This window comes from Parasteatoda tepidariorum, chromosome 1 (assembly GCF_982258835.1).
Source record: "Parasteatoda tepidariorum strain Cologne lab strain chromosome 1, Ptep-v5.0, whole genome shotgun sequence".
NCBI classification, from domain to species: Eukaryota; Metazoa; Arthropoda; class Arachnida; order Araneae; family Theridiidae; genus Parasteatoda; species Parasteatoda tepidariorum.
Window position 1 is genome coordinate 37,094,458 of NC_141755.1, and position 144,179 is coordinate 37,238,636.

The 144,179-nt window shown below is 28.6% G+C and overlaps 1 protein-coding gene across 1 annotated transcript; it reads left to right on the top strand.

Annotated features, from left to right (window-relative positions):
• The first annotated feature begins 32,891 nt into the window (after window positions 1-32,891).
• On the top strand, window positions 32,892-102,961 carry LOC107444223 (protein amalgam-like). Its single transcript, XM_071180000.2, has 9 exons — window positions 32,892-33,232; window positions 74,532-74,694; window positions 79,915-80,060; window positions 84,623-84,757; window positions 86,149-86,292; window positions 88,790-88,974; window positions 94,169-94,265; window positions 100,617-100,790; window positions 102,203-102,961. The coding sequence occupies exons 1-9, from the start codon at window positions 33,166-33,168 to the stop codon at window positions 102,478-102,480; spliced, it is 1,389 nt and encodes a 462-aa protein (XP_071036101.1). The 5' UTR covers window positions 32,892-33,165; the 3' UTR covers window positions 102,481-102,961.
• Window positions 102,962-144,179: the final 41,218 nt, after the last annotated feature.

Sequence of the window (144,179 nt, forward strand, 5' to 3'; positions counted from 1 at the left end):
GCATATAAGTCAAGTTAAAAAAGCTCTAAACTCTTTTTATTGAAAACTTCAGATTTTAATGACCTTCTACTTGAAACTATTATAGTTTATAAAACTAAAATCAGTAAAAAGGATCAAGTTTAATAAAGAAAATTATTATGGTCTCTCATTACTGCATTACTTAATTTCTTTGTCTTGAACTTTAATTTGACTTAAGTTTCATAACTTTAAAATATACGTTTCTTATAAAATGATTTTTTTAATGATTGTCATTTGTAGATCTTAGAGGGAGTTAGGGTATCTGATTTTCTTTAAGAAAACAAAATTTCGAAAGTTATAAAAAATAAACACGTTCTTCATTATTCTGCAAAATTGCACAAGTAAACATTTCTATACTGAGAATTACAGAATAAGTGACTTTTAAATAATTGTAATTTAGAAATTTTTTCATTTTACGATGTTGATTCATTGGTTAGAGTAGATGTTCAACAAGCATACGTGAATATTTTTTTAAAATTTAATTAGCATTTATTCAGTAATACTTGATTTATAAAGTTCTTCCATACATTTAATTTTTTAAAAAAAGTTAAAAATGCTGAAAGTTTAATGCAAAAAGTTGTAATGATGACATTATTAATTAAATTGATTATTTATTAAAAAAATATTATTGTAAAACACATTTCAAAATTGTAGACATTTAAATTGAAACAGTCGTTAGCAAATATTACAGATCTCAGCAACTTTTCAGCTTTTACTCTAATATATTTCAGTTTCACAACAGTTACTTTCGAGCGTTAAGTGTTATGTGTTTCGAGTGTTATTGAAAGCAAATGCAAAATTAAATTGCAAGCAACCATGGCTGTTATTTTAGAAATTTAATGCCACATTTTAGTATCATTCATAGAAATAACTATAATTGCTCTTCTGTTTTAAATATAACATCGTTTATCACCGTATAACATCGTGCTTTTTATAACATTAAATATGTAGAAATATATAAGACAAATATTAAATGTAAACTAAGGCACGTCTGAATTGGAAGTAGTGATGGCTATAATCTTAGAAATCCCATCTCACATCTTTATATCATTCATAAACGTAACTATGCTGGTTCTTCTGTTTAAAGTATTTGCATAATTAATTCCTAAATTTTCTTGCAGTTTCTAAATATTTTATAAGACTATTACAAATATACTTTTGGTAGCATAAAATATGTAAGAATATAAAGGTAAAATGTTAAATGAAAACAATGGTACAGATAAATTGCAAGCAGCCATGGCTATCATCTTAGAAATCCCACCGTACACTTTAATTTCATTCTTAGATGTAGTTATACTGGCTCTTTTGTTTGAAATATTTACATAATTTTTTCCTAAATTTACTTACAGATTTTAAATATTTTACAATTATTTTATAAATATACTTTTTGCATTATTATACATGCAAGAATATATAGGAAAAATATAAAATGAAAATAAAAGCACAACTGAATTGCATGCAGTCATGACTATTATCTTAGAAATTCCATTGCAAAATTTAATATCATTTAGATATAATTATACTCCGTTTTCTGTTTAAAATTTTTCCATAATTTATTTCTGAATTTAATTACAGATTCTAAATATTTCACAATACTATTAAAGTTATCCTTTTTGTAATATATAGAAAAAAAATATCAAATGAAAACGAAGACACATTTAAATTGCAAGCAACCATGAATTCTATGTCACACTTTAACACCGTTTACGTTAACTCCTGAATAATGAAAATATGCCGTGACCTTATCCTCTTAACGGAATCCTCTAATTTCAGAAACCACCGAAGGGATGTGCTTATTTGCATTTTGGGAAATAGCATACATTTACGTTCGACAACCAATCATTGCAGATGATTAGACCGCGATATTTCTCTCTTTAATTGCGTCACGCCCTCGATGAAATAAATTAAAAATGCGACTATAGCGTGTGAGGGAATGCAAATATCGAAATTAAAACACATCTCGAAGAGCCTGGAACAAGTTTTCTTCCAGAAAATATGTGCCTTTCTTAAAGATCTTCCCTAGTTCTGAATGGATCTGATGAGCTCTAAAGATAGAAAGTAAAATTAAACTTCATAAGAGGGGGGGGGAGGGAATCTTGCGTGCGGATATAAGCAAATGAGGTGAAACCTTTAAGAATATGTCAAGAAGTCTCTCTTTTCTATGTCGTGACAATGGACTGTGATAGTTCGGGGAGGTAGTTTCCCTTGATGATGTCGGAAACTGCTGACCAATACAAAAGCGGTAACCATGGCAACACTAGTTACCCCGAATTCATTCAAAAGCTTTGAAATGAGCTGGCTTTAAGAGTTTAATTTCATGTCTTAGGGCTATTTATCTGTACCAGAACCATTTCTTTCAGTTGGATATTTGAAGAAGAGATTTTTCCAAGGGAAATTTTTTAGGTGCTCTAACAATCCAGTGAAATCAAGACAAAAAGATATTAAACACTTGAAGAAAAGAGTATTTAGGGTAAAAAATATTAAAATTTTTGAGCTCATGCATTATTTTCTCAAATTTAATTTTGCATTTATCCATAATGTAATAATTCTCTAAAAGTAAAACTTCTTTATCCCTTTGAAACATAGCGTATTAACTTATTCCAAAAATATTGCAAACCACTACAAAAATAGAACTTATTTGCTTCTAAGAGTACAATGCTTTTTCAACTACCTCTATACTTTTAAGAACATAGAATGTAAAGAAATATAACAGAATGTAAAAAGAACCCTTGAAGTGAAAAATTCCGGGTCAAATTTAGATAATAAAGTAAAGTAACTCAAGGTGCCGTACTTTTACCTTAAAATTCATTTTTACCGAAACAAGCTACGGAACAGAAAATATGATGTATCGTAATTTTTAGAGTAATAATTATCTAAAATCACTGACTCAGTCTAATCAAATAAACATTACTGTAAAAATTTCTGTATAATATTTTATGCTGAAAATGGATTTTATGGAAAAACGGAATTTATGGATAATACATCTTAAGTGCCAGTACTTTATGCCGTAGATAGATGCGGAATTCTTTACAGTGTGTAAAAGAAACGCTAAATAATCTCTGTTCAAATCGGAATTCCGCAAAGTTTCGTAGCACTGGTACAGCTCTTTTTAAACTGATGAAAGGTACGCTACTAAAACAAAAATCTGTATTGGTACAAGAAAGAACAAGGAATTCTAGTTCTACAGAGATTTTCTAGCAAGTACCGAAGTTTCTTTCAACTGTATAATTCTAAAGTTTTGTGCGTAGAAAACTTCACCATCTATAGAAGCAAATTATGGAAAAAAGGGTATAAATTACCAGACACAAAATCAAATGATAAAACTGCACTGGGAAAAACTCCGGATCAAATTGCGGTAAAAGGTACCAGCACCTAGGTTGCCAGTACTTTTTGCCACAAAAACCTTCTCTTCCGGAACAAGTTGCAGATAAAAAAAAATAAAAAAACTATTAGAATGTAATTTTTACAGTAATCATTTTCATTACAGTAAAATCATTGAAAAACTCTAACTAAATACTACTGAAAAATTACAGTACAATATTTTGCAATAAAAAGGAATTTCACTGTAAAATGGATTTTACGGATGATGCCACCTAAGTGCCGTTACTTTATTCAATAATGTGATTTTAAATTTTTAAAAGTTTACAAGAACTCCAAGCATGCTTAGGTCACTAACTAATTTCTTAGCGATATTATCGCGAAAAACATTTTAAAAAACACAAAAAGTCGGATAAAAAATGTAGTTAGCAGAAAAGTATAACGTTGTCAATTGAGTTAAAAGTAATGCAAAATCAGATCTTCGAACCAAAAAGTGAGATTTGGAAATTCCATCAAAATTGAGTTGCTTAAAAGTATCAAAAACAAAAATAAAATGGTCTAAAATATTTTTATATAAAATTTTCAAATCATATTCTATTGTAAAAGAAAAAATAAAATCCTAAAATTCATATCCATATCTCATATCTGTATTTCTGACATGCTAGTGACAGGGTAGAACGTATGAGATGGAGTTTTAAAGTGAACTGAAATGTCCGACTGACTGAAACAGGTGGTGGCACTCAAAACTCTATCGCTTCAATTCAACAAAGTTTTACGATAAAGAAATATTTTCAACAAATATTCAATTTTATATATATTTTCAAAGCACATTGACTTTATTTTCGCCTCCTTTTTCCTAGAAATTTCTTTCAATGTTCTTTAAAAGATACATTTCATTAGTATCTACAGTTAATAATTATTGCAATTATTCCGTTGCTATATTTTGTAACTTTTTCAGAACGTATCATAAATTTAACTATATTCGAAGTATGTTAATAAATTATAATTTACTAATATACTTATACTAGCTTAATACCCGTTCTTTTTAAGAGGGGAATAAAAAAAATCACTTAATCAGTACTGAACAACACTACGAAATCATTCATAAAAATTAAAGGCTTATGCCGTCACAAATGGAGAGTTTAGTGGAAGAATCAGATAAGTGACATTTTAAGGATGTTTATAAATTCGTGAAAATGAAAATGTTTAATCAATATAATAATATTTAATGCAACAAAATTGATTTTGCTTTCACATTAGTCTTAACGTATCTAATCCACATAAGTTTTTAATATGTATGCATGATATTTATTAAAATTTAGGCAGAGGTAACAAAAATAAGACAATAAACTATTAATTCCACCTTCTGATAAATAATTCCTTCTAATACTTCTTCTTGAAATCGCTAACAAAATAGTTCTGAGACCACTTTTTTTTCCCTTTTACCCAGATTATAGTCTCTCTGAAAATAACACTTACCTGGTTTCTCCACTAAAAACTTTAATTTATGAAGCAAAAATATATAATTTTTATTTATTTATTGTTATTTGTTGCGATTTCTGGTAGCTTTACGTTATCATATTAAGCAAAACGCAATTTTTGTAGTTTATAATATTAAAATAGAGGTTCACTCTATTTAGCATCACTTGACGTGATCATATTGCTCGCGGCCAACACATGACAGTCATAAGTTGACACTATAAAGTAATTTTCTCCGGTACATTCCCTTTCAAGGTAGAGTAAGACACTGATTTTTACAGTATTGGCATTAGTGTTGCAGGAGTTTTAATAATAACCAAATATATCAATATAACAATTTATATTAGTATATTTGGTGCTTTTTGCATAACCCTTCAATATTTGAGTCTGATGCGAAATACATTTATCAGTGGCATCAAATTAAAGTGGAAATTTTGAGAACAAATATAATTCTCAGAAGACCTTTATAAGGACTTAAGATCATGACCATTTCTCTATCGTACCTATATTTACTGTTTAAATAGTTATAAGTGTCATTTAGTGATGAAAAAAGTTCTTTTAATTCTAAAATATTAATTCAAACTAAATATTTTCTGAAACTGTGGAAAACTAGCATAATACCAATAATTACCATAATACCAATAGTACATCTTACCAAACTTAATTAAGCTTCATGAATTAAGTGTATGAGAATTTTTTACCGTTACCTTAAGATAATTTCGAATTAACCTTTTCTCCACTAACATTATTTTTTAGCACGTAGCTTATTTTTTTTCTTCATTAATACACATTACCAATATTAATTTAAGCCAATATTATCTATAATAATATGGCCAATAATAATTTTCCCATAACGAATAAATATCTTTTCTTCATCAACTTTTGCTTTTAAGTAAATAGGTTATTTTTTTATTTCGATTAATGCATATTATCAACATTAATTAAGCATCATTGACGTCAATAATAGTATGGTAATTTCTTATGGTTCCTCTAAACGAATAAGTTCCTTTACTTTGTGATTTTGTTTTTATTTTAGTACAAAGCTTATATATTTTAATCTAATATGCATACATCACCTTAATGAATTAAGAGTCATTGGCAATAATAATGGTATGGTGATATTTTATGCATCCCCTAAGCGTGTTATTCCTAAGCACTTATCCATAAATTTTAACTTTGAATACATGACTAATATTTTTTCATTTCTATTAGGGGAGAGTGGGGTCAATTGTAACAGGGTACGATTGTAACAGAGCAAAAATTTCGAGTATCGGACTCTAGATTTGGTTCCTAGGTGGCGCACAAGGTGTATTTATTAAATCTACATGTACACCCCTGCTGGCAACCATTTTTATGTACTTTTGAAAGAGTTACATAACAAAACATATTTTAACGCTACGTAAGTACTTTTTTTGGTATTAGAATATTATATTGTAACAAAGTAATTTTGTTTAAACAAATAAAAATTATCAACTGAATGTGTAAGTGGACACCTTAATTAACATTTCAAAAAAGAAGAAAAAAGATTAGTTTTGAAAATTAACTAGCATTGTTTTTAACAAATGAAGCTGAATGGCGTCTTGGGGACGATTGTAACAATAAGTAAAGGGACGATTGTAACAATAAGTGAAGGGACGATTGTAACAGCTGAAAATAAATAATCTTATGTTTATAAACCATTACTTAACTCTTTACGAACCACCAATAGTTTCCTATATCATTTATTTGCATGTGCATTATTTTACTTGTCACCTTTCACAGCATAAATTAAAAATTTTAATTCCTTAAAGTTGAAAGTTTAACCCTTTAGGTCTCTGCTCATTATTATTTTTACTCCTAAAATATCACTACTATTTTGATCAATAAAAAAATATGTATCACAACTGTGATAATATGTATAATTAACTATGTTTTAGTTGAATTTATGAACTGTTACAATTGACCCCGTAATTGGGGACAATTGTAACAAGTGCACGACTGTCAAAAATTGTTATTAACTAATACAATAACATTTAAAATAAGGTTTTTTTTTTCTAGTAGAGGATAGTCTACTTTACTGGTCTGTCAATTAATACTAATAATATATTGGATTTTTTGTTAGTTAAAAATAGTTAAGTAAAAAATGTTGCAATTGATCTCACTCTCCCCTACAGTTAACGTGCTTTGAGATATCTTTATGCCAAGTTTTATCGCTTTCGGTCAGATGGCTTAGGAGTCTATAAAGTACACAGACAGTCAGACATTTATATATATACTAGCTAAATACCAGTTCTTCGCACTGTGCGAGTGAAAAAAAATAAAGAAAAAAGAATCAATAAATCAGCACCGAGAAACACTACGAAATCATAGTCAAAACTTAATTGAAAAGCTTACTGGCAGAACCAGGTAAGTTATATTTTAGGGGAATTAATGAATCAGAGAAAATAACATAAATTGGTTGCATCAATATAGGTATGTTTAAAGAAATTAATTATTTTTGCCTTCACTTTATTCTTAAGAAACTAATCCACATTAGTTTTAAGTATGCATTCATGACTTTTATTCCGAATTAAGCAGTGGTGAATAAAATACGGCAAAGAATTATTAGTCCCTCTTTCTAATATATTGGTAATAAAATAGCTCGGATATAATTTTTTTCGTATTCTGATTACAGCCTCTCTAAAAATGTCACTTACCGGATTCTCTCACTAAGTCCATCAATTAATAAAGTTAAAATATTTTTTTCCCTATTTATTATTATCTGAAACCCTTCTCCATGATTTTCTGTGATTCAACTAAGCAAGACTGGCTTATTGTAGTTCATACCCTGTGTGGGTTTGGTACCATCAGAATAAAGATTAACTGTATCTTGCATCACTTATCATGATGTTATTGCTCATGGTCATATATGATGATAATCACAATTCCCCACTATCAATTTTCTCTGGTACAATTTTGCCCCTTTCAAGGGGCAAAATTATCAACATAATACTTTATGCCGATTTTAATACATTTGGTACTTATGATATATATCTTCATTACAACAAGTCGAACATTTATCTGCGGCAGCAAACCAAATCAAAATTTAAAAAAAAAACAGGATTCATGTTATCAGTAATTAAATGTTCAGAATTATAAAAAAATTAAAGGACTAAAGACAATGACAATTTCTCTATCTGTGTTTTAATTTACAGTTCAAAATATTTATCAGAAGTAGTGTAAAAAATTTCTTTTCATTCTAATTCATTTAAATATTAATTCACTATCTCCGCCACCACTGGAAAAATACTTTTCAAAACTATAAAAACTTCTTGTAGAGCTCTTATTAAAACATAACCATTTAAAATAATACTGTTGTTGTTGCTAATTCCCATCTGGTCTGACGGGGTCAGACCAGATCAATGAATCCGTTAACATTGAGAAAATCCGAAACCAGAATGGGAGAGGAATGAATATCGTTCCAGTCCAGCCCTAAACAGATCAAGATGTGCTCAGGTGATGCCTGGTTTTGTTGGCATTTAGGGCAAAGAGGAAAGATCTTTTGATTTGCAGAAAATGTGAGACTTTTCAGGTGTCCACTGGCTAGTCGGGATAGGCAGGTGTTGGTTTGCCTGTCACCAGGGAGAGATAGAGAGAGTCCTGGTCTTAATACTAGTAGTACATAGTACCATAATAATTAAACGTCATCTGTGTAGGACGATTTCCTATGGTTCCCATAAACGAATTTTGAATATACATAGTATATCTTTTTTATTATAGCACATAGCTTTTTTTCATTTCAACTAATGAATATTACCAACATTAATTAAGTATCATGAATCATTTGGGTTAATAGTAGTATGGCAAATTTTTTACGTTTCGCCTGAACGATCGTAAAAGAGCCACTATTTTCATTACATAAATATTGTCGTCCTCTTAATTACGCCCTTACATTGGCTTAAAATATATGCATTGATAAAGTGCAAATGGAAGAAGAAAGAACTACAATAACAAAATTTCGTACAATAAAAATTAAAATATATATTTATTGGATAAACATTTTCCACGGAAGCACTTCAGTATTCCCATACAGTAATTTAAAAGAAACTACCAAAACTATTAAGTACCAGTTTGAAATTTTTTTTATATTCCATATTCTGGAAATCTCAATATTTAACCAGTCTTACTCTGTTTCCGTGTAATGTAACTCATATTACATTAAAATGTAGTGTAAATTAAAATTACATATATTACGATACACAGTAGCTAGAAAAACATACTCATAAAAATTATTAAATTTATTTGGTGGTGTCGCTCTTTTTATAAAGTTTATCTAGCTAGTTATCTATCTGATTGAATACCTATGTAATCTAATGTCTTAGTCTGTAAGGGGATGAGTTACGCAATGAAATATTTTCTATAGAATACAGTTACTTAAAATTATTAATATGCCTGTAATTTAATAATTGTGTATGTAATTTTTTAAATGTTTCATAAGAGTTCGATATTACAACTGAAGCTACAACACATTTTACGAGTAGCAAAACATTTGCAAATGAATGGAATATCTTAAAACACAAGTTACGTAATAAGTAATGTAATAAAAGATAAAAGATGTACTTGTAAATCATGTTACAAATCAAACGTACACACAGGAGTGGTATTAAGAATAAAAACAATACACCTTTTTATCCACAAAGACGTTATTCTAACTCATGGAATAATTCATTGAAAACTTAGGATAATCCTCTTAACTTACAAAATATTTCGAAGAGGAGAAAAATAAATTTAATGAAAATCTTACTCGAATACACCGAGAGAATTTAAATGTTCTTTCCTTTTAATTTTCAATTTTAAAGAGTGTTTTGAAATGTTCTTTGTGTAAAATAATGGCACAATTTTTGTTGAACTTTATCTTAATTCAAATAATTCGCACATTTAATCCTTCTATTGTAAAGCGTAAAACTTACTATTTACGTGAAACTTTAAATTCTCGTTTAATAGAAACTTTTCTTCTCGAATTTCGGCTATTTAAGACGACTTTCTCCTTGAAATGAAAAGAACCAGCGGAATTCTACACTTCGAAGGGAATTTAAAGGCAAGAATTCCTTTGTTTCCTGATCCGAAAATTTGCCCGCTGTTCGATTTAGAGCTCTTATTTCACTCTCTTTAACATTTTGTGTAGGAATTTACAACAGTAAATGAGTCATGACAAAAGTTTCGTTTTTATGAGTTATTTGGAAAATAGAAAATTGGTCTTTAATCCATTAACACAAATGCTTAGCAAATTGAAATCTGGGGTTACAACTCTAAAACAGAATAAAAGTAAAAAACTGAAAGAGCTCTATGCTGCTTTTTTTTAATAAAAAAAAACTGATTTTACGCGAAGTTAATATATATATATATATATATATATATATATATATATATATATATATATATATATATATATATATATATATATATATATATATATATATATATATATATATATATATATATATATATATATATATATCAGTGGAGCATCGTTTATACGACGATCACTTATACGACGTTTACATTTATACGACGTTTTAGTGTGGTCCCAAATCATTCCTATTCATTTTAATGTAAAAATATATCGTTTATACGACGCACAGAATCGGTTATACGTCGGTTTTTAGATTTTGTTCACGTTTATTTAATTTTTTTCTTTTTTCTTGTGTATTTTAAAAAGGGCGTAATTTGCCAACATGAATGATACAGAAAAGGGTGCCAACAAGAATGCTTGAATGACGACCATAATTTTTACTAGATGACTGAAAAAACTAAACAATGTTATGAAGAGGCAAAAATGAAAAATTTTGCTATTCATCAACCAATGTCCAGCTCACCCATCGATACTAATTATTTTGGAAAATGTTAAAGCTCTCTTTTTTCCTGCAAATTGCACAAGTGCGCTTCAGCCATTAGATTTGGCCGTGATTAGAAATCTACAATTGCATCATACAAGTAGAAAGCAATAAGTTCAACTCGCTATTCAAAGCATTGTAGAGACTAATAGCAAGAAAATATAATTAAAGCTAACATACATTCAAATTGCTCACTGCAATTTTTCTTCTTTGGTTATTTGTTTGTTTTGATTTGTCTAATTTGGAAATTTATGTAAATCATTACGTTAAACATTAAAATTAACTGAAAACAGAGTAAGTTTCAGTTTTAGAAGTAAAAATCGATTATACGACGTTATCGTTTATACGACGTTTTTCGGTGGTCCCTTCGGCGTCGTATAAACGATGTTCCACTGTACTTCAAAAATCAGCTATATATATATATATATATATATATATATATATATATATATATATATATATATATATATATATATATATATATATATATATATATATATATATATATATATATATATATATATATATATATATATATATATATATATATATATATATATATATATATATATATATATATATATATATATATATATATATATATATATATATATATATATATATATATATATATATAGATAGATAGATAGATAGATAGATAGATAGATAATTTTGTTTAATGTATTCAAAATATAGCACTTAAATCATTGATTTTGGAATTTCTCCAGTCAAATGGGAGTGATTTACCTGGAGTTCTAGCTTGCAAAATTTTATTTCCTATTACCATTCCTTTATTAAGAAAAATCCATACTGAAAGTTAAATTTAACTGAATAAATGGTTTTTATGCCATGCTCTAAGATATCATGATAAAAGTACTAAATTTTACCACGTTTACTAAATTTTATCGCACAATATAAAACCAAATTTTATTGTTAATTTTAACAAAATTATTACCAAAGCACATTGGTAGAAATTATCGTGCTTTTCGGTGTTCTCGTAGAATCAGAAACACAGCAAATTTTATCATGTTCTGGCAGTTTTGACATTACTTTTTTTTAGTGTAGTGATTAAACGGGAAATATAGATTTAAAAAAAGCATTTGAAAATATAAATGTTAGCTAAAAGCAGAATATATGTCAGCTAAAAGTTGAATGTACTTCTTATCAAAAGACTTAAAATAAATATGTTTAATTACATATTAATTATATGAATTTGTAATTTATTTTGAGCAATGATATTAATTGTTAATTTCTTTTTAAACTATAACTTCCATTGAAAATTTTATTCAAAACCCAAACAGAAAAAAGAGTTTCTTTATTTTAAAAATTTTTTGTTAACAAATATATTTTCCTAATTAAATATTAATTTGCTTTTGAGATCTGATCACGCTAAATATTTCAGGAAATAAAGTAAATAAGATAACAAAAGTTAATATAGTTTCCAGTTATGTATCAATAATCACCGAAAATCTTATAATGATGAATAGTGAAGAAAATATACTCAAGATAATCGTGAATTATTATTAATAACTTGTTCATTTAAAGCTCTTTATCCAAACGAAATAACACTGCTTAACTTTAAAGGGGTTAAGAATTTTAATTTATGCTGCAAAAGGTGAGAAATAAAAGAATGCACATGAAACATAATATAAATGATATAGGAAACTATTGGTGGTTCTTAAAGAGTTAAGTAATGGTTTGTAAACATAAGATTATTTATTTTCAGCTGTTACAATCGTCCCTTTACTTATTGTTACAATCGTCCCCAAGACGCCATTTCAGCTTCATTTGTTAAAAACAATGATATAATCTTTTTTTTTAAATGTTAATTAAGGTGTCCTCTTACACATTCGGTTAATGCCGGCCAGGTGGCCGAGCGGTTAGCGTGCTTGACTGCAAAGCCAATGACTGCGGGTTCGAATCCCGCTCTGGGCATGGATGTTTCTCTCTGTGCTGTCCTCTGTTGTGTGTGATGTGTGAATGTGGCCCACCCTATGAACGGGTTTGTGGCAGTGTGGCGTGGGTAATGTTGCTCGCCTCCGTGACTTAGGTTCACAGGTGCCCACTGGGTAACGCTAAATGAGCAACACTTTCGGCATTTTCCGAGGCGAAGAACGAGAGTTCAAGTGCCTGCCGTTATTTAAGAAACAAAAAAAAAACATTCGGTTAATAATTTTTATTTGTTTAAACAAAATTACTTTGTTACAATATAATATTCTAATACCGAAAAAAGTACTTACGTAGCGTGAAAATATCTTTTGTGATGTAATTCTTTCAAAAGTACATAAAAATAGTTGCCAGCAGGGGTGTACATGTAGATTTATCAAATACACCTTGTGCATCACCTTTTAACCAAATCTAGAGCCCGACACTCGAAATGTTTGCTCTGTTACAATCGTACCCTGTTAAAATTGACCCCACTCTCCCCTATAGTAGAAAAACTTTAAACAAACATACAAAGTTATTAAGAAATAAGAGTAAGTATAATTAAGAAATAAGGCATGCAAGCAGGGATAGATTATTAGAAAAAGCTTAAATGATTTAAATATCACTCTTTGTTAAAAAATCCATTTTAATGCTTTAAGAATTTTTAAAATGTTGCAAATCGTTAAAATTTAAAAAAAAAAGCAATGGATTTCGCGAAATGAATATTTTATAAGATCAAAATTTTTGCAATAAAAAATCGTATATTTATTTTGGTATGAAAAATTTAATAGTTAAAAAATATACAAAACTTGAATCAAGAAATAAAACTTGCATGCCGGGCAAAGTTAATAGAAAAAGTATAATTATTTTAAATATTAATCAGTTTGCTTCAAAAAGATGTCGTATACTTTAGGTTTAAGACACTCAAATGTTAACTTTTTTATTTCTCTAGACTAGGAAATTTGAAATATACCTGGCACAGTAAAGGCATTTCTTTTTTTGTAAAACAAATATACAAAGTTATTAAGAAATAAGACATGCAAGAAGGGATAGATTATTAGAAAAAGCTTAAATGATTTAAATACGAGTATCATTCAATGTGTTTTTAAAAAAAATGCATTTTAATGCTTCAAAACTTTTAAAAATGTTCCAAACTGTCAAAATTTAAAAAAAGTAATGGGTTTCTCGAAATGAATATTATATAAGGTCAATATTTTTGCAATAAAAAATCGTATAGTTATTTTGGTATAAAAAATTTAATAGTTAAAAAATTTTGAACAAATATGCATAACTTGAATCAAAAAGTAAAACTTGCAAGCTGGGCAAAGTTATTAGAAAAAGTATAATTGTTTTAAATATTAATCAGTTTTCTTCAAAAGGATGTCGTATACTTCGGATTTAAGACACTCAAATGTTAACGTTTTTATTTCTCTAGACTAGGAATTTTGAAATATAACTTGCATAGTACAGACATTTCTTTTCTTGTGCTGATAAACTTCATCCAAGCAACCAACTGAAAAGCACCAACAAGTCAATATTTGTCTTAGAGCTAGCTATAATCTATAATCTTATGGACACATATGTTAGAAAATGTTTTGTAACTTATCCCCATGCATTTCTAAACTAAAATCACGCTCTTGTATTTTTTTCTACTTTTCGAAATAATCCTATTTCAAATAATTTCCTTTTAAAATTGAGTTACATTAAAAAATTGAAGCAGAAATTAATCTTCATTAGGACGCGGTACCAATCTCAAAAACGCACTTTTAAAAATGTATTCTTAAATCTTACAATGAAATCCAACATCTTTATAAATGTCACAGTAATTATAATAAGTGTTAAAAAGACGTGAAATCCGTTCCATTAATCTTTTTAGTACAAAATAAAAGAAGAATATTAAGACAATGCTAGAAGATTGAAAGTGTAAACGTAGATACCCATTCACGGAACAATTATTCTTTTCTTACTGACAGGTATTCTTAGTTTCTTAACTTAGTTTTAACACTCCATTATTTTTCTTAAGAGTTTCGTCGCTGATGGAAGTGTCATCCATCAAAAAATATCTTTTTTTGACCAATGTTTCCAAGATCTTGCTAATAAAACTTCTAAGTAAAATATGAATTTTCATCGAATATCTAAACTAAGTGCGCTGGGGGTGTTGTTATTTTAATATTTTTTTTTATTCTCTAAAAGTATTTAGTGCATTTATATTTCCTTTAAAATTTTAGTCTTACGCCCCATGTTAATGGATGATGTTTCAGTAACGACATCAATAAATAAGAAAAAAAGATTGTCTTTAAAAACTTTAGGTTGATTTTTTTCTGATATCTTGATTATACAAATACGTTTTTTGATCATTGTTAAGACCACAAACCAATTTTTTTATCATAAGCAAATTTTAGGCAAGTTTGTAAAATCGGTGAGGTAGTCACTTTTCAAAATGAACAGCCGACCCAATTCTAAACTTGTGATTATAAATGCTCAACTTCAAACCCATGTAATTTGGAACCCAATCCAGAAGAAAAAGAAATTCCTGGATCAATCATTTGAATAAACTTGCCTTCGTGGAGAACTTTTAATGGAACAAACCTGCATTTGCGTTACATGGAAAGGAAAACCACGAACTAAAACTAAAGTTTGCTCATTTCTGAACCTTTATTTTTGATTTGTTCCCATTGTTTTGCTTTATTATATGTACAGTGTTGTAATCACACAGAAACAATGTAAAACACATGCCAAAAATATTGCCAATATTATCTGAAACTTTGGAATGTGCAATTAAACTTATCATGTTTTAGAAACTAATTTTACCGTCGATTCATTTGGTGAACTCATAAAAAGTTCTTTTTAACAGTTAGTCCATGCCTCATAAAATTAATTAAATATTTAATTTAAAATATAAGGTGAAAAAGAGAACTCGAAATCATTTAAAAAACTTTCAACTAAAAGTCTAATTCATGTTGTACTATTAATAACAAATAAACTATGACATTTTAAAAAAGTAATCGGAGCAATATGCATAATTTTTTTAAAATATGAGAACATAGTTTCAATCTTTCAACAGCTTTGAATTCAACAAATTTAAATCGTCCACTTAAATTTTTTAAACATTTATTTTATTTAATCTGCTTGGGTCCTTTAGAACTATTAAATTGTTTGATTTAAGAAGATTAATGAAAATAAATCATTTGAGAAAAATAATATTGACACAGAAAGAAACACAATTAGCAACAGTTTTTATTTTTCTAAGGACAATTCTTACTATAAGATTTGTAAAAGTCACCCTTTAAACTTATTTAATACAAATTTGTTAAATTAGATGACTAGAAAGTAATAACAAAACGAGAAAATTTCTGAGCAAATTCTGTTTTGAAACTTAAGACTAAGAACTAATTTAAGCACAATGATCTGATCTAAATGTAGTTTAAAATTGATATGTCTTTTATTCAAATATATTGGATCTAACAAATTATTTCTTATATGAAATTACGTTTCATTCAGTGCTCTCATATTATTATAATTATTTGTTTACATTATTTAAACATAGATTATTTATAAATGTATTAAAATTTCATGAAAAAGTATAAATAAATCTATTTTTGTTCTTGCGAGATTTAGAAATGCGTGTATCAATAAAAAATCCAATTTCTACTAGGATTTAAATGTTTCAATATTTTATATTTAAAATATAACTTCACAATTTTATTTTTTAATGTTTAAATTGGTGCAATCATAAAACATTTTTTGAATGTAAAGTACATTAATGTTTCAAAAATATATGTTGCGATAAACTGATTTGAAACATTTAGCAATTAAATTTTTTAAGTCAACCTTTAAGACAAGGGATCAATTTCTGTATAAAATTGCCTACTATTGACTTTTTCAAGAAAAATTTTTTCTTCAAACTAAATTCGAAAGTCAAAGATTATTTTCTTCTGATTGGATCAAAAGAACAATTTAAATGCAGTGTCTAGACACATATAAATAAAAAGTAACTAATATTTTTTTTTAAATCTTCAGAGCAAAACAATATTTATTGTTAAAGAAATCTTTAAGAGAATTTTCAGGTTTCTTAAAAAAATTATTATAAAAAGAAATAAAAAAATTTATAAAAATTAAAAGCCTATTAAGATGAAATTATAACTTAAATTATAATACTACTCGTTTTGAAACTATCTCTCTTATTTTATGTTCTGTTTCATTTTAAAAATTTACTTTATTATCTCACTATTAATTGGGTTTTTCTTTTTCAATTTAAATTGCTTATTAAATTGCTTGCTAATATATATACATATATATATATATATATATATATATATATATATATATATATATATATATATATATATATATATATATATATATATATATATATATATATATATATATATATATATATATATATATATGTATTAATTAGGAAATTTTGTTGATTATTAACTAGCTGCCAACGTCTATAAACCTATGCTTTCTGAAATTCCGTTTATCATACAGGGTGAAAAAAAATAAATTATTAATAAATTATTATTTCTTATCACTACGATATTGTGCTCAAGAGTGAAAAACATAAACCAACAAAATTAATAAGTAAAATTAATATAATTCAGATTTTTTTTTATGTTTGTCACCTTTCCAAGTCATTTTACTTTATTAGATTAAGCAAATTAAAGTTTTAATATAGTCATTCCATCAAACTAAAGATTAGCTGAATTTAGTATGATTTAGCTTGGTACTACTACTCGAGGCTAGCTCATGATCGTTAAAATTTTACATAATCGAGAAATTTTGCCCCGCGGATTTAATAGATACCAAATATAATAATTGATACATATTTGAGTATGTTTGGTACCTATAAATTTACTATAATTATCATAATACTAGTTGCGTTTGCTAAAGAAATTAATTAAGCATCAATGACATGAATAATAGCATGGTGATTTTTTTAAGTTTCTTTTAAACGAATTAGCGTAGTTTTTCCTTTAATTTTGCTGTTTTGTACCTTGCTTTTCATTTAGCACCGATTGCCAAACTTACATAATTATCATTGGCCTCAATAATAGCATGGCAATCTATATTATATAAAACGCTAATACGTACGTATGCATGTAAGTATCAATAAAACCGATGATATTTCTTTTCTCGCACTGGCAACAGTTTTCATTTTTAATTGATTGGATTCGGCGCGCAAGAGCACGTAGTGAGCAACCAGATAACAATAACCAGAGTGAGCATTATCAGGTTGTTCAATTCAGATTCATGCACTAAAAACATGACAATATTTAATTTAAACTTCATTAGGAATTAATTAATTAATTGAAGTGAGAATGCTTTAAAAGGCCGCTGTTGAATTGATATTTTTCTACTGGGAGCTACCTAAACGTCTAAAAAACGTTTAAGTGTTTGTATTGAATGCATTGAATTTTTTTATACTTCGCGTTTATTTATGCATTGAATTTTCACGCTTTAAAATGCAGAATATTAGTGAAGCAATAATTGATAATTTACTTTGCTAATATGTTTCTTATTTAGTTAATGTTTTGATTTTTTCACCATGTACAATCTAAATAGATAATATACTTTTTTAAAAGCCAATAAGAACATTGGTAGAATTCTTCTACATAAGTACAATACTATGTCTTTGATGATAATATATTATGTCTTTGTGCTAGAACATTGTGTTCATTGGCGAGCGAGCGCAGCGAGCCATGGTTCACGGCGTGAACCACATAGGATTGCGTAGCAATTCTCGGGGGTTGGCGAGCGTTAGCGAGCAGGGGGCGGAGCCTCCTAGTTTCTTTAGAATTTTTGTTACGTCTCTTACGCTTCTCGTTTCATCAAGAAGTTTGGCAATTTTTACCGAAGCTATTTTTAATTACTTTGCAAAATTAACTTTAAAATATAGTTTTATAAGATGCAATAAAATTTGGTAACTGTGTAAAATCTGCTCATTTAATTATGATAATTTGAAACTTGGTGTAAAAATCATTTATTCGGTTCAATATTCTTTTCAGTTTTATGTTTTTTATTAAATGCGTGTTATTCAGAGCTTTACTTTTAGATACTTTTAGAAAGCCAGAATTTCCATTACTCTAGGGATGAAAAAATTTAAATACTATATATATATATATATATATATATATATATATATATATATATATATATATATATATATATATATATATTAATCTTCTTAGCCAAAATTCTGATGGGCTAATTGTTACGTCAAGCGCTCAGGTATCCTAATTTTGATCTAGTTGCGCCTCTATGTCATTTTGATTTATGTTGCTAAGTTAACTTTCAAAAAAATTCTATGGCTGGCAACAGCATTTTTTATTTTTAAGTTGATTATTTTTATTTCTTTTAGAATTTGTTCTTTTTTAGCGAAATGTTTTTTAACCTAACAGAATTCTTTGCCGACTGTTCTCTCTATATATGAAGAAAACAAAGTGAATATTCAAGTGCTGTGAAAAGAATCTTATTTAGTTGTACAAATTACTTCACTAATATTGATCTTATTCGCCAATCAGAAATTTCCTTATTATACATTTGGGTACTTTTACCAAATGTTTTAATGATTGTGCTTTAATAAGAAAGAGGTTACAAATAAAGTTTAATTATTTTCTTTTAATGCTCATTTGTCTGAGAAGCCCAACATTTGGATTTTAGGAAAAGTGAAATAATCATAATTGTTTTTGTAAGCCTAATCATAACTTAATGGATCCAATAAAAAATAAATTACGTTGTTAACTCTGAATTTGTAATCTGGCAAAATTTCTTACTAAGTGTCAATTAAACTATATTCATTAAATTCAGCTTTTTCGTTAAAATGTAATGTTATCTGAAAAGACAATCTTTGGTTACAAAAAGGGTGTGGTATTAGGAAGCCGTAGAAATGAAATAATGTGTACCGTGGTGGCAATAGGTAGTTAAATATTCTGCCGTTGAAACTTAATAAATATTCATGACCTTATTAACATGACTCGTTGGGCCACATACATTAAAAAAAGACATTTGAGTAGAGGACAAAAAGACACGTACAGAGGAAGGAAAGGATATTTTCGTGTGATATTCTATTACAAGTGCCATTTTCTCCTCAATATCTTTTGTGCTTCATTTGGATACCGAAGTTATAAGTAAAGGAAAGTCAGAGTGTAGTGTATTGCAAAGAATTCTTTTTTTAAGGAGTCGTTTGATCTTTCTGTGATGAAATGAATAAAATTTTATTCTATCTATCTATTTAATTTTCTGTATATTCAATGGAAAAGCATTTAACTCCATGAAAAGAAATCTATTGAAAATTTAAAGAAATAGGAAATGTTACGAAATTAAGGACACAAAAAGGCACTTATAGAGGAAGGAAGGGATATTTTCGTGTGATATTGTATTGCAAGTGCCATTTTCTTCTCAATATCTTTATTCTTTATTGAGCATCGAAGTTTTAAGTAAATGAAAGGTAGAGACTGCTGTATTGCAAAAAAAAATTTAAGGAGTCGTTTGCACTTTCTCTGATGAAATGAATAAAATTTTATTCAATCCATAATGTTTTTTTTTATTTTCAATATATTCACAGGAAAAACATGCCATTCCCTAATTTTTTTTTACTATTTAAAGGAATTCAATTAGAAAATGACGTTGTAAATACATTATGTATCTAACAATACTCACACATCTTCAGCCATAACATATTTTATAATCGAATCATTCTTGTTAAAGATACTTTTTGTATCATGTGGTTAGATAAATTAAATTGAATACATTATTTCCCTTTTAAGTATCAAGGCCTTATCATTTTCATTGTTTATGTTTTCACTAAACTAAATAATTTACAGGGGAAGCATATTTGTCTCGCTAGTATGTTACTAGTTTGTATTTGTACTATACTTACAGTTTCGTGAATGAAGATAAGCAAATAAGGATACTTATTTGCAATGTCGTAAATTTATTTTATTTGTTTCAATGTATGCATTGCTGTCTTATATTACACTTTCCATTTTGTATTTAAAAATTACACATAAATACATTATTAATGTTGTTTTTTTTTAAAAAAATATCTAAAAATACATTTAAACAACAGGAACAAACAATCCCAATTACACTCGAAACATATTTCATTCACATATAATTGTAGACTATTTTATTTCGAAATTGTTTTCATTTGAATTTGTTTTAAATTTTAATTTCAATTTTTGAAATTCTGAAAGTTTAATAATCATAAATATTATCCTAAACATACAACTTTGCTTCAAATTGCATTTCGTATTATTTTCCTGATTGTATACGTTTAAAAAATGTTTAGTACGCTTTCGGAATTTTTAGCTATTTGTAATTATGTATGAATCCAATTATGTATGAATCTATAATTATGTATGAATCTTATAAAATCTTTCAAAATTTTTTTTGCCTTGCACCTTTTAATTTAGCGTTTCAATTTAACCTCCGAAAGAGCGAGCTTTTTTCGGGGTTTTTTTCTGACAGAAAATGAATAGATATGTATAGTGTAAGTTATTTTTTGCATTTTCAGTTGCGGGTTGTGAGTAGAGAGCAGGGATGGTGTAAAAGTTATACGAAATAAATGTACAAATAATGCTTAAACAATTTGATTACAGGTTCATTTTAAATTTTAGAATATTAAATTTTAATTAAATCAACTAAAGATAACATCACTTTCTTCACTGAAACTTTCTAATAAATTGGCATATTCACAATCGTCTGAGTCACTCATTATAGGATAACTTCGCCAAAATAAGTTACAAAAACACTTAATAAAAAATTAATTTATGGTTAACTATTTACTTTCATGATACTTGACGCAATAAAAAGGGATATATTACTTCTTCCAAACCAAAAAACTGTTTTTTAACAAAGATTTTCAGACAAATTTAGATCTAATCATCAAATTGCACCACATGGTTTACACAAGAAAAATGCTGCATAATGGTGTTATCTATGGTAAATAAATTTGATTATAATCCAGCCTAGCCATTTTTTGTAGAAAGTATCTCAGAATAAGAAGAAGAATAAAAATAAAATAACACCAGATACAATAACACCAGATACAATATTATATTAAGGAGTTAATTTCTAAAAAGTTTTGAAGTTAAAATTACTTCAATCGCAATAGAAACTTTACATTTACATTATGAAGCGTAATTATGTCAAGATGAAAATAATGAAACTTTCTTGAAATGTTTAAAATGATTTTGACATTAAACTATATTTCATTTGAGATAATACAAACAATGTACTAGTGTATTTTGATCTTTACTATTAATAACAAAATTTTATACAAATTCTTGGTGATTGTCAATTAATCACATCAATGGTATATTTCAAAACTATAAATTTATTTTCTAAAATCTGAACATTTCCATTTAATATAAGGGTAAAAATACGTCAGCCATGAAGTTAGAATTAATTAATTTATAGGTTAAAAAGTTAGACCGATTGATATTTTTCAAAATTACAAAATACTTCTATATAATGGCAGTATTTTTTTTCCTTTCGCTTTCTACCCATCTAAATGTAACTATTATGTTTAATTGTTTTTCTATTTTCACTATAATGATAATGGTTTAGAACTTTAATTATTTTGAAAAGTCCTTTTTCTTTCATTCGTTGTGATAAATGTGTCGTTGTCAGTGATTCGTTGTGTCACTGTAAAATATTCTGGAACTCTGTAAGAAATATCTGGCAAAAAGTACTAATATTTTTTAACGTAAATTCCAATTTTACTGGAACATTTTAAGGTACAAAAGGATTACGGTAATTATTGGAGGAATTCTTACAGTAAAAATTAATTGAATAACTAATTACGGTAGAATTTGCGGAGTGACATTTTACGGTTATAATTGAGTTTACGGTAAAAGTTGATTAGACGGTAGAATGGGTTTTCCGGTAAATTGGATTTTACGGATGATGCACCCAAAATATCGGAACATTATTCCATAATTTAATCCAGAATTTTGTACAGTGATGCAGACTAATTTCTTTTTTTCAAAATAGCTCTAAATTTAGTTATTTATTTTGATCTATTTATTCATTTATTATTATAGTTCATTATACTTGGACAGTAAACAATCGAAACGTGGAGAAATTTTCTAATATAATTTTATAAACCTCAAGATTCGTGTCTTAGTTATTTTAAATCCTTTCTACTTAGTGCGTCTTATTGTTGTTTATTTTGCTTCTTCTATTTCAATTATTTTTCATTTAATTCTTTTCTTATTGTCTTTTATCTCTGTGTTCGGATGCGTATATCTACTTCGTATGTACATTTTGTACGGCTTGTAAATTGCTGCGTCTCTGCTTTATTACACAGATGTAACATGTATAATTCAATGCTTTTGAAAATCATAATTTCAATGTAAAACGGAAGTGCACAAAAAAAATTTAGATATCTTTGAAATGAACATTTAGAATAGAATTTATATGTTACTAAATATTATCAATAAATATTTAAAGAAAAGGAAGGAAAAACTTAAAGTTTCAATCAGTAAAAGACACTACCTCAGAAAAGTTGTGTATAAACTTGTATATTACTCATTAATTTCTTCAAAATTTTTATATACCATCTTCAGTCCTCGTAACTGCCCTAAAATTTAGAAATTTTTCCAAAAATTAATTAAATTTCTGAATTTTTTCAGATACAAACAAATTATTACTCAAAAGTTTTGTATTAAATGAAATATTGCTAGTGGATTTTGTAAAAATTTCCCGCAAAATTTTTTGTATTTTCAACAGTAATAAAAATATTTAAATTAGTCAAAAAATACAAATATATAAGAATTACGGAATTTAGAAATATTTTTAGAAGACAGTAAAATACCTCTCAAACGTAGAATACTGTCTGAAGTGTTACTTACGAAGTGTTTTGAAATTTTTCTATTTCAATTTCCTCTTTTCTCAGTAATGAACACCAGAGGGTATTTTTAGCTCCTTTTCTCACATTAATAATGTTATTGTGAGGCTTATAAAAAAAGAAAAAGAGAAAGAGAGAAAATTAAAGCGAACATCATAGCTGCCCTGAAGTAGCATACATGGACTTTTTACATTTTCTTATAAAATCACATTTCTGTGTATACTTTCATGATAAAAGTAGCTAATTCCATTAAGCTGGTTGATGGATTCAAGCTACCTTTATAAACTCAAAGGACTATGTTTACCATAGTGAGCAATCTTGTATTTCAAGTTTTCCGGGGCTTAACGTCACCTAATTTGAAGAATATTTTTCTGGACTCATACTATCTCGTTTCTGACAAATTATCTTCCATCCTTTGAAAATTAAAAGTGAAAAGTATTCACAGTTGACCAAACTCTTGCCTGTTTTTCCAGAAAATCCTTCAGGACTCACTGTTAGACTGGCCAGATAACTCCTATTTTGCCTCATTGGTAGCTCATTTGAGTGAAACTTGCATATCATTCACAGCAAATCTTTTTTAAACGCCTTTAAGTAGACTAAAAAAATCTAATTCCTCTTATCCGTCATCTCCAACTATGTTAAATTATAATTATTTCTCTATTTAGAAAATTCAAAATGTATTCCCTTATACTTGACATTGAGGAGTTGACGTAAAGATGAATCCACGATCCATAGTTCTTAGTTCTTAAATAATCGATATACATATTGTTTTACTTTAGATCCGTGATTGGAACTTTCTTTTGCGTCCTATATGATCAATGTTTTGGTTTTTCCTATCAAATTAAATACTTGAAGGTTTGATTTCCTACTCTGTAATCTGGTTCCGCTGATTTTGTTTAAATTTTTCCTTTGCACTTTACATCTACAATGATTTGAGCATTTTGGTATTTTGATAATTCACTCTTTCATTGTTCTCCTTTGTATTTTACAAATGAAATGTTTGTAGTAAACGCACTTGTACGTAGCGATATCAAATTATTCATATTCATCTGTAAAAGAGCTATGCTTTTGAAAAAAATCGCAAAAATTTGTTGTTTTTAAAAAATTTCGAAATTTTAAGGTTTATGCGGGAAATGAATCACACAGCATAAAAATTCCAAAAAAATTCTTCAGTGATTTACCGGTTCATATACAACAACATTTGAGAGTTTTTGCTTTAAAATCATCGATATTTTTTTTGGTTTTGATGCATTTTATATGGTTTTAATGCATATCCACTTTAATGCATAGTATATTAAAGCATAATTATCATCATACTTACTGTAAAATTGTATTTTTCAACAATAATAAATATAATCATTGCTTTATTTTAGATTAAATTCTACTGAATTTTAACTAATATTAAACTAGAACAATTTCTAAAAATATTCTGTTCAAAATGTTAACAAGTAAATGTTCTCTATTAATATTACCTTCAATTTAAATTTTTTGAATTTTATTTAATAACATTACTAATTCATTACAAAGAGAAAATTTTGCGGCATTTTTTAAATTGTGTTAATTTATACGATGTAAAAATCCATGTGCTATCATCTATTTGTTAAAAATAAAGAGAAGCTATTAAATTCAAAAAATAATTAAAAATAAATTAATAACATTTAAAAATAAATGTTTTTGTCACTGAAAATTAACGAGTTATTAATTTAGTAAAAAATACGATATAGCAGTGGGTGACTCATCATCGTTTACAGTGTTCAAGTTAACTCAGCATCGTTTTCAGTGTTCAAGTTAACTCAGCATCGTTTTCAGTATTCAAGTTAACTCAGCATCGTTTTCAGTGTCAGAGTTACTTTATTCATTATAAAGATTTATAAGGTTTTTAATATTTGCTCATATTAAGATATTTAAAAAGAAATAGTTTTGCAATATTTATACCAAAAACATCTATTGTATTTGTAATGAAAAGGAAACATTTTTACAGACAATTAAGACAATTAAAGAAATGTCGATTGATTCTTAAATAATTTTCAATCTAATAAAAATCTTGTATTTACAAGATATTATATTGTTTTACGCTAAAAATAATAAAAAAAACGTGGTCGCAGACATAGTAATTTTAATAGTTGTTTAAAAATATAAAAGTATTGGAATTTATCGCAAAAATATTTTTATCCCTATATAGAATAATTGGAAACTAAAAATGCGTTTCTGTGATAAATAATTTTTTTCAAGATAAAATTAAATAATGTCACTCTAATATATATTTTTAGCAAAATAAATTATTAAATTTGAAAGATTATTCTGAGCGAAATACTGAGTAAGCTAACAGATAAAAAACGAAATAAATGAACTTTATCATGAAATATTGTAACCAAATTATAGTGAGTGAGGAAATGCAGGCCATTATAATTTTCCGTATAAAGTTTTCATGCACTAAAGAAAATGTTTTGACAAGTATTATGGAAAAAAATAGAGTATCGTATTGTTTTTTAATTATAATGTTCAGCAAAAATTGGTTTATAACTTGGATGAAAGTTTTTAATGATTTAATTTTTGTTTTAATAAAATTCAAAAAAACACAAAACCATAAAAATAGACATTTCTTTATTCTTACAACAAGAAATTTTGAATTAAACATTTAATTATCTTCGTTTTTTCCCTTTTATATAACTAAAATTTATTGACAATAAGACTTATTTAGATAAATAAATATTTTTAAAAGGATTACAATTTGAGAACGTAAAATTTAATAATAAATTATTTTTAACTGTGTATGCTAATCGAAATTTAATGAATTTCTTTAATTTGACAAATAACATCAACTTATTTCAAAATATTGAGTTACTCTTTTGATGGTGGAAAACACTATTCTGAAGTTTCAATACTTAAGACACTTTTCGGAAGAATAACGAATGGTCTTTGATCTATATTAAAGTCAGCTTAAAATTAAAGTGCGAATGAAATATTTTTTCTTAAAATTTGCTTGAAATTTCTCACAAATTTGTATTTCAGAAATTAGGAATATGGATTATGCGGAAATGGCAAAGCCAAATAATTTAGAATATACACAATTAGCTCTTAGTATTTCAAATTTAAATATCCGTTATATATTTTATTATATTTCTGCACTGTTAACTATGGTGGGGTAATAAAATTGTAGATAGGAACCAAAGAGTATAGAAGAAGTCCAGCTCTTAGAATACATAATTAACGCGGGGAACTGCTCTGTTCAGTATGCTGTACCAGAAAAACAACTTACAAGGTGAGCAACATACTCTTAACAGAGCATCATGTACTAAAATCCAGCGCATGCGCATAAGAAGCAAAGTGACGGTCAGGACGTTCGTCACCTGAGAACATGCTGCTTAGCAACTCTAGATGTGTGGTTGGGTACGCTACCACACGCACTACCATTTTATTCTTCCTTTCTTTCTTTGCCAAAATTTGCCAGCAGGTTTAATAAACATAAATGATATTAATATACTCTCAAAGGAATATCTGTATTAACAGTAATTTATCAATAGTGTAATATGTAGAACAAACCAATAATATGTAAAAAAGGAAAATTTTTATTCTTCTCACCGTAGTGGTTGGGGGAGAAGATGGTGAAAACCAGTGTTCCAAGAAGTTCTGCTGCTTGCCCCTGAATGCTGTTTTTTTCCTTTTCACACAGAGACCGCTCCGAACCTTGGAAGACTAATTTACATTATGTATACGGAAGCTATCCTTCTTCTCCGATGCTTCTTTGATAGGAACCAAGGTTTCTAATACTTCGAAAATTCAAAGAGACCTTTAAAAATAGTTTAATAAACCTATAAATGCAATTTAAAGAAGAAAGAAAATTTAAATAAATTTAACATGATACGTTTACACGAGCATTTCTCTAATTTTTTTATAAAATATCTGTAATCAGAAAACGGATATGCATTTTTTTTATTTCTTTTCAAATTTAAGAATTTGAGTTATCAACTAGTAAAAGATCAGTCTTTGAGTAAACTTTGAATATATTGCTCTAAATTTTAAAGTCAACAAAAGAAGACATACTTTTGGATTAAATATAATGGAATATATTAATAAAAATGACTTCTTTTATGCTACGTATCTTTCAAGAAATTTATCTAAAGTATTTAATTAGCCAAAATGTATCAGCTTTCAGCATGTCATGAGATAAATAATTAATATTTTTAGACTGCTGAACAGTGAAGTGTCCATTATAAGACCAAATTTATGAGGTACCTTAATAACTTTGGTCGAGGGAAGGGACCAAGGTCTAAGAATCCATCAGACTTAAAACCGTGCAGAATTTTGAGTGATAAATCAATTTAGGTCCCCAGGAAGGGAAGGAAATTACCACGGTGTGAGATAAATTGGACGAAAGTTTCAAAGGCGATGTCATTAAAGAAATTCTTTAAAGCAAGAACAAATTGAATTTCTAAGAAGTACTTCTTCTACAAAAGAGAGCCATCTGTGTAATGGTGTGATTTAAATTATGGTTGAGACTTGTTCTACAGGATTGGTTTGTGCGGATAAAAAAAAATATTTTTTTTATCTACCATAAAATTTTTGAGAGAATATATTTTGGTTAACTTTCATGTGTCATATTTATATACTATGGATAATTTAATATATGGTTGCAACATATATCGCGTGAATCATTATTGTGTATGGTGTTTATGAATAGTGTATAATGCTCATTCTCAGGCATCTAAACATGAGAAAACAATAAGAAATAGAACCTCTTATTTAATTTTAGTGATATAAATTATGCTCGAGGCGTATCCTAATGAATTAGCTTGTAAGCAATGAAGTCTTGTGATTAATTATATTATTTTTAATGCTTCTCAATCATCTGCAGAGCATTAGAAGTAGAACTTCCTAATTAAATTTTGTGATTTAAATTATTGTCGAGACATGTTCTATATAATAAGTTTGTAAAAATAAAAGTCTTGTGATAAAGTATATTGGGTTTATTTGTACAACATACATTTGCAGGCTTGTGTGCTTAATTAAGGCTTAATAAACCTTTGTTGAGTAGAACAGATGGCACAATACAGAGAAAGACATCACAAAGAATACATCCAGGGTAACGACGGGATTCGAACCCGCTACCTCCACGCTAAACAGAGCGTTTGGCAGGCTATACCGTTCTGCCAGGGAGGCCCGATAAATTATATTATAGTGTATAATACTTCTCATTCATCTAGAATAGAACATGTTAAAAAAGAACTTCTTTTTTAAATTATGAGATTTAAATTATGACCGAGACTTATTATACAGAATAGGTTTGTAAAAATGAAAGTCTTGGGATAAGTTATATTATCTTGTGTAACGCTTCCCACGCATCTAAAACAGAACATGAAAAAACAATGTGAATCATAACCTCTTAATTAATTTTCGTGATTTAAATTATGGTCGATAATATTTCTACCGATTAGGTTTGTAGAAATAAAAGTCTTGTGATAAATTGTATAATAATTCTTATGCATCTAAAACAAAACATGAGAAAACAATGGGAAGTAGAACCTCTAACTTAATTTTAATGTTTTAAATTATGACCAAGATATATTATACAAAATAGGTTTGTTATATTATACAAAATAGGCATGACCGAGTTATATTATACAAAAAAGATTTTCCACGCAAATTTGATGAAGACACAATAAAGGCATTAATTGCTTCAAAACGTCGAAACGAGACGGGAGTAGAATTTCTATCAACTAGCCACTGCTGGGATTCGAACCTGGTTCACCACTTTTAGAGGTGAACCCCCATCTTAGTGATGTGATGAATTCTTCTTCAGAATCAGTCTGTATGTATATTTTTTATTTACTATAAAATATAAGTGAGGCATCATATTTTGGTTACTTTTCATACGCCATAGTTATATGTATGCATAGGTTATTTAATATATAGCTGCTATTTAGATGCGCAAATTATGTATCTAAATCATCGTGTATTATTTATTGTATTTATCGCACAGTATGTTTCTTATAGATCATTAAGAAAAAATAGTAAGCAATGCGAAGTTGTAACTTTCAAATAAATGTTAAAGACTGTTTAATGTAATTTGTGGCGCTGTTTATAGTGAAAATTATTAACAAATTAATGTAATTATAATGTAGAACAAACGACACAAATTACTTACTTAACACATAAAAATATTAAGATTAAGGTTTTTCTTCATATAATAATTTACACAGCAATTACTTCTTTATATATATTTTTAAAAATAGGAATATTTATTATGCTCTATTCTCTTTATTTGGTGTGTTTGGTAACCTTTTGCTGCATGTCATAAACATCATTACAAATCAAATTATTGTGCATAGAGAGAGAATCTGGCACCCTTAATTTTCAAAAATATAATCGAAAGTGAGTAAAATTGTTTGCTTAACTAGACCATACATTAAACCTGGCATTATTCTGAAGTTATAAATGTTTTCCTAGCCAAACTGACTGGCACTTGAAAGAGAGGACGGTCGAAACTCGAATCAGAGACTTGGACTTGGACGAGAGTGTGTTAAAAATATTGAAAATTACAAGGTGAAAAGCCACAGAGAAGTTCATCTGGATTGAAACTCTGGAATAAGACATGACCCCTCCTTTACACAGCTTAGGAAGGAAGAAAATGTTAGTAAAGGATGTTCCATAATCAAGATCATTTATATATACTTTTAGATTGCCAATCAAAAATTAAGCAAAAAAAAATGTACACAAATTATTATTTAAGCTTAAAAAAATGAAAATTATGAAAATTCGGAGACTCTATTAAATGGAAGGTGAAATAAAAAAAAATTATGAAGACCTCTTTGGTTAAAAGAGGATAAAAAGAGAAAACTCGATTGTTTGAAGCATCCTCAAGTTTCATATTCCAATCAAACGTATTAAGTTTTAAATCTCAGCTTCCCTTACAATAATTTCTAAATTTTGAAGTCCAGTGGCACAGTGCTTAGAGAATCTGACTCAGATCCACAGGATCTGGAGTTCGACTCCTATAAGACCAACCGAGTACGTGAGATATAACAGCTCGCCTTGTGGTCGATCGCTGAGCATTACCATGGATACAGGGATCTGGAGAAAAAATTCTCAACTCAGATCTAAGTCTAAATTAAGGAAGTGGCTTCATCACGAATTGTGAGGTCACGTCTTCGGATCATCCTCAGGGATGTTTCCCAGGCCGTCACCAATAGTCCATTGTGCAGCTCTAATACAAGATAAATAAAGTATTTACGGTATACTCTCGATATCTCAAAGTTGAAGGTATGCTAAAGGATTTTCGACATAGCGAGTTTCCGAGATGTCATGAAACATAAGAATAACTACTAATAAATAGGTAATGATATTTGACTATAAGTCTAAACACAACAATGGTAATTTTATTTTTAAAAGTTAGACAAAAATAGTTATTCCTTAAATAGAAAAGAGTTGATTTCCAATGAATTATGTGATTTTGAATTAATGTGATTCTTAAAAAAATAATTATTTGTTATTTTGAAAAAAAATTGACATAACAAGGTTTTAGAAGAAACTCTTCGACATAAGAATTCAAATTAGCATTTGGTGGATATATAATGGCAAGGAGAATTTTTTCTTCTTCACATAACATTATTTTCGTGGTATTGAAGTTTAAAATATCGAGAATATACTGTAACTACATACCTAAATTTTGAAAATGTAATTTATTGCTCTTTGTTTAGTTATTAATTTTTACCCCCTATTGTGTACTTATTTCTCACTAAATTTTGGACATGAGTGGTGATTATGAAACACCCCTGTATAATTTTATAAGTAAATTCCTCGTGATAAGTGTACTCTTTCTATTAGCTGTAATAACTAAATATTTCTACAAACGCTTTCTTATGTAATATAATAAATTTCATAAACTGTTTCAAACACAGTGTATAAATGTATTTAATTTTTTCTGCGTTTGAATATTTTATCTTCAATAACATCAAAATTTTCCATTAAAATTGGTAAATCACCAGAATTGATTTATTAATTAGTTCATTGAAAGCGTTTCCTGTAAACTGACGTCCCTGGTTTCTTTTTTCTGGGCACTATCTAAGAGATATGTAGACACATTTAAAATATAACATCTATACGCACACATTCAGTAAATCTTAAAAAAAATAAGGTTTTGTAATTTTTTCATGTCATTTTATAATCAATTTTCATAAATGTAAGCGACGCACCTGCTAAAAAATAAATTTAGTGATTTTAGTAACGTAAAAAGCAATCAGCAACAAATATTTATGTAAGTAAAAGTTATATAAGACTAAACATTTTTCACATGTTTCAACCGAATTGTTATTGTGTAAACTAATACAGCAACCTCATTTAATTTTAGTAATTTTCTTTTAATATAGAGAAATAATATATCTTAAGTTAAAAAAATATTTCATAACATAAATTAATCTACAAGTAACATCATCCATTAAAATATACGTTCTTCCATTTCAAGTGTTGAGTTTTTAATGTTTTCTTAAATCATTCTACGAGAAAGAGAAAAAAAAATACTCCAAAACTCTAAGCTTTAGAACAATCAAAACACTTTATAAATTATTTTGTTTTATTTAGTCGTGATTTTTCTCCATTACTTTGCTTGAACATTTTTAATTTACGTATGAAATAAGACTTTCAAATAATGCCTTTTTTTAAATTTGCACTTAAAAATAAATTAAGATTATTTTTTGACAAAATCTGTTGTCTAGTGAAAATTCTAAAATCATGAGAGACATCTGCCTTAGAACAATACTAAGTTAAAGTTTGACCCGAGTAAGTAACCTTTGAAAAAGCAAAGTTTATCAATTGATTGCCCCCCAAGTTCTTCAATTATAATTATAAATAATCCTAAATAATATCCTCCTTCCCTTATTTAAAAATTAATTACTTTATTATGTCCTTAAACAAATATTTGCACCCAAAGAAACAATTTTAAAAAATAAACAGGAGGACTTTATTAAATGAATTCTCTGAATGAAAATAGACTTAACACTAGGGAATACGATAATATTTTTTCGAAGAGTATTCAATTTAAAACTTTTATTCATTTTGCATCTTGTTCTTGATTGAATCTGTATTAAAATTTTTATGATATTCAATTATGAATGGGAAGTAAAAATATTTTCATATAAATTGAAGCACACGCATAATCTAAAAAAATGATTCCTATAGGATACAGGAATAAATATTTAGCTAGAACAACAAGCAATTGAAGATTCATTTTTCATCTTAAGCATCTCTCCATCCCTTAAATCGAGAGCAACAATTCCCTGGAGGATGGAGAGGAAAGAGATGCGCAACTGGTAGCCACTCACTACTTCACAAAAACTGAGGATTTTAGCAAGAGTGAATTGCTTGGAACTTTACTCTTCGTAGTTATTTTCTCGTTAGATGGCGCTGCACACCGGGCAAGATGCAAGGGGATCAATGTGTTCTTTGCACATATAATGTTCAATCTGATCGGTCTGTGGCGCACTGATCTCCATCGCATAGTTTCCTTTGGACTAAAACTTTCCGCCAGTTAGGAAGTGACGAAAAGTGTGAGAGGAAATAGATAACTGGAAGAGGAAATTGGTAAATATGGTGGAAAATTGAGGCAGCTTGTAAAATATTCATCAGACATAGTTTAGAAGAAACTGGTTTAGTTTTTGATCTTTTCTGATTTTTTATTTGCTTTGAAGAAACTTTTTTGTTTTTGTGCGAGTTTTTTTTATGTTTTTGAATATGGGGATATTCGTTGGAGCCATCGTATCTTCTTTAGTATGGCTACTAGCAACAGGTGAGTGAGAAAAATGTCTGCTATGTTTTGTTATATTTAACAATTCTTAGTTTTTTGTCTGATAAAAAAAAGAAAACATATTTTTTAATTTTAAGGTACAAAATGAAAATAAATTTAGTTTTCAATAGTTAATTTTTTCGTTAGAAGATCTATTTGGTCGTAGTTCTCAAGAACTACAGTTTTGGTATAGTGATTTTTTTTCCAAATAATTTGCAGCGGTCTTAAGTCTTCCCATTATTCACCATTTCCCTTTGGTGTTTAACTTAAAAGGTCTATATTTTGCTTAATCCAAACTTTTACAGTGCGCAAAATTAAAAACAGACCACCCTGAATAACTTTTGATCGAATGATTGGACATACACATCCTAGAACTCACTAGTTTGAAGACTACAACAGTTCTGCTTAATTAGTGCAGACGATATTTTAAGAAATCAGACACAAAAACTTACTTTCTCTGAATAAATGTACCTTTAATATATATATATATATATATATATATATATATATATATATATATATATATATATATATATATATATATATATATGAGGTAGCCGCAATCTGGGAAATATTGTCCTCATAGGTTGGTTAGGAGAGCGGTCCAAAGTTTGGACCCTTTTATGCTAATTTCATTTTGTGACTATTTCTCTAAATCTCGAAAACTTTTAACGCGAAATCAAAAATTTTACACACAACTATAAAATTCGTTTATCCAAAGATAATTTCATGCAAAATACAGCTTTTAGTAAATGTTTATTACTAATTTATTTAATAATGATTTGGACAATCTTGAATTGTAATGTATACAAACTTTTAAAGTTATTTTAAAAAATGCAATTTTTAATTGGCCAACTACGAAATTTGAGCTAAGTTTCGGATAGTTCTGAGAAATCAAATTTTAAAAATACGAATTTTTTCGACTACGACAAAATTCGATTTCTCGGAAAATATTCGATCGATTTCGCTTAAATTTTGTATTTTGCTGTGTAAAATTAAATTCTTTAAAGTGATGGAAAAAATGTTGAACATTGCAATTCAATTTTTTTTCGATTATTATTAAATGAAATAATGAAAAATAATAAATGTTTATTTAAAGTTATATTTGTATGGAATTAGCTTTGGATAAATGATTTTTACAATTATGTGCAGAAAGTTTTTGATTCGCTTAAAAATTTTCAAGATGAGGGAGAAATACGCAAAAACAAAAATTAACATTTAGGGGTCTAATTTTGAACCCCTCCCCTGACCAAACTATGGTGACCGAGATTGCTGCTACCTCCTCTATTTAGGGTGTTAGAAGTTCGAATCTGCTAAAAAAAACTATGTTTATTTCAGAGAAAATTCGTTTTTGTGTCTGATTTCGTAAGTTAAGATATTGTTTGCACTGATTAATAGCATATTTGAAGCCACCCTCTTGAGCTATTAAGATTGAGTCTCAGAACATGAAGGGTCAATCATTAGAACAAAAGTTATATATGGTGATCCGCTTTTTATTTCACGCACCGTACGAAGAGGGGAATTATCAATACTTGGCTTAGCAACGTTGCTTTTGTATCGCGCTCGTGTTTAATTTTTTTTTCTCAGATAACTTCATTGGTAAAAATTACTATTTACTTAAACTCTATATTCATAAAGGTTCTGATAAATTATTAATAATCACCATTTCTAATGAATGCTTTGAAATTACTAAAACACTTAGATATGTTATAATCGCATTGAGAAAAAAATCCAATGAAAAGATCCTTTGAAATCCAAGGAGTGCAGTTCATTTTTTTTTTATGAAATGAAAGAAATAAAGTATGGTCAAAGCTACCAGAATATGTTAAAATTCACAGTGTTTCTGCTTCTAATAGAACACCAAAGCTGGCAATGATTTTGGTAATATTTGCTATTAAATGTGATTTTATTATATATGATGAAATTCGGAAAATGTGGTAAAATTTGATAAGTTTATCATGAAACACTGTAAAAAATTCCGGATTAAATTACAATGTTGAGTACCGGCACTTACGATGCAAAATTTAATTGCTGTATATCTTTGTTTTATCAATCCAGAATATGTATTTTTCTAATCAGGAATGTCATTTCTATACAATACGGTAATCTTAGCAGATTTTTCCCCATGCTATACGTAATTGGAAGGCATGGGTTTTTGTTCAGGAAATGCTAGAGCTTGCTAAGAATAGAATAGTAATTAACATCAGAAAAATCAATTCATGACCAATTCAAATATTCCATTGTTATAAATGTTTGCTTAAATTTTTCTTTCGAAAATAAAAGCATTTTTTTTAATATGATGTGTTTGATCTTGTCCTCAGTTTCTACAATAAGAAGCTATGCTTTGCTTTAAAATTATTACAACAAAAATACTTTGTTTCATATTAATCATTATTTTTATATAATTTTGTTTACTAAATTTTTAATACAAAATATGATAAACGAAAATGCTTTAGTTTATCATTTTTTTAACTTGGTTTAAAAATACTTCACAGTTAAAAACAAAGCAATTGTTTTATCATTTAATTTAGCCGATTTCTGGCTGAATTTTAAGGGCATTAATTTTTATTAATTTTTTTGTGAACAAAAAAATGAATAATATATAAATAGCAGCGATTACTAAAATTTCGGCTGATCGTTTGACTTACGAGATTTTTATTTCAAATTTTCTTAGTTTTATCTCTATACTTCGTTCTTACTCTCACTTTGAACTGACACTTATCGATGTCTAATCGTAATACACGGGTTTCCTAATTATCATTTATCCTAATGTTTGTGCAGTTAATTTTCATCATATCTATAAAAAAGAGCTATTCTGAATATCTGTAATTTGTGATTGGTTGTTTCAGAAAGAGCATTAAACATTTCTATCTTAGACAATCTTTGCATTGTTTCAATTTGTTTTGCATAATTTTATTTGACTAAAAGACGAAAGGACGAAAAATTATTTAATTATGAAACTTTTTTTAATGCAGTTTTTCATTATTATGAATTCCTTTACGCGTGTGTTATTCTTATATCGAAATGTGATGCATTGATTCCAACATAAAATGCTAAAAAGAATGAGATCAAATTCAATTTAATACATTGAAAAAATAGGGTAAAAACTACCAGAATATGATAGAATTTATCGTGTTTTTAGCTGTTTGGGAATACCAAAATTCTAACTAGTTTTTATTGAAAATCGGTAATGATTTTCGTGAAATTAATAAACGGATTTAAAATGTGTGATAAAATAATTTTGTGTGGTTTGATAATTTTATAACGATAACTCACAGCATAATATAAAAACCATTTATTCTATAAATTTGCTTTTCAGTTTCATGCTTGTTACTAATTGTGAGGTACTAAAGGCTATAATTTTGAAAAAAAGAATTTCGTTCAGACCTATGCCATATGAACAGAATAACTACCAAATGAATGGTTTAAATATTTTATATTTTCGTTTTATTAACCAGTATTATGCTTCTCCGCAACAGAAATTTCATTACCGTATAGTATGGTAATTTTACAAATTTTTTTTTCTACGTGTACGATTAATAGTTTCGAAGTCATAAGGGTCAAAACAATTTTTGACTTTCAATTTACGCGTCTTACATTTATTTCTATATAAAGTAAGACACTGTTTAAACACGTCTCATGTACAATTTTCTCGGGTCTTATTGTGGTCACCATGGTATTTTTATTACAAGTTTGGCAGTTAAAAAACCTCGATTTAATTATTGAATGTTATTTTTTTCAATTCATCATACTCACAGTAAATAATTCTGCATAACCTTTTAGCGTTAAGTTTTTAAGACTTAGATTTTTGCGTTGTAAAACATAATTTGACGCAAAGTTGAATCATTAAAACACAGACGGCTCTTACTATTTTTTAATACAAAGAAATATCACTTTATTAATAATGAGTGAGGACATAAGATAAGCATTATTCCAATAAGATAAAGTTGAATAGTGGAGGCTCAGGGAATAGTCTTGAGGTAGAGAGGGGTTGCTATGTCCATCACATGCACACTTTTCGAGCTGTGTCAATTTCCGTAAACATGCATTTTGAGTTGTATCTAATTTTAAGAACTCACCACGACGATATGGTTGTTTTTTTCTTTTTTTCCGAAATCTAGAAATTAATTTTTCGTATATTTTAAGGTTCTATATTTTATTATATAAAAATAATTTAGTATTGTTTAGTTCTTCATTTTTACAATTTGATAATTTGTTATTGACCCAAAACTCTAATTTCTACTTTTATAATCGCATTAATTTTGATTTGATGAGATTCAATATTGCCCGATACTTCATAGCTGAAATGTGAGAACTTTTAAATTGATATAATGGGATACTTATTGTGTGGACAGCATTTCCCGTTAATTTATTCGGTAATTAGTTTTGGTGCTGAACTTAGTTTAAACTAATATTACTTGACATGAGGCAGTTGATTTTCTAAAAATTGCAGGAAATTTTTAATCAGCATATACTAAAATATAGTTGAATAGAAACACTTTAGGATGTATGCTAATATTTTTTTCATCATAATTTCACACCATTTTTTAACATTTACTATAAATTTTAAAGCATTCTGGTTTATTTTAAACATTTTACTATGTTCGTATTTTCAATACTTATTACTATACTTATGTTGTTATAAATAATTGGTCGAATATTCTTAGTCAAAATATATGTTCTAATAAAACAATGCATGAAATAAATGTTTGTAACTATGTAACAAATCGTTTTTTTAAACTGTAACAAAAGATTTACATTGTTTTACAATAAAATTAACTGCACCATAAAGTAAAATTAATGCGATAATAATAAAATATTATTTAATCAATTTCATTTTTTTCAAAATGTTATAAATGCATCAAGGAAACATATTTATGAATTTAAAAATGAGTGTGTTAGTTTATGAATAAAACTGTTCATAAACTAGATCTGGAAGTAAAAAGGAAAATTAAATTAAATATGTGTATGCCTTTTTCTTAAAAATACCTACAGTTTACAAAAATTTAACGCTAAATTATAACGTAATTACCAAGATTAACCGTTGTGTTATGTTTATATTTTTTTTTCTTTCATTCAACGGAAAAACTGTTAAAAATATGATGTGTAAACACAGTTCTACTTGTAATAATTTCTTCATTTTGTGAGACGAATTTTTTTTAGTGTCCCTTTCAGTTCTCTCAATATACTGCCAAAAAGTGCCAAAAATAAGTGTTTAAACTAATCCTTATCAAAAAAGGAGGAAAAAACTAGTGTTTTGTTATTTGTAATTTATAATATTTGGCAAAAGATGAAACAAAAGCGCTTGAAATTTTCAAAATAGCGGTGGAACACTTTTTTCAAACAATCAAAAAATACAGTTATTAGAAACGACTTAAATGCATTTTAAGTTTTGTACAGCTAACCTTCTTTATTTCTCATTTTATAGAATTCAAAAGCATGTTCGTTTTTCCTCTCTTAAATATTAATTTGTAACACGCAATGTGAAGAAAATTATTTCTTTACTTTTTTGTTATAATTTAAAAAATATACATTCAAGAGGTTCTTTCTCTTTGAACATGAAAATCTTATTTAAATAATAGTTCTGGTGAGCATTTGATCATTTTGCAATGCAGACTCTTAAAATCCCGGAATTGCATTTTTTCCTTTATGCATTGCGAAAAAAAGTACGGTCAAAACTACCATGGTATGGTTAAATTTACCGTGTTTCTGGTTTTAAGGAAAGTTTATGAAAGTGCATTGGTTAGAACTCTGATAAAATTAACAGAAAAATATGGTTTTATAAAATGGATAAAATACAATAATTGTGTTAAACTTTGATTATTTTATCATGATACGTAAGGGCATGGTATAAAAAACATTTATTCAGTGAAATTTATTTCTCAGTTTTGCATTTTCTTATTAAATATGTGGTAATCAATTCTATTATTTTGAAAATCAGAGTTTCTGGCAAATCATTAAAATATGAATGATTTAAATACCGTATATTTTCTTTTTATTAACCAGAGCACTGCCTTTTCAGAATATACTGTGAAAATTCAGATCAAATCACGGTAACGAGTATTGTCACCCTGAATGCAGCATCTGTAAAATTTTATTTACGCAAAATCCATTTTTAATGCAAAATTTTGTGCCATGATTTTTACTATAATAGTTATTTAATTACAGCAATTCAGTGGTTTTATAGTAAGCACTACTGTATAAAAATTACGTTCGGTAATGTTCCGTAGATATCAAAATAACCGTAGAATTTTACATCAAAAAATTACTTTGAAGGTAAAAAGTACTGGTACACTGAAGTGCCTCTTCTTTTCACTGTAATTTGATCCAGAATTTTTTACAGTGTACATGTTTTCAGTTTCTACCGAACTATTTTTATTTGGTAATGGTTTATAAATCATAATGTTTTAAAAATTTTCAATTAATTTTAACTCACAAAGGCAACATTACAAGATATGTGAAACTTTTGTTTCCTAGAAGAATATTCTGTCATAATACGAAATAATAGTAGCAAATTTACAATTACTGTATTTTTGAGACACTGTTTTACGACAAATGCTTCAAGATATGCTGCAAAAAATTATGAAATATAATAATTTTTCTGTCATTTGCACAAAATCTGCAAAATTATTAAAATTTTTTGAAAGCCTGTACTTTATCCTAATATAAAGTGGGCAAACTGGCAAGACATGAAGAATCTCTTTTTTGTCGTAAAACATAATTGGTTACAATTAGCTTAAATAAGTCAGTCGTGAGCCAATTATTCCTTCATTAGTTTTATTTACGGTTAGGCTGGTGACTATAACATTTCACATTCACTCTCCTCAAGGGAAGGGGTGGACAAAACTCCGGAAGGTTCCGGCAGATCTTACAATGAATGCATGATACAGCAAGAGACATGCGAAAAAAATCGTTGCCGTATTAAATGCTTACAGAGAATGATGTAAACAGGCTCAAGTCGTACATACCTTGTAACTCTACGCATAATCAATAATAATTTTGTGCTTCCTAATATGGAAGTGAAAGAGGAACAAGATTCTTAAAATAACTCCTCCTTTGAAATATAAATCTAATTATGATTCAATGGTATGTTTTCGTCCTTTCCAAAGTCCCCAAAAAAAAAAAAAAAAAAATATATATATATATATATATATATATATATATATATATATATATATATATATATATATATATATATATATATATATATATATATATATATATATATATATATAAATATATATATATATATATATATATATATATATATATATATATATATATATATAAATATATATATATATATATATATATATATATATATATATATATATATATATATATATATATATATACAGGGTGTCCCAAAAGATCGTTTACAAACTTAACATGCTGGTCTGTCATATCATGATGAACAAGATTTACATAGGAACTTGTGTCCGAAAATTAAAACTGTGACCGCTAGAGGGCGATATCTGCACGAAAACGGGAGAGTGGGAAAAACAATGATTTCAGGCGTGGACGTTGAAGGAGAAGGATGAATGAGTTTAGTAACGCAGAAATGTCCGACATGCATTGCGTATACGGCGCCGCTGATGGAAATGGACGAGCCGCGGCACGTACGTACCTTGAGCGCTTCCCAAACAGACGTCAGCCAAGTCATGTTTTGTTTGGACGATTGCACCGCAGATTATGTGAATCAGGTGCTTTCGTAGCACGTAGCCACATCGGTCGAGAAAGTGCTACACTCACACCTGTTGTAGAGGAAACCGTGGTACAGGAGTATGCCATCAACCCGCAAAGAAGTCTCCGAGAAGGCGAACGTATCTTGGGTGTAGCTCGTTCCACCATAATGCGCATACTGCACGATGACATGCAACACCCTTACCACTTCCAAAAAGTACAGGCATTGCGCGCTGACGATTATCCCAAACGCAATGCATTCTCACGCTGGTATTTGCAACAGCGGGTCTCACAGCCAGATTTTCCATCATGGATTTTGTTTTCTGATGAATCCTGCTTTACACGGGATGGTGTCGTGAACCTGCACAACATGCACGTATGGACGCATGAAAACCCAAGATGTACACGTGCCCACGCACATCAACAACGTTTAAGCGTAAATGTTTGGGCTGGTATTATCGATGTTGATTGGCCCTTACCTTCTACCTGAACGCCTCGACGGAAATACCTATCACATTTTTTTAGAAAGAGTTTTGCCGGATCTGATGGGTGACGTTCCAGCCGCTACACGAACATCTGGTTTCAGCATGATGGAGCGCCTGCCCACTTTAGCTACGCTGTTCGAGAATACCTCGATAGGATTTATCCTAATCGCTGGTTCGGTAGAGGCGGACCAGTCCAATGGCCACCGCGATCCCCCGACCTGACTCCCCTGGATTTCTACGTGTGGGTAGTGTACGAGACACCTGTAACATCGGACATGGATCTTATCGCGAGGATCGCGGAAGCGGCAGCACGCGTCCGTGACACTCCTGGCCAATTTGAACGGGTTCGTGAATCCATGCGCCGACGCTGTGAAACGTGCATTGTGGCGAATGGAAGGAATTTTGAGCATTTGCTGTGATGTAATGATGTTTTATAATAAAAATCATATTAACACCGCTATCGATATCATTTTTTTTCTCCTCATCCAAACCTGCACTTATCGCCCTCTAGCTGTCTCAGTTTTAATTTTCGGACACAAGTTCCTATATAATTCTTGTTCATCATGATATGACAGACCAGCATGTTAAGTTTGTAAACGACCTTTTGGGACACCCTGTATATATATATATATATATATATATATATATATATATATATATATATATATATATATATATATATATATATATATATACACTACAGGTCAAAAGTTTGCGAAAATTTTGAAATCTGCAAAGAAAAGGTCTAAATTCAAATGTTCATAGAACTGCGAAAAATTATTCAAATGACATGAAAATTTGATATGTTCTAAAGTGAACCCTTTATTGTTAGTTACATATGATCAAATTGCAATACTTTGTTTTTTGCGAACTGAATCCAGCTTTTCATCACGGATTGTTTTTATGGTGAAAAAAGTTGTTAAGTTTGAACACTTGCCAAACTTGCAAAAAAATATTTTTTGTACTTTCTGCTAATAGAAAATAGTTATTTGAACAGTTCTATGTAAGCCCTCAAAGTTTCAAATCGATTTGATTTTTTTTGACGAAGTTATAGAACTTTGAAAAACATGTGTACTTCTCTCGATTTTTGAGCATTCCACATATGCAGTCTTCTGGTCTATACATCTTCTATCAAAGAACTTTTTAATTTTTATGTTTTCTATATTTTCAAATAATTAATATTTATTGTAAAACGAATACTCTTATTCATTATTGTAATTATTATTGTTTATATTTATTGTTTATATTTATTGCTTACATGTATTAGTTTTGTTGTGATATTTTTACTTTATATTAAATTAAAATAAAAAGTTGTAACAATAATTACGTAAATAATTCTAAAAAAATAATAACAATAGTATAAAAAATTTGCATTTTTATTAAACTATTTTATTTACAACAGGTCAAATATTTAACATATTCTTATTCGTATTTTGTAATTAAATAAATTAACATTTAAATCTTAGATTCCTCGAATCATCCCCCTTTTGCCTTAATTATAGCCTTACTTTTTTATAGCATTCGTTCGAATAAACCAGTAATCACTTCAAGTGATATAGAATTCCATTCCTGTTGTAAAATGTCCCATAAATGACTTCGATTCAAATATCAGAGCATCGTTTGCAAGAACAAACAAATTTTCGATGAAATGTGACGTCTATGAGATATTGTTTTAATTATATTCATAATAAATTCTTTGTAGTAACAATAATTACTATAATAAATAAGAATATTTGTTTTATAATCAATATTAATTATTTGAAAATATAGAAAACATTAAAATTAAAAAGTAATATATATACCGCAAATGTGGAATACCAAATGTGGAATACCGTACCAAAGGACCGCAAATGTGGAATGCTTAAAAATCGAGAAAAGTACACATGTTTTTCAAAATTCTATAACTTCGTCAAAAAAATCAAATCAATTTGAAATTTTGAGGGCTTACATAGAACTGTTCAAATAACTATTTTCTATTAACAGAAAGTACAAAAATTTTTTTTTGCAAGTTTGGCAAGTGTTCAAACTTAACAACTTTTTTCACTATAGAAACAACTCTGGATGAAAAGCTGGATTCAGTTCGCAAAAAACAAAGTATTGCAATTTGATCATATTTAACTAACTGTAGAGGGTTCACCTTAGAACATATCAAATTTTCATGCAATTTGAATGATTTTTCGCAGTTCTATGAACATTTGAATTTAGAACTTTTTTTTGTAGATTTCAAAATTTTCGCAAACTTTTGACCGGTAGTGTATATATATATATATATATATATATATATATATATATATGAAAATTGTCGCTTCTTTATACCTTGATATGTTTTAGTTCTCTTAACTTCAGCTATAAAACTATAAATATTGTATTTTAATACTCAAATATCTTTCTAAATATTATGACACATATTTTCTAATTTGAAACCAAAGCATATACCCCTATTAAACATAAAAAAATTTATTACTCCTTTTTTTAAATGAACTTTTGACGCAAATAATTTCGCAATCTGAAAACTGTGAAAATATCATAAAAATTATTTTTCTGTAATTTTTTGAAATTTGATGTTTATTTTAAGAAATACTTTATAAACACAGTATAGCGTGTCATGATGCAATGCAATCAATTGTTAGCGACACGCATAAAAGTGAAAAAATATGAGAAACATGTAATCAATATACGGTCCAATTAATGCAAAAGACTCGTGTGCGTCGACAGAAAGAATGTACCTCCCCCCGAAGTCACTATTTATGGAAAATAGAACCATAAGAAAATTGCAATCTCATTTTTTTTAAACAAAAGCAAACACTGTGAATTTTTATTATTGCAGAGAAAAAATATTAAAAACAGGATAGCATCAAAAGCTAGATAAAATTCATTTATGGAGACGTTGATAAACATTGATACTGTTGACAATAATGTTGTCATAAATGTCGAAAATGCCCAGAAACGTGAAAACAAAATTCCTAGAATAAAAGTTTAGAATAATGCCGATTCTCAAATGTATCTTCAGTTGTAATGAAGGTGCAATTACAAATTTTTACAGCTAAGGCATAGTTTTAAAAATATATCTGACAATATTTAATATTCAGCATAAGCTAATGCTGAAAAGTAAAATATGAAAAATAAAAATTAGGGGCCCAATCTTTCGATTCTCTTCTAATTGAATCAGGCTGTGACTACACCCACCTTCCTTGTGTTTCAAGGATCGAAAATTGAAATCCGTGAAAAAGAGGCGTATTTTTCCAGAGAAAGTCTGTCTTAATGATTGATTTTGAAACTTGAAATATCGTCTACTGAAGAAACAAATACTTTTTTTCTGGTGCATCTTCTAATCATTTAGTTTGGATCTCAATACTTGGAAGTGCAGTCACTAGAACAAAAGTGATCAATGTATTCTGTTTTTAATTCATGTCGCACATTTTATATTTTCGAACATTTCTTAAAATAATGTGTTAAACATTTTCTAAAAGTATAAGTTGAAAATTTCCTTTAAGCATGCATTTTTATTTTATCTCTAAAATTGAGTTAAGTTTACGACTATCAACATTCAAATCCAAAGCTTTGTAATTTTGAACCCAATCCAGAAGATAAAGGAACCTCAGGATCAAGTATTGGGGAAAATTTGCCATCATGGAGGAGTTTTTCATAAAACTAATCCACATTTTCGTAACATAAAGAGGAAAACCACAAAAACATCCCATGGTTAGCTTGGTAGCATTTAGATTTGATCCTATGATCCGTCTACCACAGAGGATATTTTACATCACCATTGTGGTCAGTGCAATCGGGAAGTAGAATTCATATTTACCAGTCACCCCTGGGATTCGCACTTGGGTTAATTCATTAAGGGGCAAACGCTCTATCCCCTGAACCACATAAACGCTAGAAGTATATATATATTGAAAATGTTTTCTAAGAGTGCATGTTGAACATTTACTAAAAGTATTGCGTTAGACATTCTTCTTCGCACTGCAGCCTAGAGCAAGCCAAGGCCGTTTCAGTCAGCTTCCGCAATCGCTGTCTGTATAAGTTTCTTCAATTTCTAACACATAATATACCATATTCTTTTCTAAATTGGCCGCCACTTGGTGGCTGAACTACCTCTTTTCCTGATATTAGAGGGTTTGCAAAATTCACTTTCGTTGCATGGTTGGGAATTTCTAAGCCTTGCAAGTGTCCATGTGGTCTTATACGATTTGATTAAATGATTTGAACGATGTTGGGTTCTTCAAATATGGTGCAAAACTCACTGTTGTAAAGTATTCATATTCTATTTTCATTCACGCGGCCAAAAATTTTCGTTTCTTTTTTTCTTATAATCGAGTTCCGCATTCCATTTCCTAGAAACCATTTCCTACAGAATGCAGCACTACCTCGTATCTCGTTGAAGATGGCTCCTTTCCTCATGTTTGAGATGAGAGGTCTTTTTTTTTGTGCTTGCAAACTTAAAAATTTTAAACTTAAATTCCCAAACCAATTTCATTTAAAATTTAATAGAGTATATGTAAATGCTGTTTCCGCTTTGCATGTGATTTTATTTTCATTCTTTCTATTAAATCTGTGACTAGGTTAGATTATTTTAAATTTTGCCAAAACCTATCTTTCAAAACCCACGTGTAAATATATATATATATATATATATATATATATATATATATATATATATATATATATATATATATATATATATATATATATATATATATATATATATATATATATATATATATATATATATATATATATATATATATATATATATATATATGTATATATATGTATATATATATATATATATATATATATATATATATATTTGACCGAGTGTGGCGAAATAAACTAATAATCAAGCTTTTTGATGACTTTAGAATTAGAGGTAACGCTCTCCTTTGGATTTCTGATTATTTAAGGGCCAGAACCATCAGAGTTAAATTTAATCAGACCCTCTCAAGAAATTTTAGACTCAGCCAGGGAGTCCCCCAGGGTTCCGTCTTGGGGCCTCTGCTCTTTTGCCTATTTTTTGCTGGCATCGAAGGGGTGATATCTAAGAGATGTAATGTTGGTATTTTCGCCGATGATGTCGTCCTCTGGCACTCTGGCGCTGACATTAAGACTATTGAAGACAATATCAACCTCACTCTAAAAGATGTGAGTGACTTTGCTCAAAAACACAAACTGGTTTTTAACTCATCTAAATCTGTTGTTAGTTTTTATACTACCAATAGGCACATATACACTTATAAACCTACTATTTGTTTTAACGGTCAAAATTTGCCTTACGAAAAGAATGCAAAATATTTGGGTTTTATTATGGACCAGGAGATTCTTGGCAATAAGCACATCGAACTGCTGGAATCGAGGTGTAGAAAGAGGTTAAATATCCTAAAATATATTTCTGGGCAAGACTGGGGAGCAGATGCTACAACTTTGAAATTAACATACACTGCACTTATTAGACCCATACTGGAATATGGGGCACCTATTTATTCCTGTGCTTCAGAGACAAACCTGAATAGATTGGAAAGAGTCCAAATTAGTGCTGCAAAAATTATTACAGGTTTGAGGCGTAGCTGTCCAGATAAAATTGTTCTGTTTGAATCTGACCTCCAACCGTTATACATGAGAAGGAACTCCAGTCTCAAGAAATACTACAATAAGCTCATCAGTTTTGGTGACCAGAACAGAACCTCTTACTATCTCAAAAATTGGAAAAATAACCATAGACTGAAGAGAAACAGTCCCTTCTCTTTGGCTGTTTCAAGTCATCTTGTAGACTTGCAATATCCCTGCCGAATTGAGCCTCCCTCCTTGAGGTCACGTTTTAGCCCTGTTACTGATTTTTCAGGTATCCATTTCCATACGGAGCTGTTGTACCCGGCCTACAAAAGTAAAGACAACCCAGAATTTATGAAACAAATGGCTCTTGAAACTATTAGCCAAATACCATCAGATGCTTTACAACTATACACAGATGGCAGCAAGAGCGACGAAGGTCATTCAGGTAGTGGGGTTTTTATTAAAACACCCACGTACACATTGAGTCTCAAAATTAGAAATTCTGAATTTTGCTCAGTTTTCAGATCTGAGCTTATTGCGATTGAAAATGGCCTAAGACATGTTGAGAATATTGTTGAGCCTGACTTTAAGCATATATGGATACTGACGGATAGCAAATCTTCAATCCAACACCTTAGCAACTGGAGGAATGTTGGAGACAGGGCTGCGGCTTCAATTTTGGGGATGCTCTTCAGGCTCTCTGCGGACTTTGGAGTACACTTGCAATGGATTCCATCACACGTTGGAATCAAAGGAAACGAGATGGCGGACTCACTGGCTAAAGATGCTTCTTTGGAACCTCTACAGCCAGATCTACCTTCCACTTTCAACGAGGTCTTTTCAGAGTGCAAAAAAATGTTTATGGACCTCTGGAGGGTTCCTCCTCCGCATAGTTGGTATTTCAGAAAACGACCTGGAAGTGCCTTGCTTTTTGAGGGACCTAGAAGCCAGCAGACTTGTTTATCTCGCTTTGCAAGTGGACACTTGAGGTGTCTCTCGTATGTTCAGGGGCAAAAGACTTTTGCACTTTGCACTAAATGTAGGACTGCTCAGGCTTCGCCCGAGCATATTTTAAACTGTATCGATTTTAAGATCGACGAGGTTTTTTCAAAACCTCATCTGTTTTTAGACTTCCTGGACATTTTTGGACTTATGGAATCGGTCTAATTGGGATGGACCTCTTGGGGATTAGAAACAACATATATATATATATATATATATATATATATATATATATATATATATATATATATATATATATATATATATATATATATATATATATATATATATATATATATATATATATATATATATATATATATATATATATACACTAGGGGCTAATTAGATCTATTGGTGTCAAACAAATTTGATGAGTTCACAACAGTAATTTAATGTTTTCGCTCACCATACAGGCGGATATATTAAATACTATTTTTGTTTGCATCTTATTGTGCATGAAGCTGATCATTAAATTCTAAATCATTTCACGGATCTCTTTAACTGTAATTTATAACGGTATATTAATGTTATCTGAGCAAAAATTATAATTGTAACCCGGTAAATAAGGTTAGACCACCTTTCTAAATAACTTTATCTTAAAATGTAGCACAGAATCTTATTATAATAATAAAAAAATTAAGAAAATTCTTTGTTTTTAACTCTTGAATTAAAAACGTAATAATAGAAGTACAGAAAAAAAACTTTAAACTAGGGATACAAAGATATTTATGGAGAAACGATACATTTACGACTTGTACTAATTTTATGATGATGACAACCTAAACAACGTGAAAATAAATGAGGAAAAACTGGATCCTACATCCTACCACGCGGTTTTCCGGCCAATTCTTCTGTGATTGGCTATGTGTTATCATTTCACTCACTTCTTATATTATATATATATATATATATATATATATATATATATATATATATATATATATATATAATTTTATGCAGTTATTATCCTATATCAATCACCAATTTTAAAAGAACAAGTGATTTCGGACTACAACATTTGACCGTATTTACGTTATTTACTTTTCCTTAGTTTTATTAAGTTAATTAGTTTTCTTAAAAAGTTGACGCTACAAAGTTAACAGACTAAAACACATTTTAAAACAAATTTATTCTTCAAAAAATTAATAAATGTTTATTCTAAACGTTTGTTAAGTTTTTTGCTCAATGTAAAAAATATCTTTGACATTGCACAAATTCTCTCCTATCATCAAACAACCCCTTTTTAATCTTAAAACAAGTTTATCCTTATTTTAACTTAAGAATTGATAATTTTTGACCAATTAAAATCATAAATTTCCTACCTTGAGAAATTAATTTTTTCAAAGATAGTTTGACAGCTTTTAAAGGTGAACGAAAATAACCCCATAGCATAGTCACCGCCATCCATAACAGAAAAGAAAAAAGTAAGACAGACAATTTGACACATTTTCATCATAAAATTCGGAGCCTAAAAATAACCAGAGACTCTGAAATTTATAGCTGACAGTATTTAATTCTTTTCTTTGGCGTTCAAATATCAATCACTTTAGCGAAAACCCTACGTCAATGTCAGTCTACTATTTTTCCAGCAGTTCTTTTTCAATACTTTTTATTTTCTTCATAAGGCAGCGTATTCTTTTACTGGATTTATTTCATTGGCATTTTTACTTTAAACGTATGTCTTCGGTTTGTTATGTTTCTCATAAAAGAGAGTGTTTTTACAGTTTATATACTTTGTCATGTTTCTCTTCGGAAGCGCAGTATAATTTCTTAGTAGATTCTTCTTTCTAAGTAATAAATTAAAATAAAAGACTAAAAATAAACTAATTGAACTACTTAAGCTTGGATGTTGCTTTAAATTCATAAATTCTTTTAAATGGAATCAATAACGTTTGTTATCTTTAAAGTTTTGGTGTAAAAATAATTTATAATAAATGCTCCATTTCAAGCTTTACATTCAACTATTTAAAACCAAGTGTCAATGTTAATCCAAAATTTCTCTCAGAATTTTCTGAAGTACTCTAAAAATTTCCGATTAAATTACAATGTATAGTACAGGAACATTTGGGGCATAATCCGTAAAATACACTTATCGCTCAAAATCCGTTTTATCGTAATTTTAACAGTAATATTTATTTATATAGAGTGATTCGGTAATTTTGAGGTAATTTTTACAATAAAAAATATGGTTTTTCAGATTTTTTGTTCCGTAACTCGTTCCGAAAACGATGGATTTTGTTATTGTACTTTTTACAATAATTTAATCAGCGATTTTTTTACAGCGTAACAGTTTTTCTATTAGATTTATGTATAATTGGAAATGGCACTTTTGATCAATTTTTACGTTTTTGGTATGCTCCAGTAATATTTTTAACAGAGAAGAGTGCTTTTACAATTTAAACTGCTTTTTATATTCTTTGCAAATATTCTGTGATTTCTTTATATAACTAAAAGACTCCAAACTCTGATGTATAATTACTTTGTACCCATTATTATTTTTCGAATATAATAATTTTCACAAAAACTTTGTACTTGCTAATAGTCTCATAATTTTGAGTAAGAATATTTCGTTGTATTGCTCTGAGAAAAAAATTATGATCAAAATTATAGAAAAGGAAAAATATATTTCTTGTTCTAATGGAGCACCTTAAACCTGGAAATTTTTATCAAAGCACTTTGGTAATGATTTTAATAAAATTAACAATAAATATTACTTTATAACATGAGTTAAAATTTAGTAAATGTAGGGAAATTTGGTAATTTTAATATAACTAATAGCATTACATAAAACCATTTTTTGGTAAAATTTACCTATTAGACTTGTATTTTTACTAAATGTGTCACAATAACGTATCTAATGGTCCGTTAAACTATGAATGTTTTAAATCCCATATATTATTGTTTTTTTTACCAGAATTATGTTTTTTTACCACAAATGTCTTTGCTATACAGTGCGGCTAAGTTATCAGAATTTTTTTATCAGCGTGCAAATTTGAAAAATATTAAACTGTGCTTGAAAAAATCCTAAACTTAGGAACACAGAATGTAAAAAAAAGAAATAAATGAGCCGTTATTTTACTCACTAACGAGATTTACACTTTAACAAGCCGTCTGCGCGACTAACTAATCTACTTACAAGTACTTACCACTTTGCGGCTCCGCGAATGTTCCAGCTGCTTTCGGCACCATTGCATTAGTATTTTAAGTGAAACTAGGAGGGTTAAAACTCTTTCTAGAACTCACCTACAATGGTCAATTGGTTCGCTCAAACAAACTCAACATTTCGAGGTTCCACATTGTGGTTCGGCTGCACGAATGCGCTACTTCTTGATTTACTGGTACAGAAGTCAGAATTTTATATGATATACAAAAGAATTCATTCAAATATGTTAATTCGCATAATTGTCAATCAAACTAATTGCACTTACTTATCCCAATACATACAAAATATCAAAATAAAGCTTTTATAATTTTTTTTTCTATATTTCTGATTAAAAAACAATGGTCTAAATTCAGGGTTGCTATCTTAGTTAAAACTTGTTATGCAGCATTGCTGTCAGATTTAAGCTAATTACATCCAGTTACCCAGATAATAATAAACATCAAAACAAAAAATTTCTAAGCTATTCCTTTTATTTTATACAGAACACATCGCCCAAATTTAAAACTTTTATCATTACTGCCAGTCAGGGTAATACGCCTTAATTTTCCCCATAAACCCCGAATAGTTTAAAATATCGAAATGAAACCTTTTTTGTTTTACTATTTATCACAAACACATGATCCAAATTTAGACTTACATCTTGGAAACCCTGGTTATTACAAAATATCATAATGAAGATTTTTTCAGTTTTTCTTACTTTCTGAAGAAAAAAACACATGGTCTGAATGTGAGACTTCTGTCTTAATAAAAAGAGTAGTCTTTAACCTAAACTGTCAATTACAATTATTGTTCCTAATTATCGCATTATGAAAACAGTAATTACAAATTTTGAAGCTAAACTTTTTTTTTTTTTTATCTGATAAAGGATACTAATAAATGAAAAAAAATTTAAGACTTTTATCTAGATAAAAACGTGTTTTTAAGCATCGCAATTAATTTGGTTTAATTACTTAAAAACTACACCCAATAAACACCGATAACTACAAATACCGAAATAAAACTTGCTTAGTTTAAATTTGAATCAATAATCTTGGCAAAAATGCGTTATTTAGCAGTTTTGAACAAATTACTCCGATTTATTCCGATATTTACAAAATATCAAACACTTAATTTACAGTGCACCAAAAAAAAGACTACTCTCTATAACTTTTGATCTAATGATCAGATCTTCACGTTCTAGGACTCTTTCTTAATGCCTCGAGGGGGTGACCAAAATATGCTAATTAATAAGTGCAGACGATATTTTAAGTTACGAAATTAGACACAACGCACTTTCTAAAAATAAACACTCCTTTTTTTGACGGATTTGGATTTTTGCCCCCCAAAATATAGGGGGGGAGGTAGCCGCTTTCTAGGAAGTATGGTCCCAATAGTTTGGTCAGGAGAGCGAGCCAAAGTTTGGACCCCTTAATGCTAATTTCACTTTTTACGTATTTTGCTATATCTCGAGAACTTTTTAAGGGGATTGAAAAAATTTTACCCGCAATTATAAAATTCGTTTGTTCAAAGATAATACAGATGTAAAACATAAGTTTTGGTAATTAAAATTTACTAAACGTTATTTTGTGCATGGAATTATCTTTGGTCAATTGAATTTAATAATTACGTGCACAACTTTTTCTATTTGCTGAATAAGTTCTAGAGATATAGCGTAATACGCAAGGAGAAAAATTAACATTAGGGGTTCAAAATTTGGATTTCTCTCCTGACCAAACTATGGGTATCAATTTTCCTAGATTTCAGCTATTCTCCAGATTTTGGGGTCAGAAAAGCGAATCTGTCAAAAACAGGTATGTTTATTCAGCAAAGTACGTTTTGGTGTCTGATTTCGTAACTTTTAGATCAAAAGTTATTCAGGATGATCTGTTCCTTTTTTTCTTCTTTTTTTTCCCACTGTACACAGCGATAAAAATTCTTATTAAATTACAATAAAATATGGCAATAGTACCAACATTATTTCCAAACCGATTAAGTAAAAAATACCCAACCTTTTGGCACTCTCATAAAGCCAGAAATACTGTAAATATTGCCAAATTTTGGTATTTTTGACCGAGTTTTACAGTCAATTAGGTTAAATAACCCGATGATTACAAAATACCTAAATGAAACATTCCAGATTTCCCATTCATCTTCTATGAACCTAACCTAATCTATAACCTAAAGAGCCATTATCAAAAATATAACTTAATCGTTAGAAGAAATGGTCCGCCTTGTATTTATATAGCTAACAGTTCAAATTGGAAGCAACTTTTACCTTTCTGGAATCAAGCTTGTTTATATTTTTAAAAAATCCTTTACAAATATTAACAATTATACCTGGTAACATCCAATTTTACCTTCTCTTTTACGGCTTTCGACATCAACTCAAGAGTAATTTGGCTAATTAAAAACTATAAGGCTAATAACTAAGCTAATTATAAAATAATGTTGACGCTAGAGTATAACAATGGATAAATCGCCATTCTTCAAAGCAAAATAAATTAGACATAAACACGCTAAAAAAGCACTTCAACTTACAACAACTTTCAAACAAATTGGAATTCCAAAACAAAGAAGAAAAGAAAAAAATATCATTAAGTTCATAAATAAAAAAGACTGTTTCAGCACCTCAAATTTCATTTCAATTGTTGCATTTTGGTTCGCATTTCATTTTTTACTACAAGTTTAAAACTTAATACTTCTCGAAATAATATCGAATATTAAAGTTTATATTGTACTTAATTCTCGGTATAATTTTCTATACACCTTCTCAATTTGAAGTTCAAAAGGCTAACAGTTTTTGCGTAGCAAAGCGAAATGTGAGGTAATGTTTAAAATCTAACGCCGCGACGATTCTCAAGATTTTTTTAAGCATAAAAAGATATAATTTTTTTCAAAATATAGGCAAAAATGTAAGATATTTCATTTTTAAAACAATTTTCTGTTGGAAAGTATTTTTTATTAATTAATATTCTAATATGAATCTCATAATACTCATTTTTAAAAAGTATTTATCGAAAAAATTTATATTTAAAGTTCAAATACACCATGCGCAATATAATCACTTAAATTCTATGACGTAGACCCTATACTGATTTCAATGTAACATATTTAAACGTATTCTTCAAGATATTTTTAGTTCTTTTCTTCGTAAATTCATGGCACTTTTAACTAATTTGATGTGTCTATGAATTCCTTCAAGAATGTTTTCAAGATTTCTCAAAATCTAAATACCGATTACCCCAGTGCACAAGTCAACACATTGTGTCTGCGATCCCTAATTATGCGATATTTTTGGTTATGCGACAGCAAATTTGTCGTATGTATATGTCGGCCATTGAAAAACACAAGACAGAAAACAATATTGCTAAAATTAAAAAGTCAGAAAAAAAAATTTTAAATTTACAAACTTTTCTTATGTTCAAATATTTCACAATGTTTACTTTAACAAATAATATTAAACTGTTCCTCAAGCAACTATGAAAACGATAATTAGGTTGAATGATAATAATAGAAAAGAGAGGCTTAACAAATTCGGAAATTAAATATTTATTCATAAAATATTATTATTTTAATTGTATTTATTGTGTAATAACCAGATATATATATTTTTTAAAAAAGTCGAGAAAGTGTTTCAAGGCCAGAAGGTTTGACCTGCGTACTCGAGAACATATTAATGAAGATTGTTTTTTTTTTAAGTATAAAAGTAGTCGAACTATATATTAGATTATTTTTAAAATATATCCTTAGATTTAGTTTATTAGATTAATTTTTGTTTAATAGACAAATACATTAAATTTATTTTCCATTTGTATCCTCAGAAATAACTAACTTCCAATTGCTTGATATATTCATCGCAAAAAAAAGAAAAATCTAACAAAGAGTTCATATTCCTTATGAAAAATTGTTTTATCTTCAAATAGAGCTTATTTATGGAAAAACTTTGTTTAGCATTCTAATGCTCTTATTTATTAACTAAAAATTAAGTGCGATGGTTGATTTTTCTATGTTGCTAATTTATTTTTATTTTTCTCTATTTAAAAAATTGCACTTAAGGTTAAAGTTACTTTTTTTTATAAAAACTAATTCATAATGCACACAACGTCTGAGGAATATCAAATCCTACATTTTCCCCATGGGCGAGTAGTTTTGAATAATTTATGAGCAAGAAAAGAAAATGTCTGTTCTTCTGCTAGGAAATGCCATTTCTTTTTGGAAAATTTTTCCCATTACTTATCATTTGTGATAGAAACTCTTCTTCATTCGAAAGAAATAGTAACCTTATTCTATACTTGCTTAATATATTTCTTTTCAATTGGACGTGCAGGTTTAGAAGTAGATTAAGCAGAAAGTATATGAAGTTGAGGGTAAAACTTCTTAAGCGTAACACGTTTTAACTATCTCTAATGAATATTAACATTTTAAAGTAAAGCTTTTTTTGCTGAAAGCTTTCGTTTTAATTACACAAAATATTGTTATGAAATTTAAAGTTCCGTTTGAATAATGTAAATTTATTTTGAACTAATAGTTCATCGTGAAGTTGTAGACACTATATAAGTCTTTTCAAAAAGATAGTTTCATGACTAAAAGAAATGGTTAACAGAAATTTCAGATTATAAAATGTCGCTAAACTTAGCTGTATCTTATAGCCTAGAAAATATAAATAAATTATTTATAAGCATGGTATGCTTAATTATTATATTTGCATTTGTATAGTAGTTGCATTAATTAAAAATGAATATAATATTGGGAATGTTTTATTGTTCACATGAAAATTTCGAACGTACTAAAAAACATTCGGTGCTTCATCGCTATTTCTTAAAACGCTAAGTCTTATTTTTGTCAGAAAAATATCGAGTTTAAAGAAAAAAGGTACCAAGTCAAGTCGATAACAAAAACAGACATCAGATTTTTGAAAAAAGACATCAAAAAGGCACTGAAGGGATAAAAAGGTATACTTTTTTTTTCTTTTTCCTTTTTTGTAAAAACAAAGTTGTGACAAAACGTTTGTTAAAATCAGCGTGATATATTTAACAAAACTAACTATTCAATAAGTGTTTTTAAATTTTTTAAGTGTTTAGTAAAAACCATATAACGTAATAAATATGTGTAAACTTACCTTTTTTTATTTTTTTCCTTTATATATACATAATTAACCAAAACAGTGATCGTTTTGTATTCATTGAAAAAAAGAACTAAAAAGCACAAAAACTAGAAACATTCACGAAATAAAAGAGAGGGAATTTTATTTTTAAATTTGTTTGAAGTTTTAAAAAAATTATGTAATCATATAAGTAATTTAAAAAATTATTTAGTTTTATTTCATTTAAAAAAGAAAAGTTTATTCAGAGTGTTACGTTTCGTCTTAAAATTGAAACAAATTCCCATAGTGAAAAAAATTTAAAAACAAGCAACCGTAATTTGCTATCTTCCGGGCTTAAATTAATAACAAATTCTCAAAACACGTTCATTTCAATGACACACATTTAAAAAATGTTCAACTAAAGAGATTTAGAATTATTTTGAATTTTAAATTTATATTTATTACTCTCGAAACGAGAAGTTAATCATATTTTATTTCAAATCATCATCAAAAGTTTTATCTAAAAGTGTGGAATTTCGTTTGAGTAAACAATAATGTGAAAGGGGAAAACGTAATATTAACTTCGTGTTCTTCTTTAGCAAAATTTATCAACCGTAAACTGTGTGTGTCTTAGGGTAACTAAGAAGAAGTATAAAAATATTTATGCTAATCATTGCACGGAGATCCAAAAAAAAAATAATAATAATAAAACCGGACCATGCTGAATAACTTTTGATCTAATGATTGGATTTTGCTCTGGTTAGGTGAATGGTTCGATATTAATTGTTCTAGGGGTGACCTCGAATATACTATTTAATTAGTGCAGAAGATATTAGATGTTCTTTTGAGTTATTACTTTGGTTTTAAAACTACCCTTATTGTGATTTTGATTATTAGGAAACTCTAATTAATTTTATCGTAATTAATTTCATAATAAATTTTTAATAATTATCATTTCAATGGAAAAGATATTTTTATTCAAAGAGTTACAAAATAATCTAATTTTTCATCTCTCTTAGCTAACTTATTTTTAAACTATTATGAAAAAAATTATACTCTTAATATAAAATTTGTTTTTAGATTTATTCATGATTTAATTATCTTTAAATTTCAAGATTATGCAATTTTTATTGAATTATATTTACCGCGATGAATTAATCCTTCTTCCTAATCATAATGATAATAATAGTTTTAATATTTTGCATTTGGGTATTAAAAAAGAAAACATATTTGCTTTACTGATTCATACGATGAAATTAATGGTTTTAATTTTAATATAAATGAACTAATTACTTGGAACATCTAAAAACATCTATTTAAATACCATTTTTAATCAGATGAATAGAATTAAAATAATCTGTAGTAATGTTTATTTATCCAAAAAACAAATAGACAAAATCTTTTAAAATATGATTTAAAAAAAAAAAACATTGGATACCCAACTAAAGTAATTAAATTCTATGTAAAATCATTGAGTTAGTTGGTTGTTATTATTGATTAGTTTACCAAAAACTTCTTTGTTAATTTATATTTTTACCATGTACAAATCCGATTCGGGCAAATCCGTGGCTAAAAAACTGTGCAAAGTGGGCAAATCATGTTTCCCTCCCTCTCGGTGTTTTTTTCTAAAAATAAATGCTAATTTTCCAAAATCATTAAAATTGTATATAATTAAATATCAATCTTTTAAACTATAAACTTCTTTAAATTTCCCAGCATTATATTATTACTCTGCTCACATCCAGTTTCAGGCATAACCTTAGTAACTAGCAAATCAAAAGCACTTCTGTACCACAGTAAGAACGCTCTATAAAACAAAATCCATCTATTTACGCTTTTAGCTCCATTTGCACCTCTGTTTTCATGTTTTGTAAATTGGCAATCTTATTACGCAAATATTTTAAATCATTCTTGAAAGATTCCGGTACATGTAAGTTTACTTGAATTCGCTACTCGCTTTATAGATTTCGTTTCATGTTTTGTTCTGTTTTTTTCTTTAAATTTTATTTTCTGTTTTCTGCCTAATCTATCTCCAACTTGAAATGTTCTATTTTGTGTAAATATTTTTATGTACTCCTAGCACTACTATATTGATATATTTTCCTTTGGCTATATAGATATAATATTAGACAGAACTCCTTTTTCAGATATCATCGTGTGAGCCGATGAAAAGATTATACCCCTTACTTTTTTTTGTTTTCCAGTTTTTTAATATATATATATATATATATATATATATATATATATATATATATATATATATATATATATATATATATATATATATATATATATATATATATATATATATATATAAGTTAAAGATGAAGATCAAACAAAGAAAAATTATAGACATATGAAAAGGGGGGGGAAATAATAGGTAAAAAAATAACAAACAACAGTTTAAAAAAAAAAAAAGGATGAAGTTTTATTTTAAAAAGAAACCAGAAGAAAAAGATATAATTTTTTCATCAGCTCACAGGATTATATACTCAAAAAAGAGTGCTTTCTGATATTGTATTAATACAGCCAAAGCAAAATATATTAATGCAATAGTGTCAGGATCACTCAAAAAAAAAAATTTTACAAAAATTACAACAAATAAAATAGAACACTATAAGTAAAAATAACATATAAAAACAGAAAATGAAATAAAATGAAAAGGAAAAACAGTATAATACATAGACCATAAAGCGAGTAGCGAAATCAGATGTACTTACATGGACGGAAAATTTTTTAAGAATGATTTAAAAATGTTTTCTCAACAAGATTGCCAGATTACAAAATATGAAAACAAAAGCGCATATTGAGTGTAACTAGAGGGTTTTAAAGTGCCGTTCTTACTGCACTGCGGAAGTGATTTGTCATTCTGTGCATTGATTCGTTAGTTACCAAGGATGGGCCCGAAATGGATGTGCGCAAGGTAATATTATACTGGATAATTTAAAAGAGGTTTACCATAAATAGTTTTAGAAAATAGATGTTTATTTAAGAAAAAAAAATTAAATTGAAAAGAGAAGCATAAATTGCCTGTTTTGCAAATAATTTTAGCCACGGATTTGCCAAAATTATCTGCAAAACAGGCAATTTATGTTTCTCTTTTCAATTTCATATTTTTTCTTAAATAAACATCTATTTTCTAAAACTATTTATGGTCAGCTTTCTTAAAATTATCCAGTATAATATTACCTTGCGCACATCCATTTCGGGCCCATCCTTGGTAACTAGCAAATCAATGCACAGAATAACAAATCACTTCAACAGTGCAGTAAGAACGGCACTTTAAAACCCTCTAGTTTTTTTCATATTTTGTAATCTGCGTTTGCGTTTTTTTTTCAATTTGCGTTTTTTTTTTCATATTTTGTAATCTGGCAATCTTGTTGCGAAAACATTTTTAAATCATTCTTAAAAAATTTTCCGTCCATGTAAGTACATCTGATTTCGCTACTCGCTTTATAATCTATGTTTTATACTGTTTTTTCTTTTTCTTTTATTTCATTTTCTGTTTTTGCATGTTATTTTTACTTATTGTGTTCTATTTTATTTGTTGCAATTTTTGTGAAAAAATTTTTTTGGATGCTCCTTATACTATTGTATTAATATATTTTGCTTTGGCTGTATTAATACAATATCAGAAAGCACACATATATATATATATATATATATATATATATATATATGTATATATATATATATATATATATATATATATATATATATATATATATATATATATATATATATATATATATATATATATATATATATATATATATATATATATATATATATATATATATATGTACGGATTGTTTTTGAACAAATCAACAACATGAAATTGACAACATGCTTCGAACAACACATGTTTCTGAACAATCAAGATCTCTAAATTTCGAAGTTGACGTTTAATTAAGTTGAGGATATTCTTGCACCCAATTCCCTGTTAGAATCTCTCGTTAAGGATGGTGAGTCATCGAAAATGAGTGGTTTTTCATAATGTAACTGCTAGCCTATGACCACGATAAGAGAAAGCTAGTCCATAAAAATTTGAAGAACTTAAAAGAAACTATAAAACTATAAAACTTAAAAGAAACCAACTTGTTCCTCCTGTGTAGAAATGACTGGTGTTTTCTTCAAATAAGATCATACAGCAATATTTATCTTGGGGTTGTAGAATAAATTTTAAAATAAAATTTTTACATAATAAGAAAAAAAGGACGAAAGAAAGAAAAATGTGGAAACGCAACCTCTCTTTTGAAACAGAAAAAAAAGATGAAAAAGTTTGATTATTGAACTTACAATTTACTCAAGTTATAATGAAAATTAAGAAGATTTCTGTGATTTCTCTCCCATAAGACTAGAGTAGAAAAAAATGCAGGTGGGTCATCAAAGCAACAAGAAAGGAAATATAAAATACTCTATCAGAGTGCTCATGTCGAAAATAAAATGTCGGAAAAAAATTATCATGAAGCAACAAATTTCAGTCACATAAAAAATCATCGAATTTTCAGAATCATCGAGTAAGCCATCCAGCAATTATAAACGCTTTTTAATTTTTTTAAAAATTATATTTGTTTATTCTTTATATTGCACTATTTTTATTGTTTGGTGACCACTGTGAACTAGAAACTAATTTTTCAAAATTAAATGGTTGCTGTGGCCACGCATAAAAAATATGAAATAAATTGCTTTGTTAACGAAATTGGCCATATAAAGTCTGCAAGTTAACCTAATATGTATTTACATGTATTTACTGATTTAAGAAGCATGTCGATTTTTGTTTTTCTAAACCACGCGTAAAACTTGCGGACCAAAGAAAATAGAAACCAAAGAAATAGAAATAATCAAATTTATTATATCTCTTTTACTTGGTTATTGTTTTCTTTCCCAATAAAAGATTTTTTAAAAAAAAATTTAATATAAATAGCTGATTGTACATAAAATGTGCTGAAATTGTGTCCTAAAAAAGTTTTTTTACACATTCTAAGTGGGAATAGCAAATGAGCTCACTCATATCGAGTCTCTCACTCTTTTCCTTAAAAAGAAAAAAAATATATGTTGCTCTATAGAGCACCAAAGTAGCACAGAAATTCTTTATTTCTACTTTTGAATCAACTTTCTTAATATATATATATATGTAATATATATATATATATATATATATATATATATATATATATATATATATATATATATATATATATATATATATATATATATATATATATATATATATATATATATATATATATATATATATATATATATATATATATATATATATATATATATACACACCCTTGTGCAAATTAATTGAAACAAACTTTTTTTTCTTCGTGTTTTATAAAGAAGATGTTTTGGGGTTGTTTCGGTTACAATGGGGTTGGACCTTTGCAGCCTATTGACGGTATGATGCGTTCTGAGCAGTACATTACTATTCTGGGTAAAAAAGTTGTTCCAGAGTTGAAGAAACGATACCCTGATGGAACAAGGATTTTTCAACAGGATTTAGCTCTTTGCCATACGTCCAAAACTGTCAAGAAAATCATGTCTGAGAATCAAATTGAGACATTGGAATGGCCAGGGAACTCTCCGGATATCAACCCAATTGAGAATCTCTGGGCCATATGCAAGAATCACCTATTAAATATGGACTGTACAACTATAAAGAAGCTAATCACGGCGTTAAATCATGTGTGGTACAAGGACACAAATATTATAAATAACTGTAAAAAATTAGTGGAATCCATGCCGAATCGTGTCCAAATGTTAATGAAGTGTTGTGGAGATCATATTATGTACTAACAAATTTTGAGTTTGTATAAATTTAAGTAAAATAGCATTTTCTCTTAATTTTCTGAATTTATTGAGTTTGTTTCAATTAATTTGCACAAGGGTATATATATATATATATATATATATATATATATATATATATATATATATATATATATATATACAGAGAGAGAGAGATACACATGCTTTTTTAAAATTATATTTTTATTGCACTATTTATATTGTTTAGTCATCACTGTAAACGAAAAACTAATTTTTCAATCTTAAATAATTGAATATTTGTTATGGCGACTTATAAAAAATATAAAATAAATTACTTTCGTAACAAAATTGGCCCCATAAAATCTATAAGTTAATCAAATTTCATGTATTTACTTATTTAAGAAGCATATCAAATCGCATTTAGGTCGAGTATTCTTTACTAAACAGAGCGTAAAACTTAAAGACCAGAGAAATAATCAAATTGATTAGATGTATTTTCTTTGGTTATTGTTTTCTTTTCCAATAAAGGATAATTGTTAAAAAAAAATTGAATATAAATAGCTGATTTTACAAGAAATGTGTTGCAAAATGTGTGCCAAAGAAATTTCCTATATGTTTTGAGTGGGAATAACAAATGAGCTCCCTCAAAGAGAACTTAGGCTTTTCCTTTAAAAGAAAAAAAATTCTTTGCTTCACAGAGCACCAAAGTAGGATAGAAATTCTTTATTTCTTATTTTGAACCACCCTTCTCAATTTTAACTTTAGTCTTTACTTTCCTTACTCCAAGAACTCAAGAAAAAAAGAAAAGTTAAAATAAAGGCTTGACTTACGAATCTAGGGGGAAGAGGGTTGAAAAAGTTTGAATTCAGTAATGATATGTAAAGATTGTGTTTGGTTTTTGAATTTGAGGTGCACTTCAGCGTGAAAAAATGAAAGCAGTATTCGGAATTTTAAAATGATTCAACGAACATAAAAGAAAGTTTTTTTCGTTGCGAACCTTTCCAACTCGAAGTTTCGATTTTCCCTTCGGGTTGTATAAAACTGAGTTTTAGGATATGCAAACAGGAAGCATGCTAATGATGGAGCATATATATCGAATCAGTATTTTAAAAAAAGTTCTTTTTCGGAAACATAATTTATAATTTTGTACCAATATGAATTCAAAATTTAGAACTAAATAAAAATTCTGAAATTAAAAGAAATAAAGTTTCAGGAAGTTTCGAAATAAATTATTTTAATAATTTTGAAAATAGATTAGCACGGCTCATATTTGATTCTAAAAACAGTATTCAGATTTCTAAAATTATTATACGAACATAATTTTTTTTTTCGCTTCGCCTTTAAAAATCAGAAATCTCTTCTGGTTAAAGTTTAATCATATGTATAGATGAATTATGCTAATAATAAAAATAGTTACCAATTTAATACAAAATAGAATCATTTTTTTACAAGTTATAAAAGTTATACAAGTTTCACAAGTTATAATTTTGCCCCTTTATGACTACGAAACTGAAAATAACATAAAAAATATAAGCCTAAAAGATAATGCACCAATGAAACTTAAGTTATTTGAGAAGAAATAAAAAATTTAATTTTTTTATTAAATTAATGAAAAATTTAGGAATTTTAGAAATCGCTACAACTTTTACGGTTTTTCGAATATTGGTATTAGTCCATCTAAAAATAAATAAAATCACCAATTCTTCTTATCTCATCATGTGTAAATAGGAAAGGTTTTGTCATGGAGCATAGATTGAATCAAGATTGAATAGATTGAAAAAAATATTTTCCAGAAATAAAACTCAATCTGAACTCTAAGTGAAAAATTAAGTAAATAAAAACTGAAAAGTTATGGCAAATAATATTTTGAACAATTAATATTTTTTTTAAATAGTTCATTCATTATTTTTTGGTCATTAATTGCTGCAGCTCTTATTTGCTTCTAGTAAGCAGTAATCAGGATTCTAAAATGATTTAGAGATTATTAAAAGAAATTTTTCTATTTCTTGTAAATTTTTCGAATTCCAATTTTTTAATAGTTAATTTTGAAATATTTAAACAACTTATATGCTAAATGTAAAATTATATCTAATAAAAATTTCAGAAATTTGTGTTTATTTAAAATTTTAAATTTATAATTTTGTACAATATAAAATCAAAATTTAGTGCCTCAAATGTTAAAAATAAAAATAAAATTCAAGATTTGGGACAAATAAAAACGTATTTTTCTTAAACTACACGTTTTTGAAAAAAATAATTAAAATAATTGATATTTAGTGAATAATTTTATAATTGTAAATACTACAACTCCTAACTTTTATTTGTAAAATAATTGAGAATTCTAAGATAATTCAAGTAATAAAAAATGTTTTCTTTTCTTTGAGAATCACCCTCTAAAAATTTAAAAAACTTAGTTCTTAAGTAGAAGATTTATTCGATCAGGAATAAAAATAAATTCTCTTTTAGAAATAATAGTTTTAATTCTGAACTAATTAATCTACAACTCAAAATGTAAAAATTTGAGTTCTGAAGTATGTAAATGGGATTTACAATATCAATTAATGATTTTCAAAATATTCTTTCTTAGGAATTATAGTTATAATTTTTCATAAATGAAACTTAAAATTTAAATATCAAGATTTACGCTGTAAATCTTGACATTTAAATTAGATTCTATTATAGTCTAGAATTTTTCTTTTCTTTTCTAAATTTCCCTTTTGTTTTCTTAAATGTTTGAATGCTTTCCAGTTGCGAAAATTTTTTTTTCTTACCTTAAAATTTTTTTGACGTTGTTTTCAGTTTCATTTTCTATTCTCTGTATAAGCCATTATTCTTGTTGTAATTTTATGTGTTTTATGTATGTTTAATGTATGATTTGTCTGTAGAATGCATGTTCTACTCTCGTGCGCCCTTGAATAGGGCTGGTCGAGATAAGAATAAACAATAAACAATAGCTTATCAATGTTTTAAAAAAAGCCCTCTTTCAATGCCATTATAAAATTTAGGCTTAATTTTATATTTACGTTTATTTTATTTTTTAAATATTTTAATAAATTAAAAAAATTTCACAGCTAAGAATTACAACTAAAAATTTAAATATTTTCTACGGGTCACACGAAGAATTGTAAGATATGTAAACGGCAAGCATGTTAATGATGGAATATTCAAGATATTCAACAAGTATGGAAACAAATATGTACTTCGAGGTATACAAATAGAATCAAAAGTCGAAAAATATCTGTTTGAAATATTTTCTAAAAACCTATTCAATCGTACGAAACTCATGGGTACCATGGATTAAACTCACCCTTCCAACGTTGGCTTGGGCAACACCTCCTACAACAAAAGTTCTCCGCACGGCTCCTTACTGATAGTTGGAGCAGACTATTTTAAAAGTAAACCTGCAAAAGTAAAAAGCAAACTCGTCCCTCCAACGTTGACTTGACATCACCTCCTACAACAAAAGATCTCAACGAGGTACTTTAAAAAGTAAACCTGCAAAAAATAATCCCGTAAAAAAAAAAGTAAGCTCACCCCTCCAACATTGGCTTGGGGCATCACCTCCTGCTACAAAACGTCTTTGCGCGGATTTTACTGGTAGTCGGGGCAATCTGTTTAAAATGTAGACCAGTTTGTATATCAAACCAGCTTTGATAACAAAAATTCGCGAAAGAAATTCGTCTTATTTGCATATTTATTTATTTCCTTTCATAATATGTAGTGGTTAACGAAGAATTGTGAGAAATTTTTTTTTCCCTTTTTATGTAAAGTGGAGTTTTCTTTAAAAAAAAAAACTTTCTAGTAGTTCCTTTTTTTTCGCTTTTCTCTATAAGAATGTTTAAATTAGGTCTCTTTATTTTGTAGTCAGATCAGAAAATTTTAAAGAAATGGTGTTGAGGCTTTGAATTATAGGGCTAATTATATCTCTAATACCACACCACATGTTTTTGATATCACGGACATATTCGGACATATGGAGCAAATCTAGCTTATTGACTTGACCAGTTTAAATAAGCAACAATGACTGTTACAAGAAATCGTAGCTGGGAAAGGTGGAATACTTTAAATTGTTCTTATTTTTCTTTGTAGGCTTAGTCTTCAGCACTGTACATTAAAATAAAATAAAAGATATGCTAAAAAATCTCGCTTTATTCAATGAGGGAAATAATATTTTATTGTAAACAGAACATCTGCAGATCGCAAACTTTATTAATGTCTGTACTTTTGGTTTAAGATAATTTAAAATTTACTTTGAATCGATTCGCATGATGATGAAAAAGATCTAAATTTGAAATTCAGCTATTAACAAGTAAACATTTGTCCTAAAATAACCTTATTTTTGGCAAACTATTCAAATTTAGATTATATTACGAAACTATAGTGAATGCTTGTAAAGGTCTTTGAAAGATTATGATTAATTTGATTAATTAATTTGCGCTAATATTGAAGAGCTTACGTTATCTTGAATAATTGTAAGTTTGGTGTTCAAGAACCCGTTCTTTTGGAAAACAAGACGTAACAAAGCTTAGACCAGATGGTATATAACTTTAAATCTTCAGATGATTCATTTCAGGAATTTAGAAGTACAACGAAGGAGGCCTTCTGGTAATGCTTCCTGGGTAACGCAAAATCTGCTGCAGTAACCTCATTTTGAGAACAACAATCTCTATGCATGGAACAAAATCTGCTTTTCGGACGATATCGCACTTTGCTATTCGGGAAGCTTGTCATCCTATGACTGAGTTGCTAAGAAGAAGCTAAGAATAAATTAACCAAAATAAAATACATAAAATTAAATTTTATTGTTTGTAAAGCAAAGTTTAATAAAACCCTTTATTTCGTAAAACAAAGTTGTCATAAAATTTCTAAAACTAAAGTTTAATTAATCATTTTCAAATAAGTTGGTATTTGCCATTAAGTAAAATTAAATGTCTAAGACAAATGAATTTAGTTCAAGATAGTTCACCATATTTTTAACTCTTTCCGGTATGATTTTATTGAAATCTAAAGAATTAAACTACATATGCTGCTCTGTCGAATGATTTTGATTTACAATTTACAATATTGTGAAATGCTAATATCCAGCTTTATGCAATTGTTCAGAAATGTAATTGTTGCATAAGGCCTGTTTCAACATTGTTTAAAGCAAATCGGAATTAAATTTACGAATGTGTCAGGCTCGATGGTTAGTTTGCCTATCGGGTTATATTTAGGAATGCTTATAGCAAAGAGGTAGCATTCGGGTGATTTAAGCCTTAAACTGTTCACTGTTAGAGAGTAACATTCAAAATGTATAAGTTTATTGATAGCTTTCAAGACACTTACAACTAGATGATATACACTGCTGGACTATTGCTAAGGACTGACCACGAACGACTGCATAGCTCATAAAAAATTCAGCATGGTTAAATACCAAGTGAAATAAGAGAATGCCAGAATGTTATGATATTAAAAAAGAGATAATTTACTGAACTTCGAATCCCAGAAAGTTTGAAATGTGTTCAAAGAACGCAATAGTATCGTTTTCTGCTGAAAATGTGAAAACGAAAAAAGTCAAATACCAATTGTAAGCATTCTAGAGTAAGATGTAAGTAGGCGATATGACCACCATGGAGGATAATGCTGGTTTCCAGACGTCGTGGCATGTTTTGAACGTCATGGCATGCTTCTAAATGCTTTTGAACGAAAGTATTCAGAAACAGTTAGGGCAATTTGTCCCATTCCTCTCTTAGTGCACGTGAGGGTGTCCTTGTTGGTTGCAGGACATTCTCGACCCGCAACACTCCTCTCCAAAGCCTCCCACACATTACCATTGGGATTCATATCTGGAGAACGTGCTTGTCTAACGAGGCGTTAAATATCTTTGCTCTGTACACACTGTTCAATTACATGTTGCGCAATTGCCCATAAATAAACTTTATCACCTACAGTACCATGGAACAAGCGAACATGAGGCAGCAGAATATCATTAATGTAGCGTTGGCCAGTCATAGTCCCAGTTGGAAGCACATAATATAGCCATTGCTCATAATGCCAGCCTGTGCCATAACAATGCATCAATACCTTTCCTGTATATTTGCTCGAATATAAACAGTACCAATCTTTCGCCAGATCATTTGGCGTCAACAATCACATGAGAGAATGAATCTACTCTCATTTGAGAATAGTACACAAGTCCTGTCCTCTTCGTTTCAACTGCGATGCTGAAGATACCATGGCGAAAGTATAAAATAGCGAACGTACGCTATGGTGACATCTGGATACAACACAATGTGTACACAACAATAGATCGACGGGCAGATGGTCCTCTTGCTTGTAAGTGCCGTATAGTTTCCGGGGAATTCGCTTTTCAGAAGCAACTTAAAACTGATTAGCAACCTGAATGGACTGCGCTAGTTATTTTTTGTGGATAGCACTATGTACCTAACTTTCGCAGGCGTCGTACATGGAACACGAACTCCTCCATGACGTCTGCTACACATTCCAGTTGTTTGAAATAATTTCCAAAGCCATAAAACAACTCTGTGGCCTACGTCGAAGTCTTTGACAACATCTGTTATTTTTCGGTTTTATTAAATCTTGCCGATAATAAAACCCCGCAAAAAATCATCTTAATGACGTCGGGAAGACATATCGGAAATTGCAAGTTCGATCATCGATTATTTCCTGTTAAACTTTGATTTTGAACAACAATGCTCGAACGCGTGTTACTATATTTAGCACTTATGCTACTTTTCGAATTTCCCTTTCTTTCAATTTTGTGGATGTTATTATTGCTTTATCATCATTATTTCTTATCAATTGTTCAGCAGCGTTTATATATATATATATATATATATATATATATATATATGTTGATGACGTAGAGATCGTTCTTCGATGAAAGGCCATAAAAAGAAGTCAATTCTCCAAATAAAAGATAATTTTCTGCAGTTAATGGGTAATATATTCGTTAGGAAAATCCCAAAAAATTCCCTATCTGTATGGTTTTAACTGTTAAAACGAATCGAGATGGCTAACTTCGTTTCTCTTTTGGATGACGTTCGATTACGCTAAAAAATTCGTTGCCACCTATCCAGATTACTTGAATAAGGAGCGGGACAACGCAATTTTATGTAGCTTTTTCATGATGCAACTGCAAATAGTTTTGACTGTAATATAATATATAGTATATAATATGATATATATATACACCGAAGAGCCATTACATTATGATCCATCTATAGCAATGGGCTCACCCAGGTTTTCATGGTTTCTCGGCCAGGAACAATGCTTTCATGGGGCACATTAGGACCCATAATCCTCGTGGAACAGTCCCTGACGTCTGTAAGTTACTTGAACATAGTTACAGATCAAGTTCACCCATTCATGGCAACAATTTTTCCTGCGTGAGATGGTGTTTACCAACAGGATAATGCACCATGTCATAAGGATCGAATCGTCATGGATTGGTTCGAGGAACATTCCAATGACTTTCAAGTCATTTCTTGGCCCCCAAATTCACCTGACCTTAATCCAATAGAGCATTTGTGGTCCTACTTAGAAAACCAAATTCGTGCTGCCACGCTCCCCCCTCGCAATGTGAGGGAATTGCGAGACCAGTTGGTGAGCGCTTGGTACCAGATACCTCAGACCACCCATCAGCAGCTTGTGGAATCAATGCCACGGCGGGTGCTAGCAGTTTTGAGGGCTGAAGGTGGTCCCACATGTTATTAGCAGGGTGGTCATAGTGTAATGGCTCTTCGGTGTATATTTATACATATAACATTATATATTATATTATATTACATTGATTCGGCTTATCAAATATTATTACTAATAAAAAAATGTGTAGCAAGTGGATTAAGTGAGCAGTTTAAAATATTTCATTATTGACTGAAGAAGATAAAAAGATAAGTATTAATTTTAACACAATTTTGACTTGTTGTTGCCTTTCTTTAATTTCCTATGTTCTTCAAATCGAAATTTATTTATTTACTCACCATACACAAAATAAGTAAACATGCTTCAAATTCCATTTATGCGGATTATTCACAATGCAAGAAACTATTCCTTATCATTTGTGACGCTTTCAAACATATTCCCTTGAACTGAGCTCATATCCCTCGGAATGAAATGACACGTGATCATCAATCTTTCTCGTTCATTGTTTTGCAATTTCTGAAGAGCCACCACCGAGAAGAAGATCATGAGTAAAGGCGAAAACTATTGATCAAATGCGAAAAAGGGGCGTTTTGAATATGGAAGCACAAACGCCACGGTTGAAATACGCTTCTTAAGTAAAAGTTGATGCGGGGAAATTGTTTTCTTTCAAGTTCTTCTTTTATAAGTTGTCTGTTGCTCTAGAAACTAGTTTTAAATCAAATGCAATTATTTCTAGGTTTGATAAATGTGAAAGTGCGTTTGTTGCAGCAATATATTATTAGTGTCACAAGAGAAAATTTATAAGCTAGGGATGTTACTATAAGCTAGTTTTATAGCTGCTACAGTTGTTTTCAGTGAGAAAAGAATTCTTATATAATTTAAGAATTTAGGGTTTTTATTTTTATTTTTTAGAATTAATCGATTGATGCCCAACTCGATTTTTTCTTTTATGGTTTGGATAATAATATAAAATGTCGAAGAAATAGTCAGGAAATTCTTAAAAATAATTATGTTTTTCTTATTTTTAAAAATAGTCCAAATTTAAATAAACATTTGAATAAGATTTCAGAGTGTGTAATGATCTTTACTGAAGAAAACACAAGTCAAACACAAGCTATAGGCAAGGCACAAGTTGGTTTCTTTTAAGCTTTATTTAGCATCGTATGATAAATTCTTAAGGGCTAGGTTTCCCTTATCATAGTCTTGGGGTTTGGTTAGCAATTTTGTTCGCAATTATGTTATGAAAAAGCCACGCATTTTCAACGGCTCCCGTTATTTAACCAGGGATTCTGAAAAGGAATTGTTCGCAAGAATATCCTTAGCTTAATCAAACGGGAAAATTTAGAGATCTTGATTTGTTCAAAAACATGACGCCATTTATTCTATAAAGAATTTTCGGAATTTTTTTTAAATGAGTATTTTTATATTAAATTTTACCCATTAACTTCAAAAAATAGTCTTTTAATTGGCATCTTGAATTTTTATGGATCTTTATGAAAGAATTATTTCTACGTCTTAAAATTAAAAAGAGAAATTTATTTTAAGTTTATTATTACATATATAAAAACTCGTATGAAACATTCCATATTATATATATATACTATATTTAGAGTAGCAAATGCTAAATTATCTATAGAATCTAAATGACTTAAGTAATAAAAATTCACAAACAGAACAGGTTTCTTCTGACACTACACTTAAAACTGTTTTAAATTTTACCTTACTTAAAAACTGAAAAATGTACCGGGATTCTGTTTCTATGGGAACAGAAATCTCATTAATTTTTACCGAGGTGCTTTGGTAATGATTTTGATAAAATTAACAACAAAATATGCTTTTATGATATGTGAAAAAATTTGCTAGTTTTCTCATGATTCCCTGGATTATGGCATAAAAACCATTTTTTGATTAAACTTACTTTTTAGTTTTATAACTTTACTAAATATGTGGTAAAAATTATAATTTTGAAAACTGGAATTTCCTGTAAATTGTTGCCACATGAACGGAAAAAATACCAAATAAATGGTTTGAATAATGCATATTCTGTTTTTATTAATCGCAATTATGTTTTTTTTTAATCAGTAATGTCGGAACCGTGCATTATGACAATTTTAGCAGAATGTTTTTCTTAAAAATGCAAAATTAGAAACATTTCATTAAAATATTTTTTTCTTGTTTTGTTTTAAGTTTTATTAATTTAGTTATATTAATTTATCGTACCGTTTGCTATTGATTCATTAAGTTTAATATTAAGAAAATTAATGAATCCCTAATTATAGAACTATTGATATTTTATTTTCAAGTTTGTGGGGTTAATTGTGAAGTAAAACAGTGTAGTAATTGTGAAGTAAAACAGACAGAAAACAGCGTATATGCTTGTGTATGCTAATGACAGAGGTATGCAACCAATCAGAGAGACGTGATGCGATCGCAAAACGTATAATATAAAAACTAGCGAATTTGTTAGATCAGCTGTTGCTGCTACAATGGCAGGTTAACAAGATTTAAGTGAGGTTTAACGTCATGTTTCAGTGAGGAGATTTGGTTTATCATATCCGAGATTGAGTAGAAAGTGTGATTTTCACGTATTGATACAAGTGAACTGGGAAATTTCATGAATCCAAAAACCCGGAATCCAAGACAAGGGTGTATTCCTGATCTCTTACCGACGTAATGAAGCAAAGCTTTACGCTCTTATCTTGGATACATCAACATTGTAAACGTTCTTTGTTGACAGCTGAAAACACGCTGTCTATTCCGAGGAAACCTAGTTTCCTAATGCATGGACTTGTACGGGTATGGAGACAACATTGTGAATTTACATGGATTCTGTTTTTCAACACGGAGTGTTAGAATGGATAGAGATTCCTTAATGGTAGAGAGCTTCTGGATTTGGCATGATGGACGCTCCAGATGTCTCCTATCTTTCGGCATAATATGACGCTCTGTAAGAGTCTAGATACAATAATGGAGTGTGACTGGTAGGAAAACATATGATCTGATCACCTTGATCACCTTCTTCAACTTAGTAATATCCATTGTGCATTGAGGCGGACTTGGGCAATTTTTGCTCGATAATGCAACGTTCCACACATCGAGACTTGCTACCAAGTAACTCCAAAAGCACTCCTCAGAGTTTAGACGCTTTCATGAACTATAAATCTTGCAAAACATGATTATTATTGATCATACATAATTCTTGCAATGGGAAATCCTTGCAATGTGCTCTTTAGAATAGATATTTATCACATCGGATTCAAATGATTTAGTTGACTGTCTTGCAGGATTCATGGTGTGACAGGTGCATAACTTCAAATATGAGTCGAGTCCATGCCATTTTGTGACATGGCATTTCTGCGTGCTTCTGAGAGCCCTACGTCGTTTTATACATGCATGCAAGTTAATTCTTCAGCGTATTTTGTTGTTGGGTTTATTAATTTTCATTTGAGTAATGAAATAATTATGTTTTTTTTTGTACAGTAAGTTTTTACCAAACAAACATTAAACTTGACTAGTTTAAAATACATGGTAGCTGCATAAGTGTATGTAAACTAGTAACTAAAATATGTTTTTCTCCCAAAAGTCTCCGGCAATACAACGTAAGAAGTTTCCTTTTAATGTAATTTACCAAGTATAAGAATATAAGACATTTGTATAGACTATTTAAGTTTTGAAAAAAAAAATATTTACCAATATATATGTACATTACATGTACCAATATATTGGGTGTACAAATTAGTTCGGTCCGTTTTCAAAAGATGGCTCTGGCTGTTATGAATGTTTCATAGTGACAGCTGGTTTCGGTGGTTTCAGAGAGGTTAGACATCGATCAATAATATTCAGTTTATATCGCTTTGAGTTTCATACAAAAACCCTGTTTTTTACTTTGTTGAATGTGTCAAATTGTGTTGCAACTAAGCAGCATTTGCGGGAGGCTTTATGTTTCTGCTTTGATTAGAGGAAAAGTGCAGCTGAAGCACATCGAATGCTTGTAGAAGTTTATGGTGACAATGCTCCATCTGATAAATCATGTAGGGAATGGTTTCGACGTTTCAAGAATGGTGAATGGTGAAAGAAGAATAGTGAAGTGTGTTGTATACTATGAGCTGCTACAACCTGAGGATTCCATTACTTGCTATCGGTATAGGCTACAATTGATTCGTTTGAGTCGTGTATTACGAGAAAAATGTAATACGAGCAAAGAGATGACAAAGCTCTTCTTCTGCATGGTAACGGTCGGCCTCATGTCACAAAAGCCGTAAAAAAAATTTGGAAGATCTCAAGTGGGATAGTTTGCCGCACCCACTGTATTAAACGGACATTGCTCCTTCCGATTACTGGCTGTTCCAACGGATGCACCATGATTTGGCAGGTCACTGATTCACTTTATTCGTAGAAATCGGAAATTGGCCCCTAACTTTGAACGCCTCAAAAGACGAGACATTTTTTCGAGATGAAATTCAAAAATTGCCTGAAAGGTGGGGAAAGGTAGTATCCAGCAATGGACAATACTTTGATTAATCTGTTCAATCATTTTGTTCAAAAATAAATGCATTTTTGACCACAAAAAAACGGACTGAACTAATTTGTATTCCCAATATTTTAAAAATATTTGCATCTGAATAAATAATTGCAAGATTTTTTCTCATTTTGTGACTAGGAAAACAAACTTCAAAAATAATGACGTAAAACTATCAGACAAAATGTTTAATTTTCACGAGAAAAATATTTTTTTTATTTTATAATTAACGTAACATTATTTTTAAATATCATATCCTTATCTATCTTATCTTTATCGTATCGTCAATTTACATTCTGCTTATACATGTTTGGTTTACTAATTACTTTCAACAATATTTAAAAAATTGTACAAAATGATACTTATTGCAGTTTTTAGTGTGAACAATATTTTTTAATATCTTTCAGGCTCTCATCACAGAAATTTAAAGCTGGAACCAGCTGGGCATTTCCACGCACTCTTCACTGGTGACAATTTTTTTATTACTTGTGCTGCACCACCAAATATAGGAGCCACAAGATTGACATGGCAAGCTCCGAATGGAAGAGACATCACTGTTAGCACAGGAAGGTAAGTTTTATATTCATATCATTATGTACCTATTTAACATTGCAAAAATAGAAAGAAATGTAGCTGCAGAAAAAAAGCACTGTTTTAAAATGTTTAAATATTGCAAGTTACAGAGCACTATACTTGCAGATTTTACATACTTTGTACATTTTATATATTATAGTAGTTTTCACCTGATGATTGGAGATGTTTAACTTCTTAAAAATCCCAGAGCAATTTTTATAGTATTGCAACTAATTTCTACTAACTGATTACTTTTTTCTACTAACTGATTAGTTTTTTTTTTTCCTTTTGCATGAGGTTTTTTAACAAATCTTAGATACATACGTAATCACTAATTTCATTTCTGCAATTGGTTTCCCTCTCGAAGCTACAGTTTTTTAATGACATTTTCAGTCCGTTTTTTGATTAAATTTACAAGATTCAAAACGATATATGTAAAAAGGGGGTTGCATAAATGCTGCGATCAAAATCTATGGGAGTTAGGGAACATTATGAGGATTAAAATTGCATAATCGGAAATATCGTTTGCGGCTAGAGGTCGTTTCTGGATTAAAATGTCAGTTAAAAGAGCCTGTAGCTTTAGGAACAAAACTAATTCCAGATCTTAAATCCTCACGTCTGAATTAGGAAAGATCAATTATTTGTAGGAATGCAGCACAACATTTGTTCCCCAGTATTATTAACTTATTAGCTTCAGTATATATTGACTAAACAATAGTTAAAGATTTAAAGAACAAAAAAAAAATTATTCTTGTTTACACTATAAGATTAAATGGAACTTAAACTACGCGTCTTACAAGCTGCACTTTCAGATTTATAACTGCTGATATAGCACTTAAATGAGACTTATCTTAAACGATATAGAGTGTTGCCGGGGCTAGTATTAACAATTTAGCTTAGGCAGGATAATAATTCTTGGGCTAAAGGTACGAAGTGATTTGTTTGGAATTGTTATGGTTTGTGAAAGTGAAGAAACAGACAAAATGGCAAATAGGCAGAGTTTTCTTCTCAAATGATGCAAGGTATTAAAAATAGATGTTAACACAAATCAAAAGGCGTGATGGAGGATATATGCTTACAGGAGATGAAAAAACGCATCGTGTGCATGAAGATTTCCATCGCTGCCAGAACACACAACATAAAAGGATTGCAAGGTCAGAATATCATGTGACCCCATTGTATTTCTTATAGTGCAGCCTTGCGTGTAAAATATGCATTAAAACAGTACTTTATAGAGATTTTAGGTGATTTAGCAAATCAAAGTATATCAATTAATTACTTCATTAATAATATTAATATTATAATGATGATCTCCATTTTTAAATTAAATAATCTAATACGGAACAAAATTAGATTATTTATCCATAACTAAGTTTAATAAAAAGTTTGAATTGGTATGCATTTATTTCATATTTATGTATTTAATGCTTTAAACACATTAATGTGTAGATATTTGATGCATTAATATATTACTGTGTAAGCATTTAATAGATTACATTAAATTACAATGGAAGTGCTGATATTAATAATTGGGATTTATTGAAAAGCGTAACACCAGAATAATGTATTTCCTTTCAAAGTATGTAAACACCTTTATCTTAAAAAATGTAATAATATCTGAACTTAAATTCTCTCGTAATTTTACAAATAATTAATCTTACATTAAAAATAGAAGCAGATTTAATAGAATCATACGCAGTAAAAAGTTTTCGTGTATCTGAACACCTAAAATGGCGGCAGTAATTTCAAGCCAAATCAGTTTTCTATTAAACCAAAATCCCAGGGTAGTTCCTGGTGCTGCAAATACCTAGAATGTTCTACCTTGAATTTGAAATACCTAGAACATGTAGAATGCAAATACCTACATTACTTGGTGCAAAGTTTCCGCCACCAACCACTACTTTTGCTTAGGAAGAATAAAATTTATCATCGCAGTAAGATATGACAAACATAAGAAGAAATAAAATTACTTTTACGAAACAATAGAAAGTAAGAATAGTAATTTGGGTTGGATAGACTTAAACATAGAGGTTAGGCAGCTCCAAGAAGCAGGGCACATCGACCAGAGGTCTATTGTATCCAAACCCTAAATCAGGATTAACAAGAAAACCTTATGGCTGAAATGAAATTCAGCAAATACCTAACAAGAACATCTTGCTTTTCCCAAGCTTAATGCAGTGCTGCCCTAAATGCTCAAATCTCTGAGCAGAATAGACATCACAATCACAAAGTATATGTCGTAAAGTCTTCTCTTCAAGATGACAACCTCTACAAAGAGGATTAAATTCAATACCCATAACGTATGAGTGTCTCCTGAGGATGCAGTGTCCAGTGAGAAGATCAATGATCTTCCTCAAGCTGTTCCTGTTTAGCTAAGAAGCTCTTCTTGACGCACACTAGGACAGTCACGATTCAGCTTCTTAGCTTGTCTCTGTCGAACTGTGTTGAACCATTGCTCATGGACAATTTTACCATGGAGCTTAAAATATAGATGCCCTGAATGATCTAGGAGAAATTACCAAGTCTTGTTAAAGGCCCCAGAATATCGCACTAGAGCCAGACCGTGCTGTTCTATCAGCTAGCTCACTTCCAAGAATACCCATATGTGCAGGTACCTAAAGTAGGTATACCTTGTTATAAGTAGAGAGATCACAAAGGATCGAGAAGCACCCACACTTATGAAGAGGTGACTTTACACCTTGATAGTGTAGAAGAGCAGCCTGACTGTCAGAACAGATGTGAGTAGACATATTTTGATATCCCCTGTTTAAGCATATCTTGCAGCACAAGACAATGGCATAGACCTCTGCCTGAATTACTGTGGCATAACTACCTAAGGTAAAGTGAAGTTTGGTACTATAATTGGAACAATAAATTAATATGGGTTGGATACTAACACTAATTCTTAAAATAAAATGAGTTCGTAAAGGAAACATGCACATAACAGAGAGAGCCCGCGGATAGCCTGGTTGGTAGGGTCGTGGTCTCGATCCTAGCCGACATAATACTCCCCGTGTAGTAAATGGTGACCGGTGCACGTTAAATTTGCTTAGCCACAAAGTCCTCCATGCTCCCATAACAGATTATACCTCTGGGGTACAGAATTAGAAATTATCTGGTTTGAGTCAAAACTACGAACTGTGGATGAATGAGTGGATGTATCAATGGTCCCTCGATATAAACGGGTTGTGAGGTGTCTGTGGCTGAAGTCGTATTCCTGTCCATGGATGGTGCCACTGGAAAACATGAAACGCCTCATCTGCCTTAAATTTGTTCGGTTTCAAACATATTTATTTGCAAGTGGCATTAGAAACACCAGAAATAACACAACAGAGAGAATAATATTAAGACGAATTTGAACTAGGCTTAACAAAATAGGAACTGATAGAAATTATACATTGAAAAATTATACAGAGACTTGAAATTTAATATATAAATAGCATTAATACACAACTAAGACATACATAAACTGTAATTTTTGGGGAAAGAAAGCAACTTTGAAGACAGTCATAACAACTCGCCAAATCGTTATCGATTGTTAACGATTGCAGACGAAATCAAAACACGCCAATATTAAAGTTTACGGAAGCGAAAATATTTAACGGATAGTGTAAAAGCGAGAGATCTTCGTGTAAACTTTTTGCATTTTCGGTGATTAGAGTTGCTACTTGAAAAAAAGTGTCCCTTCACACAGCTTTCGGCTACATTCAACATATAATTCAGAGATGTTACACTACACATTGCATAGAAACTTTAATCACTTTATATTTTTATTATTTATTGGTGCAATTAATTTGATACCTTAAATGTTTACATTTTATCATTATTGGAGCTCAGTAATAATTTTGGTAAAATTAACAATAAAATATTGCTTAATAGCATGTGATAAAATTTGATAAATGTGGTAAAAGTTGGTAGTTTTATAATTTTTGCTTTACAGGTTTACATTTTTTACTAAATGTCTGGTAATTGCAATACGGCTTTGAAAACCAGAACTGTCGATGAACCGTTACTATATGAACAGAAAAATTACTAAATGAATGATTTAACTTCCGTATATTTTGGCTTTAATATAATCAAAATTCTGTTGTTGTTTTTTTTCTGAAAAAAGAAAGCTGGAGATTTTATTACTATACAGTACGGTAATTTTACAGGTAATTTTTTCTCAATGAAGATCTAAATTAGTATAGAAAAAAAAGTATTGGTTCAAATTATTAGCATAAAAATTAAATCTGGGTACGCGCAAATTGATAACTAAGCATTCTTACACAAAAATAAACTTAAGAGTGATTAATAAAAAAGTTGTATAATTATTTTCATTTATTATTCCTATTTATTATTACAAAGTCACAATAAGTTTTGATAACTGTAATTACTTTACGATCTACATGTACAGTAATAATTTAAATCTTAATGTTTTTATTTTTATAACTAGACAATTTTATCTAGAAACAAATATCAAAAATAAATTAATAAAATTCAGATTCCTAATTTACGTATAAAAACTTTAAACCTTAAATAATACTATTACAAGATAGCCTAACCAAACGGAAAATATTAATAGCGATTAATAATCGAGTTATTTTTGAGCTAGTCCTATAAAAAATTGAACATTAATTTAAGTAAATAATTAAATACACTGAAGTGAGTAAAATACAATTTGATTAAAAACTCTTATACTCTTCAAAAATATATAATTCGAAAATAACAGTCAACATGTTTTCAGCGCTTAAAAACGATACCAATTTTCAAGACTTGTGTCTTTTTTAAGCGAATAAAGCTTTTTAATCAAATTAATTTAATTTCTTTGCATACACGTTTAATCTTGATTTGCATACAAATTTAATCTTGATTTACATGATTCTGTAAATATATAATCTTTTATAAACAAAAAGCTGGATTTTTATTAAACCGGAAAATGTCTTATAAAAATATTTAATCATTAAATATTTTTATTCCAAAGTTTTACATATCGAATTAAACTTTAAATGCTAATAATTATAGATAATTGAAGGAATAATTTCAGTAAATTTTATTAGAATTACAGTTATGCTAATTAATAAAAATAATTTAATGCTAATTCAAAATATTTGCTTACAAGTTAAATCCTTATTTTCGTATTTTCATTAATAAGTAATCTCATGCAAACATAAAACTGAATTTTTCAAGAATGAAAACGTCATATAAAATGCTTTAATCATTACATATTTATTTCAGGGTGCATGTTGAAGCATCGCCTGATGATCCTTATGGGTTAGAGTTAGTTTTTGAAGACGTGAAGTACGAAGATAGAGGAAAATACGTGTGTTCAGCTATCATAGATAGAAGGGAAGCTAAAACGTACTTCGTGCTTACAGTGTACCGTACGTACGTGTTTTTCAAAGTATCACATAATACTGATTTTAGCACAAAAAATCCTAGTAAAATGTTACTAAGAAATAAAAGTCAAAAAAATTTATATTTCCTTACTACTTTGAGAACTTTTTTGAAAACGGGGAAATATTTTTCAGAATAAAATATGTGGTTTGGCAGGTACTTGAAAAGAACATCGAGAAAGCCTTAAGAATACTTTTAAAATAAATGTTATCAAAAGTACTCCGACACCAAGGTTTTTATTTTTGGAAAACAGTATACTTACCTTCAAATGTATGCTGATTTTCTTAACAATTTTAAATTTTATTTTTTACACAAATCAAGTTAATGATCAAGTAAATAAAATGATCAGAGAGGCACTTCCGGTATGGCCAATTGTGAAACCAAAATGGTCAGGGACGTTAAGGCTCCAAAATTTCTTGACCAACGGCATGAGCCCCCACCAGGGTTTGAAACTTACAAAATGACAGCTCAGTGCCATTGCGGGTTAAGACACTCGCAGTTTTTATTCAAAAATAATCAATAAACATTTAATACATTTCTTATGAAAAATCTGAAAGCGCATTTAAAGTAATTATAATTGAAAATTATTATTCAGCTGGCTGTGAAAGCAGTTTGACTAGATATCAATATATTTCACACAACATATTTAACTGATCATTCATATATATATATATATATATATATATATATATATATATATATATATATATATATATATATATATATATATATATATATATATATATATATATATATATATATATATATATATATATATATATATATATTTGTAAATGGTATGAAATTAATCATGATTAATACATCTTATCTTTTGTATATTATTTATTTCAATAATTACGTAACATTCCCAATTGCATATGCTATTCCCATACCAGTACTTCCTTTATTTAAGTAAGTTTTTATAATTTACTGCCATACAGTAAATAACTTTCATCTTTTAGTTTCATCCTACTTGATTTGAGTTTTAATTGTAATTAATAGAGCTGAACATTCTAATTACAATTCTGGTTCTTAAATTCGAAATGAGCAAGTAACTTTTAAATGAGAAATAACAAGCAAGAGACTGTAATTTGTACAAATCAGGAGCGTCTTAAAGAGAAAAGCTTTCGGAAATTTTAATTAGACACCTAAGCTGTAAGGAAAAATTAATTACTCTTATTGTTTGCCTGTCAAAATTGCTTCGCAATGAAGTGTATGATTCTAATATGTAGTTTGTCTATCTCGAGTTCAGCTCGTATCCTTATTTTTACATTGTTTGTTAAGTGAACTCTTGAAGATCTAGTTAATAAAACGCCGGAAGTCTACACCTTCCTTTATATCCTTTTAGTTGAATTGTGGATTTAAGGTTATTTTTATATTCGCAGTTAACGTAGGAGTAAAATATTTTTATTTCTAAGAAAATAAACTTTTAACAACAGATTCATTCGAAACTTTACTCTAGTTTTTAATAATTATTTATTAATAAACCAAAATTACATATTATTACTGAGTGTTTTCTGAAATTACACCTCAGCAACAAGTGATGATCAAAATTATAAGAGTTATTATCGAGTTCAATCACAGTAAATATAGAAATGAAATCATTAAGACTTATTTATTTATTTTTAGAAACTTAAAGGTGTTCTTAAAAATTATTTTACTGTAAAGAATTGTTATTTCTTTTGCTTTATTTTGGTTAGGTTATTAGAGATCCCGAAGAATCAGGATTACGTAGAATCCCACACCGATGTCTTCAGGATTAGTCCCGTGAGGTTAAGATATCAATCTCGCAAAACCTAAACTTAGAAACTAAAATAATTCTTCTCTTTTGAAAGAAAGCTTTTACCGATATCTGAATTGTTAAAATTTCTGGTGGTAGATAATGATGGAAATATGATAATAGAAACGAAAAGTGAATGTTAAAAAGAAGCTTTTTACGTGTATACCAAATATTAATTCTCTACTAAAAAAGTGTGCACCGTTTGCAAAATATTTAAAAATGAAAAGGTCCTTCTTTAAATTTAAAGCTTTGCAGAAATACGAAAAATAAATGCTCTATCATTGATATAGCTATCACTGATTCTGGATTGTAAGACAAAATCGGACAATCTATTGGACATAATAGAATAATCTTCAATTTAAAAAATTCCTTTCAAAAATCTTTTATCGATATAAAATAGGCAAAAACTGTTTTTGGGTAGTTTTGTGTCAAACTTCTGTAATTCTACACATCTCAGAATAGCTGTCGAAAGTTTTTACTAACGCGACGATAACTATTAACAGCTGATGCCGTAATGAAGTTTTTCTTTCATTATTAGGCAAATACTTTCTTTTTGATGATAGTCAGACGACAGACTTAAATGAATTTTTTAAGATTGCACTTGAAATTCACAATCAACGGAGAAGGATGAATACGAGCAGTGTTTTGCAGTATCTGCGTAATCTTGGACATCCCTGATGCTCTGGATACGAGCTTCACAATTTTTTTTTCAAATAACTAAACCTCATGAAAATAAACAAGAATTTTATCTGCAACAAAGATAATAAAATGACATAATTATTCAATTAGAAAATGGGGATGAATATGAAAACAGGGACACTGGAAATGGAAAGATTGCAATAAATACCATTAAAACATGAGCTAAAGTCAGCCATTCGCAATTGCTTGGAATCCTTAGAGTTCCACAGAAAGACTCAATAATCAACAAAGAAATGAAATTCGTAGAAGAGTTGGATAACTCGATACTGTACTTGAAACTGTGTATAAGTCTAGGGGAATGGGTAATCACCATAAAAGTATTAAAAGATGAGCTAATGTCAGCCATTCACATTTGCTTGGATTCCTTAGAGTTCCACAGAAAGACTCAATAATCAACAAAGAAATGAAATTCGTAGAAGAGTTGGATAACTCGATACTGTACTTGAAACTGTGTATAAGTCTAGGGGAATGGGTGATCACCATAAAAGTATTAAACGATGAGCTAAAATCAGCCATTCACAATTGCTTGGATTCCTTAGAGTTCCACAGAAAGATTCAATAATCAACAAAGAAATGAAATTCGTAGAAGAGTTGGAAAACTCGATATTGTACTTGAAACTGTGTATAAGTCTAGGGGAATGGGTAATCACCATAAGAGTATTAAAAGATGAGCTAAAGTCAGCCATTCACAATTGCTTGGATTCCTTAGAGTTCCACAGAAAGATTCAATAATCAACAAAGAAATGAAATTCGTAGAAGAGTTGGATAGCTCGATACTGTACTTGAAACTGTGTATAAGTCTAGGGGAATGGGTAATCACCATAAAAGTATTAAAAGATGAGCTAATGTCAGCCATTCACAATTGCTTGGATTCCTTAGAGTTCCACAGAAAGACTCAATAATCAACAAAGAAATGAAATTCGTAGAAGAGTTGGATAACTCGATACTGTACTTTAAACTGTGTATAAGTCTAGGGGAATGGGTAATCACCATAAAAGTATTAAAAGATGAGCTAAAGTCAGCCATTCACAATTGCTTGGATTCCTTAGAGTTCCACAGAAAGACTCAATAATCAACAAAGAAATGAAATTCGTAGAAGAGTTGGATAACTCGATACTGTACTTGAAACTGTGTATAAGTCTAGGGGAATGGGTAATCACCATAAAAGTATTAAACGATGAGCTAAAATCAGCCATTCACTATTGCTTGGATTCCTTAGAGTTCCACAGAAAGACTCAATAATCAACAAAGAAATGAAATTCGTAGAAGAGTTGGATAACTCGATACTGTACTTGAAACTGTGTATAAGTCTAGGGGAATGGGTAATCACCATAAAAGTATTAAAAGATGAGCTAAAGTCAGCCATTCACAATTGCTTGGATTCCTTAGAGTTCCACAGAAAGATTCAATAATCAACAAAGAAATGAAATTCGTAAAAGAGTTGGATAACTCGATACTGTACTTGAAACTGTGTACAAGTCTAGGGGAATGGGTAATCACCATAAAAGTATTAAAAGATGAGCTAAAGTCAGACATTCAAAACATAACAAAGACTCAACAACTAACAGAGAAATGAGTCTCTTAGAAAGGTTGGATAGCTCTTGAGAGCAAAAGATTAAGTGTCATATTATTTCCAACTCCTAGATTTTCTTACTTCTTTCTGTAGTTTGCAATAACTTATTAAATTAGTTCCAAGCTTAACTGTAATGCTTCATTAGAATTTTTTAACCCTCGAAGATGCGGATTTCAAGGAATTAGTGAATCTTTATCCCGAAATTCCACAGATCCAGAAACAGTGCGGGATTATATTCCCTGTGTGTGTAATATATTAGTCTATCTACCTTGACTTCAAATATTTTAATAATTTTTTTTTATTTAAATAATAATCTTCGGCAACTTAGATTCTAATAATTTAGCTTTGATAAGAATTTTATGTGCATAATTATTAACTATAATGATGGTAATTAGAGATTTTACAAGTCAAAACATTTTGATGAATTAAAATTAATTTCACTATGAACATAACATTATTTAAAATTATTTCAATTACATCAATTTATATATTTCTAGTTTCAATAACGTTTTGGGGTTCACCTGAACAACAACTGGGAAAAGAAGGAGATGATCACATGATTGCATGCAATGTGCGATCAGATCCAACTGCGATCATTTCCTGGTATGTCAATGGAACGCTTATTCTTGACAGTGAGTACTTTCATGTTTGGGTCTTTTTTAATTATGTCATGTTTTTTTAATATCATGTTTTATTTTAAATTTCATGTCACTTCTTTAGATAATTACTTTATTGGTAGTTATATGGGTAATCTTGATTAACTCTAAATACGACAAAGCTTTGCAACTGTGGATGTGTCCTACCCAGTTAAACCATTCAGGAACTAACAATGGGGCATTATAAGTTTTTAAAAGAATTTTGTTTAAAATCCCTTGTTAAGGGGAAATTTTTATCAAAATTATCTCGAATGTTAAAATGCTATGAAGAGGTGTACACAAGTTCATAATCACATTTTCACGTAAGTGTACAAAGAAACTGACTTTCTTGAAGAAAAAAAACCTAAACACTATAGAATGTTTTTTTTTTGTAATCGTATCTTCATCTACTTCTTCAACACTACGCTTGTCGCAGGCCAAGGCTCTCTCTATGAGCCTCATCCATTTTACTCCGTCAATGGCAAAAGATTGCCATTGGTTGAATCTCAGATCCCTATGATCCCCCTGATCTCTTTTAGAATCAACCCACATTGTCCTTCCTCATTTTCGTATTTCTTCAACTTTTTAACACTCACTAATTTAGTTGAGTTTGAGTGATTTTATCTAAAAAGTTGTTCTAGCCATTTGTACAGTTATCATCTGGCAACAAAAATTAACCGGAAATTCTTTAGAAATTACTTAGTTTTTTGGTATGAAAACACAATTTTAGTTTTGTTTATATGTTTTAATATAAATATTTGTAATTGTTGCTATATTAAAAATATGCAGAGTGTTTAATTGATGAAAAATACTTATTTTTATGATTTCATAAATTAATTTGAAAGATAAGAAAGCAGGTACAATATGAGATCTGAACCGAATATCTCAGATGAGTCCTTCACCTTACATTAGTGATCCAGTCAGAATTTTGTTTTTTATATTAGAAAATATAATTATAGTGATATCAGTTAAATACTTCTTCTCTGCGATTAAAAATCATTTAACTTTCGCAATATTTGATAGTTCACTGCAACCACTCAGGCAATTAAATAAGTTCAGTTCAGAAATATTTTCATAAAATGACTACCAGATATGATATAATTATATTAAATGCTTACTAAAGTTGTTAAAGTCAACTCTCTTGCAAACTGAGTTACTTTAAAAATTAAAATATCGAGATTACTATTTTCTAGTGGTAAATTTTATTCAACTAAATTATTGGATTTAATTAGTTTTCACACTGTTTCTTACATGCATGTACAATGCAGCCAAGCAATGATTTAATTTTTTTTTCTTTTAAAAAATTCTGAAACATGACTTCAGTAAGAATATTTGCAACATATTTTTCAAGACATTTTTTTTCTATTTAAATATACTTTTCTTTAAAGGTCCGAAATACACCATAACAGAAGATGGTTTATATATTCGGAGTCTTCGTCCTTCGGATCATGGAAACTACACATGTAGAGCATTTGTTGTTACACCTCATAACTCACAAATGAAGGATCGGGATATTACTCTCAACGTACACTGTACGGTTCCTCTTAGTATTTTATTTAAATAAAATAAGCAATAAATGCACCAATTTCATATTTGTTTATACATTATATAAAATTAAAATTAAATTTTTTTACCTCTATTAATTTTCATTTTTTGGTTTATATGTTTCAGATAAATAAATATTTTAATATCTGCTATTTATAGATATTGTGTTAAGAGGTAAAGATTTTTTTTCTCCTAATGAGTTTTAAGTGAACTATTACGTATCAGTTCTTATCACCCTAATTACAATCACCTGACTCTGCCTAGTGTTTGATATTGTTATAAAATAAAAAAATGAGCATTATAGTTTGGAGAATTTATGAATTTTACACACAAAAATGTCCCATTCAGCTATTTCTTTTTGCCTACTAAAATTTTCTAGCAACTTTGCCTGCCACAGCAAAGTTTTTAATCCAAAAAACTTTTAAATCTATTTTGTCAAATTAGCCAAACCTAAATGCATAATTTCTTCAATTTTTAAGATTAACGGAAGTCTTACAATTGGATAAACTTTGCAGACAACGAAATAGTATGATAAAATAGTACTCGTTTTAATGCAGTTCATCATTGCTTTATTTTAAAATATATCATAATAACCTCGCCCATTGCCGAAGTGGCATATTAGAGGTTTCAACGCAATGTCAAGAGATTAATAAGATTCGTAAAATATAATAAGATTTTTAAACTGTAATAAGCAATTAAAATTGTCCTATGTAAGATCTATAACATATCGAGCTTTATCTGTAATTTTTTTTCACATTTTAAGTGAAATCCCATAATGTTCTAATTTCATCATCAAAAACAAATATGGTTTAATACAATATTAAAACATAGAATGTGTTTTAAAATAACTATTTAAAGAAGCTCTTGTTATTGCTTACATTCTGTATCATAGCTGCGAACTTAAATCTGACCTTAGTGCAGTAACTTATTTTGTTAACATAAAATGAATAAATAACTAATTATTTTATTTAAATCTAAAAATAAATAATTTTGTGTACAGTAATTTTATTGTTTCAGAAAAATGTTGACTCGTTTTTAAACTGCAATAAGCAGTTAGCATTGCCATTTTCAAATTATATAGCATATTGAATTTTATGTGCAGTTTTTTTGCATTTTAGGTAAAATCGTATAATGTCCTGATTTCATCAACGAAATTCAATAGTTTCCTATGCGTTACATACGGAGAAAAACCACCAAAATCTTCTATGGTTAGCCTAACGGCTAATGGACTCTAACTCCCAATCCGTCTTCCGATGAGGATAATTTACGTCAGCACTGTGCTTGGTTCGACCCGGGTGCGGAATTCGAACCCGGGACATCTCATTGGGAGGCGAGCGCCTTATACCCTGAAGCACCACAGCTCAGAATTTATTATTTAGAGTGTTCCAAAGTTCGATCATCAAGTTCAGAGAAGTAATGAAAAGTGTCAATAAAGAAAAAGCATGAGTTGCAAACAAATTTAGATGGGAAAAAATCACAAAAAACCCATGCAAGGTTTGACGTCACTCTTGGAAAAATAATAAAATATACCATAAACTTACTAATTCCAAAAAAGATTCGTATGATTAATTATTACAAGAGTTATTTGAACTACCATCCTCTGACGTCACCACTAAGTTACAAAAGCACAAAAATGATTTTCTGACGCACTCAGAGATGCCAGTTGCGCTTTTTATGTCTGCCGTACACTGTAAGAAATTCTAGAATAAATTACGGTATAAAGTGCCGCCACTTTAGGTGTATCATCCTTAAAAAACTCATTTTACCGTAAAATTCATTTCTTACCTTAAAATATCATACAATTACTTTTAGAGTGATATTTATTTAGCGTGATTCAATGATTTAAAATGGAAAAATTACTGTATGTCGGATTTTTTGATCCGTAACATGTTCCGGTAAAATGCATTATCTGTAAAAAGTCCTGGCATCCTGAGTACCGGCACTTTTTATCGCAATTTGATCTGGGATTTCCAACAGTATGACTATGAGATGTACGCATGCATCGCATTAAAAAGTGAGTAATATTAATCTCATAAAAAAAATCTCCCGGATTAGGATTGAGTGTGTGTGGGTCAGCACACCCAATCCAATTACTTCCAATCTGTATGCCTAGGACCATCATGTATGTCCAGGACTATCATGCGTCATGCATAGTTTAGAAGCGCTGATAAAGCGAATCTGAGCAATAAATCACCTTTCTTCCTTTTTAGATTCGAGGTCTAAATGCATTTTTCCTGATTTTTAATATCTCGACATGGTTTGAAACCTCGTGTTCTATGGCAAGTTTTCCATCTCTTGATGCTTGATATTAATTATTTGCCTTAGACAATCCCACTTTGGAACACTCTGAGTAAACAAGCGCCGTGATTAGAGAACATTTCAGAATTTATGCAAACCCTTTCTAAATGTAAATATAAAATGTAAGTGTGTACAGCGAAATTATCATTAATAGAATTCAGAATTACAGAGACCCCTTCTTCACAGATAGGCCTGTCTGGCATTCCAATCATATGGAAACAGCATATGGAACAGCAGGATCTAGCTCCAACTTGACGTGTGCTGCTCATTCACAACCCCCTCCAGTGTTTGAATGGTTCAGAGAGAGACAACTGCTTGGGAACAGCAAAATTTATAAAATTTTAAACAAAAAATGGAAAAGTATTCTTCAGGTAGTGTATTATCGATGTTTCATAATTTTGATGTTACTTTGAATGACCGAAATTGGTGGTCGTTACTTCCACCGGTGACTGCTGACAATCACATAATAGCTTTGGTAAATGTTCGAAATGTGTACTAGGTCAAGTTTAGTGCCACTGCCCGGTATACATTTGCCCGGCATGTCCTACAGCAATGTTTTTTTTAAGGTCAAGTGCCACTGCTCAGTACACATTTAACCAGTACTCCGAACACTGGTGTTTTTCCTAACTTATCCTCAGCAGATATTAAAATATCTAATGAATATAACAATATCAACGAATAAATTAATATCAAATAGGATATAACAAGTATTTCGGACATTCACCAAACCAACAATATGTGGTTGTTGACATTCACTGGCAAAAGTCGACATTCTCTTGATTTTGGTCAATCACTGCAAAATTGATATTTTAGTTCCTATCAGTTGATAAAATAACTTTTTAATAAAAAGAGCACGTGTTGAAAGTTGAATTATTTTTAAATCAAAAAAGAAAATGCGAATGAAACTTAGTTTTGTTCTCTTTTTCTTCAACTTAAAGATTTGCAAAAAAAAATTGAAAGCTGTTTTTTCACAGGGAGCGACTTTTTTTCACGTTTAATAATAGTTTCACATTCATAAGTTGTTTATCACAAAAAACATTAAAAGGTAAATACATGAATAAATATATTTTAGAGTAATAACTGTTGTCATAACTAACTTTTGGAAAATTGAAAAATATACTTTAAATTTTTATATAATTTCATCACAAATAATACATAAAATGGAATTTAAAATTTTTAGAAAATCATTTAAAAGTTATTAATAAAATAGTATTAACAATTTCATTCAAAATACATTTTTAAAAAATTAAAAATACTTAGTTTCTAAAAAGTTCTATTCAAAATCATTTCTAAAAACCGTTTCTATTTAAAAATTTGATGAATGTGTCTGATAACAAAATCTTGTATAAAAGCCAGTAGAACTGTTGAAGTTCATTGAGAAACCCATTAAAATATCATAACATATCTATAAATTAAAGTCGTAGTTATTAGCTGTTACTGAAAATATTTATTAAAGTACCATTTATTAAATCAGTGACGTAAGAAACCTTCCCTTGCAAAGAAGTGCAGGTTAAGAGATGAGATTTGCATAAAATTTGTTAATGTATGGGGGTGATATTAGAACCGGAGTGATTCGAAAACAGAGAACTGCTACATACGAGTCACAGTTTGTGATTGATTGAAAGCCAAATTTCATTGAAAAGTAACGAAAAAAAAATTTCCTCACAGATCAAACGTGAAGTGATCGGCAGAATAACTTTACCGGTGAAATTCCAAACTTATGTGATATTGTTCTTGTTTTAAAATTTAATCAGAATTACTCAAAGCATTTATTATAAGCAATTATAAAATGAAAATATAACGATATATTGAGTAAAATAATCAGTATTAAAAAAGCTAAAATTGTTAAATTTGGTAGTTTTATCGATTTTATTTCAAATTTCTAATTATTTTTATGTTTTTTTACAGTGTTCTTTTTTATCAAATTTTATACGTTTTCTTGCCAAGAAGTTATTTCTAGAATAAAAGTATCAAATTATATTTTAATACTTAAAACATTCCTAGGATTACTTAACTAACAATAAATGCAACTTTAGCTAACAACTCTTTGGCTGGTAAATAACGAAACTTTTTTGAATATATTAACATGATTTTGTCGTGAAGAAAGATAGCAAATTCCAAACAAAACTTCGCCAAATATGTTAACTATCTCCGATATTTCTCTTTTTCTCTTCTCTAATCTGAACAGTCTTGGATCAACTTGTCGTAACTATCTCTAACTGTGTTAGAAAGAATATCACTAGCTGCGTTAGGTCTCTATATAAACGCCACTTGTATTTAATAAAGGAACTAATTGAAATTAATAAATAACTCTTAAAAGTTATAAAATTTCGAAGATTATGATACTGCACTGGGAACCGCATAGTTATCTTCCTATTTATCTGAAAACTTGGCCAAAACGCCTTGTAAAAATTATTTAAAAAAGTAATTTGCCATTGTTCGATTAAGAAAATAAGCAATGGCTCTTCGAACTCTTGTAGGTAGTGCACTTTTGCTTGTTTAATAAAACTAATTAATATGGTAGACAATTTTTGTAAATACGTATTAATTTTGGTTTACTATGATAGTATAACCATTTTTTAATTATTAGTTAGTTCATGGTCTCCTTACAGCCTTTAAAATTTACTATCAAAAATATCATTTATTTACAAAGTTACGGCTTCAAACTTTAGCTTCTGAAATTAAGCTTTTCGTTAGGCAAGCCTTTTCATCCAAAGTATATCCAAAACACTTTATCTATATAATTGCGAATTTGATGCTCTTTATCCTCCTTAAAGACGCGTGGTTATTTGTTCCTAGTTAATAGCCACCTATCGATTTGATCTGTATTATTAGCCGACTAAGTATCTTCCATCTAATTATAAGCCAGCATTGCTTTCCGAAAAGAAGAGAGTTTAATTTCGCTTACGTTAGTCAAACCATCTTCTCTAATCGCCGGCATTATCTACGCGGAAATTAGTGTGATCGGTTTGCAATTTTTAATGTGTTTAGTTGGAAAAGGTTGCCATTTATTTGTAGATGGATATTAAGGACTAAAGTTGATGCGGAGAATTTAATGTAATAAATAAAGTAATAAATTTGACGAAATGATTTCATAATGTTTCTTCGGTAGTAAAAGCATCGTAAGTAGAATTTGTAGGAACCGCAAAATGTAATAACGAATAAGTGTAATCTACAGTAAACTTTATTTTACCAAAATTCAATGTATTGAGTTTACAACAAAATTCACACCTGTTTTTTTTTAAATTTTAATATTCTGCGTACCATTGAATGTTTGTTACTTTAATGTTTTAAATCAGATGAAAATGAATGTTTTGTTCTAACACAGTCTATGTAGTTTGTTTGTCTATATAGTTGTTTATATAGTCTATATAGTTGCTGTTTGTTTGTCTATATAATAAATAGTTTGTTCCATGGTAATTTTCTTATAATTAAATAGAATATTAAGTTGAAAAAAATTAAAATTTTTGACACCATCTTATTTTTGATTTTTAAAAAGGTTCGAAGGCCGGAAAAGTGTTTATGACATTTGCATTGTGTATAAGTAAATGCATTCAAGAGGGTACGATAGAGAGGATGCCAAATGCATAAAGACGGTGCCAAAGTTAAAAATAAATGGAAAATTAGACCTTAAAGGCCTAATTCTGGTCACTCAGTTTAGTTCGATGAAAGCGATTTATAAAGCTTTTGAACGAAATTTTGCTTCCAATTGCCAACTAACTGATTGGGAAATTTGTATGTTCCGGTGCTTTAATCTTAGAAAAATAAAATATTATTAAAAGGACGAAAATTTAGATGCCAAGTCAAGTCAAAAATTTGTTATTGTACTTCAAATATGTATTTTTATTTGTTATTGAAACTATTGCCTTCAAAACTTATGTAAAAATGTTAAAGTAAAAATAAATATCCTCATTAGCTTTTTGCATCATTATCACTCCGCTCTGGGATTTAAGGATACTCCAATATTTCCGTCGGATTAAACATCTTTTTTATGTATACATATTCCGATAATGAACTCTACATAATTACAGTTTTCTCTACATTACTACAGAACTCTACTTGATGTAACGAAATTTATATTTAATGTGACTTTTCAAACCTAATAATTTTATTTTATTTTATAACAATCGTTGAACAGCCGGCCGAATTTTGAGTTTATGTCTCCAATGTTCGACTCGGTAGTTTTATGATTTTTAACGTAATCCAGAAGACAAGGAAACTCTTGGATCAGGTATTGGGAAAAGTTTACCTTCGGGGAGGACATATTGATGGAACTAACCCTCATTTTCGCTGCATGGAGAGGAAAACCATGAAAACTTCACACAATTAGCCTAAGGCAAAGAGGATTCTGGCCAACGATCCGTCAACCATTGTGAAAGATATTTTACGTTAACACTGTGGTCGGTGAGAACCGGGTGAAGATTTTCAGTCCTAGCTATTACTGGGATCGAACCCGGGTTACCTCGTTGGGAGGCTAGCACTCTATCCCCTATGTCACCACGGAGAAAACTAATAATATATACCATATTTGAGTATTTATAGTGCCTCGTAATTACAGCTATTAGAAGATATAATATTAATCTTTGTCATAAAATTAAAGTCAAAATTATATGTCCATAAGTGGTATTAATTTAGATAAGGCACTGACATTTATTCTCTGTAAATACAAACTAGTTTTTGAAATAGAACAAACATTTATTGAAGAAAAAGGAATTAAGAAAAATCCAATTTGATTGTCGAATAAATTTAAAAGTATTTCCGCAAATTGCTTTTTATAATCGCTTAATCTCTGTGAGCAATAAAACAAGATTTTACCTCAGCTTTTGATTTACCTGTTATCTCAATTTAATGTATTAACAATTTCTTTTCATCTTCTTATTTTTAGAAATCAATTTAAATAATTTCTGTAAAACGTAAAAACATTTCTCTTTATCTATTTCCTTAGTTGAGTTCATTCATTCTTCTCTAACAGATTTAGCTTTTTCATTTTTTTTACTATCTATTCTCTTATAGTACTCATTTTTAAAAATCTGTTAGCTAAAAAAAATTATTTTTGCAAGAAGAATCAAGTTCTGATTTGTATCGCCTCATTTAATAATGATTTTCAAGTTTTTGAATCATCTAATGTATTATCAGCTTTAACTTTATTTATCCCAAAGTTTTTAAAATTACTTATTAAAGGTGGTTAAGAATATATTTAAATATTTTTAACTAAAACAATAGCAACAACTATTTCGAACTAAAAGAAAATCATTGTTGATTACAAATATGCAACGTATAATTTTGTGTACCCACTAATTTTTTCACACATTACATTAGTGACTTTGAATTATTCATTTAAAAAACATCATTTTAGAAAAGCATTGTTATGCATAATTGTGTCAAAATATGTTTCTTTAAAAAAGTTTAAAAACATTAGAATTGCTAACGTACTTGTTCATCATTAAAATTTAAATTACATGAAAGTTATCAACTTGAAGTAAAATTTATCACTTTAATGAAGATACAACAACTATCTGATTCCTTTGTCTAAAATCATTATTTTTTCAAATGATTTCATTCCAGGTAAAAATTAAGGAAAATTCTGTTTTCGGTAATTATCTTTGTGTTGCAAGCAACAGTTTGGGTGAAATACAAAGAACGATTAGACTTGTAGAAGGAGGTGAGTTTCTTTTTGACGTTTTTTCTTTCTTTCTTTCTTCCTTTTTTTACATTAAAAAAAACTTTGCAACAGCATTTTTGAAATTTCAATTTAATCTGAGCCAAGTTGTTTGACGACTTAATTAACGATTTTGAAACGCATATCAGACATGTTATCAAAATGCATTTTGAAAATATGCTAATAAATATAATTTCTAATTATGTTTCATCTCTTTAAAATAACGAGAATTATTTTTGAATTGGGGTGCTATGAAAAATTTATTAAAAGCTTAAAATGCTTTTAAAAATACTTTTTATAAGCTGAATAAACTAAAGGGAGAATTTCTATTTAGTTTTAATCCTTTTAGTATTTAAATATTACTTATTATAATGATTTTTTTAATAATTGATAACACTAATTCTCTCAGACATTGTCACTTACTCATATTATTCCTCGTATCTGCTATCATAGTCACTTACTATATTTTGTAATCTATACAATAAGTATTTTTTCAATGTAATCTTCAAGGAATAATCGTTTTAAAATTTCTAGAAGATTGAATTCTGCCAGATTTTTTTAAACTATTTGTTTAGAAAAATGCGGATGTTAAATACGAAAAATTTTTAAGAATTAAGATCATTTTTTTAACTGCTTGCACGATTTCACATAATTGTTGAAACGCATTTAAAAATTACTAGTTTCTCGAATGTGAATATTAATTTTCTCTTGCTTTATTTGTAAAAACACATTTAAAGGAAATTCTCATGTTTCTTATATTCCATGTTAATAAGTTGCTGCAAGGTTTGAGTACGATCCATGGGAAGAATCTAACTAAGTATTATAATCTTACTTTCTAGATTATTATATTACACGAGATGCCATAATAATTTTTTTCTGGATAAGTTATGAGATATTACAATCTAATTGACCAGAAATATATTTACCTTTAAAAACATTTCGTTTTAAATCATTGTTTAGCGTAATTGAAAATTGCTCTTTTCTATATTGCAAAAAAGGAAAATGATCAGTTTTTCTGCAATTTATTTAATCTGAAAAAACTTGCTTTGATTTATTTAATGCTTTGATAATTTTTTATGTGAAATAAAATTTTATAATCGCTTAACTCACAAAAAATATTATAAGGCAGATTAAACATGTTATTGTTTTATAAAATAAATTTCCATGGCTTCTTTAAAATTCTTCATCAAACAAAACGAAAAATACTAACTTTTTTTCAGTTTTTAAGATAAGATTTGTATTGTATTCTCTACATCGGAATGTTTCGCATTAATTTAAACTTGGAAGTTAATAAATATTTAAAATTTATTAACAATATTTTGAAAACAAACTTTGTTTGTGCTTATAAATAACAAAATGTTGCAATACTTAACACTCCACAAGTCAATCAGCACGCTAATCAATTCTTCACAAAATAAAAACGAAAAGAAATATTTAAAAAATTTGAAGGTTTTGTTGCCACTGTATATTCGCTTGAGGCAGCTGCCAATCAGCGTTGCAGTGGAACGTTCGCTTCTAGGGGATAAGTTTGTTTCTAAAAATAAAAAAATAAAATTATTTTCTAAGAAATAAATCATCTATATAACGTTTCAAAGAACTGGACGCATTAGGCAACAAAAAAAGTTTCACACGCTTTGAACATAAACCTTTATTCTTTGAAATCTTCTGTAAGGCTCTGTCATCTATTGTTCTCCAGTTTAACAAAGAGGTGAAGCCGAAATAAACTTCTCTCGATATATATACGGGTGTAAAAAGACGATGCACTAAAAAAAAAAAATTACCCCAAATAATACTAGGGAGAGACATATTGGGACACCAGTGCTATGCTCTAGATTATTTCGGTCATGACAGTTAAAAAGTTAAAACAGGATCTGTATAGATATCTCTACGTCTGAAATTTTGACATTTATTTAAACTTGAAATCAAAGATTTTAAAAAAAATCAATGCTTGTAATTATAAATAACGGACTATTGTAACAATTACACTTAGTCAATCAATACGTACGCTTTTTTATATCATATCTGAAATGCTTTTAAATTTTTTTTATATATCTTGGGAGGGGGGGGAGGACGGTAAACTGAAAAAAAATATTATTTGTAAAAGTTTGAATTAAACATCAATCAATCTAAGAAAAATTTATTACTTTTTAAAGTAGATGATTATAAGAAATTTTTTCATGTTAGGAAACTTTTTTTTAGAATTCAAAAATTTCTTTGAGAAGTTGAAAATAAAGCAATACTTACATTTATTCATACATAAGATTTCATTCAGCTTCAGAAACCAAGGATTGAATGGGAATTTCTTCATCTGGGAGCCGGATATGAGTGGGATATTTTATATTTATTCTAGCTTGAAAATTGAAGATATTGAACTAAGGCTTTTGGACAGTAAATAACTAACTATTATTTTTATGATAGCAAAAATGGCTATGAATCACTCGCGTGAATAAAAGTAAAGTTTATAATCCAGTTAAATACTTTAAATTTTGTCAGAATGTATCCATTTGTTATTATCGAAGGTAATTAAAATAAAACGTGAAATTTTTCTCATATTAAATGTACATCTGTTTCGTAAAATCTTGAAAGAGTAACGATTTACGAAAGAGATTTATATTAAATCAAAAAGCGTGAAACAATAATGGTATTTGAAAAGATATTTTTTAAATTAAATCCTATGCGACTAGTGATTTGCACTATTTTTAAACCTTTTTAAATTACCTTTCGAATTGCCTAGGAAATAAATATTTGCTTTGAAAACTTGCGCAAGAAAAAATATTTAATTTAAGGATCGGTTACTTTTCCCTATAAACATTAATAGTTATAATTTTAAAAGCATATATGCACATAAAAGCATTAGTTTTAAAAATGTTTAATCATATTATTCGCAAAAAACTTCTAAAAGTAGATTGTAAGAAAAAAAATTATGTTAGGAAACTTTTTAGAGAATTCAAAAATTCCTTTGCAAAAAAAAAATAAAGCAATACTTACATTTATTCATACATAAGATTTTATTCAGTTTTAGAAACCGGAGATTGAACGGGAATCTCTACATCTGGGAGCCGGATATGAGTGGGATATTTTATATTTATTCCAGCTTGAAAATTGAAGATATTGAACTAAGTCTTTTGGACTATAAATAACTAGCTATTATTTTTATGATAGCAAAACTGACAATAAATCACACTCGGGAATAAAAGTAAAGTTTATAATCTGGTTAAACACTTTAAATTTTGTCAGAATTTATCTATTTGTTTTTATCGAATAAGGGAATTAATGTAAAATTTAAGATTTTTCTCATAGGAAATACACATCTGTTTCTTAAAATCTTGAAAGTGTAACGACTTAAGACAGAGATTTATATTAAATCAAAAAGCGTAAAACAATAATAATGGAATTTTAAAAGATATTTTTTAAACTAAATTCCATGCTATTAGTGATTTGAATTATTTTTAAAACCTTTCAAAATTGTCTTTCTAACTTTGAAGGAAATAAATAAATCAATATCCTTTCTTTGAAAACTAGTATAACGAAATATAAAATTTAAATATAAGTTACTTTTTCTAATAAGCATAAATCTTTAAAATTTCAAAAGCAAATATATGCAAAATTTGACTGTTTTTAACTATATTTCCTTTGTAAACTTAGAAAGTGATTAGTGGTCTTTATATTAAAAATAAACGTAAATGAGATTAATTTTCAAACAATAAAAAGTTTTAAACTATGTTTTAACCTATTTTTAGAATATTTTTAAATGATTTTATTTTTTTAATACATTTTAATGTGAACAAATATACAATGCTATTCAGTAGTTTAAAATTGTATTGTATTCAGTAGTGTAAAATTATCTTTCTTTAAAACATTCTAGTTCTAATACAAACCTAATAGCTAGTAAGCGAAATATCATTTTTGTCACTATTCTAGACCTAACTAGAACATTATATATTTTTTTAAAACCATCACTTTTTTGTTAAAAATCATTTAAACTTAAAATAAATCAATAAAAAAATTACATCCATTCTCTTTATGAGTTTCATAAATGGTTTAAAATGGTTTTAAATACGTTAAAACTCTTTTTCAGTTTGTTTCTGATTATATATTTATAAAAAAAATTTTATTACTATATTTAAATTAAATTTATTTTTTTAGTTTTCTTTTGTAATGAGAAGAATCGAGAGAGATTTTACTTTATTTTATAATCGTCGTTGAACAGCCGACTCAACTTTTTGGGTTTATGACTACTAATGTTCAACTCGATAGTCTTTTAGTTTTAACCCAATTCAGACTACAAGAGAACTCCCGGATCAAGTATTGAGACAAATGTGACTTCGTGGAAGTCTTTTTGACGGAACTGACCCCCACTTGCGTTACGTGGTGAGGAAAACCTCGAAAACATCCCATGCTTAGCCAGACGGCATGAGAACTATAATCCATAATCCGTCTACCATTGACATTACTTTACGTAAGCACTGTGGTCGGTGCTATCAAGGAGTAGAATTCGTATCCAGACATCGCTGGGATTCGAACCCAAGTCACGCTATTCAGGCGTGAACACTTCATCCTTTGAGGGCTCATTGGAAGAGATTGGACAGTTTAAGTTGTAAGGGTTGACTAAAGAAAGGATAAAACTCAATTTTCAATAGAGTAATAATTTTATCTCCTTGTTCTTCACTCATAAGTCAAGCAAATTTAATAAAATTCACCCATTTAATATGTTTAACCTATTAAAAGATAAAATCCATTACTTTTGCAACCAATATTTTTTTTAAAAAATGTTTTTTTTTTCACGCGCATTTTAATATTAAAGTATTTGACATCGAGGAAGTTAAAATCTGAATTCTCAAATTGTATAAAATTTTCCTTTTCCTCGAGCATAAAAATAAAAGTTTCTTAAATTGTATAGCACGAAAATTTCTTATTATTATTGGTATTATTGATCATTATTTACTTTTATAAATTAAGATCAGTTTTGTTAAAATTAAATCTAAATTTTTAATAACTCCTAGAGTTTAACTTCTTGTGGAGTTATTCCAGAATTACTTCATTACTTTATGTTGAATTATGTTGGACTTTAAAAATTTAGATCCAATGTTTCACACGCAAAAACAATGTCTAATTGCTCAAGTTTCTGAATTTTTGCGCACAATCTCACAGTCCACAACATGCTCTCAGAAAACTTCAAACTATTTTTTCCCAAAGCAATTTTTTTAAGTCTATAGAAATCTTTTCCATTACAAATCTTCAAAAATGTAATCAGGTTATTTAAGTTGCATTATATACAGAAATATGCATAATTAGATAATTTTTTAAAAGTAGGAATATTATAAACAAAATTCGTCAGATTTTCTTCTAGAATTTTTATTTTTTAAAACATAAATCCGCTTTTTAGCAAAAGTTATTATAATAAAAAAAATCCAACACAATTTTGTATTTCTTCACTTACGTAATCAATGAAAGGATAAATTTTGTATTTCTCATTCTAACTTAAAATTTCATTAGTAATCCTGGAATAGACGTACACACGAATCAAACTACTGTAAAATGTACCGGCATGTTGGATAGTGGCGCTTTTTTACCATAAAATCCATTTTTCTGTAAAATTTTTGCTGAGCAAAGAATCTGACTTACCGTAATTACTACAGTATTTACTATTTTAAATATTTAAGTCACTGAATCATTGTAATTATATAAATATTATTGTAAACAATACTATATAAATTATTACGGTAATATGAATTTGACGATTAAATTGAATTTACAGTTAAACAGATTTTACTTCAAAATGTATTTTAAGGTTTAATGGATTTATGGTAAAATAAATTTTAAGATTAAATGGACTTTACAGTAAAATGGATTTTAAATTAAATGGATTTTAAGGTAAAAGGAAATTTAAGGCTAAATTTATTTTACGGTAAAATGAATTTTAAGGCTAAATGGATTTTACGGTAAAATGAATTTTAAGGTTAAATGGATTTTACTGTAAAATGAGTTTTAAGGTTAAATGGATTTTACGGGGAAATGAATTTTATCGATGATGACTCCAGAGTGCTGGTAGTTTTAACCAAAAAATCCACTTTTTTTTCCGTGCTTGAAAAAGGAAGGCTTCGTCGAACAATAGCTACATAGTTGCCGTTTTCTTTTGTATTGATTCGAAAAAATTAATTTTATATTCACGCAAGCTGTGTAATTTTATAAAATGTATGATTCATTCCCCTGTGCTTACGCACTTATTTTTTTCTCACTTTTAGAGTGGCTTAAACCTCCAACCTTTTATCTCTTTAAAAAAATTTAACTGTAGTTAGTAAACTAATGTTCATTTATTGTATTCTTTACAAAATAGAAGTGCTTTTTTTCTAGTTGTTCCTGATCCTCCAAGCTTTAATGTCGTTAGTGATGAACCAGGATTTTTGAAAGTAACATTTTATCCTTCTTCTGTGAATGAGTTTTTACCCATTCTCGGTTACAGAATTGAATGGAAGCTTACTACAGATAGAGACTGGCATCAGGCAAGGTATCATCAAGCTAACGAAGGTAAAAAAAAATATTGCATATTCGATGTGTTTTTTTTTAAATTTCGTATTCGGGAAATGCGGAACCATAAAAATTTTTTTGAGATATACAGTCATAACATTTCTATACTATCAATACGGGACCTTGACAATCTACACAAAAATGTAAGGGTAATCAGAGTTCCAACTTTTCTTACTTTAAATTCAAAAATAATGGTCTGAAAGGTCAATGGAAAACGCAAAAAACGCTATATATATCTATGTAGAATGTGTGCTCAGATATCTCTGGGATTTAAACCCAGGAATTCTGTTTAAAGCACGAGTATTCCATTTCTTGTGCCTTTCTATCACGTCATTGCAATGATTAGAAAAACTAATGAACGATAGTAGAAAACCTGTTAGGAGATCGTATCGAATGAAAGTGAAGCTACTAAAGCATTCTGCCTAGAATAATTTTCTGTAAAATTTAAATAGAATTCTGAAAGGATCAGAACAAAGACTTAATCTACCAAAATATGGTAAAATGTATCGTGTTTCTGGCTCTATAGGAACACCCCTTACCAAACCGCTTGGGTAATGATTTTGTTAAAATTTACAAAAGAATATAATTTCATAACGTGTGATAAAATTTGGTAAAAATGGACAAATTTGATAATTTTTCGATGATACTTTAAAGCATGGCATAAAAACCATTTATTCGATTATGATTTAGTTTTGTATTTCTTAGTAAATGTGCTGTAATACGATCTATAATTTTGAAAATCAGAATTCTTGGTAAACTATTAAAATAAGGAACGAAAAATTAACAAATGAATGGTTTATTTTGGTTTTATTAACCAAAGTTATATGCTTGTCTTTTTAGCAAAATTGTCACTACCATAAAATGCTGTAATTTTACCAGATTTTCTTTCTCCGTGTATTGTGGATAATATATTATAAATAATATATTTTCCTACATTTCATGCATTTTCAAATTTCTCGGAAGTTTTTCATTTATTTTCCAACATTTTATGGTAAAACAGACGCAATGAAAATATACGTGTGATTTAATATAAAAGGGATGGTTTAAAAAAATAAAAGTCGATGGTATAAAGCAGAAAAAGAGTGAAAATCTGATTTGAATCTATTCCAAAGCTTCAATTTTTCTTTGCCTTCTGTTTCACACGTCTAGTTAGACTTTCTACTCCACCAAAAACAAAGCTTTTTTTTAAATTTGGTCTTTATCAAGTATGCCTAAACATTGAATTAAATTTGATGTATAGAGATGGAAAACTTCATTTTTACTGTAGCTTAACTTTTAAAAGCACTCTTATAATATTAACTTCAAACTTATAGTAATAACCTTAAAAAAATATTCTATATTTTCTAAATTTACAAAAATGTTGTCTAAGTTTTAATTACAGTTTCAAATATCCAATTCTTTTATTTTTACAGGTAATAAATTTGTGATACAAGACCTTCATTTTGAAAGTGATTACTTAATTCGAATAGCTTCCCGAAACGCTATAGGCTATAGCAATTATTCCGACGAAATAATCCAAAGAACTAGAGGCTTAATTGCTGAAACAATTGTTGACGGTAATAGTTTGTCTTCCGCGTACAATACATCATGTGCATCATTTCATAGCATTCGTTCGTCGTCTTTATCAAGCTTCCACGTTTGCATTGTCACGTTTTGGATGTATATCGGATTATTTTTCAGATATTGCTGAAAATGAAAATTATTGAGCTGTTTTATTTTCGAGTGTGATATTCAATGTGATCAAGGTTTATTTAGGCCGTGGTGCTGAACTGTATGCAGCTTGTTAATAGATTATCTAGCAGAGATATGAATACAGAGGCTTTTAACTGTGTCAGAAATGGGAAATAACTAAACATTACTTCATTTTCTTTTAAGAAATGCATTCACTGTAAAAAATTTCCGATCAAATTCCGATTAAAAGTATCGTCACTCAGGGTGCCTGTACGTTTTACTTTATAATTCATTTTAACCAAAAATGTTATATAACAAAAAATATGATGCATCGTAATTTTTACAGTAATAAAATGGGAGCCGCAGAGCCTCAGGGAATGAAACGTTTACCTTCTAATTAGGGGATCCAGATTCAAACTACATACTGATATACTAAATATACTACTACAACACTGAATATACTACTATTACCACTGATTGCTGCAAATTCTGCTCCCAACTTGTTTTCACCACAGTACTGAAATAAATTATCCTCAATGGTAAATGGATCATGGGTTAAAATAAACTTGCCCTCGGGAAAACCATGAGAGGTGTTCGTGATATCCTCTCCATGCAACGCAAATGTGGGTTAGTTCCGTCAATAATTACTCACTGAAGATCAGTTTGTCCTAATGTTTGAATGAGGAGTTTACTTGTCTTCTTAGTTTGGTTCAAAACTACAGGGCAACAGAGTTGAACATTGATAGTCGTCAGTTCAGAATTGGATTGGCTGTTCAATGCCAGTTATGACATAATACAAAATAAAATTACAGTAAAATCATAGCATCACCGTATTTACAGTAGAAATTTCGTTATAATATTTTATGGTATACTGAATTCTGTGGTAGAATTTATTTTACAGTAAGAATGGATATTACGTTAAAATGTATTTTGTGGTAAAGTGGATTGTGCGGTAAAATGGATTTTACGACAAAATGGATTTTATGGAAGATTTACCTAAAGTGACGGTACTTTTTACTATAATTTGACCAAGAATTTTTTACCATGTACAATGCGTGTATTGTTGCCAAATTTTAACACTAAATCGCATACTTACAAAGCATTTATAAGAAGAACAAAATATTTCATCTCAAATGGACAAAACATTTTTATCTTCCGTTTTCTATTTTTCATCGCAAAAGTGAAATGAAAATATCATCTCTGCTTATGTGTAACACTAAATGTTTGTAATTATAAAATGATGCTCCAAATCCTAAGCACTGAATTGTGATTCTGGCTGCGGTGTATATGTTAAAATAAAACATCATGCATTATAATTCTTTTCCAAGCAATCATAGAAGAAGTCATTTATCTTATTAGTTCCGTTAACCTTAAGTAAAAACGGTGGTGCATTTTGTTTTTTCTAATTACTTTTTGAAGACTTATTAATTTATAAGTAAATCTGCTATTTTTTAAAAAAATCTTAAGGTCTTAAGCATAACTATATATATACCTTTTGTAAATTAATTTAACGAGCGAATTTATTTATTTAATATTAATAATGTTTTCAATTAAATGGGAATAGTTAATCATGCAGCAAAATCCTTAGCACCTATAACTCTGTTAATGTAACAAATTTAATTTACTAACTATTAATAATATGTTTAATTCAATAGAAATAGTTAATGCTTAATGAGATTTGATAAAGCTATACATACCTGAACGTATTATGAGTTTATATTTAACATCACTTCAACTTCCGAACATGCCCATTCACCAAATTAATTTTGTTAGGTTTAATGTTACAAGCAATTTGAATTCAGTTTGGACAGTTATATTTAATTTTGAATTTGAAATCTGCAGTAAAATTGTCACTTTCACTTTTCAATATTTTTCAAGTATTCAAGCATTACTGGTTAAAGTAAAATAATTTATTTTCCATAAAATATTACTTCATAAATTTTAACTACCTAAAACAATATTACAATGGTATATTTTACTTAAATAAAAAATTATCATTTTAATAGTTTTTATATGAAAACGGGAAAGACACTAATGCAAAAAATATTAAATTTGCTTAAATAACATAACAGGGTAAAATAGCATCAAAAAAATTATTATAACTCAAGAGTATTCTTTTATACTCAAGTGTATAACTTTTTTTTCCTAATACTTTTTTTTATTTTCCTTCAAAGAAAATATTACAATTTCTAAACATAATACAATTCTTTTTTTTTTTGCAAAAATATTAAAGTATTACAGGAAAATATTACAATTTCTAAACATAATACAATTCTTTTTTTTTTGAAAAAAATTAACTAAGCAAATATTTTCGCTAAATTATTAAATTACTAAGCTTCATATTCTGTTTAAAATTGTAAAATATTGAGCCTAAAATACGATAATTAGAACTAACAGAAATGAAGAGCTATTACGCTTGAAAGAAACTGAATTATAATAAAATGGATATTCAATAGACAAACCAATAAAATTATCAAGTACTCACAATACTTGAGGAGATTTACACACATATTTTTTAAATAACTTACAGCCAGAGTACTTACGATACTTTAATAGAAATTTCTTTATCTCCTGAAGGTTTTTTTTTCTTCTTGTTTCTTCTTTTTTTGAGGTAGAAAAGTAAAAACGGTAAATAAAAATTTATCTGCTCCGGAACATAATACAATTCTTTTTTCATAAAAATTAATTAAGCAAATATTTTCTCTATATTAATAAATTACTAAGCTTCATATTCCGTTTAAATTTTTAAACTACTGAGCATAAGATTCACGTGCATATTTTTGCAATAATTTAAAGCATAGTACTAATTTTATTGAGTACTTACGATACTTAAATAATAAGTTTCTTTATCTCCTGAGAGTTTTTTATTTTTGAAGTTGAAAAGTAGAAATGACAAATAAATATTAATCTGATACGATGTAAAGAAAATAATAAAAAGTAAATACGATCATCTTTGTTCATCCGCATAAGATTATCAACGGAGTTCATAACATATATAGTAAACAGGATTGCTAAGAAAATAAAGTTATTTAATTTTATAGTTGTTCTTTCTACTTTATTTTAATGAACTTTTATTTCAGTTCTAGTCATTTTTATTCGCATCCTTTTTGTGAAAGAATAGGATTAAAGGATTAAGCACCAACCTGTAAAGCAGGTTTTGCTATAATTTCCCTTTGGAATATTTCTACTCATACCTACATTCATCATCCCTTGTAACATAAATATACACATTGATATTAATGGCACCTGAAAATAATGCATAAAAATAAATGTTTTCACATCAAAGTAATATTCTATGTATAAATTTTCATTGTTATCGCTGTATGTACTTCACATGTAATCCACACATTTAGAATTTGTTTTTTTCAAAATTTTGTCGTCGAAATGCAAGAGCTGTGTAGATTTATCACAAAAATATCTATCATAAACATAATGTTGTTTGATCATTTAATGATTCACTAAATAATTGTGAAGATATTTTATATTTACAAATCTAATATATAATTCGCGTTAAATATCGTAATTCAAATAATTTTCCCATACTCATATGTAAATTTGCGACAATTTGAAAATAAAGCATAACCCCTTGCAATAATCATGACAACTATTGTTTTCTAATAGAAAAAAAAATTTTGTTCATTAAACAAAATAAATTGATGACATGATGATGATTTTTAGTTCATTGTATTCCATAAATATAAAAATATGTATCAGTAAGCAAAGATTTGAAAAATTAAATTATTTTTTTAAAAAACTAGTTTTTAATATTTTTATTACAAGTTTTTTAAGTGCTTTAAAATTTCTTTAAATTAAGTAAAAAAATTATCCCAAGTTAAAGAGATTAGGAAATGTAAAAATTAAACAAGTTATACAAGCGTAATTATGTATTACAATAATCGCAAAAATAATTGTTTAAACAGTATATAAATAATTATAATATGAAACTTTATATGGGTACTTTAAAAACTTGTATTAAAAAAATTTACTTGTAAAATTGTGCAAATAAATTAAAATAATGCATTTCTCAAAATCCAAATTTGTGTTGAAGAAAAATCTCTCAAGTTTTTTATTGTCATATATTTTTGTTACGATGTGGTTTGTTATAACAAAATGTATCGTGGTGTATATGTGATGTTATCTCTTCATAAATCATTATAAATGTTTGTATATAAGTAACAATTAATCGTTATTCTTTGAAATAAAAATGAATTTACAAAAGTTTAGTCTTCTGTTTTTTTTCTCCATATTTTAGAAACACTTAATATCTTTCAATAATGCGTTTCTGAAGAATGTCTAGAAGAGTAGAGTATGACGTATGTATTTGTACACACACACACACATATATGTATATATATATAAATATATATATATATATATATATATATATATATATATATATATATATATATATATATATATATATATATATATATATATATATATATATATATATATATATATATATATATATATATATATATATATATACAGGGTGTCTCAGTTAAGCGTTTCAGAACTTCTAAGAGGGGTAGGGGGTATCCTGACGACTCGAAATCATATAGCAATGTGGGGTCGGAAATGCTTTCCTGAAGCGGTGACGTACACAGAAGCATCATAAAGAAAAGAGACCGTAAGTGAAAAATCGCTATAATAATGCATTGAAAAAATTATATGGCCTCCTCGGTCACCCGACCTATCATGTTTTGACTTCTGGTGTCAAATGAAAACACTGATTTATGACACCCCTGTTGATAATGCTGGTTGCAAGAATCGCAGTAGCTGCCTGCGAGATATGCCTGGAGTATTGCAGAATGTTCAAATGTCCATGCGCCGGAGATGTGAGGTGTACATTGTAGCCGGGGGCAGAAACTTCGAACACTTACTTTGGCCAATGTACCATATAATGTACCATATAATACACGAAGGTGGTCAATTAAATCAATTTTATTTAATCAGAAATAAAACTGTAGAGCATAAATTTTAATGACACTTTATACACTGGAAAAAAAAAACTTCCCATTTAAACGTTCATCATACATTCAAATGTGAGAAGTTAGAATGCGTAAAAAGTAAATTGAAAATTTTTGTTTACTATGAATTGATATCAAGTAAAATAAAATAAAAATTAAGTTGTCGATTATAATCGATGCTGGATTGATCAATTTTATTCAATGTAAATCAATTTTATTCAATGAAAGATAAAACCGTAGAGCATAAATTTCACTTAAGCTTTATACACTAGAGAGAAATCTACCATTTAAACGTTTGGCAAACGTTAGCAAACATTTCTAACGTAAGACGTTAGAATGTATTAAAAGTAAATTGAATTTTTTTCTAATATGAATTGGTATCAAATGAGTTTGAAATAAAAACTAAGCTATCAATTATAATCTTTCTGGATGGATGGTAAAATAAAAATGATCCAAAGTACATACTTCCTAAATTACTAATTAAAACTCAACAACAAATTGATCATTCTTTGATTTTGCTTTATAAACCCGACACATTTCCCACACTGTTAGAACTTTAATTTTAAAATGTTGGTAAAATAACCAACAGCAGTCTGTTCATGCATTTAACAGTAAAGTTTACGGTAAGGAACATTTCTGTACCCTTACTGTTCTGAAACAGTTTACAATTATAATTACTATAAGTATTGTTAAAAACCATAGCTATAAGTATGGTTATAATAACCATAACTATGGTTAAACTGTAAGTAAGTCAAACTATAAGTAATGACAACTCATAATCCCCGCATATCAAAATTAAGAATTTCTTTTCTCCATTCCAGCCTAATACTCTATCACGCAGTCGTTATTCGCATATTTTGATTAATATCTTTCAACTATCAATAATAAAAGCTATAAGTCATTTATTAACTAATCATGTCACTAACACCAAAGTTTAACTACTGTTCTTTTATAATATTGTCTAATTATTCAATGTTGTCATAATACACATTATATCCCATTTTAATAAAGCACAATTTTAAAAAAAATTTATTTAATACATGCGCTAGACAGTACTGCATGTCTGTTATACTCTAATGTTTTTTTAATCAGTATAGCTCTGCTTGCAGTACGTTTGATAAAATGCTGAAAACAAATAACTAAATATTACTAGAATTTCTAAATTTCTTGAAACCATAATGTTTCTACAGCATTTGTGTAGTTTTAAGTTGGGTTAAGATTAAGTTACCTTACGTCTTGAATTTGATTATATGATACAGCAATGTTAGAAATTTCTCGGAAAAAATTGTTAAATAACAATTTATTTTATTGTTATTTTACCATATTCAAACAAAACAGTCAAATAACCATGAATAATGTGGTGAACAAACTGTTAACAGTTTGCTCACCACATTATTCAAAGTTATTAGCAGGATATTAACAGGTTATTAACAGGAACTGTTAACCGTTTATTAACTGCTGTCACCTAATACTATTAAACAATCAGAATTTTATCTCCCCAACTAAGACCACCTTATGAATTCACTTAGTTCCTGGCAACCGTACACTTATTATTATCAAAAGGGTAAATCTTTGAATCTTATGACCGACAGAACTGAGGTTCGAGTCCTTACATTGGCACAATAATATTTGCTCCATTCCCTTTAACAGATGAAGAATTTCCAGTCTATCTCCTGCTCCCCAGACATTGCGTCCTGCATTTACCAACTACCTAACTGATACCTAACTCAAAGCTCAGCTCCTATATCTAGGTAAATTTCCTTTTTATGGTTTTGAAACTATACTAGTTGTAAACGATTACAAAACAGTAAAGTTTAAAAATTTTCAAGAGAGTCTTCTGAGACAGTATTTTTAAGACAGTTTTTTTGGGGAGAAAAAATGCGCACAGAGAAGGCTAAAATTATATTTACAAAACTGTGTAAAGATTTTTTCCGTCTCTTATAATCTTTTAAAGCTTCATTAAATAACGAATGTAAGTAATTTTATAAGCTCCAAAACTCTTGTAAAATCAATGCTTGTCAATATCAAGGAATCACGTAAATGTTTCAATTAATTTCTAGGGAGCTCCCAATAGTTATTTTAGGACATGTTGAACCAACAAATCTAGCAAATATGCTGCAATTTTAGTAAGCATCAAATTAACCTATAATACCGTGCAAACAAAACTATCATGAACTTCTTTGTGCTATAATTTAACCTGAGTTTAAATTTGGTTTTATTCAACTCCTTATGAAGTTTGGCACAAATTCTAAATAAAAAGAAAGTGAGTATAACAGGAATTAAACCTTAAAGCTATTCATAAAGTAGGGAGAGCCATTAAATTGAGAAATTGATACTTTCACTTCTGAAAACTCTCGGTGTTCATCTATTGAAAACTTCAAAAATTAATTGTATTTTAAATAATGGCAATACTTCATTTCACTATGCATTATTCTGAAATGCGAGTATTCATCAATCTTTCATGTCGTGTGCTATTGCACGTGGAATGCAAAGGTTGATACACGTTTGCCTATGATAATAAGAGAGCTTGCCTGGATATTAAGCGATGCTAAATCACGAGTGAAAAATTGAACTTTAGATGGCTTTCAAAGTTTAATCGTCCGTTAATTTAGAGGAGTTTATAACTATGTTAAGGATTGAAGTCAACGCTTTACAGTAAATATATAATCTAGTAAAATTTATGATTTTTAGACTTTAAGGAAATAAATAGATCGTTGTTTTTTTTAACGCATACATCTATTTTATTGACTATTCGTGACAGATTTTAAAGTAATACATATTTGAATTTATTCTTACTTTAAGTAAAAAGTTATCATTTTAGCAATAATCTATCCTTATAGCATGTAATTATCCATTTTATAATAATTTTTATTTAATAGATATTTTAAAAAATAAAAAAATTTTCAAGTAGTCATTTTTTTACATTTTTCATTACTTTTCTTTAAATATTTAAAACCTCTAAAGTATATCTTGAGGTAGATCTTATTTTAGACTTACTTATGCTGAAAAAGCATTTCAGTGTGCCCGTAATAGATTAAGGGTTCAAAGCAATACTTTTTAAGATAAAAATATGTTGTAATACATTTACACTTATCAAAAAATACAGCTTATTTTAAGAATTAGTTCAATAAAGGAAACAATAACACTGAAAAAAAAATGCACGTGTTTTGTTAAATTCCTACTTACCGTTTCTATATGCCTAGTATTTATTTTACACTATCTGCGCTACTTGTGAACTACTATCATATACTACGTGTAATGCAAGTAAACAGCCAATGTAGAAAATGTGTGTATTGTTTGCAGACTTCTAATTTCAGCTATAATCTATACTTACTACTCAATAAAAAGATGTTACGTCAAAATTTGAATTCTGAAAATAGAAAAAAAAACTATCACATGAAAGAACGGTGTGTTAAAATGATAATAAATACACAGTAAGAACTTTTCGTGAATCTAAACACCAAAAATAGTGACAACTACTTTATAAAGTAGTTGCCACTATTTTTGGTGGTGTTTCACAAAGGGTACATTAAAACCAAGGATGGTTACAAGTGTAGTTAAGCATCTAGAAAGTTCTTTTACTCTACTTGGTGTAAAATAATCGCAATCATATTTGTTATTAAGTAACACTACAATCTACAATTACAGACATATGATATGATACACATAAGAATCAGTAAAGTTAACTTTAACAGGCAATGTAAAGCAAAAATCATAAGTTTAGAATACATATATACTCTCTTATTAAAAAGAAATTAGTTTATTAATCAAACATACAGACAGCACAGTCAGAATACTGATACAAATTCGAATAAAACCAAAGTGAACAGAAATATATTATTAAACTATTTTATACCAATGACAGATTTACTTAAATCTTATGAGAACACAAAAATCTTTAATATACAACTAAAAATATTGATTCATTTTATTAGTGTTTATATGAGTAGTTTGTCAAATGAATCCAATAAAAAGATTGAATTCACTAGGAAAATAATCGACCATATTCATGATTTTTAATCAAACACTAAAGAGGATTAATACTTACTTGGTTACCAGTTTGTCAATTAAACCTACCAAGAAGCTCCCACATTTCATCAATACACATCACATAAACAAACCATCATCTTGTCCGCCATATTACAGTATCTTAAAATTGAGTAATTATTCTGCAATAACTTCTAATCATGGTCCTAAAGCAATTGTTATGCATTTAAAACATTCCTTCACATCATCTTACAAAAGAATTTAATTAAATAATTTAAATAATCACCAAATTTTCATTAAACATATGGAGCTCCGAAAAACAATATTTTCCTCATCAACGAGCTGCTGATTGGTGCAAGTCTTATAAATTATTAGTTAACTACTACTTATTAGTTAGTAAATTATTAGTTATTGTTTAACTACAGCCTTTGAAATATGTAAGAACACTCTTTTCGGTATTTGCTGGAAATAAAGTAATCGTTCACACAATTTTAAATATTTTCAACACTGTCTGATTAGGTATTATACATAATTTTTACAGTGTACTTTGTAAGAAGAGGAATTCCATTGGTAAGCAAACGCAGTTCTTTATAATTATTTTATTTTGCGTAGCTGTTTCTTCAAAGTGCTTGCTGTATGGCATTAGTTTGACTCATGAAAGTAGGAAATATTTCTGAAATTTGTAAAATTTCTTTTTAATATCTATTATCGATCATTACCTTACATTTTAATTGGTTATTATTGCATGATTTCTTATAATTATTACAAAAATTTAAAATTTAGTTCGCATAAAAATTTCAAATGAAATCCTACATTCCTTTGTTTATAAAAGTAAATAAAAATATTCTTGGAAAGTTTTGAAGTTATTGACAAGTCTAAAAATGTTTAAAAAATATGTTTCTAAAGAATAACTGGAATATTTCTTTTCTGTTCTTAAAAAAAAAAAAAAAAAAAAAAAAAAAAAACATTGAAAACACTATTTTCAAAACACTAAATACAAATAATGAAGAAGCGAATAAAAAAAGTGGATAAGCAACTAAATCTAATATTTAATCTTTATTTAAACCTAATTTATTGAATCTACTATGTACAACATATTTTCAATAAAAGTAACATAATTTTTCTGTATTTTCTTAAATTCCCTCCATGTAAAAACACAAATATGCTTCTGCATGAAAAAAAATATAATCAAACTTAATGCTCTCTTGAAATATTTTAAATATTCATATAATTATTAAGGAAACATTAATTATTGGAAGATATTTCAAGCTCATATCGAAATTTAAATTTTATGAAGTGCGAATTATATCATTATGGGTATATGCGGTTTTCTTTATAAATGTTTCTGCAAATGAAAATTAACCAACCTCATTTAAAAAGATTAAAATGCATTGAGTAGTTTAAAAGATTTTTATTCCAAAAACTGTGGATAATTTTATAAGGTGTGTTTTTTTACAGATAAATTCAAAGACAGTACGCAAAAAATTCTTGATCATTTGAATTTTAAAAAATGTGCACTGATAAAAATGTATGGTCAAAACTGTCAGAATATGATAAAATTTAGCGTCTTTCTAGCTCTATAGAAACAGCAAAGAGCTCGATAATTTTTATCGAAGCAATTTTGTTAAGGACTTTGGAAAAATTAACAATAACATATGCTTTTGAAATATGAGATAAAATTTAGCGAAAGTGATGTCACAATGGGCATTACATAATTCCTAGTTTTTAAAATTTCTTGATTACTTAAACTTTTTTAATCATTATTAATCGAATTGTATTTAAATTAAATCAATAAGTTAATTTTTATAAAAAGCGAACATAAAATATTTTATTCTTTTCTTATCGATCAATGTAACTGCTAACTTTCTATTTCAGTACTAATGTACTCTCTTAAAATGAACGAGTGAAAATAACTCAACTTGAGTGCTATTTAACTCTTTCATCTAGAAAAAACCGGCCTTCTCATCTGGAGTTAAAATAACTCAAGTGAAAGAGTTATATGGAAATAGCTCAATTTGAGTGAAACAAATTTCACTCAAACTTAAGTTATTTTCACTCGAGTTTGAGTGATTTTCAGTATTACCTGAGTGAATCGTTTTTACTCAAACTTGAGTGATTTTAACTCGTGTTTGAGCGATTTTCAGTATTTCAGTTTGTTAATTGCAGTCAAAATTTTTACTGTAAATATTCGAAATTTTTGTATTTAGTGGTGCCATCTATCGTAAGCGATAAAAAATACTATAGTTTTCGTTTCAAAAAAATTCCTTTTGATAGAGAAAGCCTTAGATAGGAATTTTTTTTTATCTTAATGTTTATTGAATTTAAATATCGAATTAGATAATATAGTACTTGTGAAAGCTTTCGCTGTGAGCATATCGACACTGGCTGGGATTCGTACCGGCTTCCCGTCTGTCGTGAGATTGACCGATTAACCATCTCGGCTGCAGTCCTGTGACAAGACGGCTACAAAGAACTAATTAGTTTCATGAGCTGGGTCTTGTTGGCGAGGATAAAGTTTTAATTTGTTAAATCAAATAAGGTGAAAACACAGTTAAAAAAAATTTCAGAGTTAGCAGGTTGAATAGCAGCATTTTGTGGTTATCCAATTATTTTGATTGTATACGGTAAAACAACAATTAAATTAATTATTACTTAAGAGGTTTTTTTTATTAAAAATTCCTAACCACTGTAGATTTGAGTTTTTTTTTCTTTCCCCTAAGTTACGTCATTTTTCTTTGAAGTTTAATTTTGAAAAGAAAGGAGCTCTAAACGAATTTTTAAAGTTGGCAGTTTTATAAATATTATGCTCCTTTAGGTTCAATTGAAAATACTAGGAGTCATTTTTTTTCGAACAAATTTATTCGTTTAATTTATAAAGCTTTATTTTCAAGCAATAAAAAAGGTATATTGTTTTAAATTGCCTAAATTGTTTTAAGACAAATTTCTGAAACTAAGTGAAATTAATAAATTTTTGAAGAGGACGTTAAAAGCTAAAAAATCTGGATTAAATACCATTTTTCAAACTCAATTTTACAAACTCTTTTGATATAAATTTGTTTAAAATCCAAACTATATATTTATTTTGATTAGAAAAAAATAAGTATAATTTTTGTTCTGCAATAATCCTAGCTTAGTATGAATTCGAATAAAAAAATTAACTAATTAACATTAACTACTTGACTTTACTTTAATATTGTTTTTACCATAAACTTTGCTCAAACATAGTTTTCTTAAGTCAAAAAGAAATAAATAATAAAAATTCATGAAAACGACACTTTTAATAAAATTACTAAAATACAGAAATATTTAAATACCTAATTTTAGGCATATTTTAAATTAATTAAATTGCATCGCTTCTGAATTATAAATAATTACAATTAAATCAAGTATGTATTTTATGAATTTTAACTATTATTGTAGCAAATCTGTAGCAACCAAGCGATGCCCTGTGGTGTCACCTATGTCCTCACCACCGAGACTCAGTTCAAGTTCAGATATGAAACCTTAAACATGAATTTTCCCCTATCCCCGAGTTTTCTTAAATTTTAATTCTTTCTTTTACTTTTTGTTTAAGTGTAATTTATGTTTGTGTCTGTGGTTATTAATTAAAATTCTTTATTAAGTGCACTTTTAGTCACTTTTGTCGTATAGCCGATATTCCGTTACACTACATAAATGGCCCCCAACGTGAGGCGCCAGTTGTAATAGACGCAAGATGATGAAATAAAAATATCATCACTATGAGCTCAATATTTTTAATTATAAAATCACATTAAACATTTAACAATGAAGAGTAAAAAAAAACATAACATTAACTAACAAAAAGAACTAGAAAGTGTTTACTCAAAATGAGTAGGAAAAGGGGAACCAGGATGGTTCACAGAGCTCGTCCTGCGTCATCTCATATTAAGTCAGAAAAAAATAGTTGTTGATATCGTTTTTGGGATAGAGGGGTAGCGCCATCTAGTGCTACAAGAAAACTACCCGTTACATTATGAATATAGATAGTATACGTTATTTCCGTTATCAATGTATACGTTTAGAATTTTTACCTAATTGTAAGAAATTAATATATAATCAAAAAGAAAAAACATTATAAAAATTTAATATACCAGCCAGGAAAGCAAGATTGAAGACATCAAACTCTTTCAATTTTACAACAATGCAAAGTAACTTCAGTTTTTCTGCAGATTCATCAGAAAGTATACTTCTGAAACAATGACTGCATAATTACTTCAAATTTACTGCAGAATGACCACGGATTTCAAGTTTCAGTTTTTTCTAAATTTATGATTTTCAAGTGACCTCACTTAAACTACAGTAATTTTGTAGACAATAGCTAAAATTTTTTCGAAATAAATGACTGAGAAATTACTTCGCATTGGCTGCAAAATAACTGCAGAGTTTTTACAGTTAAGATTGCACTACAGAAAATTTGCAGTTAACTCTAGAAAAACTACGAAATTACTTCAGTTCTGTAGAATAACTACAGTTTATTTTCAGCTGGGATATAGGTATATAAATTCAAATAGAACTATATCTCATAATAAATAATACTTTTAATTTTGCTCCTATTTTTTTACTATTAATCTATAACTATCGTAAAATTCTAATTTATTTGCATTTTCAAATACTTTAAATAGCATTGTACTTTTAATTAAATATTAATTCTGCATTTTCAATTTTGCCTCGAAAATTGAATTTGAAGAAAAGTGGTAAGAACTTTTATGCTAGCAACAAAGGAAAAATAGTTTGTATAATGTGATAAATACTTTATGAAATAAGAAGATAGTATTGATTCTGAATTCCAATTAAATAAAAGCTAAAAACAGAAAAATTCAAAATGCTGCTTAATTTTTTTAAATATAATATTTTCCACTTTTTCTTTGAATGATATATTTATAATAAAATACATTGAACATCTGAAGATTCTGATTTGAATGAATGGATGTTGCAGACGTGAACTTTCATAAATTAAAGACAGTCAACTTTATTAATAGAAAGCAATTTAAATAACAGCAATTATGGACTGTATGAACAATAATTTCGTAAATATCCTTTATAAAAGAAGTATAGAATGATATGAAATTAATTATCCAGAAATGTTTTGTACCAAAATTATACATCAAAAAAACTAAAACACGGATATAAATTTATAATATTAAAATAAAATGTTAAAACTTTAATATGAAATCTGAAAAAATTCTAAAACTCTTATCAGATATAATATATTCCCTCATGCTTTGACAAAGATTCTAGCAAGGAATCAAATTTTTTTAATATTTCATAATCATCCACATTTAACACTTTCAATTTTAAAAAATTTTTTTGACAAATAATTTAAAAGAATAGTATATTTTATTAAAAAACGCTGAAAAACAGCTAATTTAAATGGAATGTGTATATAACACATTCAAAATAAAAGTATTTTCAAAATAAAAACAACAAAGTATATCTACTTACTGAAAAGTAAACAGCGTCTTCTTCAGAAATACCGCTGTGAACTAAAAGTTGTTTTAATTCTTCTTAATTCAAAATATTAAATGACATATTCTCCAGCTAAATCCAATTAAACGTAAAATAAAAAGGAAGACATAATCTATTTAGATCACAGAACAAAACAATTTTATTTAGATTTATTATTGTTTGCTTTTTAAAATAAAACGATAGAAATTCCAGCTTATATCTCGCACACAATTAAATAATAAATAAATCACTCAAGTTTGAGCTGAAAGCACTCAAATATTGCTTAATAAATACCACTCAAGTTTGAGTTAATGCAAAGCAAGAATTTCGCTCAAATAAGAATGTATTTCACTCAAGTGGAGTTAAAAAAATGTAACTCTTTTTTGAGTAGGGGAAATAACTCTTTCATTTTAAGAGAGTAGACACAATAATTCACTGTCACGCCTAATCGAAAACAAAAATATATTTATAACTCTTTATTCTTAAATTTCTTACTGCAAGTATGTTTCAGTTACATGGGCACACTAATTTCTCACAGTCTTTTCGGCTATTTGCGATCGGCGAAGTATTTTCAAACTTAATATTGATTATGGGGGATTGGCTTTATTTTTGTCTATGTTATTTTTCGATAAATCACCAACCATGGATCTATTCTACTGTCTGTAGGAGGGAACAATTCAATCCCGTTTAAATTTGGCTTTGGAATAGGTAAGTCATGGGAGATTTGTCTCCCATGGCCTGTCCTTATTAATATTATTATGCAAAATATATACAACTTAAAGTCCTATGGATAAAAATATAATTTTTTATCTCAAGCTCTACAAATACTACTAAATGAAAGTTTTATTAATAATGATCCAGTTTTCATTTTCAACTGTCATTTTAATTATCCTGTTTTCATCACAATGTTCAATTAGCCAATTACATCTTACTACTGATTTCCGTCTTCACAGTGAATGTGGTAAATTTAGGTAATTTTATCAGTAAACCTTAGAGCATAGCATAAAAAAAAATCATTCGGTTAAGCAAGCTTTTCAGTCTTGTATTACTTACTAAACTTAAAGTTAATCAAAATATCTGGTAAACCTTTACAATAGGAACGAAAAAATTAACAATTGAATAGTCCGAATTATTGTTTTATTAACCAGAATTGTGTTTGTTGTTTGTTTGTTTTTTTTACCAGAAATGTCATAATCATTACCAAACTTTATTATATATATTATTACACAAAACATAAGATTTTTCTTAAATTAAATCGCTAATAATTAATTAAAGTTAAAATTATGAAAAAAATACTTAAATTTATCATTCAGTGTTTTTTGATAACAATTAGAAGTTTTTGTTTCTTAACATTTGCAAACATTACAAGCGTTATTCTTAATTTCATCTAATTTAATGGTGCTTGGGTCATTTATGCATGAAGGAATACTATGTTTTTAAATATATATATTGAACTCAAACAAGAAGGAAAAATAAATAAGATTATTCACATAACATCTTATCCTTATCCCCTTAAAATTCTCATTATATTATCACAGATATTTTTTCACCATAAATGTCATTACCCTACAGTCTTTTGTCAATACCTTACAGTATTGCCAAACTTTATAACATATCATATTACACAAAACTTCTTATCCTTATCCCCTTAAAATCCTCATTATGTTATCACTTGAAACAGCATGCAAACTTCTAGGCTTTCGGCTTTCCCTAACCTCTATTAATACTGAAAACAAAATTTTAGGCTTTAGTAGGAATTGAAAATATTACACTTAATTTCATTTTTTAGTGGTGTTCGTCAGGGGACGGAGCGCCGACCTTCTAATGAGGTGACCGGAGCTCGAAACCCAGAGATGACTAATTGATACGATTTCCTCATCCAGCTTATATCGATCACAGTACAGGGGTAATATATCCTCAGTAGTAGACGGGTTATGGGTTACAGTCCCCTGTGAGTTAGGCTAACCATATGAGGTTTTCGTGATATTCTTCTCCATGTTACGCAAATGCTGGTTATTTCCATCAAAACGTTCTCCGCGAAGGCAAATTCCTAATACTTGATTCAGGTGTTTCCTCGTTTTCTGGATTAAGTAAATTCTGCAGAGTTGAACGTTGGCAGTCGTAAATTCAAACATTGGGTCTGAACAACAGTGATGAAATCAAATCAAATCTACCTGACTCAAACAAAAAGGAAAAATATATAAAATTATTCACACAACTGTGATTTTCTTATTTCCTCAAATTTCTCATTAAATTTCTACACTTGTTATAACAGTAAAACTTCTATACTCTCAACTTCCTGACTGATATTAAGAATAAAAGCTCTCTTACTTCAGACTTTTTTATTGCTGTTACAACTAATATTAATAATAATTCAATATTACTACAACCTGTAAATCAATAATAATTTTTTTTCCAACCAAACCTTTAGTCTCAACTTGAGAACTTCATATTTCTCCTCTGTCTAATCTTCAACTCCAAAAAACTTCATATTCCCCTTAACATGGTGTTACTGACTGATAGTATTTAACTCAAACAAAATGGAAATATAAATAAAATTATTCACATAACTGTAATATTCTTATTCCCTTAAATTTCTCATTATATTTTCACACTTGTTATAACAATAAAACTTTTAGACTTTAGTCTAACCTTAATTTATATTAATAATAAAAGCAATGCTGTTTTACCTCATCTTTTTCTACTACTGTTACTACTACTATTTATAACAATAAAATATTACCTTTACCTGTAGAAGCAATAATAAAATTTCACTAACCAAAACTTTTGTCTGAACTTGAAAATTTCGTATTTCTTATCTGCCTAATCTAGAATCCTAAATCAGTTTCTATGATTTAGTTAGATATAACTCTAACTCTAATGTTGGAGTACAGCTTTATATGAAATACTAGTTCAGCCATAAGTAACAGCTCATTTCGAGTAGAGCGAATACCCGGGTTATGTTTGGGAAAATTCTCATTTTAAATCATACAGCCGGGATAAGGAACATACCATAAAATAAACGAGTCATTTCGGAAGATGGGAATTCCCGCATTTACTCTCCTGGAACTGTATGAGGTATTTATTTCTAGAATCCTAACATAGTTTCTTTGACTTTTGAAGCTAAGGAACATTATTAGGTGTAATATATGATTATTTGGAATATTCGGTTTTGAATGGCTGAACTGACTTCTGTAAATGAAGATGTAATGCTTCTATTTTTACATTTTTATTTTAGTTTGTAACTACTGGCGGTGTTATTTTTGGAACATAGGTATATATGGTTATGGGATGCTTATATATATAAGTGTATATATATATGTATGTGCTTGTATATATGTATGTATATATATCTATATTAAAATAAGCATTTTTATTAAATTTATTCGTTAATTGATTGTTTTGATAATAAGCAGTTTTATTTTAATTTATAACCGGCGTTGAACAGTTGTCCCAATTCTGAGTTTAAGACTAGCAACGTTCAACTCCGTAGATTTGTAGTTTTGAACCCAACTCAAAAGTCAAGGAACCCCTGGATCAAGCATTGAGAGAAATATTTGCCTTCGTGGAGGATTTTTTATAAAATTAACCTGTATTTGCGTAACATGAAGAGGAAAATCAAAAATAACTTCCACGGTTACCCCGACGGCAAGGGAACTCTAATCCATCATCCATCTACCACTTAGGGCATTCTTATATCTGCACTATCGTAGAGTTCGCATCGGCAAGAACGCACTGGGGTTCAAACCTGTATCACCTCATTGGAGGAAGTGCTATATTCTCTGAGCCCCCGCTGCTCTAATAAGAAGTTATGTATTTAAAAACTTCTTAATTTCTATAGTTCAGAAGTTTAACTTCTTAAGCAGTAATTTAAATATATGTATATTTTTTCCTTTAAAAAAATGACAAATGACGTTTAGTTTTGAAATAAATGGCCTTTCTTCTCATGTATTTTTATAATTTTTTCTTGTACGTTGTCTTTTTTATTTGATTTTTATTCCTCAATTTTTCTTACATAGCGAAATAATTTATCTTTATTCATGTCAAATAATTATTAATTTCTAATTCTTTTTTGCATTTTCCATATAAGATAATGAAAGAACAATGATTTTAGTTAGTAATTTTTAAAGTGTAGTAAATAAAACAAAATCATCCTGAATAATTAATGATTTGATCAAAACATCTAATCAGTTTTTACTGTTTTATGGAAAATAACTGTACGTTTGTATCAAAACAATATTAGAGTGCCATCTCTTTAATAGTTCTCAGCAAAAAGTATTTTTGTTGGAGATGGTACTCTTTAAATTTTAGTTCTAATGAATAAATTTTTCAAACTTCATTTAGTTATTTGATATATTACTTGATAATACAGTCGTCTCCTCTTAATTGCATATCGGATAACCGAATAATCCGCTTATACGACAAAATAATTAACGGAACCAAATCATTATCTATGAAACTAGTGTTAAATTTTCTCTTTTAAACGGATTCTTTTTGTTTTTAGTCCTAGCTTAATTGCATAAAGAAGAGGTACTGAACAGAAGAAAAAAATATTTGTATGAAATTTTTCACCACCTAGAATGGAATTTTTGTTTTTCAGCTAAGAAGATAAGAACACAATGGTTTAACTTCAATATGGTTTTCCTGTTCATTTGTTGCTTTAAACAGGTGTTTAGGGGTATAGTTTAAAAATAAATCTAATCTTGCAGGCAGTTATACATTAGAGAAGACATAGGAAGTTTATTAATTAGAATGTAAAAAAGTACAGCGTGATTTTTTTTGTGGTCAAGACTTGTGGTCCCCTCCTGGTGCGCTATTGGCTTTGATAAGAAAAGGTTTCAAAAACCTCACTCACTAGTGTGCATTGTGCCTTTCTCTTAAATAGAATAATCATTGCTTACATCAGTGAATAACTCAGAGTTGATTGCAGGTTGATGACGAAAAGGGATGATTTGAATCAATCGGAAAAAAGCACTTAATATTGAAAACAATAAATTTCCCAAAATTCCAAATTTAAATAACAAATCATTTCGGAATTTCTCAAAATTCAAGAATATATGCCTAAAAAAATCTGAAAGGAATTAAAAGGAATTCACAAGTCATGAAAGTCTTAGTAGATAGAAACAGAAGAACACAGAAAGGGACAATCGAATGTGATATATTGACGAATTGAGCGGGTATAAAACCGGTCTTTTCAACTAAAGATTTTTTTTGGAAGGAATGAAATAATATTATTTTACCTATATTATATTTTTCATTAGCATTTATTTATTTATAATTAACTTTAAATGGCATTTACATTTAATGATGCAAACACAGGCAGTTTTAATTACAGTTGTTTATTGATCATAAAATGGAGTTCTTTCAATCGAAACACTACACTATGCTTTAAATACCATTAAAAAAGAAAATTTCTAAAAAATGTATAATTTAAGATTGAATAATGCACTCCCCTTTTAGTCGAATCAATTAATTGAATGGAGTTGACTGGAACCATTGGCATTCCCTTAAGCAGGATTTACGTATTTATTGATAATTTTGAGCATTATGGGTAGTGATACTTATGAAAGGCTCAAAGTCACTCGGGACAGTCCGGATCACATTTTATAAACAATCATTTTTTCAATTATGAAATATTAAGAGCATTTCTTGCTTCTATTTAAAATTATTATTATTCAGTTTTAGGTTGTTTAAACTGCTCAATTCTCTTCCAAATTATGAATCAAGTCATAAAAGGAGTCCTCGTCAACATCGATAAAAGACTGACTAGCCGTAAATAGTTGATTTACCTATATGTTATTTTTAATCTGATAACTTAGGAAAAATGAGTTCTAAAATAGATTTTCAAATTTTCCGAACATTTAAATTGTTTTTATGACTCATTTTTGATTTAAAAAAAGGGTCTTTTCGTGTAATATTTTTAGTAATGAAAGTTTAAGTGATAAAACTAATTTTTTTCTGCAACTATTAACAGCTTTTAGGATTGTTTTTTTCTTAATTTATTTTATAGTATCCGAGTAGTTTCGACAACTTTTTTTCCACCTATTAATAAAAAGTTTTAAAAATAATTAGTATATTTATTTCAATATGTGTCTGAATTTCTAAAACTTGCAAAAATTTATTATTATTATGTTTAAATGGCAATTTTTTAGTACTAATTAGGCATTCGTTTGCGTATACACTGAACAATGTGAAAAAAAATCGTCGCCTAAAACAAAACAAAAAAATCCTTTGAGGATTTCCTTTTTTAGAAGGCTAGCAACTGTGTTTTGAACTATTATTTTAAAGTCGAGTGCATATGCTAAGTTAGGGATCAATTTATTTAAAAGATCAAATTCTTACCATTTCCACATTTGATTTTGCGAAAAAACATGCATAAACAAGCATAGTTCCATATAGTTATTAAAGATATAAATTTCGAGAAAATATTTTCCTCATTCTCACTATTTTGAAATTAGAATAGTTTGCTTAAATCTTCCATATTTAATAATTTTTTCTCCATATTAACATTCATTTAAATCTACAGAAGAATATTCAAGCAAAAATAAAATTATGCAACTGAAAATTCCACTATTCAAACATTTTATTAATGCCTAGGAGGCTTCGCCCCCTGCTCGCTGGCTCTCGCCAACCCCCGGAACTGCTTTCGCAGTTAATTTCGGATTGCTTCGCAATCCGATGCGTGCTTTGCTCGCGCATTGGATACGTTCTTAACGTCTAGCTTTTGTAGACTTTTTTGAACACTGAAGCTCCGAAAACTTTAACTGTAGGAAATTCTAAGCCTGTGCATTTCAATATTAATTTGAAATTGCAAGCAGTTCACATATTTTTCTTAATCACACTATTCTAAATTTCAGTTGTTGAGAAAAGTAAATTTTGTAAGTTTTGTTTTAAAGTCTATCCCACCAGAGAGCTAAAACCATGTGTTGTAAAACAATATGAAATAGTGCTGAACGCCGGATGTAAAGCATCGGCTTCGATGAAGATAATTTTGTGAGAATTGTTTTGATAATTCGGTGAGAATTCACCCGATTAGACATATGATATGCTCACTACGTGCTCTTGCGCGCCGAAGCCTATCAATTAAAACGTATTAGCGTTTTATATAATATAGATTAGCCGTATGATGCTCACTACGTGCTCTTGCGCGCTGAAGCCTATCAATTAAAAATGAAAACTGTTGCCAAAGCGAGAAAAGAAATATCATCGGTTTTATTGATACATACGTATTAGCGTTTTATATAATATAGATTCCTCCGCCTTCCTTCACAGTTTTATAGAAATTAATTTAACGTACTGTTTTGTTATACAAGACTGATTTATAGCCTCTAAACTAAAGGCACTCAAAATTTGTGAGATTATCGGAACTGAAAGAAGATGAGAGATGTTTTAAACGTCTTGTATTACCATTCGTCATATAAACTGGTTTTGATCTATTAAATACAGTCCTATTTTAATTTCTTTTACTCTTCGTCGTCACAAAAATTTAAAAATATCTACAAATACTAGTAACTACAGTGAATCCATTTTATGTACACTGTTAGAAATTTCATTCTAAAATTACGATAAAATAATTGGCAGCAGTCTGTCCCTTAACCATAAAATTTACGGTCCAATCAACCGTGAAATTAACGGTAAAGAATTTTTTACATTTAAGGATTTGAAACCGTTTACAACTAGTATGGTGAAAAAGAACCATGAATACTAAACTATACAATTTTTGAAGCATTTACAATTTGCATTTCAAAACTGTGAAAAAGAAATTTAGCTGGACATTGTTATGGTTGAGTTGTGTTTTATCTAATGAACTGCGTTATATAGTTGAATTAGTTTATCTGGTTGCTTCCCATATAGTAAGAGATATGAAATACTAGATCTTTGGTGTTCAGCTTTATGCTTTGTCATTACGTAACCAAAATGCTAAAATGCAACATTCTCATGAAAATGATTCAACATTGAACCATAAATCAAATCAAATTTTCTGTGTGTTAAATGGCTACACATAACTGCCATAAAGCTGACGATTGGTCATGAGATTGACAGATTAGGCATCTCGGCTAATATGTACCCAACTGCAAGGAACCAAGTGATTAACCAAGCTTCATTAGGTGGATCTAGTTGATGCGCTAAAATGCTCATTGTTTCATATTAGGTGAAAGCAATTAATAGACGGTTTCTCTTGTGGTTAACGATATAAATACCATCTTATTCAAGATTATTTATTTGACTGCTTTGTTTAAATACGATAAAGTAACAATGAAATATATTGTTATTTAATGATTTTTTCTGAGAAATTTCGAACAATATACAGACTAAACCATATTGCAAAACTAATAACTAATGACTCTTTTGAAAAAAAATATATTATACAGTACATAAAGCTCAAGATAGTAAAATGTTGAATAGTTCTAAAATATGTAACAATTTAAACTCTGACAGACTGTTTCAGAATGCCTTAACTATTTACGAGAGAATTTTACTGAGTAAAATATTTAAATCATTCTAAAAGAAGAAGTTTCTGAGGAAGTGAAAACTTTCATTTTCGCTTATTTTGTTTTTGTTGAGACATGTTAAGAGACAACTCGAGTTATATCATCAAAATTTAAGCAGAATAGTTAGTTAATAAATAAGGGCAACAACAGTAGCGTTAAAAATTAAAAGACGGTATTGAGACTTTTAGAGTTTAATTAAAAATCTATAGACAAAAGTTATTTTGGGAAGCATTTTAGTTATAAGCATTGAAAATATGATTCTTAAACAGCAATTTGGCTATTACAAATAAGCAGATAGGCACAAATCCTATATAATTATAAAATTTGCTACTTATTTTTTTTCGTTGCAGTTAAACTTATATCTGTCAAGGGTCTATTAAGTTTATTAATTCCTTCAAAGAAGAATAGCTTAGCCTTTTTCAACAAATTCTTATAAGTGATTTCCTAAACTCTTAAAACAATTAATGTAATTCCAAACAATTTCTATTAATAAAATATGAAAATAATGAAATATTTTGCTTTTATTCAAAACATTTAAATACAATTAACAAAGAATGAATGCAGTACACGGAGAGAGAAATTTCTGGCAAATTCGTCACACTATATTGGTTATGACATTGAGTTGAGAATAGAAAAAACAGAATAATAAAAATTGAATTTAAGTAATAAAACCAATTTATACAATATCGAATCCAATCATCAGGTATTTTTCTTTTCAAATAGTAGCGGTTTACCAAGAATTCAGGTTTTCAAAATTAAAGCCTCGTTTTTAATGAACCTCGTTTAGTATTACCTCGTTCAAAGTGAAAATACATTTTTGAAAAGTAAATTTAGCTGAATATTTGAATTTCATTCTCTTGAGTATCACATTAAGTTTTATGATACCGAATCTTATCACAATTACCCAATATGATCACATCTTATAAAACTATATTTTATTGTAAATTTTAGCAAAATCATTAAAAGAGTGCTTTAATAAGAATTACCGAACTCTTTGGTGTTCCCATAGAGCCAGAGGTACGGTAAAGTGTACCATATTCTGGTAGTTTTGAGCATATTTTTTTTCTCAGTTTGGATATAAGGTATTGCTGTATTACTAGGCTTATATATATATATATATATATATATATATATATATATATATATATATATATATATATATATATATATATATATATATATATATATATATATATATATATATATATATATATATATATATATATATATATATATATATATATATATATATATATATATATATATATATATATATATGTATATATATACGTATTATTTTATAACCACTGTTGAACAACCCAACCAATTTAGGTTTACGTCTACTCCAAACTAATCTAGGGTAGGATGTTCAATTATGTTGCCTTGCAATTTTGAGTTCAACCCATTAGACGAGGGAACTCTTGGGTCTAGTATTTCGAGAAATCTGCCTTCGAGGAAGACTTTTTGATGGAACTTCTATCCACTTTACGCCACCACGGGTCATACATACACATTTTATTCCATTTCCGCCGTTGAACAGCCAACACAATCTTGGGCCTACGACTACTAATGTTCAACTCCATACTCTTGTAATTTTGAATCTCATCCAGAAGACAAAGTGACTCCTGAATCAAGTATTGAGAAATATTTGCCTTCGTGGAGTACTTTTTGAAGGAACTAACCCACATTTTCGTTACATGAAGAGGAAAAACACGAAAACCTCCCACGGTTAGCCTGATGACAAGGGTACTTCAACCCATGATAGGTCTACCACTGAGGATATTTTACGTCAGTACTGTGGTTGGTGCGAGAAGGATGCAGAATTCGCATCGCAAGCCATGGCTGTGATTCGAACCCGGTTCGCCTCATTGGAAAGCAAAAGCTCTATCCCCTCAACCACCACGGCTCCATACATACACATTGAAAATAAGTATGCATCGATACAAAAAACTCAAAATAAACGAACAGTTTTCTGAAAACAAAAGGTGTCCTCTCACGCTACGACTATGCATATCAGTAATTGATGTATACCAGTATCTGCAGAATTGACTATACATCCTTCGTTTGCTGCAGATAATTATTAGCAAATATGAGATAATGTGTCAAGGTCGTTTAAACACCTTTTTTCATTTCTGGAATGACTCCGGGTAAATTACTTTGTTTAAAGTATTAGGTCTTTATTCATGCTGCTGGATAAAATAAAAAAATTTCAAAAATCAGTAAATTAAAATACTTATTGCAAATGCAAAAAGGCGGTACAATTCTGTAAATGCATCAGTGATGAATATTGAGAGAGGTATATGACAACCCCTTCATGCAAAAACTTATAGGGTTTAGCAAAAACCCTTGTATCCTTGAAGGATCAAACGGTAAAACCCGTTGGGTTTAATAGAGGTAAATAAAGCGTTAATATATTAGTATTAAATAAAGTAACCTTCAATTACGTGTGCTGTATCAAAGTACTGTTGCCAGTCCAATTTTTTCTTTCCAACGAGCATTTGAAGTCACGATAACATCTTGAAAAATGTGTTTGCAACATGCTTATCACTTAATTATTACCATTTAACACTGTTTTACGAAACTCTGTCAAAAGGGAAAAAAGCCATAGTTTAAGTGCCATACACTTGAAGCAATGGGTTGATATTAAATTTATATATATAATCTTGCCGTGAAGAATTATTTTGGCTTTAGAGCAGACAAATAACTTAAATATTTTAAAAGCTATTAAACTTTTTGCAAAAATCACCAATTTTACGACTTTTTCCACTTAGATGAAAATTGTCAAAATCATTGCCTTTTTCTCAGTTTTTGCAAATTTTTATGAGGTCAGGTAATTTAGCATTGGAGCAATATTTAAATATTAAAATATTAGACTGCAAACTCTTTTCATTTTCATAAAACTGTAGCTTTTCTCCAAATTAACGTTTTGCCCCATTTTCCAAATAAGCGAGGACAGCGCTGGCTTTAGATAAACTAAACTTGACCTAACAGTTATGTTTACTTAACATGAATGTTTACTTACTAACAGTCATGTTGACCTAACAGTCATGTTACTTGCAAACTCAGAGCAGTTATAAAAGTAGCATATAATTTCCAAAATAAGCATCAAGTCGTATGTCGACAAAGCCTTCCAAAAACAGCCTAAATCAAAAGCCAGTGCCATTTTCCCACTACATATATCTTTAAATTCTTTACGGGCTGCGGTTGGTGCAAATTTATGATATTTAATATTGCTAGAAGTTCCAGAAACATCTGCTGACCTAATTGCATAATTATGACTATAAAGAGCTTATTAAATCGAGAATAGGTTCTCATTAAACTCGTAATGGATTTTTCTCATCTTTGAAACATTATGATTGTTAGATTTTGAGCTTTCATTTTTAATGAAGAAGCTCTATCTCTTTTTAAGAATCAAACAAGCGCTTTTTCTGTTGCTCTTTACCTTTTTGGCAAACTCTTAAGAACCCTAAGATTTCATTCAATAAATTTTTTGATGGTTGTACATTGTAAATTAACTGATTGTAGCTTTCTAGTTTTTATAAGGACCCAACTTTGATCTACACGTTTGGTCCCTCATCCTTATGGTCAAGATCTTAAAACTTTTTGATTGTACGATGGAGAAATTTTGCAATTCAGAAACTCCCTAACTTTGAAAGAAACAGTCTGTTTTAGGCCTCTGCATTTGATGGACAATTTTCTAAATTTGTTTCCTTTTTGAAAACAGTAGTAAAAAATGTGTCGAAAAAAATTAGATTACACAATAAATTTTTCATACTCGTTTATACTATTCGAATACGAATCGAATTCGAATACGATTATACGAATTGAAGCAATTCCTAGTGTATTTTTTTCTCTTTTTTGCAAATTTGGTGGTTGATAAAAAATATTTGGTTAGTTGATTTTGAACAATTTCCTATTATCCTAGTTTAATGTATCAACAGCAATTAAACGTCAAATAAAAACAACAACAAAATTCCGGCGAATAAAATAAAGATCGAATTTTGTTACATGAAAAAGTCCTGATTAATCATTATTAATTCCATGGTTTGTTAAAAAATGTTATAAACATTTTTGTGCAAGACATGTATATTTTTTAGCACAATGTATTTAATATCGTTTGATTTTGTTGTAACCTGAATTCAAAATAAGCGATATTATTGTACGTCTTAAGCTTTTTACATGATCTTGGTTAGAACGGTATAACGTGATCCAAATTAAAACCTTTTTAAAGTTTGCAGGAAATTTGCATTGATTTATGGATGATTCAATATTGAATCATTTTCCTGACAGTGTAGCATTTTGGTTACTTAATGACAACGTATAATTACCAATCAAAATTCAGTGTAGAGATTTTTCTGTCTAGAGAAGACTTAATGGGATCAATCTATTACAGTAATTTAAGGTACTAGCTATTTTGTGACGAATAATAATAAAACATTGATCACCTTTTAACAAGCTGAAAATTTGAATTGATTTATGGATGGTTCAATGTTGAATCATTTTCCTGAAAATGTAGCAATTTAGCATATCGGTTACGTAATGACGAAGCATAATTACAAATCAAAAAGCAGTGCAAAAATTATTTTGCCTCAAAAATTTTTAATAGATCTATCTAATACTGTAATTTAAGATACCAATCATTTTGCAAGGTATAATAATGAGACGTTGAGCACCATTTCACATCTTTTAAATATTGTAGAAAATATTCATTGAGTTATGGATTAATAACAGTTCATTGCTAAATCATTTTCCCTAGAGTGCAGAATTCAAGTTATTAAATGACAACAAACAATTACTAACTAAAAATCAGTGTAAATATTTTTTTCTGCTTCAAAAAATCTTAATAAGATGTATGCAATACTGTGTTTAAGGGTGGCAGCAAATTTTCAACGTGTAATAATGAAACGTTAAACTGATTTTCTCAGAGAGTTTATTACGAAACGATAAATATTTATAAATAAAATTTAGTTTTAGAATGCATAGTTAGTTTGCATCACCAAGTAATTTTTTACCAAGCGAAAAATGACAATTTTTAAATACATCACTTTTATTTATGCATTTTGGTACAACTTGTCAATTGTAACTGTCGCCTTTTTTTCTCACTTTCCAAAAAACAATATTTTCGAAAACATGCTAAATATGTAATTATGTGACATATGCAGGAGCATAAAAACGTATGCTAACAATAAAAACAGAAACTGAAGCATCGAAAGAATTCTTTCATCGAGATAAACATTCTTTCTGCTTAGAAATCAGAAAAAATTTTCTTCCCCGATTGATAAAAAAAATCCTTGAATCAAGGTGAAATAAATTGAGCGGATTCATTTTTATCCCGCCTGACAAAATATTTTATCAGATAAATAGTGATAAGGTAGAACTTGCATTGATGATAGAAAAATTTTGTAGATTGCTTGAATAAAAAATCTCTTTTCACTGGTTTAAGTCCTTGAATATTAAAATCATTAAGGAAAAAACTAGGAGTTAAAACCCATCATGTTGGTTCAGGATAAATTTTTTTTAAAGAAAAGTTCTTCTGAATAGTTAAAAAAATTGCTTTGGTAAATTTAGAATTCTTAATCTATATTTTTAATGCTTTCATTTTAGTTAATATTTTCATAAACATGTAACTTTGTGCCGCTTTTTCTGCAATTACTTTAATTGAACAAATAAACAAGCTTTTAACAAAATATTTAAATAACACCTTTTTATAAATAACATAATATAATAACACACAAAATATTTAAATAACACATACTTTTTTCCTATTTTATTGCTAATCTATCTAAACCTATATATACTGTTTTTTTATTCAAATTTTTGTTGTTAGTTTCGTTGCTTTGATTCATTGCGTCGATTGTTATATAGCTTTTACTTTAACAACTTTTTAATCACTTTGAAAACTTTTTATGCTCTTTTTTTTACACAAAAATTGATTTATTTACTGCCTAAAGCGTGGATACTTTTATCTCTTAACGATTATTTAAAAAAATATATATATTTTCTTAAACATTTCAAAACCATTTTGTTGGAGTTTAATTTTTTTGGTGTTAAGTTGGTGTGTGGCATTCTACAAAACACTGGATCAAATTACGATCAAAAGTACCGTCACCGGTGGAGGTACATTTTTCCGTGAAGTAATTTTTATCAGAATGTATTGCGAAATGAAAAATGTTATGTTCCGTAATTTTTACCGGTAAGAGTACCGAAAGCAATGACGATACATTTACGTAAAATAAATTTTTGTCGGAATATATTACAAAATAAAAAATGTTTTAAACAGTAATTTTTATAGTAATTACAGAAAATGCACTGAATCATTCTAATTAAATGAATATCACTGTAAAGTTAACGGTATAATATTTTACTGTAAAAATGGACCTAACGGTAAAATGGATTTTATGGCTGAAGCACTCAAATTGCCGGTATTTTAAACAGCAATTTGATCTGGAATTTTTTAGTGTGATATAGACACCAAGAAAAAAAATTATGATCAAAACTACCAGAATATACTAAAATTCACCGTGTTTCTTACTTTATGAAAACATCGAAAAGCTAAGTAATTTGTACAAAACACTGTGGTATTGACTTTGATAAAATTAAAAATAATATGTTTTATATGTGATGTCATTACTAGAAATGTCATTATCATTCAGTATCATAAAATACTTTAATTAAATGTGTTAACTTTAAGCCAAGAAAGGTGAATTGTGCGGAGCATGTTTTTCGAAGTGAAATGACATGTAACAAAAATAAAAATTCAAGAATTTTTACTAATCCCTGTAATGAAATTACATTTTGAAATAGATGTCATCCCCGTGATCAGTGATCCGTATTCGTCTAAAAATAATGCATTATTGTATTTCTTCTGCTGTCTGATCCATAATTTTGACAAATATCATATCGTATCATATCGATTCAATAATTTTGATTTCAGGTTCTTAATATAATGAACTTTACAGATTTATAAACAGAAACCCTAATAAATTTTGTATGCCACAGTAATCACAGTTATTATACTTTAAGTAGTAACTTCATTTCAATTTTTGGTAGTTTCTTTTAATCAATGTTAAGGGCATGATTATGACTTTAAAGACAAACTGTCATCACAATATCAGTTGAAAAGGTAAGAATGAATCAAACATATAAAATTGCTGATGGAATCCCGGGAACTACAATTGTATGATAGTGTCCAATATATTAGTTGACAGCACCTCAATGAAATGCCTGCAATCACAAAATAGAACAATACAGGGTGGTCCTAAAATATATGTCAAAAATGTAAAGGTAGGTAGAGGGGACTTAAATATGCATATTTCGTATAGGATTGTGTGTGCGGTAATGCCGCCTTGAGCCGGTAGGGCGCTGATGACTGCGGCGTATAAAAGCGCTTGCTAGCTGGATTCCCGAACGGATCTCAAACAGCATGCATCGTATCACCAATGTGGAGCTTGCCGACGTGCATTTCATGTATGGGGCTGCACAAGGAAACGAATTAGCTGCTCAGAGGATGCACAGGGAGCGTCAGAAATCACCTGGACGCTGTCTACAGCCAGTATTGGATAGGACGGGGTGGTCCAGTTCTATGGCCACCGCGTTCTCCTGATTTAACCTCCTTGGATTTTTTCTTTTGGGGTTATATGGAAAGCCTGGTGTACGAGAATCCCATCAAGAAAATCTTGTTGTCCACTTTTCTGTTGCTGCTTCAGATGTGCTCGACATGCCTAACTTCTTTTCTAATGTACGCCGATCCATGCGTCGCCGCTCTGAATCTTGTATCGATGTTGGTGGCTGCTCCTTCGAGCCCCTCTTGTAAACTGTTGATAAATTTTTATTTTCTTTTTTATTACTTGTCTTTTCAGCTTCCTCTAATTAGCACTGCTTTACAAGCTAGTGCTTCAATGTGCCATTACCGCACACACATTCATATCCGAAATATGCTCATTTATGCCCCCTCTACCAACCTTTACATTTTTGACATATATTTTAGGACCACTCTGTATATCGAGTATAATCTAATCACTTAATGTCTTCAGGAACAAGAAAAATCAAATAAAAAAGTATCACCTTCCAAAAAAAAATTTCCAAAATGTGTTTGTTATTCACTCTTAGGCTTCAGTATGAATAATAATAATAAAATTCGTAATATGAATATAATAAAAAAATAATGAGATTAAGGATTTATAATCTTAAATCATAAAAATATAGTTATTTTGTGTTTTTATGAGATTAAATTCCGTTATGTGATTAATTCTGGAAATTCCGTTAAATTCTGTCAAGAGAGTGATTATTTTGTTACGAAAATATTTTATATTTTAATAATAAAAATAATAAATTAAATAGTTTTGTTATGGATGCTTTGGCCTTCTCTCTCGACAAAAAATTAAAATCAGATCTTAAAATGGAGATACTTAAAAATATTAAGTGTTTAATAAGAACGATTGCTAATTGCTAGAATAATGGATTAGTTGATTTAAGTCTAACAAGTCAAACAGCATAAATTTTAATTTAAAAAAAAGATTTTTAATTAAATATTCCAAAGGGATCATTCAGAAATTTTCTCACCACAAAGTAAACATTAAAATTACAAGATAATAACAATTACTTCACTCAACATAGGACAGTATAACATTATATGAATATGTTAGAAAGTGTGCATATTACATGTTCTCGGGAAAATGAAAAATAAAAAATCGGAAAAACATAAATAAATTTGCTTCCATGCTAGTTCGTAAATTATTGCGAGAATGTAAATTCATTTCTTCAGTATAATAAATGGGAAAAAGATAAAAATGGACTTTATAAACAGCAAACTATATTATAAAAAGAAGACTTTACCTTTAATCAATGAACATAATTTTTATACATCATTAATTGCGACTCTAAATAATTGCAGAAATATCGCCTTTGAAATAAAACCTCAAAATCTTTCTACGAAAAAAATGTAGTACAAAAGATGTGCCTTCATCCAATTACAGAACATAATTGGAGTCCAGGGAGAAAGAGTTCGTATATTTTATTGAGAAGGAAGAAATATAACTATAGTAAATTAAAATTACTGTCTTCATTAAGAAAATAGGCTTTTCGGTCGGGGTTTACGAACCCTAACGCTTTACTTGATTTTAACGGATATTAGATATTTTTTTCTTTATTTGTTAACGAGAATAATTGAGTTCAAAGAAGCATTTGAATATCAACTTTCTTGACTATTTTCTTGCTAATTACAGGTACTAATTGGATTGCCATTAGAACTTCATTAAAATTAATTTGAAAGACAATTTATTTTGTAGAGACAAGTCTGTAAGAGAAAATTTAATCCATCGATGAGTAATTATTTTAGTTTTAATATTATGCAAATTTTTCTTTCAAGCTTTAATAATATTTAAAGTTTATAAAGAATCTCTCGTTCATCATAATTTAGAGTAAATTATGATTAAATTCGCTGATATGCATCTCATTAAACCATTTTAATAGCTTTTTTTATTTCAATTGAAGTATGTTCTTAAAATTTTCTGATTGGGTGTTTTACAAACGATATTAAAATTGTTATTTAATCACATATTTCTATGAAATATCTAATCTACTTATCTAATCTACTTTTTGACTTAATCTTAACGAGGTAAATAGTTTTACATAAATTTATAATTCTGATCACTTACTATTCTTGACATTAAGTTTATGTTTTATTATTTTTTTTCTCCAAAATTCCCTTCAGCCAAGCTTCAGTTCTAAAACTACATTCAAGTTGTTCTCATTGGTATTTTTCAAATAAATTTAGATATCAACTAAATGTGTTTTCTCCTTTATTTGAATGTAAGATTATTAAGTTTTAATTTCCTATGGCATTAATTAATTAAACATGTTTTAGAGTACTTGAAGAGGTTTTAAAAGCGTAATTATTTACTGCATAAAATTTTTAACACAAATGCTAAAAGTTATATAAAATGTACAGTTTATAACAGTAAAACAGTATAAAGTTTTAGGCATTTTACAATGTCACATTTTTGAAACAAATTGTTTCCACAATTGAAAGCCATTCTATTCTCTCATTGAAGAAACATTACATTCTTAATCTTAAAAATTTCTGCATTTTTTTTCGTACTTTCTCACTGTTTATATTTTCATTTCAAAATTATTAATAAAAATGGCTGGCAGCAGTCTGTCCATCCAATTAAACGTAATTCTTAGTGTAAAGAAAATCTTTTACCTTCATGGGTTTGAAACCATTTACAACTAGCATGGTTTCAAAACCACGAAAAAGAAACTTAACTGGGCATTGGAGATAGTTTAGAATCTTTACGGTGCTGCCATCTATTAGCGAATAAGAATATGGTATTCCAATAGCCCAGGGTCTCAAATTGGTGAGTTCAGAACATTGGAAACTCTCCAAATGTTTAAGGAAAAGGGGGATATATTTTGGTATAATCGCTGATACTTCTGTCTATCATGCGGTTCACAGATTAACCTTTTCGGCTGTAAAATGAACCTATCTGCAAAAAAACTAAGTGACTTCATAAGGTGGGACTAGTTGGTGCAAAAACATTCTGGTTGTTCAAACCACATTAGGTAAAAGCAGCCAATAAACGGTTTTTCGCACAGTTAACAGTTTCACATCTCATTAATGATTATTTGAATGTTTTGTTTGAATATGGTGAAATAATAATTAAATAATTTGCTATTTATTTGTTTTTTTCTAGCAATTTCTAATAGTGCTTTCTAGAGAGTGTTTCATTTTTTTTAATTGCGAATTAACTCCTTCAAAATGAGTTTCTAATTGCAATGTTATTCTTAATAGTGAAATATATTAATCAATAATTCCTCAAAAACATCCTTAATTTTTTTTAAAATAATCATTGATCTTTTTTGTTTATTTGATAAGAGAATAATGTTTAAACTTGAAACAAGATATATTTTATCACTTTGAAAAAATTTATTATCTTCCTTCAAACAGTAAAATGCATTTCCTCTTTTTATCAAGTTTTCTCAATCGATGAACTAAGTACTTTTATTAACTTACAATTCCCATTATAGCATTCCAAGTTCTATCTTTTCTTTGTCTGTTTATTTCAGTATTTTCACCAGGTCCTGTGCAGTTAAATAATTACAATGAAATCTACAGTAATAAAAGAGAAAAAAAGACAAAGTTGATATAAGATATAATGAAACATGCTTACACTAGCATCATAACATTGCAATAATATGCGTTATTTACATAATTATAGTTATTAATAATTTTGCTTAATTTTAAGAAATTTAATGCTTCAAAAAAGAAGTTGTAATAAAGAAACCGTTATTAAAATGATTATGTATTTTTTTAATTATCAACTCTTTGTTTAGATTTCTTTTCAAATAAAAACAATAAAATTAAGATTTCATAAACAAAATTAAGGTCTTATAAGCAAAATTAAGGTTTTATAAACAAAAACATCATAACACACAAGTGAGTTAGACATTTTTTATGAATTAGGTATTTTTTTAGGTTTTTATAATTATTTTAAAAATGGCTGTATCTTATTTACGATGAGGATATATTAATGGCGTTTGCGAATACACAAAATAAAATATATATCAACTATAAATTTCCTCCTCATTTCATATCTTAAGACTTCATTCGCTTCAAAATCATACAAATCAAATCAAAATTTAAAATCCACATGCTTCACCCACTCAGAAATAGCACCCATTTTCAAAACTTGAATTTTTGAGCTCTTGAAGCTTCCAGTTTCAATGTTTTTGAAGGAAATTAACTTTTTAAAAGCAAAACCTTTTGTTTGCAGTTATTATTATTTGGTTGCAGGAATTATTTACTTAATTTTTTTTCCTTATTTTTGCATAGCAAAATTTCTTAAAAAACATAAAATGCTTTTTTTGCATAACTAACAACTGCTTATTGACACAAATTTAAACTTATCATTTAAAAGTAATTTCCTCATCAATAATTCCTCTATAAACATCATTTTCACGTAAAATTTTAACTGGCAAAACAAATATAACACGCATAGCAATATGCAAACAAAATAAATTAATATTTATATGCAGCCCGGGCAACAAATATTGACTTTAATTTAATGAAAAAAAAGAGAAAATCATGGTTAATAATATTTTTTTCTTGGTCACGTTCTTAAGGGATGCTTTTGTGCTCGTAAAAACTCCGTTCATAAATCGGTGGTCAAAGAATATTTTTTTCTAAAACCTCTTTCCAAATTATCTACTCTTACGATGTTGTTGATCGTTTCCCCTGATATGGAATCCACACCAAAGAAACAGGCTCACATAGTTGCAATAATGATCATCTGTCGTACTCATCTAAAGGTTATGATCTCACATAAAACTATATGAAAGAATAAGAGCAGGGTAATAGTGGTAGAAAACACCATAAAACAAGTCCAAACATGATTAATTTTAAATTAAAGTTTCTTTAGGAGTAACATTTTTTTTTATTGTTAGGATATTGGTTTTTCTCATACGCACTAATGGAAATAAAATAAATTAAAAGTTTTTGATATATATATATAAAATTTTAGGATTGTCACTCATATCTTTGAAATATTTATGCAGATATTCAATATTTAAAAATCCTATTTGTATCAGAAAGTTTAAAAAAATAAAATTTTCTTGAAATATTCCTTTTTTTTAATTCATAATATTGCGACTAAATAAAATTTAATAATTTTTTTGTCTGGATGTTTTATTCATTTTATCAACGGCGATAAACTTCAGATCCTTTCACGTGTGCAGTTATCCTATTTTTTTTAAATCTTTAGCAATATATTGTTCACCTACAACGTGAATTATTCGATGTGTGCTCTTACTTTAGCTACTCGTGATTTCTCATCTTATGATACGTGAAGATGTCTGCATCCGTCGTTTTGTTTCTTTCCTCCAACCATCATTTTTGTTGCAACGAAAATAGCTTTCTTTAATCGGGAAATAGCTTATCACTTTCTAGTTGAGTTAGACATATTGTTTTAGTTTAACGCAATGTTATCTGTCTCGGTTTTTCCTCATTAGACCGACTAACTAACCATTGAGGCAAGTGAGATTCCACGCAGGAAGGACCATTACACTTCTGTAATGATTTCAGCTCTGATCATGACTATGGCAGCTGACTTAAAATGATCGCTCTCTTAAATGCACGGTGCATACAATGTTGTCAAAACCTTTTGTGTTTCTATCCTACTTCCTGTTTCCTGCTGGACTATTCATGGTTTTTATAACCGTCGTTGAACAGTCGTCCCAATTTTTGGGTTTACGTCTACCTATGTTCAATTCCGTAGCCTTGTAGTTTTTAACCCAATCCAGAATACTATGGAACTACTGCATCAAGCATTGGGGGAATTTGCCTTCGTAGAGGACTTTTTAAGGAATTTAATCCGCATTTATGTTACAGGGAGATGAAAACAACGGAAATCTCCCACTATTAGTCGAACGGGAAGGGGACTCCAACCCATGATCCGACTACCACTGAGAACCCAGGTATCACTGGAATTCGAACCGGGTTCACCTCGTTGTAAGGCGAACTCTCTATCCCCTGAGCCACCACTACTCCTTAATCAGACAACTGTAATTGCCAATGTTTCTTAGAAAGACGTTTTCCTTAACGCGCCATGTTGACGTCGAAAAAGGCGGTATGTTAGGACCTATCCTTTGAGCTAAAGTATTAGCAGAAGCATTGAGAAACAATACGAATTAAGAGGAGACTATAATATTATTTCATTATTATGAACAAATATTACTTATTATTATAAAAAAAAATTGAAATAAATAATAAACTATAATAATCTAAAATAACTAAGCGCATACATAAATCCATAAGTCATTCATATTAAATTATTTCTCTTTACAAATTTGAAAGAAAAATATAGGTTTCTTTTCAAATTACGAAGACTAGTTTAATGAAATATATTGATAATATGGCTGATAAAATAGAGGTTTATTTACATGAAGTGCACTTCTTGTGGTATTTAATTAACACAGACTTTTCATAAGCTTTTTAATACAGACTTTTCATAAGCTTTTTAATTTCATAAAATTGAAATTATTTTGATTTCAGTCTTTTCGAATAGATGTTAATATTCAGTCTGTGCTGTATTTATGTTTCATCAACGAACGATACGAAACACTATTATACGAATTATAAATTCTATCAATAAAATTTCATTAACAATAAATATTTTGTTTAAATTGCACAATTATAAAATTCAATGATCTAATATACAAGTTTATTTTAATTACAAATACCATTTTTTCTTGTTAAATTTAATAGTACAGGCCCCAAAAAGGAAAAACGGATCTAATAAATAACTTCTTATCTAATGATCGGATCTTCATGCTCTTGGACTCATTCTTAATGTGTCTGTGATCTTAAATATGTTAAGTATTTAGTGCTGACGACATTTTAAGTTGCGAAATCAGACCAAAAAACGTATTTTCTCTGAATTAACACATTTCTTTCCGACGGATTCGGATTTCTTATCCCAAAATTTGGGAGATAGTCGCAATCTGGGAAATATTGTCCTAAAAGTTTGGTCAAGAGAGCTGTCCAAAGCTTGAACCCCTTACTGTTAATTTTACTTTTTGCATTTCTATGCAATTATTCATCGTTAATTTTTGAAAACTTTTAAAAACAAATTTCGTAAAATTACGAAATTTGTTTACCTAAAGAAGTTTTATTCAAAAAATAAATTCTACTAATTTTGTTATATATTTCCCTTATTATTTTATTTTGTAATAATAAAAAATTGCATTGCAAGGTTTATAATTTTTTACATCATTTTGAATAATGTAATTTTAAACACAAAATAAAACTTTTGAGAAAAATCGGTAGAATAGTACCTGAGAAATCGAACATAAAAAATACACTTTTTTTAAAATTCGGTTTGCCAGGAACTATTCGACTGACTTTGAGCAAATTTTTAATCTTGTTATGTAAAGTTACATTTTTAAAAAATGATGTGAAAAATTGTGTACCTCATATTTCAAAACGCTTTTGATCATTATTAAATAAAATAACTAAAAATATAAAAAAATTTCAAAAATTTATATTTTGCATGGAACTATTTTTGGGTAAATGATTATATAATTGTGTGCAAGAAATTTTCAACTGCGCAAAGAGTAAAATTAACATTGTCCAAGCATTGGACCGCTCCCCTAACCAAGCTATAAAAACCATATTTCGCAGAGTGTGGTGAGAAATTCGAATCCGTCGAAAAAAATATAAATGTATTCAGAGAAAATGCATTTTTGGGTCTGATTTCATGACTTAAAATATCTTGTGCACCAATTAATTAGCATATTTGAGATAACTCACTCGAACCATTCGAAATTGAGTCCTAGTACGTGAAAATCCGATCATTAGATCAAATGTTTTACAGGGTGATCTATTTTTTTTATTTTGCGCACTGTACAGCACTTTTTAGCATATTTTGCTCCTGTAACGCCCAACTTGATTGCACGTCAAAATCAAAGCAAAACAAATTCGGACGCCAACTGCCGCCCAAGCTTGACGTCTAATGACGTGTGCTGACGACTCCGCAAAAAGGCCAATCAGGATCTTTCAATGGGAGAGTAGGTCATTACCGTTGATAAGATAAAAATCGCATTTAGTTTGCTTTAGAAACAATTTGTATTTCAGGAAAACTTTTTGCAAAAATTTAAATTGAAAATACGTCGTGTAAAAAAGTAGGCGATTAAAAAACCACCGATTATCGCTGAGCACAGTCACTGATGACGTTCATACGCTATTTTTCAACACAAGCTCATAATATTTGTAAAACATTTATCAGCAAAATAATGGGAAAACTATGAAGCACATTCATGTAAGAAACATTTACGAAATATAAAAATATGCATAATATTATATGATAAATTTAGGTGGAATGAAGAGTCTGCCCTATTTTAAACGAAATAAAAAAGTCCCCTCCCCCAGAATATTCAAAAAATTCAAATGATTTAAATTACTCTAAAGGCATATAAAGTATCACAATATCTCAATAGTTCATTTATGTCAGTAATTAATCATTTTCAAGTAGTTTTGATTTTTATTCGAAGCTAGATGGCTCAGTTCATGCTTTGTTTCTCTTTAAACCCCACGACTGCTTCGAATTTTTCTTATTTCTTCAAAATAAAAATAAAAATTATTTTTGCATTAAAAGGAAAAATCATTTAATTTAAATATCACAAATATTTTTAGTAGACAAAAATTTTTACTCAAAACCATGTTTATTAGAATTAGAAATTAATGCATTAAAATTGTTTTTTAATTGCATCAAAATTGGAAAATTATTCAATTTAGTTATCAAAAAAATAATTGACGAGCATAAGTTTTGTTCCACATTCCCTGATTAGAATGTGATTAAAATTAACTTCCTACGCTTTTATCATTGCAAATTTATCCACTAACTTCTTTAATTCTCATTTAAATTTTGTTCTTCAAAAAAACTTGGTTGAATAGGCAATTTTATTTATAGTTATGTTAATTGGAAACCAGTTGTTAAACTGTAATTAAATGTGTATATTATAAAAAGGACGTAACATGTTACTATACAAATTATTACTCAACAATACTATAATACTTGAAATTTTGAAATACTGTAAAAACATCATTTTTAATTTTGAAGAACATCAACCTTTAATTTTGAAGAATAGGAAAGATCCAAAATGTAAAATTATAAAAAGAGTAATATTTATACGAAATTATTAATACATATAATATCTGAATATCTTTAAGGAATGAAATAAATAATATTTAAATAACGTTCCAACGTTTATAAGATATAATATTTAACGCAATCCTACCAAAAAAATACTTTTATACATATAGTTAGAAATGTGGATTGCAAATATATTTGCAAACAATATACCATTTTAAAAAACAAAACGCAATAAATTATAATAAAAAACCTTTTAAGAATAGTAAAATACTGTCATAAAAATTTCATAAGTAAGTGCAGTTTAAAAAATTTACTTTAAGCTGTTACAAAATTTTTTGAAAAATGTTCTGTATTTCCTTCGAAAAGTTTTTACTCAAATGATTAAATTCTAAATATACTTTGAAAGGGTATCAGACACAACCATGTACTACTGATATTGCATAATAAATTTCGAAGTGTTGTCAAGTTTACTTGAAATTTATTTGAAATATTACTATTTTGTAGGAATTCTACTTATTAAAAGTAACTATTAAAGACCTATTACTCAATTACTCGATTAATTTAACCTCAAATTTATAGAATACAGAGTATTGCATAAATATTTTCTGGCAATGTTAAACATGCTTGTTGCAAGCAGTTTATTGCATAATTCACAATTTAAATAAGTTTGTAAATGCAATGTAATATCAGTCGTTTTAACATATTTAATAATGTTTTGAATAATAAGCAACTTTTCCTTGAATTAACTTGTTTAACTTTTACATGCCACTTAACTTTAAGCTCATTATCCCCTCATTTTGGAAACAGTGCTTAGCCATTATTAGACTTTGATATCTCTCACAATTTTAATCCTTAACATTGTTTTCAAGGTCTAGAAACTAGAATATAAATGAGGGGATTATCTCTTAAATTTAAACAGATATATATTTTCTAATACATAATGCTTTAATAACAAATTGTGTGTATTCTTAACGGATGCATTTATTTTTATTGTTGTATATGTTCTTTTTACATTGTATATTATTTTTTTTGTTTTTCATCTATATTATCTATTCAAAAGTCTTAAAAAATACAATTAATTATTACTTTGAAAGTAAATTCCCATTATAATCATTACATTTTTTACAATAAAATTAAATTCAGCAGTATTATTATAAAGTTATTACAAAATCTTTATTCGTAAAATTATTAATTTTTATCAATTTATATTTATGTTTCAAAATTTGAACAATTAATTTTATCAAAATGCTAAATAATCAAAAAACTAAATTTTTTAGCACCAAAAATACCCTACCAATTTAAGGTCGATTTTTATTTAAAAAATTCTAAATAACTGTTGTAAGTATTACTAAAAAAGGCGCGTTTCGTCTCATGAAATCTAAGCGCGACTAAGCTTCATTAAAACTTTTTTGGAGAGTCTTGGTGGCTCAGGAGATAGAGCACTCACCTCCCAATGAGGTAAACCGGGTTCAAATCCCAGCGACTACTGGTCGATGCGAATTTAAACTTGGATCGCACTGACCATGGTGCTGACTTAAACTATCCTCAGTGGTAAGCGAATCATGGGTTAAAGTCCCCTTGTCACCAGATTAACCTTGGGATGTTTTCGTGGTTTTCCTCTCTATGTAACATAAATGCTGGTCAGTCCCCTTAAAAAGTACTCCACTAAAGCAAAATTCTCCCAATACTTGATCCAACAGTTCCCTTGTCTTCCGGATAGGGCTCAAAATTACAAGGCTACGGAATTGAACATCGGTGGTCGTAAACTCAGAATCGGGATGGCAGTAAAACGATTGTCATAAATAAATTTAAAAAAACTTCTTTAGGCCGTTATTTAATGCTATTTTGCTATCTTATCACATTGCTATATTATAAATTTTTTTTAGTGAATAATGTGTTATTTTTTAACCGTTACTCTGTTCGTAACTAATAAAACCTTTTATATTACATCTTGTTAATCAATATTATACTTTTAACTAATTGCACAAATCATCAATATGATTATTCATATTGATATAAAGGCCGCGATATTTAGAAAATGGAAATTGTGTGTAATCTTATTTCTAAACTTAATCTACACTGCAGTATTTGGGCTCATAAAAAATTGGGAAACTCGAGAATTGTTAAATTATTATTTTTTTTATCTAGGGTAAA

Coding starts and splice junctions, on each gene's coding strand:
- LOC107444223 (XM_071180000.2), top strand. CDS start 33,166: ATGTTTTTGAATATGGGGATATTCGTTGGAGCCATCGTATCTTCTTTA. Junction 80,061..84,622: donor CTTCGTGCTTACAGTGTACC/GTACGTACGTGT, acceptor ATATATTTCTAG/TTTCAATAACGTTTTGGGGT. Junction 94,266..100,616: donor GATTAGACTTGTAGAAGGAG/GTGAGTTTCTTT, acceptor CTTTTTTTCTAG/TTGTTCCTGATCCTCCAAGC.